The sequence below is a fragment of the Limanda limanda genome, chromosome 18 (assembly GCF_963576545.1).
Source record: "Limanda limanda chromosome 18, fLimLim1.1, whole genome shotgun sequence".
In the NCBI taxonomy this organism is placed as follows: Eukaryota; Metazoa; Chordata; class Actinopteri; order Pleuronectiformes; family Pleuronectidae; genus Limanda; species Limanda limanda.
In genome coordinates this window covers 7045869-7165781 of record NC_083653.1, presented here as the reverse complement: position 1 = coordinate 7165781, position 119913 = coordinate 7045869, and the positions used below count along the sequence as shown (strand labels likewise).

Here is a 119913-nt window from a genome sequence, read left to right as displayed (position 1 = left end):
CCTGGTTCATATTTTCACTGTAGCACATCAGTGTTTTTGCCCTGACAACCTGTAACATGGCTGTCGGTCTGATTCTGCATGTTTTCCATCTGGCTGGTGTTTCCGCTCGCTCTCGTCTCAGCCGATCAGAGGAACCTCTTGGCGAGTGCCCACAGCCTGTTTGGCCACAAAGCCGGGGCTTGTGTCTGAAGCCACGCATGTGGAATGATCACAGAGGATACGGGAGATGGAGGGTGGTGGAGGAGGGGTACTGTACCAGAGTCAATGGCAGCAGAGCTGGAGGTCACAGTTATGCAACACCACTAATGTCAGACCCTCCCTGTTGCTAGATGACATTTTCCCTTTAGTTCAAATAATCACATTAGAGGCGCTCTGAACCGGGTGTCTGCTTAATTCACGTGTAAAACTGAGACGGAGAAAGGTTCATTTCCTCTGTATTCATGCAAGTCTTCTAAAAGCTTACGGATACGGACGCAAGAGACTAAACGAGGTAGTGGCACCGGAAATCGAAATTTCAACAGTGGCGGAACTTTTTGAGAACAGACTTTGTGAGTTGCTAAGAAACTACTGACATCTATATGGTGTAATTTCAACAGGAGTACGTGGACAAACTATCTTAAGAGCTACATTAGCCCGACATCCGCCACGTCGCCATGTTGTCATAAATGCTTGACTCTGCGCTGCCCTCTAGTGGATGTTTGCTTAACAACCACAACAATGTGAAGGACACATGCATATGGGACAATAACGTTGAAATCTCTCTTCTTACACAACGGCAACATATATGAGACTTCACACCCTGTTTTATTTGATAACATTTTTTAAATCATATTTCGGTTACATAAATCCTCTTCTCATTCTTTGTCAAAAAAACGATCTGAACCTAATAAACCTGAAATTCAAGGGCAGAAAAACAAGCACACGGCGGTAAGGAGCCTTGAGGCTGCATCTCTTTTCGTTGAGAAAACACATGTTCTGTGTGATTCTGTAGCGATGGGTTATAGAAGTGTCAACTGCACAGTAGGAAGAAGGAGAAAAAAATAGTTGTAGCAGCTTTGGAAACTTTGCCGAACTAATATTCTTCCACAAAGTACAGCGAGAAACAACGGCTGTATTATTCTGGGCCATGTCTCAATTCTGATTTTGCTTTATTTATACAAATGTGAGGTGAATGAGAGCTGGTGTTGTATCAAAATATGTTCATTAAAATCGTATCAATGGCACCACCAGTCAAGTGGATGTGCAGGAAATGGAAATTTATATTTGGACCAGAAAACACCATTTACCTCCTGGGCCCCTTTAGGTTCTCATCCAGATCAAACCTTGCTTAGAGTTCAAGGCAACATGGTATTCTGTATTCTGTGGGGAGGAAGGATCATACTTGAAACTTGACAACAATGATGTGATATAATGATCATAAACTGGTTCATGCAACCTCTTGTAAATGTTGCTGTGTTTATGTGAGAAAAAATAAATAAATAAATAAAATCCAAAAAAACAACAACCCACCAGTCAAAGAGAAATTATGAAAACATAGAAAGACAAACAGAGAAAGTCCCATTTCAAAAGATGGGGATTGAGTCGTGCAGGTTTATTTGATGGCTGTCGTCTTGTTTATTTCTCTCCCCTGTGTGGGAACCATTAGTGTGTTTCTTTGCTGTCAATCCCACATGGCAGCAGAAGATAAAGTGGCTTAGTGCTCAAAAGATCAAATACCACACACTGACAGACGGCAAAGTGTGCAATTTGTAATTCTTACGACACAGTAATACACAAAAATACACAACCTCCCGCTTCCTCCTCCAGGAGAGATGGTTCTCAGCACGTAAAGAGACATTTCCCTTCTTATGTGATTAACAGCAGAGAGTCGAGCTGCCCGTTAATGGTATAACCGCCTCTTAAGATAAAGGTCCGGGCGTATTTTCAGTTTCCTGTTGCACTGGGATCGAGATGTTAGTGGAACTGAATACTGGACGTTCAGAGGTGGAGGCTCTGAAAAGATTAGAAACCCATCAGCCGCTAAACAACCGGCGTCATCCTCTCCACTTATTCCCTGTGAATATGCTCCACTGCCTCTGAAAAGAAACTCATCCCAGAGATTATACTGGGGAATAATGCTTGTGTGTGTGACAAGTCACCATGTCTCAGGGGGAAAAAGAGCAACAGGAGAAAAGTACCCGAGTGAAACGTGGAGTTGTGTGTTTGTAAATGGTGATTGTGCATCATTTTCTCTAAGAGGAAAAAAACGATTCAAACGAAAATACTGAGAAATCACACGTTTAAAAGCACAAAGGCCTGAAAGGTTTTGAAAAATGGCCTCCGTTTATGAAGGGTGTCGTGTTTGTTCTGCTGCCAGCTGCTTTTAGCTCTCTTGTTAACTCACAAACACTTACGTTGCCTCTTCCCCCCGAAATCGATGCCTTGATTTGACAGCTTATTCCTCAGTATCATATGGATTTTCCACTTTAATGAGACAAGGTGGGGATTAGTGTTTCCAGCTGGTTTCTACCTGAAAGTTTTTTGAGCATCATGTAGCCTAAATCAGTCCAAATACTGTGTTTACTCTCTAATTACACTGTTACATCACCATATTCTTTTTTTCACTCATCTCTCACCTCTAAGAATTTAATTGCATGGGCCTTATATAACCTCATTCAAGAAAACAGCAAATATATATGTATGCGATATGTCTTTTTCTATTTGATCTGGTCATTAACATTTCTGGTTGTGAAACAAGTTCCGAAAAGAGCACGAATGTGTTAATATAAACATCCCTTCAAACTGTCCTCAGTTCAGTTTGTCCTGCTCGGCCGTTCAAGCATGAAGAACTGCAACCTGTCAGATGTCGTTTGTGTCTCAAAACCCACGAGTCCTCACATCTTCAACGTCATTTACTGTAGTTTGTTCGGATTACACTCACAGTCCCAAAGAAGTGCTCGGCAGTTGTTTTTTTTTTAATGACAGGCGCTGAGATTGACATTTTAGAAGCGTGTGAATGACATTCAGCTAAATGTAAACGAACTTATCGCATCAGAGATTAAATAAACCGACAAAAACGTGTCTGATCGTGGCTGCAGCTGTCGAGGACTCAGAGGACAGGATGTTCTCAGCTACTGTTTCAGGGCATTCAGGGAAGGAAAGGATGGAAATACATACAAAATACATATAGTGAGTTTTAAGCCTGTTTCTGACATTTATGTTTGCTTTAAAATATTTAGCCCAAGAACAAGTAGTCGTAGGATAACAAAAATGTAATGCCGAGGTTTCAGGAATCAAGGCGTTCGTCAGCTGTACAGCAGTATTGATTATCATTCTTCCAATATGAGTAGGACTTATGCAGTGACAATATACATTATGATTTTAATTGTATTATACTGAAAATCAGGCACACAAAAGAAATTCATTAGTCAATTCTTTTAAATCATACTTTATTATTGTCAAAGAAAAAAACAAACATGCTTTGAATGTAGCCACACTGACTAAAGTCCCTCTGTGGATTACTGAGAGAGGCAGAACAAAGTTACACAGATACACAGTTAATCTGACCAGAGATCCTTGTTCCCTGGCCAAATGATGCCCCTGAATTTGACCTTGGTATCGAGGATTCTTTTAGCTTGCACAGTTAAACAGTTATGTTCCAAATATTTTTTTATTTAAAAAAATTCTAACTTTGATCATTTAAATATCTTCAATGTCACAATTTTTAAATGCAGCTGTACTGTCAGGGTTTAAATCGGTTTTGTCAAATTAGCTTTTATACGATTAAAATCTGGTGCACATTAAACATTTCAACTCTCTATATAAATAGCTGGGATAGCTAAAACTATTTGCCTTCAGCTATTTCAACTATTTATCCATCATTTCAACATTAGCATTATTCCCCTGCCTGTTTTGCTAATACTTGAGGTGAACGTAATAGCGAAAATAAACTGCAGACATATGGATAAATGGTGGAATGTAAAATTTAAGCTATTAATAAGATCATTTAAGTTCATAATTAAATTATTACTTTCATGATTTACTTTGTGTATCTATCACTTTTAGCTACTTTGGACTGTTTAGCTAACATTCATCTGTGTTTTATTACTTTTAGCGGATCTTTAGCGATTTATCCGTTATGCTAGCTATTTCTTCGTACATATAGTGAGTTTTAAGCCTGTTTCTGACATTTATGTTTGCTTTAAAATATTTAGCCCAAGAACAAGTAGTCGTGGGATAACAAAAATGTAATGCCGAGGTTTCAGGAATCAAGGCGTTCGTCAGCTGTACAGCAGTATTGATTGTCATTCTTCCAATATGAGTAGGACTTATGCAGTGACAATATACATTATTTGATTTTAATTGTATTATACTGAAAATCAGGCACGCAAAAGAAATTCATTAGTCAATTCTTTTAAATCATACTTTATTATTGTCAAAGAAAAAAACAAACATGCTTTGAATGTAGCCACACTGACTAAAGTCCCTCTGTGGATTACTGAGAGAGGCAGAACAATATTAACACGCATATTGCAGTTAATCAGAATGTTCAAGTAGAAAAGAAAAGACGGAAATCCGATATGAGACATCATAAAATAAAATAAACAAAAAATTAAACCATGATTATGTAAGATTCGCAGTCAGAGGACTAAAACAAAAAGAGGACAAACACTGCATAAAGACCTCCGTTGGCTGAATCAAGTGTGTTGTTTGGGTTGGAGAACACACGCCCCCCCTGTAAGTGCATGAGGTGCAAACTCTGAGGCCATTTATTCGTGAGGTGTACTGCTACTCTGAAGCACTCACAACAACACAGAGTTATAAGTCAGATATCAGAAGAATGAATTAATAAGGGCGTATCATTTCCATAACAAAACATAGAGTACTTAGGTTAAAAAAATAGAATAAAATAGTGCACTGAGTTCCAGTGTCCTAAAGCCTTTACAACAGTCTTCTAAGGTGCCGCAGTGAGTAAGATATGATCTTCTACTATCTACAGAGGGAGCTTACATGCTCCAACAGATCTGAATACAGTTCTATATGAAAATGTAAGACAAGCAACAGGTGACAGGAAGAAACTATGAAAAAGAAATTCATAGCGATTTGTACGAAATACAAAGAGTTGGGTTGTGTCCCATTCTTGAGCTTTCAAACCATTCCTGCTCATTCTCAATCAAAACTGTCATTTGGATGCATGTAATGTGATTCTTTTTCTAATGGAAGGAAAATACATGGAGCAGATGAAGAAAATTTGGCTTGAACCTTTAGCTACAGACACACAGGAGAAGACACTGAGATTACTCTTGAAAAGTTTCACTGAAAAAATAGGCTTTCTACAAGTGAGGTGTCCAAATATATACACATTTTGAAGTGAGTATAATACTAACAACCCTAATATTCCCTCTGAAAAGCATTTTTTGAAAAAAGTGGACTTAGTGTGACTAAAGAAAATATTTCTTAGCGGGGCTTCATATACAGTTAACACCCTGTCCCTCTTAAAAACATGTTTCACAGTGTATTTTGTCCCTTTTTCGAAATAGACTATGTTAGAGTTCCGAGGTGCAGAAAGAACCGCACACACCTTTTCCTTGTCCTCTAACAGAAAGAGTTCCAACGTTTGAATGCTTCTCGATCCACCGTTAGCATAATATCTCAGGAACTACGTTGTCCTAAATGGTTTGTGCTTTTCCTAATGGAAGTTAAAAACACGGCTGGAGTCAGGCTTCAGTGCCAGAAAGAAGCAAACATGAGGAGCACTGCATTTCCTCTGGACCGGAGTTGTGCGCCCCAATGTCCACAGCTAATCTAGTGCCACGGCAGGAAGGCCCCCCCCCCCTCTCCACATGGTAGACTCGAGTGAGACTTGACCTTAGAGCATGAAGTCCTCTCGGCTTAGATGGAGCTTCTACGTTTATTGAGTCTTCTGTAGGTATTGATGCTGTGCAGACCAGTGGAAACCGAGCTGATGCCCGAGTGACGCTGCAGGCTGCACACGCATCCATTGGAGTGGAGGGGGTTGGAGAAGGCCTCTCCCTGCTCCATGTAGGTGTCCGAGGTGGAGAGGTCCCGTGAGATGATCATGGGGATGGAGTATTGCAGTTTCTCCCTGCTCTTGTACCAAAGGCAGGAGCACATGGACTGGAAGTGGAGCACCTCAGCGTACACGTTACGCAGGCCTCGGCTCGCTGGTCCGTTCCCTCCCGCCCCGCTCCCTCCACCGCATCCAGACGGCGTGGAGGAGGAGGAGGCCGGGTCAACAGAGCAGTGGATGTGTCCGCCCGCCTGACCGTTGTGAGCGAGGAGCGCCCTCTGCTCCGCATCCCGCTTCTCGTCCTCGGCGTTCATCGTCATGAAGCGCAGCACGGCTAAGTTGAGGAAGGCTCCAATCACAGCCAGACCAGTGAGGATGTAGATGAAGCTGAAGGCCACGTACTCGGGCTTGGTCTGCAGAGCCTGCTCGTTCTGCAGCGCCACATAGTCCCCGAAGCCGATGGTGGTGAGCGTGATGAAGCAGTAGTAGAAGGCGTGAAAGAAGTTCCAGCCCTCGAAGTGGCGGAAGGCCAGTGCCCCGACGCACAATGTGCTCGTGCAAGAAATGAAACCGATGATCACCATGTTGGCCATGGAGACCTCCGTGTGCCTCATGCCCACGCACTTCTTCAGGCGGTGGAGCAGGTCCCTGACGAAGGTGTTGATCCGCTCACCCACGCTCTGGAACATGACCAAGGTGAGCGGGATGCCCAGGAGGGCGTAGAGCATGCAGAACCCCTTCCCTCCATCTGTGCTGGGGGCTGCATGGCCGTATCCTGAGGGACAGAAGGAGAAAGGAGCAGGTTTACTAGGGCAGAACTAATTAAATCTACAGTGCAGGGGACAGGGGTCTGAGAGGAGGAGGCTGCAGGCTGGGAAGATTGTCAAACCTGGAGCAGACAGATATAAATGATTTGTATTCTTTGAGCAGCACTTCTGATAAATTCAAAGACTCTTCATTTCACGGCGCCAGAATGCAATTGGAATTGAGAAGGCACAGCGGTGTGGCAGGAATAGCAAAGTACTGATGTCGTGTGAGGGAGAGGGAGTTTGAATTATTCATTGACAATTTGTCTCTGTGCAGTGGCTCCAGCTAATGAGTGCATTTGCACCTAATTAGCCCTCTACATTATTCCAGATCAAATAAACAGAACACCATAGGGTGTCCAGCAGTCCTTTGGATCTTCAGATTATAGGACCCCCATGGCAGAATAGCAAAAGTCAGCAGGGCAGTTTGTGTGCGCTCCACTGAGTCTTTGGAAGAGTCCAAAAAAAACAAGAATAGAAAAAGATGAAACATTTGCAGCGACATATAAGTTCATTAAGAAACTTCATGTCAAAGGTTGGTGGATTAACTTTCCTTTTAATTAATTCTCCATTAAAAGATGTTATGTGAGTGAAATGGCCACTTGGATTTGACCACCTCTCAACACCAGCTGATGTCAGATGAGGCCTGACTCACAGAGGGATTCTGAATGCACTCACGATACACAGCTCATGAATTTCAGGACAGATTTGATCTTCCTTCCGGCACATTTCAGGTTACGCGTCACCCTTTTTGTCTCATAACGTCCTTCTCTCGCTCCCATTGTCCCACAGGATACGAGGCCGTCGCACGCAGCCTCATTACTGCCTGACATAAATTTACCACAAGTGGACCTGTTGCACACGGGAGCGGGGAGATGATGTCCCCGATAACAATGGGATCAGCAAATGGAAAAAGGTTGTACAATAGTGAGAATGTAATTACTCCCGGGGCTGATTTAATTCTTTGGGGTCGGGTTTTATTGTCACACTGATCTGTGCGGTTGAATCACATGACTGTCAGCTGCCAAATCTGTTTAAGGCTTAACCAGCTGTGCTGCTATTATTGTTTGTGTTGGTGGAAGGAATAAATTGTGCTTTTGATTAGTACTTTGTTGTGATTAGGGAGCAGGTAAATACACAGTTAATCTGACCAGAGATCCTTGTTCCCTGGCCAAATGATGCCCCTGAATTTGACCTTGGTATCGAGGATTCTTTTGTCTAATGTAGCTTGCACAGTTCCACAGTTATGTTCCAAATATTTTTTTATTTAAAAAAATTCTAACTTTGATCATTTAAATATCTTCAATGTCACAATTTTTAAATGCAGCTGTACTGTCAGGGTTTAAATCGGTTTTGTCAAATGAGCTTTTATACGATTAAAATCTGGTGCACATTAAACATTTCAACTCTCTATATAAATAGCTGGGATAGCTAAAACTATTTGCCTTCAGCTATTTCAACTATTTATTCATCATTTGAACATTAGCATTATTCCCCTGCCTGTTTTGCTAATACTTGAGGTGAACGTAATAGCGAAAATAAACTGCCGACATATGGATAAATGGTGGAATGTAAAATTTAAGCTATTAATAAGATCATTTAAGTTCATAATTAAATTATTACTTTCATGATTTACTTTGTGTATCTATCACTTTTAGCTACTTTGGACTGTTTAGCTAACATTCATCTGTGTTTTCTTACTTTTAGCGGATCTTTAGCGATTTATCCGTTATGCTAGCTTTTTCCTCGTACACATTTAAATGCCTAATGTGATTTCATGCCTCCTGCAGTTTGTTGAAACTTTCTGCAGTGACAGTATGGTCAATTCTCACAACATGAACCAGTTCCTGTTGACATTTATTATGAGTGAATACCAGCTTGGTTTTCCCTCCAGTGGCTTCTGGTTATCAAAAATGCATAAGAACTGGTCAGTCTGTTGCAGAGCAGGTCTGTGAATAACAATGTGTTCTACTCAGCCACTGTGAGCATATTGAAATCAGAACTTTCTGAACAAAAGTTCCATTATTACATCCATTTCCAAAGGTTTAGAATGAGAAGGTCGGATTTATTCTGCTTGCTATTGTTTAAATAATTTATCGGCCTATGTTCCCCTCAAGCAGTGCAGCATTAGAAAATACTATGAGCATCTTGTTTTGTCACCTCTTAAGACATTCAGTCTCAACGAGAAAGTCCACAATCTGATTTACCCAAAGGTTCTTAGCTCTGCAGCTGTGGGTGCAAAGTAAATGCTCTTATTAACCATTCATTGGAGAGTGAGTGGGACAGTGTGTTCAGGTGAAGGCAGAGGCTGAGCAGAGGCCTGTCAGGAGCTGTCGGCAGCAGGGAGCAGTTTATCGGGACGAGGGGACGACCGGAGTGACAGCGGCGCTCGTCACCAGCAGACACGCTGGCCGGAGGCGACAAGGCCGGGAGTCCTGCTGCTGTGCGAGCGAAGCCAAGCGGCCTACATGACATCACCCTCCCCTCCAAACTTCTCCCGCTTCCTCCCCACCAACAGTGACAAAGTTATCATGAGACAGGACGTCTGCGCGGCTCGTCCTGGCACGCGGCGGGGGGGAGGCCACGAGGGCCACTTGCTCTGTTTACATGAATTACTGTCATTGCCACAGGCAGAGGAAAAGTGCAGCCTGAAAGGTGAAAGAACAATGGCCCGCCGAGGTTTGATGGACATCTGAGGAGCCCCAGACTCTCTGAGGCTGAAGCTTTCATATTGAACACATTTTGGTTTCCAAAGAGGGATGTTATCACGAGGGAGTGGCTGTGAATATTTTGCACATATTTCATGGGGAGACCGGGAAAAACTGAGAGGAGACATCTGGGAAATTACAGTTATCTTTTCTTCTCTCAGAGAAAACAGTAATTCCTCTAAAATTAGTGCAGATTGTCGACGTGTGTGAGGACGGTTGCAGCACATAAAAGCCGTATCAAAGAGTTCTCCGCAGCCCGAGACTGATTGTCTCATAACCTAATTTCTGTAATTATCATGTAAAAGAAAATATGAAAATTGCATAACATTGAAAGGAGATAAGAGCCTTTAAAAGACTAACAAGCAGGGGGAGGCTTATAAATGTCAGCTGAACACAGGTGCACCGTTCTCCAAGCTCTCATTCCCTCCTCGCTGCTGCCTCTCATTACCGAACCATCATTTAGAGCCAATCATTTAAGCTAATGCCTCCAGCAACAGGCTGGTCCTAATTTAAATGCTTCAAAACAAATCATTTCATAGACAGAGCAAATATTCCTGTATGATATCTTTCCCATTCCTAAACATTTAGTCACTCGGAGAATTAATTTCCCGGGTCTGTAACATTTTCTCTTTTTTTGAACCCTCTAATTAATTTCTCATGTTTTAATCCTCCCATGTTCATTAAAGCAGATGGGCTCGCTTGCAGCTTTACTCAGTGCCGTGCCATATGAACCCTCACACAGTTTCTCAAATGAAACGTCTGATATCCTTTTACGCAGCTCGTCTGTAGCAATGAAAGTCATCGGTGCTCGCTGTACCTTTTAGTCCTGATTGCTAGTTTATCTGAATGCAGTTCCTTGCCTGTGTGTGTGTGTGTGTGTGTGTGTTAGTGTGTCTACAATATAACACCACCAGGCTAACGAAGTATTCTTCATTAGCCTGATTAATTAGGTTCGGGTAAAAAAATAAATAAATCCAAGCTTTGAAAGTACATCAAAGGAAGGCATAATGTGGTTAGCAGGGCTCCAGCTCCACGTCACTCAATTACATTTTCATTGATTACCAGGCACGATATGTTCTTGCCATCAAAATGAGAACTAGAACCCATTCATCAAGCACATCGCCTCTATCTATCTATCTATCTATCTATCTATCTATCTATCTATCTATCTATCTATCTATCTATCTATCTATCTATCTATCTATCTATCTATCTATCTATCTATCTATCTATCTATCTATCTATCTATCTATCTATCTATCTATCTATCTATCTATCTATCTATCTATCTATCTATCTATCTATCTATCTATCTATCTATCTATCTATCTATCTATCTATCTATCTATCTATCTATCTATCTATCTATCTATCTATCTATCTATCTATCTATCTATCTATCTATCTATCTATCTATCTATCTATCTATCTATCTATCTATCTATCTATCTATCTATCTATCTATCTATCTATCTATCTATCTATCTATCTATCTATCTATCTATCTATCTATCTATCTATCTATCTATCTATCTATCTATCTATCTATCTATCTATCTATCTATCTATCTATCTATCTATCTATTTATCTATCAGGATTTTATTTGTTTGAAAAAAAAAAGGAAAAGCTGCTGACCCCAACACGTGACTCAAATGTCCACATTACGTAGAACAATACAAAACCACAAAGGGGGAAATATATGTTCTCAGGGGCCAGGGATGAAATTAAATACAAATGACAGATGCGTACACAAGGGGGAATAAAATGGTGTTATGAAACCTGGCATGTTATGTACACATTACACGTCTGACAGGATGGAAAGTCGCCTCACGGTCTCTGGAGGAGACTTCAGGACGTGCAGGCTCAGTAACAGAGGTGCTGGTGACAGAGCTGCTCTCTCTCTCTGTCTCTGGGCTTCACTGGAGACTGATAATGTCCTCAGACATCTGTGCTCCTGGAGACTAGTCAGTGCCACGCTATTTAATACACTCGTCGGTGTGTGTGGTGCAGGGTTCCACACACAATTTGTTATTATCTTTGCCAGCAGATGATGTATTTGTCTGCGTTTTTAAGCAACATTACCCGAGAACTACTCAACCAATTTCCACAAAACTTGGAGGAAGGATACGGTGTGGGTCGGGGAGGGACCCATTAAATTTTGGTGCAGATCCCAACTCTGCGAGATGGGACATATTCCAACATTTTTCTGAATTTCTAAAAATAATAATACTGAGATCTTGATGTAAAAAAAAAAAGCAAGGCACTTTCAGAGGACTGAAGTCTATGAGTGTGAAATTTGATGCAGCTGGATTGAGTTTGAGGGACTGTTGGGTCTTGGCGGAGGTACACGCTCCCCTGAGAGCCGTTTCAGTTGAGATATTTTTTAACTCTCCTGTGTAGATTCTTCTTCTTTGGCTTTCACTCCATAACAAACTGCTGCTCTCCAACTAAAGGGCTTGATTTTAAACCTCAGTGGATTCTAAATCATTTCAAAAAGATCAGATACATCACAACATTTTCAGTATAACGATTTACATTCACATCAATCTAGCAAATGACAAATAAAAAAATAAACCTAAACAGCATAAACTTGTTGTCTATGCTCTTAGTTAAGTCGTCTGGATTACGGCCGTTATATACTGTCTGGAGGTCAGAGAGATTTGAGTGAGTAAATCAAACTAAAAGCATGAAAGAAACGGTAGGATTTTAAAAAGAGAGTGGGAACATCTTCCAAATCCCTAGAGTGAGCAACACTGATGGTAAATAGATTAAAAATACCAACGTAGATTAAACACCGGACGACTTATGTAAAAGATAAGACACGACTGAGAGGCTTAAGTTTCAATGTAAGTGGTATAGACACCAGAGTCTGATGGACGACGTGACGGCTTCCCGGAAGTGAAGTCAAAGTGTCTTGATTTCCCCCTTGTGGCTGGTTGCAGTATAAGTCATTTGGGCTCATTCTTGGAAGTTGGGTTTTAAAGAGTTATTTAAAGCTATAAGAATGTCAAGATAGACAGCTCTGACTCGCGATGGTCGAGTGCCTGTCTCGTGGGACTCTGGCTCGAAATGACGTCTTTGGCACAAGATGGCAGCGTTCATATCTGGGATTATTTTGCATCATTTGTGAATAGTGGAAGGAATCAGGAGCACGTCATCCATTTTTTTATACACAGTCTATGTGTATACACTGTACAAAAAACAGAAACTTTTGAAAGTCCTCACATCAGCAGCAGAGAACTGGATGGGAGACTTGTGTGATGACTTACATCTCCCTTGTTGGACGTCCCTGTCAGTGTGCATCACCGTAGTGGTCAGTAAACAAATTCCTCGAGCAGAGCCCCACTGAGCCCGGAGGTGTTGCCCTCGCTCACAACATCCAGCCCTATATGGCTGACCTAGTTCTTCAACATACAGGTGGCCTGAGCAGCCAGTCCTGTGTGACGTCACGCACGTCTCCGTTTACACCGTCAATACAACGCGGCGCAGATTGGAGAATGTTCTGTTCAAATGTGCAAATAAACACTGGTCGTGTCGACCGCTCGGTACAGACTGTCTTCAAACACGTTGCTTCCCAGCATGCCTGCGCCGCAGCTCGCTCTCCTCTCCAGCTGCGTCTGGCCAAGGACGTCATCACACCACACGGCAAACTGTGGCTCTTATCTACACGTGAGCATCAAACGTTTTTACACAGAGGACGCACAAAGATTTTAGAGTCAAAGTTAATCATTAAAGCTGGTTTTCCCACGACTCGTGTCCTACCTCTGTGTAAAGTGGCCACCATCGACTCTCAATCACAGACACCTCAAACTCCAGACGACCCCGCGACTGTTTACTCAGGCTCTCAAACACAGCTCTGGCTCTCCCACCTCCCTCCATTACCCCGTCCGGCTTTTGACCCACAGGGCCTTGCTGACAGATGCTGTGTAATGTCCATGTAATGAGAGCGAAGCCAAAGAATTGGAGGACTACTTTTAATCGGGGGAGGGGGGGGAGAAATATCAATATTTAGAGTCAAGGAGTTTAAAACTGAAGCAAAGGAAGCAAAGCTGTTTCATTTATTTTCAATGAGTGGGAGTTCAATGGGTTTTCAACAAGTTATGGATTAGAGAGCGAGCTCTTTCTGCTGTTTTAACGGCTTCATTGCTGTTTTATTCAGTAAGTCAGATCTGATACAGAGGTGCACAGTGAGTAGTGAGACATTCTATATGTTAGTGCCATGGGTTAATTCAGTTCATCTGTCCCGAAATAATAAATACAACTCAACAAAGCCCTTTTGTTGAACATTATCCCGCTAGACTGACTTCCAACAGTAAGGACAGAGTATATATCTAGTTTTTCAGATTCTTCCAGAACCATTAAAAAAGAATCATATATCTGCCGCCTCTATGCTTAAGGCTTTATTAAAGATGGCAGTCATGGTTAAAAGAAACCGATGTTCCCTCCAGACAGGATGCAAGCGTTGGTCTCATGTGTCTTGTTTACTTTACAATCCACTTGCACTTACAATGCACTGCTCTGCGAATGGAGAGACACACTGCAAGGATCTCTTTTGCTCATCTCTGACCATCAGGCCACCGCTGCTCCTGTATCTGACCCACATCTGTCAGGATTCCGCAGGACTCAGTCAATAGAGCCTTGAAGCTGAGCTGTTCACCTGTGGAGGCAAAGTTCAGTGAAGCTCCACTAAGCACGCAGAACCCCCGAATCGGAGAATCGACAAACGTCACTTACATGTATTAGTCTCAGCTGCAGAGCGCTGGTCGTCCATCTGTTTATTCTTTTCAATTATTAATATCGAACGTATCGAATGTCCAAATGCACCAAATTCAACTCTGCACCTGCAACAACTTTCCTTTCACCATGAACCAGATACACTTGATGAGTAATTGTGACACTGCATATATCGTCCTTTCAACTTAGATCCTTTATTTATCACATTATTGTATTCATAGGTTGTATTCGATACCTATAATAATGTCAGGTATGTCAGCGTCCACATTATACCGAGCCTGCTGTCAGCAAACTGTAACAGAGGAAAAAATATCTCTCTAATCAAACTTTCATTATATGCAGTGACAGTGAACACGCAGCCTGCACAGCGGAGCGGGAAGGTGTCGGCGGGTACTGGATATATTCATCACAGGCAATCTCATGTAACGCTAGAGGAGACAGCACATTGGCAAAGCGTCTGTCTGGGTTCACTTTAACTTGGTTACCCCGGTGCGGGCTCCAGATCAGGGCCTGGGAGCATGTGCTCTCATCCAGCGCACAGCTGAGGCTCAAACACTGAAGCATTACAAGCCTGAAGACCCGAAGAGACAAGAGGTTAGATCACGGGCTGTGACTCGGCTGCCGTGCACCCCAGCTTCACCTGTCTTGTAATAAAACCTCTCACCAGCATGATGCAACACAGTCACAACATTCACACACACACTCTGCATCTCGTGAAGCATTGAAACAACAACGTTTGCCCGCGTGTGTCCGACCGTCCTGGTCAAATGTTTGGCTTTCACAGTGAGGAAAAACAATTCCCTATCAGAGTTTTTTCCAAACGTACTCCGTAGGTTCCTTTTTAGGGGATATGAGCGGGAACCTTGGCAGGCCGCAATTTTCCATGAGGTCAGTAAGCAAGGCATTCCATGTGGAGTGTGAGATCTGTGGGAGGGTTACCTAATTAAATAACTCACGTGATTTATGTACCTGATACACAGTTGATCAAGTTTCTTTTAAAACTCACTACACAGATGGACTGCGGCACGAAGTCATAGAAGAGGAAATGAGAGATTAAATATAAAGGGGAAGAAAAGCAAAATAAGGTTAAGAAATCAAACTGAAGGGACAAACCAAATTTTAGAACATAACAGAGAGTGAGTCAGTGCTGTGCCAAGTTTTCTTTTAAAAACATTGTACAGTTATGAAACCAAGACACACAAAGCTTTAAAACTTAATTTAGAAGGTAGGAAGTCTTTAATTTGTAGTCACCGCTAATAGGAACAAGTTGGGATTTGGTTCCAGGCCTTTAAGAGGTCAACTCAAATAACAGAGGGATCCGTTTCCACTGCTCCATTTGGGTTATCTGCTTTGAAAGTGTGCCTCCGTTGGCACGGAGACAAAGGGAGAACATTTGATCTGAGACTGGAATTTGCAATTGTTTGTGTTGGGGAGAGATGCTAATTCCCCGTGGTAAACAACTGGAAGTATTGTAAAACATACCTGGGGAAACTGAGCAGAAAATGTTGCCTTATAGTCTGGAGAGAATCAAACAAACTAAACTTCAGTTCTGTTCCTGCACTAGTGACCTCAGATCAGTGAACATGTAAAGAGAGCACAGGTCAGTGGGGGTGTGAGGAGAGAGGATAATAAATCAACATGGTACGAGGTTCTCGGGCCACTGCTGCAAAATGAGCGTAGCGGAAACCCAACAGTTTGTAAATGCAAGCAGTGGGGAAAGTATATGTTCATCTGCATTGCCACCGTAATTTAAATATCAGGAAGATCGGGTATAAACGCTATAACAAGTTATTCCACTCCAGTCCAGCAAGTGGCACAAGACTACACAACAATGTTGATACTATATAAATCGACAAACATATAATAAAACAAAAAGTTGATGATTAGCAAAAAAGCATGAAAACAGTTCCAATAGCTACTTGAAAATAATAGATTAACCGCTGAAATCGTTAGTTACAAATAATGTCAAATGTCGATAAAAGCAATGGAAAACCAGTTAATTTACATATCTACAGACAGTTAGATATATTGTTAAATTAAATATCTTAAATTGTAGTCTGTTAAATGAAAAACCTTAAATAGCTAACGTAACTTGTAGTGGAGATAGCTGCAAGTGGTGAACAAAGGGTTGGAAGTGTTAGCACTCAAGTTAACAGTGATGGTTAAACTATAACAGTGGATAATTGAACATGGCTAAAAGTTGAAAATGGCTAATGCGTTGCTAAAAGTAATGTTTATTTTTTAATGTAAGATTTGAATCGATAAATGTAGGAAGTGTTGTAACAGTCTCCACTTTGACATGTTTTGAAATCATTAAATAAGATAAAGATTAAAATCATTTCAAAAGAATAAATGAGGAACAAAGCGGTCGGGGTAAGAGGTTCGTCTAATGAGGCCGCTCTCGTACATCAGACCAAAAGTGTTGTGAAGCCCGGGCTAGACTTTAGGCTACAGTGCATAATTAGTCACAGATGCCACGGCTGATGATGGTGGTGAGGATGACGAGGATCATTTTCTGTGGAATACGTTAAGAGCCGAGACACACACTTACATCTCGGCCAGGAACTGGGCCAAGAGTGAATCAGCGGATGATTGCTAATATTCACACACTATTAAACAGCTTTTGACTCTAATGGTTTTGTCTCACGTGTTGGCGGAGAGGCCGCGGAGACTGTACACGTAACGCTTGCTAAACCCTACACACTGGAGGAGCCTCTCTGGTCCAGCATGTGAGAAACCGCACGTGAATAACAGTCCAGCTCAGCATCATTAAAAAAACAAAACATACGTGACAAGCCTGCTATAATTTAACGTGGTTATTTCACGCCTGCCTTGTGATTTCTGCCGATTTGGACTGTGGCCGGGTTATGTTTTATTCAGCTGAATGCGTTTTTTAAAAATAGCTCGTCTTGCCTTCTTGTTCCTCTTCGCTCACTCAGCTCCTGACTCTCTCTGCCCTCCTCTCTCTGTGTTTCCCTGTCGCCTCGCTCTCTAATTCAATGAGATGTGTTGCAGCCTGCGCGGCACAGTCACCTGCCTCCGTCACCTGATTCCACTGATATATTCGTACATGTTCTGGCCCCCGTTCCGCTCATTCAGCTGCACTCAGGGAGCAGATGCTGTCCTGAACTGACGTGCTGGCAGAGGGGGGGGGGGCACGCGTGTCTGGCACATAACACACATGCATCAGATTACACAGCAAAAAGGACGACAACAAGGTAAAAAGCCAGGATTAAATGAGAGGACAAGGACACACAATGGCACAATGATAAGCATTCAGGCTGCACAGACAATTTTGTGCAAAAAAATTGACGAAATGAACAAGCTATCCTTATGTTTTTGAATTCTTCGAGAGCAGCATCAGCAAAACCAGGACACGTCCGTCTATATCTGCATTTCTATCCAGCTGCTTCATGAATTTTAAAATCATGCATCTCAGTGGCAAAGCTGGATAAACAATCAAAAGCAATGGTTAAACAGCTTCTTGCTGGATAATCAACACCACCAACAGTTTTTATTTCAATTAAACCTCCTGATATTTGCATATTGGTGGGTGGATCTGCATGTTGATTCACAATAACTTTTAAAAATGTGGTCAACATTTTGTTATAAGTCTCCATTTACAGAGGATTGAGGCTTATTGTTGGCTTTATACTGTTGTACATAATATATATATATATATAAGTTCTCACATTATCAAATGATGAATATTAAAGTAGAATATGGTGAATGGTTTAGAATATTATTTTTGGGGGGGTTATTTTTCTAACTTGCCAATAGCTGATCTGACAAGGTGAAAAAAAGGAAAGATGAGATAGATAGAAACATGTGAAAAGCTTCGAACCTCCACTGGGATGTTATAGCTCTCACTTTGTCAACTTTTGTTTGAACTTGAAAGTGAAATGAATCACCTCCAATTTGTTATGTATTACTACATAAATTGTTAGCTGCTGAAACGGCCAATATCAAATTGTCAATGAAATAGTTCAAACAACATTTCATCCTGTATCCACAACATTCACAGAAAAATTAGCTTTAAATGGGATTTGACCAAGATACATTCAAACACACGGTGTGTGGTTCTGACAATGACTTCTACTTGAGACAGAAGTGCCCATCAACGTCCTGGCTGAGTTGCCTGCTTGTTTCCATCCCGATACAACTATCATGTGTCATGTTATTTGATGCACGAGACTAATGCTGGTACCTGACTTGATGACCAGAGGCAATTAAATTAAGTAATGGATCTTATTAAGCTGTTACATGAACCCCTAACCACACGGCCTGGTGCTCGTCAGCCTCTTCTGTACTGAAAAATAAGTTGTCGTTTTATTTTTGGTGCTATACTGATAAATCTGAACAGATGAAAAACAAAACAAAGACAATATAAACAAAAGCTGTTTGACTTAATGTTGTTTTGTCCTGTCGGTCAGTCACAGAAAGCACTACAGTAGAATGCCTTCATTTAAATGCGCTGGAAAAGCTACGTAGCTAAACATCACGGATCGTGGAGACAAAAAGATTTTTGACAGGAACAAATAGCTTTTCAAAAAACATTCTTATTAGTTTTCCTTTTCTGCATTTCTTTAGACTTGTATTTACTTTTAAAGCGTTATCATGATGAGATTGAAATTCACTGGCAGTTGCAATTTTTGAGGTCAAACTTTAAAAGAGACTTATTCTGCTCATATTCAGGTTTAAAATATCAGTTTAGGTTATTACTTGAAAAGGTTTAAATAATCTAATGTTCAGAAACCTCATCACTTTCCTAAAACTGTCGATTGCTGCAGCTCCTCTTTTCAGCTTTTCTCTGAAACACTTGGTTTTAGCTCCTATCTCTTTAGGACCCCCCCTGCTGATGAAGCCCATTCTGCTCTGATTGGCCAGCTTCCGACTTTTATCGGAAACTTTACCCCAAACTTTGGGCTTTTTAACTCTTACATAAGAAAGAAAATAGGACAAAACATCATACGTCTCCACCACAACAAAGTTCTTGCTGCTTTTGCTTCTTTGTGACACGCGAACAGGTCACGCTACATGTTGTGTGTGCGATGTCCGAATCAAATCACACAGTGTCGTAACTTTGTCTGCTTTTATCTGTGTGTCTGGTCTCCTTGACACCTTGGTGAGGTAACCACTGCCTCGGGCCGCCCATATGGCGCGAGCCGACAGACCGGGAGCGGAGCATCAGTTCCACCTCCACTCAGTCTGCAGGTTCACCTCAACAGACCTGAGTCACACGGTTTCTGCAAAATCCGTCCCCAGCATTTGTTCTAACCTACTTGGAGGAGTACACCTGCTTTGTGTCAGTTTAGACAAAATCGATTAGAATGAATCTTGTGGATACAGCTGGTTGCGGGTGTGTGTAATTAGCTTCTTGGGTTTTAAATCTGTTTTTTGTTATTCAATGATATTTCCTAAGTGGTGAATTCAGACAGTCTGGGACCTGGAGAGGTTGAAACCACGATAATAAGGACATTCAAATGTCACTTCACTCCAACTCATGTTACATTACATTACATTACATTACATTACATTACATTTCATTTAGCTGACGCTTTTATCCAAAGCGACTTACAATAAGTGCATTCAACCCTGAGGGTACAAACCAAGAACAACAAGAATCAAGACAGTAAAATTTCTTCGAAATAAAGCAAAAATACAGAGTGCTATAAGTAAGTGCCATTTTAGTGCTACCAAAGTGTTAGTTTTCAAAAGTGGTTAGTTTTTTTTTTTTTTTTTTTTTTTTTTTTATTCAAGGTACAGTCGGAAGAGGTGTGTTTTTAGTTTTCGGCGAAAGATGTGTAAACTTTCAGATGTCCGGATGTCGAGTGGGAGCTCATTCCACCATTTAGGAGCTAGGACAGCAAACAGTCGTGATTTTGATGAGTGTTTAGCTCGCAGTGAAGGAGGAACGAGTCGTTTAGCTGAAGCAGAGCGGAGAGAACGTGCTGGTGTGTAGTGTTTGACCATGTCCTGGATGTAAACTGGACCTGATCTGTTTACAGCATGGTATGCGAGTACTAGTGTTTTGAACCGGATGCGGGCAGTCACTGGTAGCCAGTGTAGGGAGCGGAGGAGCGGAGTAGTGCGAGTGAATTTAGGTTGGTTAAAAACCAGTCGAGCTGCTGCATTCTGGATGAGCTGCAAAGGTCGGATGGCAGTAGCAGGTAGACCTGCCAGGAGGGAGTTACAGTAGTCGAGGCGTGAGATGACCAGGGCCTGGACCAGAACCTGCACCGCCTTCTGAGTGAGAAGGGGGCGTATTCTCCGGATGTTGTAAAGCATGAATCTACAGGACCGCGTTGTTGCAGTAATGTTGGCAGAAAGGGAGAGTTGGCAGTCGAGTGTCACACCCAGGTTCCTAGCAGTCTGAGTGGGGGTCAGCACGGAGTTGTCAAAGTTAATAGTCAGGTCATGGGTGGGAGAGTTTGTCCCTGGAAGGAAAAGTATTTCAGTCTTGTCAAGATTAATCTTCAGGTGGTGAGCGGTCATCCACTGAGAGATGTCAGTCAGACAGGCAGAGATTCGAGCTGCTACCTGTGTTTCTGATCGGGGAAAAGACAGGATTAGTTGGGTGTCATCAGCATAGCTATGGTAGGAAAAGCCATGTGAGTGAATGACAGAGCCGAGAGTGTTGGTGTACAAAGAAAAGAGGAGAGGACCCAGGACCGAACCTTGAGGGACCCCAGTAGTGAGAGGACAAGGTTCAGAAACAGATCCTCTCCAAGTTACCCGATAAGTGCGTTCGTTGAGGTAGGAAGAGAGCAGGGAGAGGGCAGAGCCTGAGATACCCAGGTCCTGAAGGGATGAGATCAGGATCTGGTGGTTCACTGTGTCAAATGCAGCAGAGAGGTCTAGAAGGATAAGGACAGAGGAGAGAGAATCTGCTCTAGCAGTGTGAAGCTGCTCAGAGACAGCAAGGAGGGCAGTCTCAGTTGAGTGACCTGCCTTGAAACCAGACTGGCGAGGGTCAAGAAGATTATTGTGGTTCAGATAGGAGGAGAGTTGATTAAAGATTGCACGCTCGAGAGTTTTGGAAACAAAGGGAAGAAGAGAGACAGGTCTGTAGTTATTTACTGCAGACGGGTCGAGGGTGGGTTTCTTCAGGAGAGGATTTACTCTTGCCTCCTTCAGAGAATTAGGGAAACAGCCATTTGAGAGGGAAGTGTTGATAAGATGAGTAAGAAAAGGATCTCAGCCCGAGATTCATTATGAGCAGAAATAGCCCGACCGTCCACTTCTTTGGTAATGAAAGACAAAGTTGTGTCTCCTATTAATTAAACAACAAACTCGTCTTGTTGCAGCCTCAATGGTCATTCGGGGTTGACGTCTTGTCTGGTTTAACCTAAGTTCCGTTTCATGTAAATTAACGTTGATTTATTTCCCCTCCTGCCACGTTTCCTGTCCTGTGTTTTTTTACACGTCTGTAAAACCAAACCTTCCCCTGAATCTTACAACAAAAGTGTCTTATTGTTATTGGCTGATGTAGAGCACAGTTACCAAAGACCATAAATGTCAGTAGCTATGATGCTTTATATGTTGTAATGATAGCGAGAAGGTTTACTGGCCAGCGAGTGTAGATGTCTTTTTGGTGACGTCTTTTTGTTCCAGCACCAAAGAAGGAGTTCAAAAGCTTTCTGCTTTGTATTCGTACGATAAAAGTAGGAGGTACTGCCTCATTAATGTAGTGTAGTAAAAAAACAAAGGATTACTCACAAGCTTTACATGATCAATTTAATGTGAGAAAAATATCCTGTTGCTGTTTTTTTTGATTTCCTACTTTGTGTCCTTAAAATAAACCTTAATTCATAAGACAGAGTGATCCAACACCAGGCGGAGATGAGTCAACTGTTTATACACAAGACCACTTTCTGGAAATTACAACCAGTGTATCCATACTCACAGATAAGAATGGTCTCGTATTGCTATTACGTATGGCGTTCATCCTTTTACACAATTCTTGAGTGCACTCCAAAACAATCACCAGACAAGAACATTGCCACTGCACAATTCTGCAGAGCCACAGATTACATTCAAATGCAGCACTTATGTCAAATGCAATTTTCCTCGCAATATCTAGCAAAGGCAACAACGGAGTAACTACTAAGCTGAGGGTCACGGTTATCTCAGTTTCACTTAACTAAATCACTTGTCAGGGAAAAGTCATTGTAAACATCTTCACACAGTCTTGCACACTGGTGCCTGCAGTCCCCTGTGGGGGGGTCGCAACTAGGAAGGCAAGATTGCTTTGTGCCCCCGAGGTGAAACGGGGGCGTAAGAGTGACTATTAATATCAGAACACAGCAACAATATTTTTTTTTTTATATATGATCGGTTGTGTACAGGCTCAGAGCCAGGTTTAATAATACAGTATGAGATTTTGGTTGAAGACTAGCTTGAGCAGTTCAGTTCAAAACATCCTTTTTGCCCCGGGCCACTAAAAGTCCATTAATCCACCTAGGGCCCTGATTGACTTTAAATTCAGGCGTCCAGTAGGAGGCCTAAGCTCAAACTAACCTGTCTCAAGATAAATTACTGCAGCATATGTGACAGTAACGGACCAATAGAACACATGTCAGCAACATAACTAGTAGATTTCTTTTTCAACGTGACCGCAGTTGATGGTTCGGTTTGCAATCATAGAAGTGAGCCTTTAGATTGGACTTCAGACAAATGGAAATCAACCTTTCTGGATTGTTAGTTATGATCAAACTGGTTCCTGAAGCAAAGCTACAGCAATAACGACATTTTTAACATAGGTCTGAGGTTCCCAATCACTTGAGATGGATAACAAAGCCAAGGAGGTTATGTTTTCACCCCTGTCAAGAGATTTGTACAAAACTTGGTATTAGAATGCGGTATGGCTCAGAACCTATTCCATCTTGGTGCAGATCAGGGGCCGGGTACAGGATGTTTTTCCTACTGTCTTTAACATTACAAGAGAGGGAATTTTGCTACATTTTCACAAGGAGTAAAATATGGATCATTTAGGAGAAAAACCTCAATCAAGTGTGTGGAATATGGTGCAGCTTGATAGATTCTAGACGACTGTCGGGCCTTGGTTGAGCTCTCTACTCTTCTCTGTGCCAAAATATTTCTATATTGCTCAACATGTAAAACACAGAACAAAGAGCAAACCAGCCATCTCCCAGTGTCATCATGGAACCATCAATTCAACTAAAAAGCTTTAACTCCATCTTTGACACCCCAGATTGCTTTTGTTCCCATTTGTGTCAATTGCCATGAACAATAAACACCCTGGACCCGTTTTCCGCCCCCCACACATCAGCATGTAGATCAGGAGCAGACGTTTCCCCTCTGACAGCCGTGATATTGAGATTATTCCAGAGAAAAATAGGTTAGCAGCCTGTTTTTTAGCCCAAGGTTGTCACGGGGCACTTTTTTTTGTACAGATATTAAATGTGTACTCATAAGCTCGCGTTCAGATCGCGGCCCTCGGGGGTAAACACAACTCACCTATCACTGTTATTGTTATTATCATTACGCCCCAGTGTGTGACAGTCCACTTCATCCAGGTTGGCTTGTTGAGAGATTAAGCAGATGCTGGAAACAAATTGGAAAACAAATTCCCCGGGGAGACTCTGCATAAGCCGGGCGAGCAGCAGTCTCTTGGCGCTGTCGGACCGAATCATTCCAGCGCTCGGAGCCAGTTGGAGAAGCGTTAGGCTAATACAACACCGCGGTTACCAAAGCATTCAACACTGTCCCACTCTCTGGACGGTCGGAGCCGTCAGGAGCCAGCGACTTGTGAGAAAAATCACTTCAGGTTGTTATGATAAGGACGGCGATGAAAGCTCTCCCGTTTGTTCTGTGAGCAGTAATAGCTTCTCACCTCTCACCTCGGTGTTTATACGCTTTCCACGCGGCTGAGGAGCCTACCGTGCTTGATGTGGAAAGATTTTCTTTATTGTGACACAGACTTATACCGAGGTAGAAAAGAGCTGAGGCTCCATGAGCTCTCCAGGCACCGGGGAGACAGCTCAGTGCTTTGGGCAGATAATCAACACTCATCCAGCTGGTATAACACCCCCACCAGTCGGAGAGAAGTGTGTGTGAGAGCCACTTTTGGTGACATTGTGTGATCCTCGGGGAGAACTTCTCCACCGCGGTCATGTGACTGGCTGCGTTTTGGCTTTTTATAGCAACAGACGCTGGTTGCAATTTCGTTTTTTGGGCCTTGAGCTTCGAATGGTACTTTTTCAGACATCAGTTTTCTGACGCTAACTTTAGCACAGCGAGCTCAGCTGTCTTGGTTTTGTAGGTTACGTAGAAATCATCACACTTCTGTGGTTCTGTGCCGCTCCACTGTTTATCAATAGGATTAAATCCGAGTTCAAAATGCAAAACATGTGAGGACACAGACACACACATTTACTAATGTACACATAATGAGCTCCAATAAACCAACGCAGACAATTTGCCATTATTGAGGAAAATGTATCAATGGCTTTGCATTAGTGTCTTTACCCACAAATTTACCGTAATTTCCTTCGAGGCATTTCGTTGGGAAACGGCTCATATGGATTCTTTTTTTAGATTAGTGCTCACATAGCCAATGAACTGCGGCAGACATTATCATTTTTTGTCTCTGAGCAGATTTAGTGTTTATTGGCACATGTGTGGGTTTATTTGGAATCTCTTGAGTGTTGATGAAGAAGAGCTTGAAAATAACCCAGTTTGTGATGCATGAAGACCTCAGTAACATCACTGAATAATGCATTTATGAAAAATGGCCATTATTGTGCTGGTCCTGTGAAACCGCGTGGTGGAAGACAAGTGCAGGAAAAACAACTATGGTTCAGGACAAAATCCTGTCAAGCTATAAACTTTCATGGGAGCTGTGGATTCATCTGTTAAATAGTAAATTGCTGGACGTCAATTTATCATAAAATATGGAAAACAAAATGCAGGAACATGCTGAACAAGACTGAAGAAAGAATTCCATTAATGAGAGATTGATTTGAGTTACAGCAGCGAGAGGAATAGAAGCTTCCGTGGATGTGACGTCCTAACTGACTTTTAATTACAACCTTTTCAAAACAATTTCAACCAGACTAGTCTAATTAAAAATATTTCTACACATCCTCAACGTTCCTTGCAAAGCTTAAGTTTCCATAACATTCTCCACTGCAAAAACAAAGAGGCACAATACCCGTAACCTTTTTTTCCACGAGCATTGTTCCTGGACTCACATCTCAACTGTCTGCACCCCCGAACACATTTGCAATACCTTTCCTTTTCAGGTCACGAGGAGAGAAACAGTGTTGGAGCCTTATTTAAGAGGCAGTCTCATTTGTATACTCCACACACACACAGACACTTTACATATTTCATTTTCCCCTTTGCCTCGGTCACTTGCAACTAACGAACACGGTCTCAGATCGAGAGAAAAGGTTTTGATGACAGTTTGGATTTAGCTCACTGTTTACACAAATGTGGAAAATCAAAATATTCAATCTCATATCAGCGTGCAGCATTTGCTCCCCTCATTGGTCTGTTTCTATTCATTTTCTCATCACCTTAATTTTCTTTATCTTATCTTCTCCTTGTGTGTTTTTTGGTTTAACCAAACCGGTATCTATGTTTAGGTCAGTTAGCACCTCACTGTTTGTTTGTTAGTCAGCAGGACTGAGCAAAAACTACTGAAACAATTTCCATTCAATTCTATGAGGGAGTGGGAAGTTCGTGCTTGAGAGAGAGGGTATGTGCACAACTGCTGAACCTATGAGGTCTGACTGTCTGCGTGGATGGTAACAACTTCATGGACGATGGTGCAAGTGAACACATGGAAAATAGCACAGCACATGAAACCTAGCAAAACATCTAGTTAGAGAATTCTTATGCTGTCATGAGAAATGTAAGAAATCTTTATGAACCTGTGGCAGGAGAAATATAGAAGCTGTTCACCCAGTTTTTAACTTATTGGTTTGTATTGTTGCTGTATTTTCTTGGTGTTTTTTTTTCAACCAATCAACCTGTTTCATCTTTGCCTTACTGAGAGTCACAGACGGATTTTCCGTATTCATCTGTACATTGTCATCCAAAGGCGATTAAAACATTACTCTACTGGTGACATATCTTTCGTTAGGATGAACTCAAGTCCCACATACACCGTTATGTAGCCATAAATACTCACGAGAGAACTATATGTGTATTAATGATCTGCAGAAAGTGGTCCTCAACAAATGCATTATTTACTTCAGTTTTAGTGACGTGTTAAAAGCTACAATATGCAGTTGTTAAAGTATGTTATGTGCATCACATTGACATAAAGAATAATGTCACACTTGTCTTTTAAAAGAGCCAATAACTTCAGCAATTTACTGCACCTCCTCTTGACATTTACAGCATTGATGGGGTTGTAACACGTATTTATTGTCTGGAACACTATGACACATCTCAGTTAATCTCAAATTTCCACTGGAAGGATTATGACATTAACCGAGCGGCCGTATCCAGCCCGCACTAAAAGCTCTGGGTTGTAGAAGAGGCACATAATTCAATACAGAAGCAGGACATGAGATTATAGGAGTTTTTCCATTGAGAGAGGAAAAGATAGAGAAGTGATTTCACACTTCTGATCAAATAAACCTCCCAGGAGTTGGTTCGTCTGAGTTTATCTGGGACTTTACACCCCAGCCTATATTTGTACTCTGGAACCGAATCAGTAGGAAAGGATTCAGATCTCACTACTGTGTACTATTTTATTTGGTCTGACTCCAGCCCGCCCGCGCTGGATTAAGAAGTCTAACAAACACAAAGTCATGTTTTGTTTAGTGAGTCAGGCAGGCACTCAACTTTCCATTGAGGCTGCGGAGCATTAAGCAGACGTTCGAAAAGGTAAACATTCGCTGGTCATGTGAACGGAGCAGGAGCAGCAGTGAGAGTCGCCTCTATCAACTTTCTCACATGTTGCTCCTTTAGATCCAGAGAAGCAAAAGCCTTCTCAACCAATAACAGCCGAGGACTCCTCCGCCTGTAGACTCAGTTTGTACCAGTCACACGTTTAAAATAAATACAACCTCACATTTACACACTGACTTCGAAACTGTCCATCATTAAAGTTTCTGGAACAGGGTTGGTTTTTAGCCGGTTGCGATTTTTGCTTCCGTCAAAGTTGTTTTTAGCTTTATCTCCAACTTCAACTGTTTAGAACAAATGGAATAATTAAACTCTTTGCTTTCAGTTTTCAGATTAAAAGAAAATGCATATGAAAGCTACGGACCTGACAAGGGATCTACAGAGGATTGATTACGTGCAACTAATGCTAAAATGCTTGCATTATCGAACGGTAAGATGCTTTTAAAAAAAGCTACCGAGGTGGTTCCCCAATTCGAATCCTGGTCTGAGTTTCCGCGTTCTCCCTGTGTTGACTTCCTACCTCTTTCCTAAACTAATGTAGGTATGAATGTGAATGTGAATAGTTGCTTGTCTCTGTACGTTGGTTCTATGATACACTTGCATCCTTGGATAAGTGGTATAGATAACGGATGGATGAATGTTCCCCCTGCTGGAAGTGACTGATAAAACAAAGTGACACCCTGAAGCACCATGTGTTTGTTTGTTTTGAGTCTAATGAGTTGTTGATGGCGTTATGGAGGTGTATGTGCTTTGCTGTCCCTTGTGCCTCTATAATATTTAATCTATTCAATTCCTTTAATACAGTAACAATGATTACAAAACAAAGAATATATTAAAATTCACTTTAGTGCAGCACTGCTGTGTTCATTAAAGTTTGCTGCTCATTTGGGTCCACTTACTAAAGCCAAAGACTTTAACAAATCAACAAAGTTTCCTTCATTAGAACCGAGGAGCTCAGTCTCGCAGACTCTCTTTCTCTCCTTCTTTTATAATTATGCTCTACAAAACAACACTCGACAGCAGATAAGAGCCGCTCTCCTAATCGAGACCTCATTGCTTTTCGCCATTTGTGAGTAATTAAGTCAACCTTATCTCGGGGGAAGCCATCAAGAGCAGATTTACAAGGTGCTTCTCAAGTGCGCGTAAAATACAATGCACACAGGATTTCCAGGGAACGTTCACTCATAGGAAAATACAAAGAGATAGCATCATCAAAACAGTACAAGCTTACTCCAGGTGGGTTCAGGTGTAAATTGAGAAATGTAGAGAAAGTTTATGAGCTTAATTAATGCATGATGTGAGGGCAGGCATCCAATTTATGTTTGTGTCAGTAACAGGTCACTTGTTGCATGAGGTAACTCTTCAGCATGTACAGTCGCATATAAGCTACAGACTTAGAGCTGCCCACGTTTTGAAGTTTGCGATCTTACAACCTCAGGGTACATCCCTGTGTTTTAAAAAAATAACACAGCTCCCTTCTGGTGAGTGTTTTAGCTTTATACTACAAACGGGAAACAAAAATGGTGAAGATGAAGACGATGAGATGAAACCGTTACTGACATTTAGTGTTTGCACAGCTTTGCAGTCCCCGCTGGTATCGAGTCCCATCGGTAAGTCAGAGCAGAACGATTGAGCCAAACCGAGCACAGTCATTCTCGCAGCTCTTGACGTCTCCAGTGACAACCCTGTGGCAGGACTGACTCAAAGTCACTGAGTCCACTGCTCTTTTTAAATTAACATTGTTAACATGAGTATACAGTATACGTAATCCAGTGTTTGTCCCCTCTGGACCCTCAGGACCTCAAACCTGTTAAGTTTGTTGTGTCATTTATATCTTAAAGAGAAAACTCATATTTCTTCTGTCAGCAAACAGCCCTAAGTCACGTTGTATCTCCGTGATGAGTGAGGGGGACACTGCGTCGCTGCACCGCCCCACTCCGGCTTATATAAGGTTGTCCACGCTGTGCTGGGGCCCTTTTATGCAAAGAGCAGGGAGAGTTACAGTTACTTTATCCCCCAAATCACTTGAAACTGAGCAGCAGCTCCTCAGCAGAGGCGGGATCAGTTCACTCCCCAATTCGATTAAACTGTAAACTGAAACAAGCTCTTGTGGAATCTACACCTTCCACTGCCGGCTGATTCATTGTAGACAGGCTCAGTTTCTTTCAGTGAGTGAAAAAATAAAAATCAGGGTACAAAACTTCAAAGTGTCCAGAAAAGCTCATGTCGGAAAAGTAGGAAATAGAAATACAGTCATGCTCTTGAATGTGTTCAAACAAGATGTCTTAGAGAGGCTCCACCCATCTCTGTTGGGCCCTCGTCAAATTCTTATGAAACCATCTTACACGTGCACTTTTTACCTCCGTCCATGTCCCCTCCCTTAACATGGAGGAGGTGGGGTTTATGACTGATACCTCCACCAGCCACCAGAGGGCGATTAAGAAGTGAACCCACGTAATCCACGATAATTCATGATATCCTTTATATACAGTCATGTAATCATGTCAACATAGGTTGTAATTCCTTACATAACTTTGTCAAGCAAAGTACCAGTACATACTGTAAATACTAGACTGAGTCACATTGAGTTATTATATAGTAAGCACATCTAGAGAAGCACTTACAGCACCCACACATCTCTATGCACTTACTACCAGTGGGAATACATCACAGCCCGTTGTTGTTGTTATGTAGCAACACATTCTACGTAGTTGTGTATTTATTTGTGTTCCGTTGATTTATTGCCAACTGGGAAGTGACGCGTCCTCCTCCGTCTGATGATGATCGGCGCCCACGTGACAAAGCTGTCCAGAGTTACATTCTTTGTGCACTCAACCACTTACCGCGCTAACCTCTTAACTAAAGCTAACTGAATAATAATGATGATACTAATGTAAGTAATTGCCATTAATAATTCAGGACGCGCCCTCTAATTGTGCAACTGCTGTAAATGGATTCACGTCTGGTGCCAAATCAAAGTCTGTGTCAGCGATGGAAACACACGAAAATGACGGGATAATTTATTCATTGTCAGGCCACATATAGAAACATCAGGTTCACTCACCCAGAGAGGATTTACTGAGCATGTCTGCTCTTTTTCAGCGGCGGCCTGCTTCGCATTAGAGCACTAATGTGCTTCCACACTTGGTAGCTGCCCAGTGCATCAACAACTAATGTGCTGGTGGTGACAGAGCAACTGAACCAGGGTTGGAAGGGCTTCAGCTCTCTGATCCAAGCCACTGTAAATGGGATGGAGGAGTTCTGCGAAGCATCCAGCAGGTTTCCCTCACAAGTCCGAGGCTCTAACCCAGACTGGATGCTATCTGTTGGGATTGTAGTGACGCACACAAATGCATTTGTATTCATTTCTCCTCCTCTCCCTAAAAATCACACATTCAGAGGCTGCAGACGGTGAAACGCTGAGCTCACGTCTGCACCGGCGAGAGGCAAACAGCCAAATGATCTTTGAGCAAAGACTATTTAACAAGAGGTGATTCACAAGAATAAAAAATTCAAGCAAAGGATGTGATTTTGAAGGAATGTTTTTCTAATTACAACCACATGGTGACCTTTATGAGTCCTATTCAGATGAAAAGTTGTGTTTATGAGTTTGAGAGAAGGTTAATGACTTTGGAGATTAGATATCTGCTCAAGATTAATTTACTTGAAAGGTCGGATCACGTAGATTACGCAGATCTTTCTTTCTTTCTTTCCGTCTTGTTGGGCCTCTGCCCCAGTTCTTTAAGTGTTTGTGGGGGTCACAAAACTAAGGAGCATGCTGGGAGTACTCACTTCCGCCAAGGCTAACACCTTGTCATGTTAGAGAAGGTGAATTACAAAAATCCTGGGGTCGTCTATTTATACAGCTCAGCGCCTCCACAGAGTTTCATGAAAAGCAGATCAGTAGTTTTGGACACTGATGACAGACAAACAAACGGACAAGTGCCAATCAAAACAGAACAAGAACCGGCCGAAGTAAAAATAATAACAAGTTTTCCCGTTTGACATTAATCTGGATGACCCACATACACACAGAGCACTCGTAGGTCCAATAAAAACTTGATGGCGAGGTCTGTGGATTATCCAGACATGCTGCTGTTGTAATTTCCTTTTCATAACATAATTTGTTATTTTAAAGATGTTGGAGTGGATGTGCAGCCGTGTCAAAGACAGATTAAACTAAAACGCTTGCTGGAAATGAACGCTTGCTAAGGAACGTTATGTTTACGCAGCCTACAACCTACCAGAGGAGCTCGACTTCTGCCTGCACTGCAAATTCTCCTCCTTAAAATTTTACCTTGCACAAGTAAGTCAATGACATAATTTACTTAAGTTCACATATATTGTGTAATACCACGTAACTATTCATAGAGTCAGTCTAACATCATAATCACATGGTCACGTATAGCTGACTAATGTATGTAAACTTGCCACAGCAGGGACGGTGGTTACATAACCTCTGAAGTACATGTGTCACACGTGTCCTCTGGCACCAATAAAAAAACCTGCATCGTGTTTTGAGTGGGTGAAGCAGGTTCTTACAGAGCGACTGTGACAACAACCCTCATCAGACATTAGTGTCAATGCGGAACCTTCTGTAAAACCTGAGGTAGAGTTGCTATAGAAAAGGAAGGTGTTGCTGTATGACATGGGCATGGTTAAAACGGGGGTTATAGTTTATGACAGAATTCCAACTTTAATCTCCAGCATTAAACCAGATCTAGAAACCCACCGTCCTCGTTCTCACTCTGCCTCCTGCAGTGGCTCTGAACCTCGACTGGGAGGTGGGGAATCGTCCAATATGAACATAATTCTCTGCATGACTGGGCTTCACTAAAAGGTCATTGTTCCTATCAATCATTTATAAATAATAATTATTTGGATTATGATATTTACATAAATTGCTAAGAGAATATTCCAATTCTATTCCTGTATTATAAAGAATAGTCGGATTACGACTCAATATTAAGACCTGCTATTTATTGTTTATACCCAGAGCATGTTTCATCAGCGAGACAAGAAATGTCAGGAAATAATCAAAATCTTACCGAATCAAATTGGATCTATCTGTGTTAAATGGCAAAGAAAGTGTGTGAGCTAGTCCTTTATTTCAGCTTGTGTAACCATGCTGTTGTATCAAAGATTACTGTACATATGTCAACATGTATTAAAGAAATACACAAGCCCTCTGCTTCACATGTGCTATAGAATCACAAAATGTGTCCTTATCAGACCACACACAGCACATCAGATAACACACAGAGGATAAGGGACATGTCTTCAGACGGCGTTCTCATGTCCTGTGGAGACGCTCCACATGTCGGGGATGAACTTGATCTGCAGCACTGACGGTGGTCATGTACACTAACGTGGAGATGACACGACATCCACCCCTGGAAGTGGGTGAGGGCAGATGAGGGAGGCCATGTTTGCACCCTGTGTGAAGGGTCTCCCCCAGTATCTCCCCCAGTATCTCCCCCCCCTCTCTCTCTCTCTCTCTCCAGAGCCCTCTTCTTGCTCCAAGCTCTTTTTTCTCCTCTTCCCCTCGTGGTGTTTGTCACATCGCTTCAATCTCTCCCAGAGCAGTGGGTGAGTAAATGGACACCCTGCCCTCCTACGCCCCCCCCACCCCTTCCTTTCCTGTGGAAAGTGATGACTGATTACTGATTGCGACTTCTCCTCCCTTCTTCACTTATGTTAAATTATTAGTAGAGCATGCCAGAGACAGATCTTGTCGTGTGTTCGCCGCTCTCCCGCTGGCAGCCAAGCAGTTGTGAGACGCGAATTGAAGTGTATATTTATTCATAGCTTTCCAGGATATTGTTTGTTTTCATGGATTCCACGGCCTATCTCTTGTGTATAATCCGAATTTCAAAGTAGCCATGTTGAGATTGACTCGTTTGCTTTTTACTCATGTTTCAAAAACCGGACAAAATAGCAGTTATCACTTCAACTCGGGCACCATGGTCCCTGGGGGTGTCTGTGTTGGATGTGAATGTCCCGAGGCCTCATTTCGTGATTGAATTCAATTATAATTTTTAAGAAAAAAATGACTATTTTTATACATCCGTTAATGAAAGAAATAGTTTCAATCTGTTTTATAGCAAAATTACCTTCTGATAAAATCACAGGCCTCATCAAGGTTTTCTCCTGCTAAGCATGTAGACGATACAGTAGGTCAGGAGGTCGTGATATTGAGTGTACTGTACAGTATCTACAGAGTTAATGTTGAGTGCCAGAAGGCCAATGGAACAGCGAGGGTCTGGTGTTGTCATTAATACTTAATGGCAGGCTGGAGCGCCAATCACTGTGTTTGTAGCTGCCTCTGGGCTCACAATTACAGAATGCGGTTACAGACACCCGGGGTTGGGTTAGTGTGCAATTAGTCGGCTGCATCTGATAGGGTTACAAGTCACAGGTCACTATACTGACAACAGGCCCGGTCACTAAGTACAGGAGGGAGGCTCAGATAGAGGCTGCAGATAAGGACTGCTACTAAAGAGATGAAGAGTAGACACTAAAGTCAGACCATGTGACATCTGTAACAAGAAATGTCATAATCTCCTACTTATACATCAAAAAATTGCAATAAAAAGCACAATTCCTCAATTCAATAGCTTCACGTCAGGCTAATGTTAGCAAGGTCACATCGGTAAGCGTGTTCGACCAATCGTGAGTCAGTCTCAGCTGTCAATCTTGACGTTTCACCCTCTTTTCATGAGTAAGAAATTATAACCAACTGAAGACATGAATATGATATCTCTGAGAAGAATGTACTTTGGTCCATGTCCTATTCACTAACATGGAGGAGGCGGGTTTAGGGCCCATGCTGCAGCCAGTTTATAGTGAGCTGTCATGTCGTCCATCTCTAAATTCCAGAAGCAGCAGTTGTATGACAAAGGTAAATTATGCATCCTCCTCTTTTTCAATATTTAAAATGTCTGACTAAGTCAAACTTGAACTCGAACTTGTAGTTGTTATGCAAAGAGCTGAGTGAAGCCGAGCTGAGTGAAGCCGAGCTGCTAAACCGATGAGTCTGATTTTGAAGGTTGTGTAATAAAGCGAGTGCAGAGCTAGCAGCCATGTGGCGCTGAGGGGCCTTTCAGAGCAAGAATAATGAGTAAGAGCACAAGAAGAAGAAGAGAAGGAGGCAATCGACTGTCTCATAACTTAATTTTCCTGGAGCGTCTCCTCTAATGACAACCTTTAGTTATATGAGCAGCAGATTTTCATATTTGGACAGACGCTTGTCCTTAAGAGTCATCGGCTTGGCTGCTGAAAATATGACTTTCAGGCGACCCCTTTCAAGATGGCCATTAAATAAAAAGGCTGCAGGACAAATTTCTGACAGTGTTCAGTTTACAATGGTAATGATGCATCTCAAAGAACTGAAGGACACCTTGCCAGACACAGAACACAACAACAAAGCATTGACATAAAGCAGTGAAACAATATATAAGTAGAACACCAGACCAGAACACTCTGTCGCCCTTTCAACACTTTTTGCAAAACAATCTTTTCACTCTGCATTGGGTCTCATCCACAAACTGTGTTTTAAATCACAGAAACAAACAATATTTTACGAATAACTTCCAGATCACAGTTGACTTCACTTTTCCCCACTGTTGCTTTGTGCAATGCATCAGTGTCTCTACGTCTGTTTGGCACTGCTAAGTCTGAGTTCGATAGTTGATAGTTGATTTTATCACCATCCATACCTAGCATGCTCGTAGTCATTTTTGTGTGTCTGTTCAGACAAATAGCAGTGGAAGTAAGTAGTGTAGACAAAGCCACAACGCTGCAATTGTTTATACCACAATTATCGAGTATCAAACACCTCAAGCTGCCATGTACAACAAGTGGGACTTTAGCTTTTCGGCGTCATTATAGTGTTGCGGTAGACTATGTACGAAGTTTAAAAATGCGTTAAAAAGCTTTTTAAGTGAGTTTCTGAGTACTTCTGAGCTACTTCCTCAACGACTGAATATTCTTCACCTGAATAGTTATCTCCTGTTTGTGTATTCTGTTCCCAGGTCCCTCTCTGTCCCCATGTAAAAACTGAAGGAGGCTTTCTGCTGCTGCCACACATCTAAATCTTTAAATCTAGTTTTAAGTGCTTCATTTGAATCTTGCTCTTACCTCAGTTTGAGTCTCTGTTATGATTCTGTATTATTGTTTTTACTTTACATATGTTCTGTTAATTTATCTTCTATACATCTCACTGTGTTTTTATTTTGTACATCTGACCTTGTATCCACTGTGCTTGTGTTGTTTTAGCTTTGCCATGATTGTAAAGCACTTTGTCTCCAATCCGTGTTGTTTTGAATGTTTATACATAAATCTCAACAATTCCATGTGATATTTTGCTGCACCTGTGTTATCACTGTATAGTTTCCATATTACTGGTCTGTTACGTGACTTTGAATTCTCTGAGTCATGCTCTTGTCTGTGTTGCCTCCTGCAGCATTGTGTTATACACAGCAAACCAAACCTCTATCTCTGAAGGTTCACGGGGTTCACATGAAGCAGGAACACGATCCATCAGGTCAACTTTTTCAAAATAAAAGTTTCCAGGCTATGATCTCTCTTACCTATGGTGGTGATGACCGTGATGGCGAAGTAAAAGGAGCCGGCGAATTTCCACTGCACGCCGGCTTTGTGCGGCTTCAGCTGCAGCACCACCTTCTCCAGCTTGTCGAAGTCCACCGAGGACAAGTTGAAGGTCCGGAGCAGCGCCGCTTTCCTCAGGTCATGCTTCCGCCGCTGGCTCGTCTCCTCTTGGGACTCCAGCGCGTCGAAGATCGCGGCGCCCACGATCAGGTAGGTGAAGGTGCAGATGATGAGGGCGAGGGTCCGCACGTTCTGCCTCTTCATGGTGGTGGGTGTGTGTGTGTGTGTGTGTGTGTGTGTGTGTGTGTGTGTGTGTGTGTGTGTGTGTGTGTGTGTGTGTGTGTGTGTGTGTGTGTCAGGGGGCCGGGCGGAGTGGACGCGCGGGTCTGGAGGACGGGGAGCTCGGCTGCCTCATGGCTGTGAGCGGCTCTGACGGAGCGGAGGAGCTCTGAGTACTTTATGAGGAGCGGAGGAGCTGTTCATTCAGCACCACCCCTCCCTCCTTCTCCTCCCTCGCTCCCTCCCTCCGTCACCTCCCTCACTCCCTCCCTCCGTCACCTCACTCCCTCCCTCCATCCCTCCCTCTACTGGCTACCATCCATCCATCCATCCACCCACCCACCCATCCATCCATCCATCCATCCATCCATCCATCCATCCACCCCTCCCTCCTTCGCCTACCTCACTCCCTCCCCCCTTCACCCCACATCACTCTCTCCCTCCCTCTAAAGGCTTCCATCCATCCATTCATCCATTCATCCATTAATTATTCCATCTATCCATCCATCCCTCCTTCTCCTTCTCCTTCTCCTTCTCCTTCTCCTTCTCCTTCTCCTTCTCCTTCTCCTTCTCCTTCTCCTTCTCCTTCTCCTTCTCCGTCTCCTCCTCCTCCTCCTCCTCCTCCTCCTCCTCCTCCTCCTCCTCCTCCTCCTCCTCCTCCTCCTCCTCCTCACTCCCTCCCTCCCTCTACAGGTGCTCCATCTATCCATCCATCCATCCATCCATGCATCCATCCATCCATCCATCCACCCCTCCCTCCTTCTCCTCCCTCTCTCCCTCCCCCCTTCACCTCACTCACTCCCTCCCTCCCTCCCTCACTCCCCATCACCTCACTCACTCACTCTCTCCCTCTAAAGGCTACCGTCCATCCTCCATCCATCCATCCATCCATCCATCCATCCATCCATCCATTCCTCCTTCTCCTTCTCCTTCTCCTTCTCCTTCTCCTTCTCCTTCTCCTTCTCCTTCTCCTTCTCCTTCTCCTTCTCCTTCTCCTTCTCCTTCTCCTTCTCCTTCTCCTTCTCCTTCTCCTTCTCCTTCTCCTTCTCCTTCTCCTTCTCATTCTCCTCACTCCCTCCCTCCATTACTTCACTTACTCCTTCTCTCTACAGGCATCCATCCATCCCTCCATCTCCATTCCTCTTTAACTTTCTCCTTCTCCTTCTCCTTCTCCTTCTCCTTCTCCTTCTCCTTCTCCTTCTCCTTCTCCTTCTCCTTCTCCTTCTCCTTCTCCTTCTCCTTCTCCTTCTCCTTCTCCTTCTCCTTCTCCTTCTCCTTCTCCTTCTCATTCTCCTCACTCCCTCCCTCCATTACTTCACTTATTCCTTCTCTCTACAGGCATCCATCCATCCCTCCATCTCCATTCCTCTTTCACATTCTCCTACTCTTTCTCCTTCTCCTTCTTCTTCTCCTTCTCCTTCTCCGTTTCCATCTCATTTTCCTTCTCCTTCTCCTTCTCCTTCTTCTTCTCCTTCTCCTTCTCCATTTCCATCTCATTTTCCTTCTCCTTCTCCCTCTCCTTCTCCTTCTCCTTCTCCTTCTCCTTCTCCTTCTCCTTCTCCTTCTCCTTCTCCTTCTCCTTCTCCTTCTCCTTCTCCTTCTCCTTCTCCTTCTCCTTCTCCTTCTCCTTCTCCTTCTCCTTCTCCTTCTCCTTCTCCTTCACCTTCTCCTTCTCCTTCTCATTCTCCTCACTCCCTCCCTCCATTACTTCACTTACTCCTTCTCTCTACAGGCATCCATCCATCCCTCCATCTCCATTCCTCTTTAACTTTCTCCTTCTCCTTCTCCATTCCTCTTTAACTTTCTCCTTCTCCTTCTCCTTCTCCTTCTCCTTCTCCTTCTCCTTCTCCTTCTCCTTCTCCTTCTCCTTCTCCTTCTCCTTCTCCTTCTCCTTCTCCTTCTCCTTCTCCTTCTCCTTCTCCTTCTCCTCACTCCCTCCCTTCATCACTTCACTTACTCCCTCTCTCTACAGGCATCCATCCATCCATCCCTCCATCTATCCATTCCTCTTTCTCCTTCTTCTTCTTCTTCTCCTTCTCCTTGTCCTTGTCCTTCTTCTTCTCCTTCTCCTTCTCCTTGTCCTTCTCCGTTTCCATCTCCTTCTCCTCACTCCCCCCCCTCATTCACCTCACTCCCTCCCTGTACAGGCATCCATCCACCCTCCCCATCCATCAACACATCTCTTTGAGAACCTTTTTGCAGTTTAACTGTTTTGAGTGAGTTCTGTTTAACTCTAATTGCGAAACCTTGTGTGGATTCTACATTTTACTTTGTGTCATGTGTCATGATTTATCTGCAGAAGAAGAGAACATATCCACAGCTTTTGATGAACACAGCAGTAAGTCATGCATGCAAAGCTGAGTTTATCTGCCTGGCTAAAGCTGGTACTCCCTTTTCACTATTATGTAAAAATCCCGTCGTTTGTTTAGTTTATTTCAACCAATAATAATACATGTTTTGAATGTTTTGTTTGTGTATTTTTACAAGTTACATATATATAATGTAAACAGATTCAAAAAGTAAAAAAACAGGCAGGACAACTCAACAGTGACAACTAGTGGACAGGTGAGGTTAAAAAATAAATAATTTAAATCTATTCCTAATCTCAGAGTAGGGTTTGTTGGGGCTTGAATTAAAACTTTTTTGTATCCTTTACATTCCACATCATCACACTTTTCTTAAATAGTGTAATTCATAAATAACTAATTAAATGACTAAAACACATTGTCAAAGAATAACCATCCCTGTGAGACTTTATGTGGACGACAGCAGCCGTGGCTCTCTGACCACAGAGCAGTGGGAGGTAGAAATTCCCATCATCTATTACTCGTTTTTTTTTTTCTGAAAAGAAAACTTCTGCATTTGTGAGTCACCCACATTTTTTTTAAAAATATCCAGTTGTTGTTTAAGCTCCGAGTGAGGAAAACCCCAGCGTCCAGTCTTTGACCTTCAAAGCAAGAAAATGAACAATTTGTTTCCCACATTTGAGAGAAAATAGACGTCACTCGAAGCTTCCAACCTTGTTTACACAGATTCTAATCATTTAGCTGCGAGAACAGTGAGGAGAGTGTTTTTAAACTGAAAGACCGAATAAAAATGATGATGATGATTTGACGCAAAGAGACTAAATGTCAAGTGAAAGTCTAACTGGGGCCAAATTTGAGGTGACCCTCAGTGTCACTGGTTTCCAGTTAGTGGTTCCCCGACGTGTTGTACGTCAGCGAGAAATGTAGTTGCAGTCTGGGGAGGATACTGTGAAGAGGTCAAGGCGATCCTGATAACATTTCACATACATATGCTTTCTTTTCCACAAACACATACGAATTTTATAATTTTTTGGTGCTAGCTGTAGAATACAACACTTTTTTTTCTAGTATTTTGACAAAAAGTATATTTCCATAAGCTCAGGTATAAATTATCATACTTTGCATTACAGAGGAATTACACACAGCGTTTCTTCCACTGTTTCAATAACCGCTCTTCTAAAAAACCTGCGACAGGCGACGACATGGACACTGCACCTCGCTGCCTCTGTTACTGACTGATAGATCCCGGTCAATCCTGAGTTCCACACGGTGAGCCACGACATAAATAGCCCTGGCTTCGATAACCAGGTCAGTCAAGTCAACCGTGACTGAGCCGCCTGCATAAATCCCCCCCCCCCCCCGAACTGAAGTGCTGCCGGCCCCGGCCCGATCAATACGTCGATGAATCCATGACGCTTTGATCCAAAATGTGGCCTTTCCAGAAAAAAAGAAACGTGGCTTCTGGAAGATAAAGAATAAAGACATGGTCCCTCTCACTGCTACAAGGACTCTATTGAAGACTTCTATTTATATAGCAAAGTTTTGAAATGTACATTTTATGACAGAGAATATTACAAAATTAAAAAAACATTTACTTTCCCTTTGCCAAAAGTGTATTAATTGTATTAATAATAAATCCAATAACTGTAAATAATGATTATGAATGATGTGTCTCCACTTCCTGTGAAGTCCCACTTATATTCACTTAGCCAATCAGGAGTCAGTCTCAGCTGTCAATCACAAAACGTTTCACACTAGCACCAAATAACTCATTAAAACCAAACTTACCAGAAACATGATGCACATGGAGGAGGCAGGGTTTATGAAGGATTAGGATTTTTTCACGATATATTTTGACACTAGTTGTTGTTGTAGTAAATGTAGTATCATCGCATTTATTGTTTAAATTGATAACATTACAAATACTAACATCAGTATAAAAACAAATGTATTAATGTTGGGAGAATCAAGCTTTCTGCACCAGATGTGCTAAATATTTCCATATGGTGATCTGTGTGTGTGTGTGTGTGTGTGTGTGTGTGTGTCATCTCATTTCTCAGGTTGGCCCCTGGCTCCGAGAGTCAGCTGCAGAGACCTGGAGGGTTTCAGCTGCAGGTCCGTCGGCTCCGCTCCGAGCGTCAACCACTGTGTAATCAACGAACACATCCTCATGAGCCCGGCCACTTCCTGCAGCCCATGACCCATCAGACTGAATTTCCCGGTGGCAGGTTCTGACCCAGGGCTGTTTGAGCAGGCGATGGAGCCTGGATTCTCATTACTGCAATTTTTGGAGAGGCTGCACAGTCCACACTGAAGACAGAGCTGTGATTAAACCTCGTCGTGGCTGCTCGGGATGGAAACCTCCCCAAAAAAAGTTCACTGCTGCATAACTAAAGGTCCCAACAGCAAAGTGCCCATTGAGGAAAAGGAATAAATGGAGTAGAATGGATTTTTTCGCTGTATTATTTATGTTCTGGTATTTCAAATGAGGCGTCTGAGTTTGAATGACTAAGCTGCAGAGGGAATCTCCACAGAGTCCACAGAACAGTGAGGTGTTATAGTTCTGTTTATTTGTGTACATGCAAATCGTTCAAGGGGAACTTCCCCCTGGCTGCAGGCTACGTTGCGTACTCACATCATTGTCATGTTATCGTATCAGCGGCAAGCATTGCATTAGCAACCCAAATTCAGTCAGTGATAGCGAACAGGTGTTGACCACTTCAGACACTGATGCTGCACGTCTGACCTTCCTGTGAGCCTAAAGTTGCACCACTTGTAAAAAAGAAAATGTGGCTCAAATATCCCAAAACAATTACAAGGCTTTTTTTGGGTAACTGTGCAAATGCGATGCTCTCTGCAACTTGTGATCTGGATGTGAACCTGAAGTGCCCCTGTGGTAAATAGTGGATGTGGGCCAAATCTGGGCCAAAACAATTTTACTAAATGGGATGATTTTAGGGCCCCCTGGTGGCTGCATGGCCCTAAAAGCCACCTATTTTTGTGTGTGTAAATAAGGCACATTGATTTAGAGGTAAAAATATCTCCAACCTCTTTCAGCGACATATGTGCACATCCACACAGATGCACATGTAAACACGCTCGCTGGCAGGGCTCAGAGTGCACAAGGCTGACTAAACATTACTGGAGAGCACATTACATAATGCTGTGATTTGAGCACATCATTAGGGCGATGCCAGGGAGACAGGAGCAACCACCCCGCCCGCCCCCATCCCTACCAGCAAAGCATCCTGGGAGGGGTGCCCTTCAGCTGCCCACATCTCATTACACGTGGTTCAACGTGGCCTGCAGCTTCCCGCTGACATTCAATTAAAGTCTTTCCTTTTCCCATAATTTGCTCCGCCTCCGTGACTCCGCTCCCGCTGTCATTTGATAATTATTCCAAACATTTCTCCGTTAGAGGTGAAGCTGTTTTTTGGCCTTCTCGCGCCCGTGCGTGCGATACACCTGCCCCTCCACGGGATGACAGGGTGGCACGTGACCCAAAACAATGTGGAGTATTGGGTGGATTTAACGGATAAAAACTCCTCTGACAATCTCCCAGAGCTCCAGATCACATCTTCTGATTGCTTACTTGGACATTTGAGCAATCTAAAACCAAAACATAGTTAGTTTACGATCACAAATCCCAGACTATTGATAAATTATCCAAATAGTTGCTGATTACTTTTCTGTAAACACCCACAACTCCTCTGCAGCTCCGAGGATTCACTTCTTTCGCACGGAATCATACGAGTAAATCCACTCTTCCCTGAACACAGACCTGTCATCCCTCCGTCTGTCTCCCTCCCTGTCATCCCGCTGCCTGTGTGGCCACCATCCACTCTAATGAACCCTGTCACATGTCTGTTGTCGTCTGATTACACAACGCTTGTCTCCCTGTATATGAATATTTCAGCAGTGATTACCCACGCTGTCGCCAGCTTCTCTCCGCATAGATCCTCAATAAACATTGACAGCACGACTCTCATTAGAACTAAAGTGAGAAAAGGTCATGTGTCAAAGCGGAGTTATTGATTCGGGTCAAACCTGATCGATGGCTCGAAAAATACCAGAGATTATAAATAATGAGTGAGTAAGGACACCAGCGGCTCTGCAGGAGTGATGAGACAGAGGAAGAAAAAATTGACGTGGGTGATTAGAAAGTACTTTAATAGCTGCTTATCATGCAATCAGATACAATTGATGGCAGTACTAATTACAGTGAGTGATAGTTTTATTTTCCAGTTCCACTTCTGATGTCATGAGAAGTTAAAGCCTTTAACAGGCTTTAAATAAGATGAAAAGTAAAACCAATATTTGACATTTCTTTATATTGCCATTATTTGTTTTTTTCTGCCTTATTTAATCTTTTAATTCTTGTTGTCTGGATCTCAAATATCCCAGAACCCAAAGATATTTAGTTCACGATTTTTTAGTTTAAGGAGTTCATGCATATTGATCTGGGTAACAAACCAAATGTATTATCCATATATATTTGTAAATACTTAAGATTAGTAAAAAAAAAAAAGGACCGCTAAGGAGGCCCTGGAGTGCAAAACATGACGGCAAATCACAAAGCACAATGTAAAAAAACAAAACCCAATCAACATAAAGAAAATTGAATTGGGATTTGACCTTCAGGGCCACACTGCCCCTCGTATTTTCTATTTTCAGAATTCAACAGTCCCCTTAAAGTCAATCAAGCTGCACAGATATCAGCATCATGTCCCTTCCCTCCACCAAGTGTCCTGAAATCAGTAGTAATTGGGGAATCTTGCTGGCAATCAAACCCTCGGTGGAGGTAATAAACCTTTCCACCACCTCCTAGCGTTACAGTGTTTGATCGACTGGCTCCTCCTGTAATATTGATGACACCAATGATTACCAGTTAAACTCTGACGTTGTTGCTGCAGCTTGACGTCCAACAGGAGGACACATGGTAATGAGACACTTAACGGCTCCTTGGGTTTCCAGTTCGTCCTCTCATGAACCAGACAGTTATCACACTTAATAATTCCCTTCCTATGTTGTTTTTCCATAATTATAAATTCAGTTAAAGTGAATGTGGAGATCCGTGTTGTTTTTACAGTGAATGTTCAGTTTGTCACTGTCTCCAACATTGTGCTGATTTACAGAGTGAAGTGTTTAGTCAGCTCTGTCACCGCCAGTTATCATTTCCCCATTTTATTAAGCTGATCTTTGCGTAATGTCGACAACCTCCAGTCGGAAAATTCTGCGTCACAACCAGAGTCTCAGTGAAAAATGATTCATTCATTTTACCAGCAGCAGAAAAACCTGATTATCAGTCTTTCTAATAAAAGATGATCTGGTGATGTCTGCCAACAAAGTGAATTTACACTTAAGAGCTAAAGTGAAATCAAGCTATTTGACTCGAATTCCAACATCCGGTTTTCAGTTGCCAAAAATGACCCAAGATAAAAGTTATTTTCTAATCTGGTTCTGAAGGTTTATAAACATCATATCCATTCTTCACAACACATTTTCTTATTCAACACATTACTGACTTTCTATTAAACTTCATTTAGACATATTTTAAAGCATAAAACTCAGCATATAATAACACTATTCTTTATTTCAATGCCAAATCATCCACGATTCATAAATTATTCTTCGAGAATTTTTGCAATGTTGAAGCAATAAATAAGTAATATTGAATCTGGATCCTGCAGCTCTGGAGGTAAATGATGTACCTGCAGAATTACGACCAAGAGAGGAGGAGAAAAAGAGCCGACATCAGGACAGAGACGACCCAGTGAACAACATTTTCACAAAATCAAAAAGTAATCATGATCATTCAATGCTCTGTAATGCACCTAATCACAAACTCTGCTGTGTGAGTCACAGTAAACAAATCCTGATGTTCGGTGGCAGGGTGACCTGACCTGCGTTTTCTCAGTGTGGCTCAGTCATTGTGCTTGTTCGGCATTTCATAAAGTCTCTCACGCACACACACCCACACACACATATATATATATATATATATATATACATGTATATCTGCAGGGACTGTGAGAGTGAGTCAAACTTGTTGGTTTGATTGCCGTCTGAAATTGATTGCACCGATGTCCTGTTCTCCCTCGTGGCACAAAGTCCAACACATCACCTCTTTTTCAATGGTACCACTAAATGTTCAATCTTCATAGAAAACTGCTCCCTCTCTCTCTCTCCTTCTCTCTCTCTCTCTCTCCTTCTCTCTCTCTTTCTCCCCCTCTCTTACATAAAAACAACAGGAATACAGTGGAGGCCACACTTCACTGATAATCACTGGTGGGATGGAAGAAATGGCCGTGAGGTTCAGAGGAGCTTTACGGAGGAACAGAACATCGAGGGTGACTGGTGTAAAAACAGCAGACACGTTCCTCCTGAGCAGGGTCGACACACCGTGTGACAGAATCTCATCCTGGGCTGAAAAATGTTTGCTGCTGCAGACACTGACCACAACTCCTGCCCAGATACGTGTGGGGAGAGGTCGACACGCCACCGTCTGTCTGCACCAGTCCCACACTGACCTTTGCCCCGTGTGGACGTGGTGTCCTCCGCTTTCCTCTGCACTGAGGCACATTTTCAGAGATTTATATCCGGTGCAGTGTCAGAAAACCACACTTTTTTTCCAGTTCTGAAAAAGAGCAGCTTTTGACAGCATTTCCACACTTTGTCTGTTTTTAGCATCGCGCCACGTCAGCATATTCACATCACCATTAGTGAGAAAGACTGACACCACAGAGCTGTGAGCACCAGTCACTCCCCTATTAGAGGCTGTTGAACAGGCTGATGGAGGCGTGGGTAGAAAATGTGTTTTTGGGGACTTTTTCCTCTTAGTCATTTAATATATTTATGAAATATAAAGAGCTCAATACATGTCAAAATAATTTTTTTCATTGAGATCCATGAATTATTCCCTGTGAAAAAGGTGAAAATGTTGAAAAATGTCCAGAAATGATCTGTGCCTTCCACCAACTTCCATAGAAATCTGTTTTTGTGCAATCTTGCTTAACAGCAAACAAACCGACCAGCAAACAACCAGACAGGGGTGAAAACATAACCTCCGTGACATCTGGATCCTGCAGCTCCGGAGTCAAAGAAACACCTGCAGAGTGAAAACCGAGAGAGAAAGAGGCAAAGATCAAACTGCAGGAGAGAAACGAATCAGAGTCAAGGACAAACAGAATAGTCGGGACCTCTTCAATTCATTACCTCATCTCTCAATGTTAAAGAAAGGGATTCCTGGATCGGCACCAAAATCGAATGGTTTCTTCCCTGATCCAAACCACATCCTTCCACCGAGTTTCAAAGACATCTGTTCTGTCGCTTTTGATGTAACCTTGCATAAAAGGTTTAGTGAAAACACAACTCCTTGGGGAAAGGTAAAAGATCGACATGCATAAATACAAAGTCGGTGGGTTGCAGCAGCATTTACGTCCCGGTTGTGTAGGTGCTGTGAAAGTCGCTCATTATTTCAGGGTTGCAACAAAGCAAACAGCCGATGCTCAGACTCTGGGCTCTACACTGTGAATCTGACAGGTTGTCACTGACAGATACCGAATGTATGAGGAGACACGAGCTTTAAATATAATGTGCTAAGGATAATTCATGGCAGCTTTACTAGGGCCTACAGTAAATCTCATGGGAGGGGGGGGGACGTGCTCACAACTGTCAGTTGAATGAATTCTTCAATACACCTCACCGCTGCTCTCTCCCCCTGATGTTTTATACATAAGTCTGGGTTCAAGCCACTCCACTTCAAGTGTCGCCCGGGGGCTTTGAATTGTTCCAACGGTGGCGTCTAATTGATTTTTAAAGCCCCAGATTCAGACCGAGAAACTGGAAATAACCGCAGCACTTGTTGCCTTTCACCACTTGTTGTAGTTGAGGGAGAAAAACGTTTATTTGTTCAAGATAATGTCATCAACAATGGTTTTATTCTGGATGTCCTCAAGAAATAAATAATGTAGGTCACTATAGGAGAGCAGCTACAAACACAATCTGTGAAAACATGCTTTTACAATATTCAGCCTCAGCTTCAATGTTCTGAATTATTCCTACAAATGTTTCCTTTATCTTTTCAACCCAGAGAGATTCACCAGGAACTGTAAAAACTGCAGCTGTCAGTATTTTCACTGTACGTTTGCATTATACATTATTTAAAGTGAAGCGTTAAGCAGAAGCTGAATGTACAGTATAATATAAATGGGGGGGGGGGGGGTGAGGCAGAGGAAAAGTGCACAGGGAGTTCAAGAGGTTGTTACTTTAAAAACAGAAGCTTTCAGGTAAAACACAATGTTTTTTGTATTTGTTATGATGGTACTTTATTTTCCCATATTCAATAATATAATCAATCAGACAATTTGATTAAAAAATTTAAAAAATCACATTAAATAAATTAATACATAAAATAAATACATTATTATGTTAATTGTAATGTAGTCAGATTATTATATATTATTTCGGAGCAAAAATTCCCCAAATATAAAATATATACTATATATACTCAATACTCAATATGTCCTGGGGATTGGGGATTACATTTTTTTTATTAAGATTAAAGTGTAATATCTTTGTCATTTTACGTAACAACAAGCTGCATTTGGCAGATTTTGCTGTTGTGAGCGTTCTGAGCATCGTGTTCCTTAAAGGGACCAAAACCAAAGAGGCAGGAACATGAGGACAGTAAGTGCTACATGTACAGGTCAACATGAAAGGTCATATTGTGATGTCCAGCTGGGACGGGGACAGCTGTAGGGGGACACTCTGCCAGGAGACATGCAATTCACTGAGGAGGCCACACACACACGTGCACACACACACACACACACACACGCACGCACGCAAGCACGCACGCACGCACACACACACTTTCTCCGTTGCTCCCTCACTGCAGCCACAAACAGAAAAGACACACACAGACATGCAAGGACAACTTGTTTCCTTATTATGAAAACACAAATTCAAGGTTAGCGTCATTCTCTGGTGTGCACACATACACTTTATACAGTACACAGATCTGTTCACGGAAATACACACTTTCTTTTATTTACACAAGCAGCAAGAGGAGTAAACCCCGGGCTGTTTGTTTTCGCAGGGCAGAGGTCAAAGGTCATGCGTTCCAGCCACACGTGATCTCCATTATCACACTGTGGGACGACCCCGGATCCGGAGGAGACCTGGACCTCAGTCAGCTGAAATATGTCCGTGTTCAAACTGTCAGGGAAGACAAACAACGTCATTCTATTATATTTATGACACGAATAACTCTTCTTTTTGTGACATGAACACAGCTCGCAACGTGTAGCAACATCACCACCATGTGGACGGTTTGATAACAGCACGTTGATTAACTGGAATCTTGCAGCATTTCATACATGAGGCATCCACATATGTAATGAAATAAACTTTACACATAGATAGAGAGAGAGAGACAGAGAGAGAGAGAGAGAGAGAGAGAGAGAGAGAAGGAGAGATGGATTAGTTGTTGAAATTGATGTTGAATTGTGTTAAAAAAAAAAAAAGACAAAAACTGAATCTTTAATTGTACTCATTTTAAATTGTGATAAAATTGGTATTTCTGCACTAATGCAGTCTGACCACAGGGTGGCAGCAGTCGCCTCATTCTAAATGTATTGAAGTCCCTGAACAGCTGTTTGCTCTTATGTTACATGTGAGACTTTAAAAAAAACTCCTCTGAGACTCAAACATCAACATCCAGAGTGACTTTGTGTCTTTTAAATAAAAGTACACCTCGTCTCCAGATCTGGCCTCAAACACCAGACTCACTGGTGGACTCACTCTGCTCAACACATGGCAACCAGGGGGGAAAAGTCAAAGTTGTGTTTCTTGTCTCCTCCTCCTTGTGTCCAGGATCAGTCTCGTTCTGCAGCAGCTCAGTGAAGCTGCGGGACGAGAGGAGACGAGGCGGTGCTTCCCTTCAGCTCTGATCCACTCACACACACACACATACACAGACACACACACACACGCACACTAACATCCCTCATTTCCTCAAACTGTGACTGGACTCATTGCTCACTTCATCCTGTCCAGCAGCATGGAAGTAACCAAAGGAGAAGAGAGTGGGAATGAACATCGAGCCTCTTTATTCGGGCCGGCGGAGCTGGAGAGTCAGAGCAGGAGCACCGGACGATGCAAGGGAATGAGCAAGCGGCGAAAAGTCCTCATTGGGGTACGTTCAGTGGCTCTGGAAGTCTCATAGCTTGGTCTCTGAACCTCTGTAAAACCCACATACAGACAAACCACGTGTTGTTTACTTTAATTCTGTTGTTCTACTTTAATTCTTTATGTGTGAATGTGGCTTTTTTTGTATTCATTTGAACTGAAAGACAGTTGATTTTCTGCACTTTTAAACACACAATGTAAAATAGCTTTAATGTAAAAGTCTCCACTGTAGTTGGTGTGTTTCTCATTTGACTTTCAAATCCCTTTCACAACATTTGTGTCTACTGCTTCTTTATGAAGCTCCATAATGTTCATGCAGGACTTATTAAACATGAAACATGTCCAAACTGTGCCGTATATATAACAATCTGCAATGTGTTTCACAAGGAATAATTAGTTTCAGATAGTTTTAATGTAAAACCAGTGAAAAATTGCTACTTTCCTTTGTCACATTGGAACAGTCAGGAGATTAATCAATAAGGAAAAGAATGATACAATTTGAACGGAATGATGATTGGGTGCAGGCCCAGTGACTGTGTCTGAGCCTCAGGCCTGGATTTCTCCACTGCTCCCTCCTCAGCTCTGTGTCACTCAGCCCACACTGACGGTGTGAACGTGGAAACTTCATGTTTTCACTTCGGTGCCAAGACTCAGAGGCCAGATGAGTGTCTGCAGGTGGAGGAGGTGAAGCTCAGACTGAACCTCCACCACCACCGTGCAAATCTAATTGTTTCTGTGCCCTTTAGGATTAAAAACCCAGAAATATTCCACTTACTCAAATGTAAAAGTAAGAAAATCCGCAAATTGTCACTTTCGAGAACCTGAAACCAGAAAACCTTTGGCGTGTTTTTCTTGAAAAATACCAAAAATGATAATCGACAAGAATAAATCACATAGTTGCAGATTCATTTTCTTCTGCACAGTGTCTGTTGTTGTTATGATGCACACATGTGTCACTGTTGTGTTATTTGTGGATTTGAGGGAATCTTCACATCACGGCCGGGATGAGAATCCGATTAGACGTTTAAATGACTGTTTTCTTTGTATTCCACCTCCGAGATATTTCATTCTTGTCACAGTCGCGGAGGGAAAAGCCTCAGCAAACAACAGCAGCTTTTATTGTTGACAGTTTCCTGAAGGGAATTGAGACTAACCGCATATTTTCTGCATGCAGGCTAAATCTGGGACAAATTTTAGGGGTTTACACGACAACTGAAACCATAATTGAACATTTGATTATATGTTTTAAATGTCATGCAGCTTGTGGTCAGAGCTATTAGAGGAAAAAAAACATGAATTATGATGCGTGTCACAGTAAAACGAATTCATACATTTGCCCTAAAGACTTAAGATTGTTTGGAATCTGCCTCCTTGGTCTCGCAGTAATGTACATAGAGATGTTTTACTCAAAGGACAATTTGTTAAGAATATATATTTTCTAAGCTTATTTAAAGAACAATTTGGACAAGGAACAATTTTCTAAATATATTAATGATGTGTGAAATGTATAGAGGTAGCGATAACTTCAATGTGCACTTGACTGGCTGAGGGATTATGCATTAATATTGCCCCTGATGTAGAAATATCCCAGGTATGAGCACACTTCCGTTACTGGCATCGAACCACACCCTTCAAACTATCTACCCACAAATTCCAGCTAAAACCCCAGGAAGTCACTTTTTTCACTTGCTGGCACTGATGACACACACGTGGTGAAGTCTAGACAACAATATGCTCTCTCCTGTCGTAGCGGCCTCCATATCTGTGGCAGTCGGCCCAGCATTACACTGTAGTGTTATGGAAAGGCCTCGCAGACGGATGAGTAGGAGTACAGAGCAAAACGCAGGGACTATTTTATTTTTACACTAACACGAGGTCTACTCATTAGTTTGTCAGACTTTTTATGACGTATTTTATTTTTATTTTATGCTCGTGTCTGTCTTGCCTCTCCCAAAACTCAAATCAGACATTTACTGTGCAGACAATAGTAATCGAGTGTGTTTCAGACGAGTAGGTTTTCCACCAGACAGACTGTTTGCTTTCTCTGCCCACGAAGACCAAGGCTAAAGGGTTTTTCCAACAAGTACAGGTCTCTCTCTCTCTCTCTCTCTCTCTCTCTCTCTCTCTCTCTCTCTCTCTCTCTCTCTCTCTCTCTCTCTCTCTCTCTCTCTCTCTCTCTCTCTCTCTCTCTCTCTCTCTCTCTCTCTCTCTCTCTCTCTCTCCCTCTCTCCCTCTTTCTGTCTCCCTTCACCTATAACTGCAGAAAAATAAGTGCAAATTTCTAGACACACACAGCGGCATATTTTCATACCTGTCTAGAACTCCCCAGTCTCGTCTCTGTGAATCACACTAAATGGATTACTGGATGGTGGATGATTCCCACATTCCTCCATGTTTTTCCACACACACTATACCACCACACTCTAGTTTGCAATAATTAGAGGGCATGGGTGACTGCAGCGTGAATATGTCTGATCTAGTGTTGAGTCTGGCGATTTTATTCATCTTAAGATTGCAAACAAATATCACCCACAACGTAATGAGACACATGTGTGTATGTTAACATACTATCATGAGTTTTTGTTGGATTTAAGTCTTGAAAACAGAACTTGAAAAAGTTGAGTCCCCATCGGAGAGAGAAGGGGGTTTCTATTTCCACACAAACAAATTTAGTTCAACTGTGGTGAGAAGATAAGGAAAGAAAAGAGAATTAAGTCAATCTTGTGGATTGTGTAAGGATTGTGTTATCCAAGTGATTACAAACCTTTAGCCTCCAGTCTGCAGCAGATAGCAGATTACTGCTTCTGTCCTTGTTTAACTCTTCACGCAGCCCATGGCGTATGAGGGAAGGTAGAAAGGATTGAAGGAGAGTTTAAAAAGTATATATAAGTTCATGAATTAAGTCGGAAAAGAATATAAACGAAAGCAAAGAGAATGACAAGACTAAGTTCGCAGCTCTGAGAGGTTTTACTAGCAACGCAGAGCTTTGAGCTAGACGCTGACGGGAATAGCATTTGTTTTTTATTTGGTCATAAATTCACCAAAGCTACTGCAAAATGTGTGTACGAAAATGTCATGATAATGAATTAAAGTTTTCAAGAGATTTTATTTGACGTGCCAATAAAAAGTCAAGGATCTTCTTCTGAGGACATTAACCTTAAAAAGAGAAGAATTCGATATGGTAAATAAAAATCCTTTTAAAAGGAGCTCTTATTGTTACGGATCAACTTCACTTTGCAAATTCCTCTCATAGTTGTTGAGAGTGTTGATTTAATTTGAGGAAAACTCAATACTGTCACTGACATGGTGTCGCAAGAGGGAAACCCCAGAGGAGTCACTGGAGTCATTTGGATTCTGGACCAAAGTGGTGCGCAAACCAAACCACTCTGCCATAAAAATGGTTTGTGTTCACAGCTCACATTCTGTTGTGTTGGTGTCAGCAGGTCTGTGCACTTCTGCAGAATCTGTCTTGATTTATTGCTTCTCTCTCTGGAGCCAGGAGTCTGGTGCAGTTTACATCTTGGTTTGAAAGGCATGAAGCTGACACCACTAGAGTGTCGCTGCAGTGCCAGAAGAACACACATCAATTAGAGACTTTTTCACCACAATCATGTTTCCGATGTTCTTTTTAACGTTATGATTGTAGATTTGTGGAGGCTTGTGGAGTTTTCTCACTTCTTGCTGTGTTTACCTCTCACTCACCAGAGCCAGTTGTTTGTTGACAACTGGATGTTATTTATCTCATCTCTGGACTTCAGGTTCTGCTGCTCGGCCTCCTGGTGCTCATCCTGGCTTTGGCCCTTTCTCCGAGAGGCTCCAATAATGAGACAGGTGAGCGTCGCTTTTTCTTTACACACTTCACTATTTTGTGTTTTTTGCAGGGTTGCCATTTGGAATTTCAAAGAAACTAGAACGAGAATCTCCTCATGAAACCACTTTTAAATTCACTAGATCAAGATTTTTACTTGAATCTAAACCAAATTTCACACACGAGCATACATATTGCGATGGAAATACGTCTTGAGATTTGAAAAAATGAAATTCTCAGACTGGAGTTGCTTTTGAGTCTTTATAATAATAAGCTCTGCAGAGTTTATACAACCAGCACGGGTGCTCAAAATGGAACTGGCCGCAAGTTCACAAAAGCCAGAACTTATACAAAAGAGGCGTTACAAAACACATAATATGAAACGAAGAAGACATGAAAGACATGAGATCATCATACTTGTCTTATCTACTGTGTCCGTCCGTCCGCAGCACCAGTTGGAAGAAACACATCACCAAATAAGGGTTCCATCCTGTCGGGTAGACAGTATCACAGCAGTGAGACACCTAGTCAGGGGGATTTCCACCTTAGACACTGGTCAGTGGAATTTTCCTCCACAATATCAATCCCCGAAATCAAAACCCATCAAATTATTCTCTGACAAATCAATGAAAATGTTGAAAAAAAGCTTCACAAAAATGATTCTGCATCTGCCTCCTGATCGGAATCCGCTCCAAAATGTCACCAAATTTCTTTCTCGGCCCAAGTGCCAAACTTCCAGAAACTCATTATTCTGCTGACAAACAAACATCCTTGATGGAGGCAATTGGGCTTAAACGAATAGCACATGAATGTTCCAAATGTCCCAGTGTTCGCAGGAATCAGGACCATGAAACGTAATGAAGTCAGACTGGGCCTTTGTTCAGTGTCATCTCCTCTTTTGGTTTCCTGTCCCCTCTCTTGTATTAATGAACGACTAAAGTTTCCCTGCAGAGTATTTCAGTAAACAAACTTGGGCCGCTCTGTGAGACAGTGCGTTAGGATTGTGTATCATGTCGACAGCTCGCTCTCGTGTCCTTGTTGACGTGCTCGAAATACTCGGTGTACCGCTCCTCAGAACGCTGCTCCTCTGCACATCTAGTGGTGGAAAACTATACTTCGAGCTTGTCTGCAGTAGATCTGAGAATCCTCACACACCCTTAGTGTCTTTAAAATCTCTTCCTAAAACTTTTTTTATGGCAAAGCATCAATGACTGTTTGACATATGTGTTCTGAATATCTCCCTGTTGTTTTGATTGCTGTTCTTTTAATTTAACTGCTATTTAAATCAAGTTTATTATTATATTTTGGTGCCTTCCTCAATAGAGATGTTGACGGAAAATGAAGGAACACTGCAGCCAACCTACAAATACCCCAAAAGTAGGTTCTTTGCTGCTGTTTTTCTACACAAAAAAACTAGTTTAACTTTAAAAATAAATACAAATAAACATAAAAACAAGCACTTTAAGTTACAAAACCTGTTACAGCAAAATAAACACCAGTTTTGCCCATACACACAGATCACAATATCATATTTAATTTTGCTTTATTGTGATACAACAGTTAATACACAGATGTAAAAATAACTGCTCATCCCTTCCCTCGTGTAAATATCAGAAATACCACATTTGATTTATTGTCCAGTGAGGTTTGGTTTTGACTCCTCGACTCACTGTTGTGTGAAGATACTTCGGCTGCAGCGGCGAGACAGACAGAAATAACCTCCCTCCGATTAGGGTTAGGGTTCAGGAGAGGCTCGTGAAAAGGCATACTCTACATTTTCAGCTGGGTCAAGGTACAAACAAGCCCACGTGTTGCTGCTGTGAAGCTACAAACCTGCTGTTTGGGCAAATCTACCTCCGTGCAGCCTGTTGACGTCCCTCAGAAAACTCTGAAACGTGGGAGTAAAGAGCAGCAGTGATCTAAAGCCTGAGAGGTCAATGTGAGAGTGAATAGGATTTGTTCACAAGTTTCTCTCTCAGGATGGTGGTTGTTTTTTCTTCTGCTTTTATCCAAAATACGTCATGAGCGCAGATTTGAAGTGAGGCAGGAATGTTCACCCCGGGTTGGCGTGTTCTCTGCAGCTATACATTCCCTCTGGTTAGATGTGGGCAGTGGCATCTCAGTGTGCTCTTTGTTGCAAACCGCGGTGCCATAGCACTCCTCCAGGGCAGCCGTGGTGACTGTGGGCAGCTGTCCCCCCGCCTGGGTGGGGCGCTCTCTCTCTGCTGCGGCGGCATATCCCCCCTTTAACTTATATTTCCTTTCAGGCTGACATGAAAGCCATATGGGGAGGATGCATTTTTAAAGCTCTCCCAGGCTCGTCGTCTATCACATCTAAGGAGCCTTTGGAACTTCCCCATCGTTTATAATCGCTCTCTGTAACGTCTTTGGAGGCAGATTAAAAGAAGTACAAATAACCCAGAAGAGCTCGACTTCTCCCTGGAGGTTGAGAGCGAGTGGTGCAAAAATGCTGAGAGCGGGTTTTCCTGTGGATTACAGACCACAGCGACTTGTCTCCTGAGACAGAGCATCCCCTTGCCTGGTCCAAACCACACCGCTGGCGAGGAGGGGCTTTCTCAGCAACATGCTAAGACTCCCTCTGTCATGTGTCCAGTCGGCAGCAGACTTGACGGATGTGTTGGGAAGGCAGCTGCTGGGAGGTGAAAGAGGAGGCCCAGAGCTGCCCTGGTGGAGTCCTCTTGTCTGTGGGAAGAGTTTTTAAAAGACACAGTTGGTTCAAAATGGTCCAGGAGCTGCTTCCAATACAGGAGATGTTCTATTTATTTATTTAGGTAGTCGCAGTGTGTGACCAATCCGATTATTCAATGCCAAGAGCTTCACAAAAATAGAAGAACACCAGAAAGTAGTAATGCAAAATAAATATATGCACAATAAACAGGTTTTCAGTTGTTCTTGAAAAACTTCAACAGATAATGCAGAACGTTAAAGAATGCTCGATAATGTTGGGGCCAAAGCTTCTAAACTTCTAAAGCACAATCCCCTGTAGGTTTTAAACAGGCACCTTGAAGTAAGCTCTGGTCAGAGGACCCAGGTGATCTGGGCTGTTGGGTTGAGGAGCTAATTTAGTTTTTTATTTCCAGTAAATCTCACCACTTTCATCACCATCATTTCCTGTAGCAGGAGCAGCGGTTTTCAGTGATACTGTCTGACCTGTTTTAACCCAGATAACTAAATTAGTGTGGCAACATATTTGTTTGTCTTGGCCTGAATGGGAAACTATTTGCACAGATTCTTGCTGACAGCTGCCAAGATTGTGTGTGTACGACAAAATGTAGCATTTAGCTGTTAGATAAAATTATTTACTGTACACGTGTCCCTCAGGAGTTGGTGGAGATGATATCAGAGCTAAAAGCAAAGTCAATATTGATCTTGAATTTGTCAGGTTTTCAGAAACACAATTCAGATTATAACAAACCTGTAAATCAACTAAAAAAACACATGTTGAATACCGTTCCCTTTTATTTCACTTTTGGGAAATATGTGGTGGTCAAGCTAGACAATCACATCCCTTTTCAGAGGTAACAACTATAGTGTTTTTATCCCTGTTTTGTTTCCATGACAACAAAGTCCAGATGTTTTCTATTGTGCGCATGAACACATGTTGTCCAGCACCAAACCTGATGTACGGTTTAGTAATATCTGTTTATTCGTTGAGGTTTTTTCTTTCTGAGCCGTATTACGTGATTTATTCATGTGGTCCACAGTGTTGTTGTGCCCACGGAAACGCCGGAAACATTCATCCTCTGTCTTTAGTCATCTCATGAATATGCTGATACTTTCACATCCTGCCTCATGCCACTCAAATATTTCAACAATCCCATTTAATTCAACATCAGACACCCAGATGTGGAGCTGCTTGGTTGTGATGGCAGCGACACTCAAACAGTCCTGGTGAAGAACGCTGAAGGAGTTTTCAGCATCTTATTGGTAGATTAAATGCTATAGAGACCGAGTTGTTAAACATTTTAAACCTGAAATAATGTTGCTCATTTGTTTGGCCTGTGACCCTTGACCTTTTTGTTGATATACCTACTCAAACTAATTTGTAGGCTTTGTAAAGAATGAGCTGAAACTAACAATAAACACTAAAAGGCGGCAGAGTGCTCCGAGTTCCTGTCTCTCATGTTTCATTACAACTGACCAACTTTCAAAGGCTTCTTATCACAATCTTTTACAAGTTATCGTCTACAACAAGGCTGGGTCGTGTAGATTTCCCTTTTCTTACGTCCCTTTGTGTTTGTTGGCATCAGGACTGTGCAGAGAGAGGTATTGTTCGTACTAAAAGCCACTGACAACACTCTTCTTCTCCTGCAGACGGGGACTTGTGGCTGCAGGCGTTTTCCGACGAAACTCCACAGCAACTGTGTCCACCTGGGTAAGACAATACTCTTGTTTAAAAGTTGTAACCTGGAATCTGATCTTTCAAAAGGACAAACCCCCTTAAAGCTCAGCGGGTTTTGTTCGCATCCCACCAGCTCCTGTCCTCCTCTTTGGGCGATATCATGTTTTTCCACTCAAACTGAAACTATTCATCCCACAGTTATCCTCAATTGAGCCTTTGTTGCAGTTGTGTAAAATAAACTGGGACAACACCGGACAAAAAAATAGCGAGAAGTGCTTAAATAACCCGAACACATGACTCTTGTTTTTTGTTTTTTTTTAACAATGGTGTTGGTTCAGTGGAAAAAAGTAAGTGTCTCTATGGAAACTGAGCTAATGGCTGTGAGTAATCAGACATGTGTTGCTGAATGTGGTCTCGTGTTTGTTTCTGCTTTTGGGAAGGGAGGAACCCAAACACACACATTAGATTATGGAAAAGAAAACCTGTGCCTCCAGATGAAGCTATTCTTACAAAAGTCTCTCATTCTCATTTATGGCTTCATTATTTAGTTGTTGTTTTTTAATTAATTCCTGTTTCTATAAACTAACTAAATTATTTATATGACACTGTTCTCCGTATTCCTCTTGATGAGAGTAATATTATTAAAGCTGTCAAAATAAATATTTCTATTTAAAAAAAGAACCGATCTGGTAAACAGTCAGTATTTAACTGCTTGAGTTTGATGTTATTCTCAGAAGAGGGTTGAACCCAAATAATAAATATTTGCCAGAAAGTTGTATAAAGTTAACATTTCTCTGTGTTGGCTGACCAAACTATTTGCTAACAACTTACTCACACTGTGTGTAAGTGCTGGTGTTTATGGCTTTTTACTCTACTCTCTAAGGACTAAAACAACTTGAACAAAATAAATATTAGCAACAGGGATGATACCAATGTTTTGGAGTGGATAGCAAAATAATACTTTCTACTTTCATTGTAGTTTGGGAAAAGGTTTTGTGAACATAATACACTGCTTTAGTTCTGACATGGAGGCGGTTACATTCTGCCCTCGAACACAGAATAAAAAAGTGCAGTTGCATCTTTTCCTGGGGAAAAAAATAAAGATCCTCGCAAAAGTCGTCGAGCTGATGTCACAATCTTGTTTAACGTGAAAAGGAAGTTAAAATCAAAGATACTCCCAGTGACAAAGACCAGAGTTAAATTTCACTTCATGTATCAAAATAAATCTGCTGATGGTCGTAGAAGTCTCAGATTCATCATCAGTCACACTTCTCTTCTTCTAGTGTGTGTGCGTCAGTGTGTGTCTGTGTGAGTGTGTGTGTGTGTGAGCGTGTGTGTGTCAGTGTGTGTCTGTGTGAGTGTGTGTGTGTGTGTGGTCTCTGCTCTTCACCTCTCAGTCAAAGAGCTGCTTTGTGTTCTCTGACACACAGACCGACTGTACAAAACTACCTCCTTGCTGCCAGAGTGATTCTCATTCATAAACCCACCAGTTTCTCCTCCATTAAAAATCACTTTAAACTATCTCTCTCTCTCTCTCTCTCTCTCCTCTCTTTGATCACAATTTAAAATGAGTACAATTAGAGATTCAGTTTTTGTCTTTTGTTTTTTTTAACACAATTCAACATCAATTTCAACAACTAATCCATCTCTCTCTCTCTCTCTCTCTCTCTCTCTCTCTCTCTCTCTCTCTCTCTCTCTCATCCTCCCTCACAGCTTCTCCAAGCCCCCCCTCATCCTCGTGTCCTTGGACGGTTTCCGAGCCGAGTATCTGAAAGATCACAGCAGCCACCTCCCCATTATCAACAAGTTGCGTAAGTCGCAGACACCATTGACTCCGCAGCTCTGCTATGGTTTACCACTGCGTCCCACTTTGACTCAATCTTATTGTGTTGCAGGAGACCTTGGAACCACAACACCGTACATGAGGCCCGTTTATCCCACTAAGACTTTTCCAAACCACTACAGCATAGTGACTGTAAGTTTTTTTTGAGCCCGAGGTTTCACACAAATTGGAAACAAATAGCAAAACTGTTAAACTTGTTTTGTCAGTCTACAGTCTACAGTCTACAAAACTCATTGTAGAGGAACCACAGCAGTGTAAAATATTCCATTGAACGTATAAGTCATGCATTGAGAATCTTACTAAGGTAAAAGTACAAGAGTGTTTTCAACAATACAGAGTAAAAAGTATTACTTCTGCAGACACATGGCCCCCGTGAATGATATACTGCATTACAGAGTAGAGGTACTATTACTCTGTTGTTGTTGTGATCTGATCTTTCCTGAGTTGGAGCTGGTTTTAACGATGATTTTCAGTGACCTGGGGGTCGGATCACAAGATTAATCCGAGCGGTCATGAGATGATAAGTGGGAGGAGAAAGAGAATAATTCATTTTCTGTCTTTGATAAGTTGCTTGTGAAATATTGGGTTATTTTAGCCGTTGGACTTTTATTAGAATGAAGCAGCCTGAAAAGGTTGGAAAGAGAAAACTTTTTGTAAAGCTGCTAAATATTAAAATGCGCCTGGAATAAGTCTAACCAAGTTTTGAACCTGGGGCTGGGAGAGGTCGTGAGATGATTATTAATCGGGTAGGAAAGAAGAAAAACAAAGTTCTGTGGAACTTATTTTATTCTAATAATATCCTTTACTTTTCCGATCTAACCTTAAAAGGGATAGTTACTAAAGCTGTAAAAAAGTCAAAAGTACTGTAATTATAGGACTAGAGTTTTAAAATATTGTTTAAATACCTCAAATTGTACTTGAATAAACTCACTTCTTACTTTCCACCCTTGCTGTTTGTAGCCTACAGTTTCTCTGTGGTGGCTTTTCCATGCGATTGTAGTCTTTCTTCATGATGGCCCAGAAAGATGAGGACTAATGGCTCGCATGTGCTTGTGAAGTGAACCACAGCAAAACTAAAAGGGCTTAGAGAGTGGAGTTCACCTCTGTTGGTGGAGAACGGAGCCTGCAATTAAAATAAACTGCTACGGCTCCCAGTGATATTTAGTTGGATTTGGATCGGAGAGGAGAAGGTAATCACAATATCAAAGCAGCTCGCCCTGACTGTGTGTTTGTTTTCCCGACTCGATTCCTGCAGGGTCTTTATCCCGAGTCTCACGGGATCGTGGACAACAAGATGTACGACGTGACCCACAACGCTTTCTTCAGCTTGAGAAGTGAGGAGAAATTCGACCCTAAGTGGTACCAAGGGGAGCCGGTAAGTGAATCTGTGGAAATAAGTAAAAAAGGCTGTAATTCCTCGGCACGAGACACTTGTTTTGTTTTGGCGATCGAGTTTCACAGCTTAGAATCATCTCTCCCCGTAATGAGCTGTTGATATAATTAGGGACGGCGCGGTGTTGAATGACGGCTTCTGAGGGCTGCGAGTGGGGCTTGTTTAGATGCTGCGTGGTTCCCATTTGAATGGGAGGCCTCTTAAATCTCATTCCTTCACAGTGGGACAGGCTTCTCCTCTTGAAAATGCACCGTGCGTTCGTCTAATATCACTTTCCAGGAGGAAGGAGAAATAAATGATTCCAGCTGATTGATTTGATTCTACAGGAATCCATTCTTTCATAAAGACAGTTGATCCAATTCAACTAAGTGCATCTGCCACAAAGTGCATTTAAACCTGCAGCATGAATAAGTCACATCTGATCAGTCGACTAGTTATTGATTTATAATAGAATTATACAGTTGGATTTCCATTAGACCTGCCGAGGCTGTGAGGGATTACATTTACCTAATGGACCAAACACTTAGACTGTGATGAATGAATGACTACAGTTTATGTCTCTGACTTAATCATGAGACTTTACTTATTTTATTTTCTTCCTCTCCTCCTCTCCTTTCCTCTCCTTTCCTTTCCTTTCATTGTCTCTCCAATCCTTTCCTTTCCATCTCCTCTCCTCTTCCTGTTCCTCTCCTCTTCATCTCCCTCTTCCTCCCCTCAGATCTGGATCACTGCCATGCATCAGAAACTGAAAACAGGAACTTTTTTCTGGCCGGGCTCAGACGTTTTAATCAACGGCAGCTATCCAAACTTCTACAAGCTGTATGACAGGTAAGTCACGTTCTGTTACATACGTTTAAATGAGGAAGAAGTGGAATGGCAAGGTATTGATTTGTTTATAAATCTCATGGTTTGGTGCACAGGGACATTTCTTTTGAGGACAGAGTGGCAACGCTGCTTGAATGGCTCAGTTTACCTGAAGGAAAAAGGTATGACGTGATTATTTTCATTACAAAGGGTCAATGTTGAAAAACACTGTTCACTGCACTTAACTCTTAAACCCTTATTTATTTTTAGACCCGACTTCTACACTTTGTACCTGGAGGAACCTGACGCGTCAGGACATAGGTATGGGCCAGGAAGCAAAGAGGTCAGTCAGTCAACCTGCAACCATCAGCTGATTGTTCATTATCAGCAACCCAGACAGAATACAAATATGAGTCCTAAGGGGAAACTTAATTCATTAGTTCCTGACCTTTAGCATTGTAGTTTGAGATAGTCGTCAAATTGCTTGTCGTTTCAACCAGAAATATATTCCCTTAAGGCAAAGAAGGGAAGCAAATCCTCTCATCTGAGATTTTAATAATTAATTGATTATTAAAAAGAATTCCCAATTCTCTTGATCAGCTAATCAATAAGTGGACTATTAGTTCCAGCTCTGAATATCTAATTAACAATGTAAAGACATCTATGAAAAGCTAACATCTTACATATAACCATTTCTGCATGTAGCGTCTCAAAGTTATAAACCAAACCCAATTTATTAACGGTCTTTATTATCAGCAGTGCTGCCAGATCGTAGTTAATGATAGTTTCCAGGTGTTTATTTGCTGAAACAAGATGTTCTTACATGGAAGACGAACAGCACGTCTGCACATTGTTCTGCTGCCACAGTGAAACATTAACTCTGTTAAAGCTTTAACCGCTGTCCTGCTGTTCAGGTCACTTTGGCCTTGGAGCGTGTGGACAAGATATTGGGAATAATGATGGACGGCCTGACGGAGAAGAACCTGCACCACTGTGTCGACCTGATGATCGTATCTGACCACGGTGAGATGAACACCTCAGCCTCCACACAGATGCCAAATAAATCTTCAAAAGTAGGGAAAGACGAATCAACCAATGAGTGACTTTAGTTTTTAATAGTAGATTAAACAAGGTTTACTGTCATCCTCAAATGTTTGACTTGGTTGAGTCACTGCACCTGTTGCAGGGAAAACTTCAGGAGACAGAGAGAAATCTAGTGAAAACAGTTTGTTGTCCAGGAGAAAACTGTTCTCAGTGCTGTGTGAGGAGAGTTTTTCTGTGAGGAGGCATCTGGAGACCAGATGTTTCAGCTTGTAATTTACTTTAATAAAGATCAGTGCTGGGGGAGAGAATGGGAGGAGCTGGTTTCTCCTCATCAAAGACCTGATTTCCAGGAGAAGATGTCACTTTGGATGAGTTGTGGTTGTTATTATTCGCAATGAAAGAAGGATTCATCAGGGTTCACGTCACAAACCCAAAGAAAAATGCTGACAAATGTTAAACTAAATATAAATGTACTAGCTCTGTTGTGGGCGGCAGAAAAGACCAAATAAGTGCTTACATCTCCAAATTTCCGAGAAGAGAAACCTCAGCATAAACCCGAAAAATCATGAAAAATCATTAAAGCATAATCATGGATTTTAAAAAGGATGTTAAAAGTCAACTAATGACACATTTTCTGTGCCACTACGGCCACATTTTGAACTAGAATAGCTCTCGGTAGAGGGGATTCCCCAGAATCGCGCTGCTCCCTCATAGATATCAGTCCCAAAAATCTCATGTTGCTTTTACAGTTCCTCCTGACATCTTTGATATTTTATGTAAAGCACTTTGAATTGCCTTGTTGTTGAAATGTGCTACACAAATAAACTTGCCTCGTGAAACCACGTTTAAAGTTTCCTGTCCAGTAGTTTTTTGACAAAGAAAAGACAAACAAACTTAGATAAAAAAAAACTCACTTCCTACGCCTACATTTGTTCTGTTTTCCGAACAGGCATGGAGGAGGCAACCTGTGAAAAGGCAGCGTATGTATCAACCTACCAGGAAAACACAGACGACTTCAATGTCATCCAAGGCCCGGCTGCTCGCATCAGACCGGCTCGCCTCCCCGAAGAGTACTTTTCCTGTGAGTTCCTGATATCGTTTCCCAGCTCTGCAGCATCACTCAGTGTCAGCTTGTTTGTGTGCAGCGTGTCTAACCTCGGCCTGTGTCTCTTTCCCCCAGTCGACTACGCCGGCCTGGTGACGAACCTGTCGGTATGCAAACTATTTCCAAATGTCACCCGTGTATTGATAGGGAGAATGAAGAATTATCTGCCTGCTTAGCTTCACGTCCAAACAAAGCCCGTCCTGGTGGTGCAGCGTGTTGATTCTCCCGCTCTGTGTGTGATCTGAAGTGCAGGGCCGCTGACCAGCCCATGAGGCCATACCTCAAAGAGAACCTCCCGAAAAGGATGCACTTCGCCAACAACAAGCGCATAGAGAGAGGACATCTGTATATGAAGGAGGGCTGGCAGGCAGCTCGGTGAGTGACGGACCCCTTTACTCTCTTTAAACAGTTGTGTGTGTTGCAGCATTGTTTTTCTATAGCTTTGCCTTCATTCCTATCGGTGTGCATATATATTTTTCACCAGATAAAGACAAGATAAACACTTGTTATAGCAGCAGAACACAGAATGAGGCAGTATTACAGTTATTGGTCAGGATTTGGAAAGTCTTGAATGATTATATATGAAAGCGTCACTGAAATGAATGCAAATGACAGATTTTAAAAAAAAGATCTATAGCCACAAGTAGAAACATCCACAGTGGGAAAAATAAACAACTTTATACAGTGACCGACCCTGATATTGAGATTTATATACTTCGGAAACGTTTCCTTCAAAATAAGATGGAAACACACGTCAGTAACTATCATCATGTGTTTTATTGACCGTAATCTTTATGTCTCTGTGTTTTATTTAAAAATACGTTTGTTTTTTCCTCCTCAGTAACAGTAAGGAAATCAAGTACTGCACCGGAGGATTCCACGGCTCAGATAATCTCTTCACCAGCATGCAGGTCAGAGGGAGGAAGGATGCGCATGTTGCACTTAATTAACTGTTTTCACAATAAAATATTTATAGTCTGACAGCTCAATAGACCTTAACTTTGGATGTCAAGGTTTGTCAGTCCCATTTTTCAGCTATAGGCAAAGTCTACCTTCCCTCAGAGCCCCTGAAGTCCTTGACTTTTTATCTTGCATGTAAATTTACTTTTCTCGTGGGAACAAGAAATGTATCCTGTCTTAACAAAATAATAACTTCTGTGCACAAGATAACATAATATGCGCAAAAGAGGATAACTTGTACCCACGAGATTTTGATCTTGTACACACAGGATAATTTTTCTTTTATCTGCAAAAAAATTATTCCATTGGTCATGCTGCTAAATTTAGGGATTAATGTCTTTATCTTCGCCTCAAAATATGAGAAACACAAACACTATGTATTTCTATAACTCACTAATTACACTTGTTGCTCTCCACCTACACTCTCTCAGCTTTGGATTCAGTTACATTTCTAAACTTGTGTTTCTCTGTGCCACCTTCATACCAGTCATCACAAACACGTCTCTGTATGTTTGTGGATGTGGTTCTCGTTCCTTTTTGGTGGACTCTGTGTAATTATAGGCTGCTTGCATCTATAAAAAAAATATCTTTGAGTTTGGGAAAAGTCAGCTGAGGAAGAAAAAAGGCAAAGTGTTCTTGAAATAGAGCGTTTGCTCACCTCCAAATATCTCACCAGCCAACCAACACGTGTCCTCGAATTGAAATCCGTTACTCACAAGGTCATGTGAGGTCATTTTACTGCTGTAGCTAAATATTTACCCTGGGTCTCATCGTGGCGCTGACTGTTTGACGTCTTGTTAATCACAGGACGAGTTTTTCACTTCACAAGCTGGAGCAGCGTTGTTTAGATACTTCACTCTGTTAAATGAATGTACGTCAGTATGTTAAAATCTGCTTTTGGGTTCTTTTCAGGCGATCTTCATCGGCTATGGTCCAGGATTCAAAAGCAACACTGTCGTGCCACCTTTTGAAAACATTGAATTATACAACGTCATGTGTGGTAAGTTGCTTTGTTACAGATTCAGTTTTTATTGTTTTTTTTACAACATAAACTGTAGTTAAAAAGAGGTGAAATCCATGACTGGTACACAAACATGACTATTTATATGACCACCATGTTTGGCCACCCAAAGCTCATCGTCAAATAACGTTCACTCACATACAATCTGCTCGGATATTATGGTGAAATAGTATAAAATCACATGTAGGGTGTCCCCAGTAAGACATTTGGAAGCGAACAGATTTACACACACTGAGCCGGGCCGACCCCGAAACATCTGTGTGTGCAGTGGACTGTTTTTAATGATTCAGTGAAAGGTCAAACACAGGGAGCAAATGATTGAGTGCTGAATTCAATGGTTTCAAATGACCCCAAAGGATTTTAGAGACCTGATACAAAGACAGCCAGTGGAGCTTGTTCTTATCTTCTTGTTCTTGAGTAGTTTAAACCCCTTTTATCATCTTTTTTTAAATAAATTTGTTCTCACATTTCACATCAATGTTGATGTCTCTATTCGTTCCTCCAGATCTCCTCGGTATTCGTCCCTCTCCAAACAACGGGACTCACGGCAGTCTGAACCACCTCCTGACGCGCCCATTGCACCTTCCAGTTCACCCAGCGCAGCTCTCCCATGACACCCCCTGCGAGGCCAGTGACCCCGTCCCCACTGACCACCTGCGGTGCAACTGCACATCTCAAACCCAGACACAGGTAATGTGCTTACAAGTCACTGAGGCTGTGCATGAAACGTAGGTCTGGGGATGAAAATGCTGGTCAGTCAGTATAGTGCATATAGACTGTATGTAAAGATAAAGAAATGGCAGCTCCCAAAAGTGAAGCCAAAGTGTCCAGAGCCAGCCACCAGGGGGTGATCAAGATGCTTTGACTTCACTTTCTGCGAGCGGTCAGGATATCGTCCATCTTTATTTACTGACTATGGAAAGAAGACGTCACCAGCTGTTGAGTTGTGGGGCTGTCTGGCAGCTGATGGTGCAGAACAAATGGATTTCATTAGATATCAGGAAGTTCTGCAGTCGGTTAAGAATGTGAAACTGGTCAGAGGCTGGACCAGCAGACCTGCAAATCCACCATGAACCACTTCAAAGAAACACATTTGGAACGGACCTTGAACATTATTGAAAATCTGCAATTGGATCATTTTGTGTGTGTGTGTGTGTGTGTGCGTGTGAATTTCTAAACCAGGACTAGAAAGACTCTTAACCGCTGTGATATCATGAAGAAGAAGAGTTTCTGATGTACAACCCAGTGTTTCGCATGAGCCACAATCACAGCTCAACTTTTTTAAACTTAAAAAAAATATTTTCAGCTCATAAAGCGAGAAGAACAAGTTTGTATATGTTGGTTGCAGGAGTTGTGTTTGCGTTATGTTGCATTAACAAGAAGTGTTTCTTTTTAGGAGACGGATATGAACAGGCTTCTCATGACAACTAATTCCAGTGAGTTACATTTTATCTCACGCTATTTTACTCTGCAGTTTTTATGAAAATATCTGACGTTTCCCACATTTTGACTTTCAGGCGCTAAGTCCCTGCTGCGTCGCCTCCACCATCCCTTCGGGACGCCCCAGGTCGTCCAGCCAGACGCCGCCTTCTGCCTCCTGCACCAATCTGACTACCTCAGCGGATACAGCAGGGACCGCCACATGCCCCTCTGGGTGTCGTACACCCTCAAGCCTCTGGTAAGTTCACTGCTCTGAGCTTTTAAACACGGCCGGAGAAGTTGAGTGGTCCCAACCAGCTAGATCTCTTCTCTGGTTTGGGTTTGGCAGCAGATTCGGACGAGGTTTGTTTCGCTCTCGGCAGCGTCTGAGCTCATCTCGGCTCAGACGTCTCTTGTCTTGTGTCATTGAGCGGTTGAACTTTTAGTGTAAATCATTACCTCAGGCGGAGCAGCACGCTCCCAGGAGAGTCGACACTGTTTCCTTTGCTGTCTGAATGATGGAGCAATTGTGGATGAAGCTCTGCTCTCGTTCCAGCTTTGTTTAAATACTCGACACGCTAAACTAGGCTTCGACTGTATAAGTTCTAATCTGTGTCATGGTATAACTTACAGTATCACACTCAACCCGCTCGTACACCCGGAGAAAAGTTCAATTTCACAGTTTGTCAAATTCAACAGCTCCACATACAGTTCGCTTCAACCTACTTTGCTTTCTAAAAACTCAATCAATCAATGATCAGCGTGAGGCCGTGCAGCTCCTCTGCCTTCAGAGGGAGCTTCTACTCTGTTCATACAGGATGTTTGAGGTTTGCATAAAGCGTTAAATGCCACATTTTATTCCATGGAACATTTTAATGTCCAGGGCCGACATCTGTTCCTGGAGCTTCTGTAACTTTTTCTCATTCAGCTCTTCTGTCCTCTGTCTTTCTGAAGAAATTAACAGGTCCTACTTTTAGAAACTGAAACCTTCACGGCTTTAATCTGTAAAGAATACACATTTCCCTGTAAGAAGCTGTACTACATTATCCCAGGAGTGCCCTCACTGACCCACATACACAAATGATCTCACACCGCTCCTCACTGTCCGCCACTGACCGATCCTCTGTCTCAGACCACAGTGCGGCCGCTGAGCCCGGAGCTGGAGGCTTGTGTCCGTGCTGACGTGCGAGTCCCAACGGCCGACAGCCAGCTGTGTTTCCCCAACATAGAAGACCCGAATCTGTCCTACGGCCTGCTGCATCCCCCCAGTGAGTGTGTGTGTGTGTGTGTGTGTGAGTTATTGTGTGTGTGTGTGTGTGGGGTGGAGTCACAGTTCCGTGTCCCCCGCTGGGTGTTGAATTGAAGTTGACGTGTTTCAGAGCCACATTCTCATGTAAAAATGCCACCGTGCTCTGGGGTTGTCCCCCTCCTCTAATGAGACGCTGTAGATTTACTGGGCTGAAAATGAAATTCTGGTTTCAGGTAGCTCCACAAAGGGAAGTGACAGACTGATAAAGAGAAGTAAAAAGCTCCCCTGCAGCTGTGTGAGACTTGTGGGCTCACCAAAATTAGACATTTTATCTTGCACGCGGCCGGTGATCTGTGCAGTTTGCTGACACATAAGACAGATTAGTCGAGTAACATTTTTACTCTTTCATCACTTAAATCAGTTTTAAGCAAATAGTGCATGATTTCAGATTTTCTATTTCTTAGTTTCATATGATAGTAAATTTGAAAAATCATTGGGTTTGACATTTGACTCCATCACAATGGACTCAGGGGAAATGTGGTGGACAATTTTTTCACAGTTGTAGACAAAATAATGAATTGATTAATCCAAGAAAACTAATAAGCAGCTAAGTCAGTCATGGAAATAAACAGTCGTTTGAGTCTTATCTGACTGAAGCTCTTTGTGTTTGGATCATGTGACGTTTTAGCCTTTATCTGCCAAGACAGGAAACACCACAAAATGTGTTGGAAGGATGCGGTATGTGTCAGGTGACAGCTAAATCGTGGTGCGAATCCCAATCAGTGGGCGGATCCTGCAATCCATGAATACTTTCCTTTACCTTTGTGAGATTTTCCAGGGAGTAATTCATGGCTGATATCTATGAGTGTGTGCAAGTTGGTGCAGGTTGAATGACTTGAAGGGATTGAGTTATTGGGCCAGGTTCCATGTTAAACCTGCCATCCCCCCCATCTCTCCCTCTGTAGATCTGAGCTCCGGCGGACCTGAGTCAGACTCTCTCCTCACGACCAACATGGCTCCGATGTTCCCTGCGTTTAAAGGTGAGTCAGACATTTGTCGGCTGCTGCACCTTAAGACGGAAATGTGAGTCATGTTGATGCAGGATTTAAACATTTAATCCCTACGAGGGGGGGAGGGGTTAGTTCGCCACATGAGTGCCAGAGCTTTCGAGCTGAACAATTTAATTAAGCTACTCCAGACCACAACTACACATGCTGTGCTGTGTGACGTTGTTGAGAGAGCAGGTATTCAGGTTTCACAAGCCAATTGAACCCAGTTTGTTCTTTAATACAAAACAGGAGTTCAAACGCTGTGATTACATGGGACTACTGTGCTTTCTGTAAAGTACAATTAAAGTTTAAGTCTTGCTTTGAATCCTGACATCCTGCTGCAGTTTTCTTCACAATCAAATCCTCTTGGACTCATGAAGAAAAATTTGAACTATGTATTTAAAGTTGCAAGTTACCACACATGAACCTGACACAGGCTGAATGTTACTTTACTCCCTTCATTTTTGTCATTTTGCTCATACATCCACGTTGCTTAATTATGGCCTATCCCATGTGTCATATGTGAAAGGTTTGGGTCGACATGGCTGATCACATTGCTTTTTGTTGGGACTTGTTGCTTTTGTTGGATGATTGGTTCACAGAGAATTCTCTGCAAAGCTCTCGTCACATTTCTGCTGCAGCCACAAACACTGGAAACTCTTTCTCACTCGAAGAAAAGACCTCCTCCTCGTACTGTAGTTTGTGTCTGAAGCCAAAATGTATCTGCTAAATGCTGCTGCCCCCTGGTGGCTTGTCAAACACTGTGTATGACCCCAGCTGGAGGGAATGTGTTTTCCTCATATTTCTAAATATAAACCCTCAGGCTTCTCTCTTGCACACAGACCACATAATCCTCTTCATCGGTTGTGGTGGATTGTTGCAGTTATAAAAGTTTATGTGTGTGTGTTTTCTCTTTTACCGCAGATGTTTGGACACATTTCCACGACGTCCTGCTTCCAAAGTTTTCACAGCAGCTGAACGGAGTCAACGTCGTGAGCGGGCCCATATTTGATGAAGACTTTGACGGAAACGTTAACACGTTCGTAAAAGTCTCGAGGTGAGTCCGTGGCACGCGCTTCAGGCAATTCATTTCATTTATTAGTGAATCTGTCAGATATTTTAATAATTATTGTTCAAGAACTGAAGGAAAAAGTGAGAAATTACATTTATATCCTTCCCAGACTCACCTGACTGACATAAAAAATTAGTTTCTTCTAAAATAAAGAAAAGTTTCTCACATTTATATACTTAAGTTTTAAATTAGTTTTTACTTAGTATCACAAATTGGGTGCAATTAAAATTGACACACCTCAAACGCCTTTTTTCAGTCAGAGTCATCATTTGAAAAAGGAGTTCCCCACATGAACGCACACATTTCTTCCAAAGTTGAAATGGTTTTGGTTGCTTCACTTGAGATAAGGCTGTAATTTTCGTTTTGTCTGAACTGAAGTTTTGATTGTTGCTCAATACTTCCTGTTCAAATACCTTGGAATTGAAACCACATTTCATCAGTGTGAGTCCTGACCAAATCTCTATTAGCTGAGATTTTATAACTGCTACAAGTTTCTGCAGGAATTATACATCCACCAGAGACTGAATCTAGAAGAGGCAGCAGTGTTTTTAATCCCTGTGATCCCGTCTCTCCAGGAATGAGACTCTCACCCCGACCCATTTCTTCGTGATCCTGACGAGCTGTGTGGACTCGGCCCTCAGCCCTTCGCTCTGCGGGGGTCCGCTGCAGACTCAGTCCTTCATCCTGCCCCACAGACCTGACCACACCGAGAGCTGCGCGGTGAGTCACACCTTCACCACCACGTCACCTCTAAGGGAAACCCGCTGCTGACAAATCCCACAGTGGAAACACATCATCAATTCTTCTTTTAATACATGGGTTTTCTCTGCTCTTCCTCAGAAGGGGTCGGACATGTCGTGGGTGGAGGAGTGGCTACACTTTCACACCGCGAGGGTCCGAGACATCGAGCTCCTGACGGGACTGAGCTTCTACCACGACAGGCTTTCAGTGGAGGAGACGCTACAGCTCAAGACGTTTCTACGTAGCGCTTAAAACCAGAGACGATTTTTATTAAATAAAGTTTTAATCTTAGAGGGAAGCACAACAGGCCTCTGTCCACGGGGACTCGCAGTAAACCTGCTCCCAGGAGCCAACGTTTCCTGTTTCCAGACCATATGAATCCCAACCATGAGTTCCATCCGTCTATTTTTTATTGTTATGTCTGATTCCAAAACAAATTTTACAGTTATTCAATGTGTGAGAGTCACGTATTTCATTTTAGAGATGATTGTACAGAGAGTTTAAATGAGGCTCCGGAGCTTTGAACCAAAGACGCCATCACATCTGCCGCACTTCTTCAGATGGGACTGAAACAAAAGGGAAACGTTTATCCACGGAAGACGTGTTTATACCACAGATGATTTCAAAGTCAGGTCTTTTATTTTTTTTTGAAACACCGTGACGACCTGGAGACTTTCAGGAATCCTGCCACACATCTGGAGAAGTGGAAGAACACCCAAATCCTCTCGTGATTGTTTTTGTATTTTCTTTATAATGTCGTTTTTTGGTTTTGTAAATTGTTGGCTTGGTCGCTGACATCCATGAAGAGAGAATTGTTCAGTCGGGTGTGTGAGTGTGTGCGTGCACATGTGCAGTTTGTGTATTTATGGACGGATTACGAGGCACAGAGGTGTGAAAGGCTTCTGACGTCAAGACACCCAGACTGAAACAGACACAAGACGGCTACATATAACGTGGCTTGTTTGTGTCGGCTGTTGTGCGTCTCTTTGTGAGTCATTTAAAACCTTTTTTTATGGATGTTAAACTCCACCAAAGATGATGTGTTTTCACTCCTGTGCTTTTGTGTGTTTGTTCTCAGGTGATATCCCTGATTTACTTTTCCTTTATTCCTCTTTTTTTTCTTTTCAACATTTTCACAAATCTCCAAGGGAATGATTCATTGACTGATATGAACTCTTCTGTTATTTGATTCTCTTTCTCTTTCGCTTTTGTTTCTCTTCGTCGTCTTTTGTCTCTGTGGCTGTTTGCATCTCTTTGTGGTCCTTCGGTCATTCAGCATCTTCATCTCTGCTTTGGTTGTTATACATCTGTCAGTTGTCACTTTGTATGTCTGGGGTTGTGTCTTCATACACCAACATTATTGTGTTCTGTGCCTCTGTTCAGTTTCTCTTGTGAGCACTGCGCAGGAGAAGTAGATCCATCAGGTGCTGCAGCTGAACTTCAGCAGGTGGAGATGGGGAGAGATTCTCTGTGTTCACTCATCTGTCCATAACTATGTGTTGTGTGCAAACGTGTATTATTTTCTTTTATTTGGAGTTGGAACATAATAAAGTTCATATGATTTAGCGTTTTCCTTTATGTGTTTTTTCAATATTGTCAGAATTGCCTTTGGACAAAAACACAATTTTGTATAAAAAACCTTCTACTCTGACCTTTGTGGTCTGAATCCTTTGTTTGCAGCTGCAGAGAAACACTTTCCTCACACATTATTGCACATTAAGGGGAAATCTTCAATTCAGCAAAGCAGCCGTTGCTCTGCTGGCCTCCACCAGATTGCAGCAGTGCCTGTGTGTGAACGTGACGAGGAAGGAAGCTGTGCATGTTTCCTTCAGTCTATAAAAATCTGCCACTTCCTCACGCTGACCAAAGCAGCCGTGCACTGAGCCCGGAGGTAAGATCTTTGCAGCTTTCTCTCTCTGCGTCTCCTCACTTTGCTGTGACCTAATTCTCATGCCTGAAACCCGAGCTCACTTTGTCTCTGGTGCTGCTCTCCGGACTCGGTTCCTCGTTATTTTGAGGTCGAGCCGTTTGAGATGGAGCAACAGAGGAAGGTGTTGAGTAAAGGTTTGGTAATCAAAGATAGTTTTTTTTGTCGTGGTAAATGAAAGGAAGAGTTTTTGCTAAAGTGGAAATCTCCTTTTGTCTTTGCACTTTAGCATTGTTTACATCCTGACTGATATGTGCTTTAGCTGCAGAGGGTGAATCGACATCTGCATTAATGTCTCACATGTTGACAAGTGTATTTATCAAGAAAAAAGCAGAAATGTTGATAATTTAAATGATAGTTTATCTAGTTGATTTTCATTTGTTTTAAGATGTCTGTGGTTTTTTGGTTACCATGGAGAGAAAAACCTAAAGTGATTGATTTCAGTTTAAGGTATTTTCAATTGATGTTCTGTATGTGTACGTTTCTTTCTCTCTCTGCGGCGTCATCTACATTGTGCAGGCTGCAGAATGTTTTTTCACAGTTCGCATCATTTATCACATTTTGACAAGCATATTTAAAAAGAAGAACATTTTTATCTTTTTACATAGAAAGAAAGAAGAAGAGAAACAGGGAAGATTCATAGCGTCAATGTTCGTCCATTTATTTCATGTAAAACACTTGAGTCATTATATTCTTCTGCACCAGTATAGCGTATGTATGGGGATTGCGTGTGTGGGTTTGGTGTGTGACTTGTGGTCGAGAGTTTTTATTTTGCCTGTGGTGATCAGCCTTGGCCCTGATGTGACTGGTGGAATGCAGCCGCTCACACGGGTCTTTCCAGGAAACTCTGTCCTGAGTGAGAAACCTGTAATAGACCCTCAGACCATCGTTGGTCTTTTGCACGACACTCAGACTCCATGTTTGGGTGTTCGACGGCCCTTTACTGTCACCGCCGCTGCTGTGGGCCGATGATGGGCTCGTCTTCTCGGATGTGAACTCACACGTCACCGTTTAACCACAGACAGGGTTGAATCATTCTGGTCCTCTGCGTAGTACGGGCGAGTGTGAAATGACTGGGCCTGCATTGAGGAAAATGAGCATCAGCCACCTGACAAACTGTCAACAGGACGATCATCGCCCCTGAGACGATGGATAAAAGTCGCACCCATGCGAATAAACTCCCCTGACATCACCAGCTTCTTCCTGTTGCATTTGTCACATCTCGATGTTTCACATTTGATGTTTGCAACTTGAGAGAATCCCCGTCAGGCATGTGGCACGTCAGCAGAGGACAGATAACAGCTGTGGCCCCTGTGGGAGACGGGAGGCCTAATCTCGCCCGACGCTGATTGTTTTCTCCGGCCCTCCTGCAGCTCTGGGGAGCAACAGGGACACGTTCTTATCTCCCAACACAGGCTGGTGTTCAGCTGCTCAACAGGCCGATTCCTCTCGACTCCCTCATGCCTCATTTAGCTGCTACTGAGGAGGAAAATGCTACGTACACAATTAGGAAGAAAATGAACCCATTTGTGAGATGAATGAGAAGGAATAGTTTCACATTTCAGGGGAAATACATCAAGCCATCTTCTAAACCTGCGAGCTGGGAGGCTGGAACCAATCAGCTCCCTGGAAACAACCCTACACACTCACATTCAATCATCCACTCAGTCGGTCAGTGAGCCAGACACAACTGTATCACACAAGCAGAGAGAGAGACATCCACAACACAGGCAGATCCAAGTGTCGTAACACACTTGAGTCTGAAAATTCACCTTTGAGAGAACGTGAACTGCTGCAACTTCTATGTTTAGTACAGGAGCCTGAAATGACACCATGATGGGAAAACCCCCACCGAGGCCCTTAGCTCGCTGCTGAAAGCTTCAAAGGACATGTATGATGTCTCTGGGATGGTGGTGGGGTTTTTTAAATAATGATAGTAAAAGAATAGTCTGAAGATACGTCCCTTGAGATGCGATCAGGATTTAGCAGCTGACGTCTGAGCAGTTGGCTCATCAACACAGAATCGGTGCAAATGACACAAGATGAAAATGTTCTTCCCACTGTGTCCAAACACAACCTTTACCTCGGATGTGAAATCTGTGACCACGAAACACTCCAAAAAAAGAAGATCCGTTATTGTGCAGATTCAACAAATGAGATCTAACGTGCTGCAGCTTCATATTTGCCGGATACAGACACGTTCACAGCTAACCTTTTCCAGAAAGCAATTGAGCTCAATTACCAAAGATGATGAACTGCTCCTTTAAAATAAATAATTTATGTCTGTGTGGCATTTGCATTTTAATTAAAACAAACCTACTCCTCTTAACCCAGAGGATTCGCTTCCTCGCCTCACAACTTTCTTCTGCAGTTTCAGCTGTTGGAATAAGATTTTTTAAATAAATAAATAGATTCATTTATATAGAAGACTCAGAGAAAGAAAAAAAAAGAAAGAAACTAGAACACAGACGCACGTCAGACATCAATAATGCAACGGTTGGCATTTGTGTTTTGCAGTCCTGTCATCAGTGAAGCATCGCTGCTCCTCCTGCAGCTGAGGAGGTAAAAAAGACCCTGTGACACTGATACAGGAGATGAGAGATGAGGACACGTTTTATTTCTGTCTTTGGTTCAAATGTCATCGGCTCCTCTGCCACAGGTTCTCCTGTATTGATTTACTACCTGCGTCATCGGGTCACAGATTTGTAAGAGAAGGAGAAAAAGGGAAATGTCTGCTGGGCCAACGTGAGGCTTCATCATCCAGATGGAAACACTACAACTCTCTGCTCAGGAGGTCCACTTCCTGCTCTGACGTGGACGGAGACTCCCAGGGCATCACAACCGGGGGAGCACTTTGGATAACCTGTTTTTATCTTTGACCCTTTCTGCTCCAGCAGCCTGAAGAGGAGGAGGTCTGAGCCTGAGTTCAGTGAAGAGGAGGAAGAGGAGGAGACAGGCAGGAATAAAAAGAAGAAGCAGAGAGGGGAGGACCGACAGTAAGAGGAGAAGAGAAGCAGAGACGGACCAGAGGCTGTTGCTCAAAGATGGATCTAGATTTTCTTCACGCCCTGGAGAGAGAGAGAGTCCTGGATGTCCTGCGGAGAGACAAACAGCTGCGTATCATAGAGGAAGACAGGATCAGGTGAGGATCAGGTTCCATTATGTTGTGAGATTCATTTACTGCAGGGGAATCCTTCTTAATGATGCTGAAAGGAGCCTGAACTATACAAAGAGGAATAATGTTGGAAATACATGGCTTTTTCTTCCAATAATCAAAACCTGTGATAATTTGGATTCCCACAAACAATATCTAATGTTTAAATCGGAAATATCCAAGATCAAGATTCAAAATCTTATCGTCAAATAATACCATGTAAACAAAATATATTAATGTCAAATTATTTTTTTCTTTTTCTATAATTAAAACCTGTTGGTTTGAGTTTCAACAAACAAGATGTATTTTTTTGAGTTAGTGGGATTTAAAGGTTTCATTAAAGATCAAGATTCAAGAGTCAAAACTAGATTCAAGAGTCAAAGGTTTTGACTCTTTTGATTGAAGTATTTTGTTGTTTGCTTCACTCAGAATTTAAAGATGCTTTTAACTTCTGGACAGACACAGGCTAGCAGTTCCCCCCTGCTTCCAGTCTTTATGCTAAGCTAAGCTAAACAAGGCTGGCTTCATTTAACGCCCGTCAGGATTTTGAGATAAAGCACCGGTATGTGAAGGTTTTCTTTTTTTGACACTTAAAGATGTCTCCTCTCTCATCTCAGGAAAATGAAATACGAGCTCCAGGAGCTTCGGAGACGAGGCGCCAAGAGTTTCACGCGGCAGTACGGCGAGCGGACATGCGCCCGCTGCCAGAGGCCTCTGGGAAAGTTCTGGAACTCGGGCGACGTCTGCCACGGCTGCAGCCACCGCATCTGCAGCCGGTGTCGTGTGGGCGTGGGAGCGTCGGGCTGGACGTGCACAGTCTGTTACGCCTACAGGTACAGTCGAGAGTCAAAGCACCTGATCTACGTGACTGGAAAGATTTGACTCAGTGGTCGTCACTAAATGACTGTAGAGTTCAGGAGACAGGTCACAGGAACAACTGTAGCTTCTGAAACTCACTTTCTTTTTTGTCTGCTCTTGTTTTGTACCTTTAAACTTCAAAATGTCTTTAAAGCAGCTTTAAACTACTTACTACAACCAGATATAAAATGAGAGTTTGAAAAACAATGTGAAACAGGGAGAATTATCACTCGCTCAACTTTATGGAGATCTAGAGATTTATGAGTTCCAGCTCAGTGTTTAATGGTCCAGTCTACAACTTCACTGTTTAACCTCGAGCTGCAACAAACAAATCTTGAGTTCCAGCTCCAGAATGTGAATATTTTCTGCTTACCTAATCACATTTTATTTTGTTTATTTATGCATTTCAGTCTGTTGGTCAACCAACCTGACATTTTAGAGACTAAACAATTTATTGACAGATTAATCAATGATAAAATAATCATCATCTTTTTTCACGTATGACTACAGCTTGCTTATATATTGACTATAACTTCTAATCCCAGTGTTTGTCTCCACAGCGAGGTGAAGATCAGGTCTGGAGATTGGTTCCTGGAGGAAAAGTTAAAGAAGTTTCCCGTCTCCGAAGGTTTGTTTATAATACTTGACCTTCATTGACTCTTATTTATTATTCATCCTCCCTCAGTATCATCCACTTAGGAAACCCCGAATAATAAAATATGGATGTTCCCAGTTATGTTTGTTTAAGTTACTGAATTATTCAGTATAACCTATTTACAGAGAGACAGAGCTATAATAACCAATAAGGATATTTAAATACTTAATCATGTCTTTTAATCCTTTCATACAATGTAAATGGACATAATCACTTTCACTTTGTTTGAACATTACATGAAAGTCTTGTTGGGTTTAACCACTAACTTACCACAGAGGACATCAATTCTCTTCACACTGGACTCCACCCTGATGGAGTTGTTGTCACACACGTGGAGCCAAATGTCATCCAATTTTTTTAAAATGTTCTTTACAGACAAATATGAAACAGTCGGTGAGAAGCTGTTGCAAACCTACAATGTCCTGAGGTAAGATGCGTCCGTTTACGTGTGGATTATACGTGTGTGGCTCTGCTCTGAGTCATCAAATCCTTAAACGCATGTGTTCCCTTTTATTTCAGCCATATATCTGTGGTGCCGCCCACTCCTCCACCACATCTGGATCACTTTCTAAGCAGATCGGGGGTAAAGCAGATTTTCCGCAAAACATTTTACAGCAAAAAGTGTGAAACTGTGCGAAGGGAGTGGCAATAACTGTGTTTCTTCCACCTGCAGAGTTTGAACAACTCAAAACCTTTCACCAAATCGGTGGAGGATCTTATGGTTTCCTTCACGAGTCACATGAGGAGTAAGTTGTCACAAACCTCGTTCTCATATCAGAAACATTTCTTGTGCAACAGCATGAAATTTAATGCACAAGTGTATGAGCGCAAGCACATGATAACCACAAAGGAAACTTGCCTCAAATAAAAGATCTCACCTCCTAAAACCCCAATGTTGTGTAAGAAAACATAGATACGCATTAGGTAGAAGAAACACATCTGATAACACAACTCCAGGAAGTGGACAAACATTAAGCTCAAAGTGATTTCTGTGCTTTTCTCTAGACTTGCATCTAAGTTCCTCTATTTCCTCTGAGATTCGAATTCTCTTTTTTCTCGATGCAGATATTTCAACTTCTCAAAACGACGTGCAGGCCGACCTGCTGTTCGTCGGCAACGGGCGCAAAGGGTCGTTATTCACCTTCACCCACCAGAAGAGCCTGTCTGACACCGAAATCAACAAATCCTCTCGTGTGAGTCAGCGACAACCGTTCAAATAAGAATCATATAATTAAACAACTTTGACAGGTCTCTCTCTCTTCTCTCTTTCTCATATTTTTCCGCTCACCCCAACCAGTTTAGGCAAATGGAGACTGGTTCTAGAGGCTTTTTCCAGTTATTGAGGGAAAGGTTTTTGCCCGTTGCCGGAACTGTTGGGTTTCTCTGTAATTTTAAGATCTTTACCGTGTAAAGTGCCCGGAGATAATGTATGTTATGATTCAGTACTATTCAAAATGAAATTGAAATAAATAAACTTCCTATAGAGTCATTTCTGTCAAGCATTGATAAGTGCAATTTCAAAGCAGAAAACAAAACTAATCTAAGTCCAAAGATTTGCAACAGATAAACATACGGTAAGTTTCTAATTTGAAATTGCTAAAAAGAAAAGAATAATAGAAGAATAAAAACTTCAAATCTTCTAAGCTACTGACTAAAGCTGAATCATTTCTAAGGGGCTCTATGGAATCAGACAGTATTATCACAGCAAAGTGAATGTTCCTTTGTGACTTTTGCAGCTTTTTAAAGTCCCAAGTCTCCCAAACCTGTTCAAGAAAACCAAAGACAGCGACCAGGAGGGGTCGTCCACCGGAGCCGAGGAAGAAACCTCCTTCGGCTCTGAGTGCTCCGCAGGAAAGAGAGTGAGTAGCAACGTCCTGTGGTTGAAATATCAGATTATAGATAGTGATCCCTTCACTCTTCTTGCTCACGTATATGAAATCTGTTTCCTGTGCGTTCTGTGCTTCCTTTAATCAAATTCAAGTCCTCGCTGTTGTGTTATCTATCTGCTCCCTCAGGGCAGCAGCAGCAGCGTGGGCACAGACTCCGGCCTCTTCGAGAGCGTCAGCGTGGCCGGAGAGCTGGAGCTGTCTCTGACCTACAACTCCGACGCCTCCTGTCTGGAGATCACGGTTTGCGCCTGCAGAAATCTCTCATATGGAAACACGAGGAAGAGGAGATGTCACCCGTAAGGATTATTAATACAGCACTGTGTGTGACACACCACATGGCATCATTGTATAACCTCCTGTGCGTGTTTTCTCTGCGCGTAGATTCGTCAAAGTCTTCGTGCTGCCGGAAAAGAGCGGCAAAATGAAGACGACGGTGAAGAAGAACACAACTGATCCTGTTTATAACGAGGTTTTAAAGGTAAAAACTAAATTGAAATAAAAATACAAATGGCTTTACTTTGTTTTGTTCTGTGTTTTTACTTCTCCATGTTATATTTATATTATAGTACCAGATAGAGCGCCACCTGCTGTTTGGAAAGAGACTGCAGGCCTCCGTGTGGCATTCAGGAACCCTGAGAAGGAAGGTGTTTCTGGGTGAAGTCCTCATTCCACTGGACGGCCTGACGTGCGAAGATAAATCCTCCCAGAGCTTCAACTGGTACCCGCTGTGTCCCAAGGTAAAACAGATCTGTGTTTTATATACGAGACCAGAAAAGTATATGAATAATTGGCTTAACCATCAAATACAATCTATTTCAATCAACTTCTGTTCAGACAATTATTTTCCCTAAATAATTTGTCATTATGATCTGTGACCTTGAGTTTAATTGGTCCAATACTTAGATTTTTGACCGACGTCATCAGATATTGATTTTTCTCATATATTCTGTGCATATGAATTATTTCATACTGCAGGGTTTCTTATCTTCCTGATGTATTTGTTAAGCAGGCTGAGAGGCCAGATGGTGGCGCTATGGAGCAGGACGGATGAGAACTGCTGGTCAGAGTCATGCTCACCTCCGACAACAAGGGTGAGTGATTTATAATCTGCTGTTGCTCTCATGTAGTTGAATGTATTACAGTTGTGTTACATGGGATAACTAAATAATTTAAACATCAGTGTTTATCTCCTCAACACATTTCAAAAACATAAGCTTTAAAGAATAATAAAAGACAATAAATACATGATGTTCTTTATGGGACATAACTTGAATAAATTCCACCGTGTTACGTTGGTTCTTCAGTTACAGCACTAGAGGTCAGGAGAGCATTTCTTATAGACACTTCTGTTGTGCAGCTGTGGGAGTGCAGCCACATGGCAATGATCAACTAACTGTCCTTATCCAAGGCCTCAAACCCCGTCCCATTAATGCAAACAGCGGTCGGAGCAGCTGTGTCACAGAGTAAACACACCTCATTGTGTCTCTGTGTTTGTGTGTGTGTGTGTTTGTGTGCAGGCCTGTGAGGTGTGTCGTGTGTGTTCTGGTGTGTGTTTGAGAATGCATGAAAGAGTGTAAGTGTTTAAAAGGCACAAGGGCGTGTTAATGACAATATTTGTGTGTGTGTGTGTTTAGGTGTCTAACTCTGGGACTGAAGGCAGAGAGTTCATCCGGGTGACGCCCGTTTCTGAAGTCGAGACCATCACCTGGGTGTCTCTCTCTCTCTCTCTCTCTCTCTCTCTCTCTCTCTCTCTCTCTCTCTCTTTCTCTCTCTCTGAACCTGGACATGTGGGACCAAGGCCCCCCCAGCCTCTGAGGGACCCCTGGCAGGGGCCCGAAGAGACCATGAGACATTTCCATCTCCTCATCCTAAATAGCTAATCCTCTGATATCTCATCTATCTCACATGTATAAGCAGTGTATACAATTAATGTATGTTAATAACTCACTATAAACCATTTGTAAGCAGATATAAGGATGTTTTTAGTGATTAGCATTTGTAAAAGTTCATGAATATGAAATAAGAAAAATCCTGTATTTGTAATTTTTTAGGACCATGAAATGTGATGTATTTATTGAAATCATTTTTTAATGTTATTTGTCAACTATGCTCATATTTATTGATGAAGTATTTATTTACAGTTTCTCTCTCAATGATAATAAAGGCAATAATAAATCAATAATAATAAAGCTCTGCAAGAAATCACATAAGTCATGAATCATGATTTCTTTACCTATTTTACCACCAGCCACCAGGGGGCGATCAATACCCATTGGCTTCACTACTGTCGTCCATCTTTTTAAAAAGTCTATTGAATCTTCTCTATATCATGAGTGTAAAGTGGTTTAAAACGTTTCAACTTTAATCTCAGTTTCTTTTGTAATGTGATGTTTTTATCAGAAGAGTTGAGCAGCTAAACATCCATTAAAATAAAATGTGAGATAAGACACTTGAATATTTGAGACAGATAAAACTTGGAGCCACACCCGTCAGGCACAGGAAGTGCTCTGACTTATTCGAGTGTAGGACTCCTGCACAATGAGGCCTTTCTTGTCTCGGTCCGAGCAGCGTGTGAAAGACATGTTCAGTCTCTGGTTTCACACAGCGAGAGAATAAAAAAAAACAGTTCCTGTAGAAGGAGCGGTGATGTCACTGACCTTGAATTCGATGTTAGACCACACGTCTCCATGGCAACCGGCTGTTTCAATGCCCCAATAAGTGTCGTGACGTCAGCGTCCTGTGGCGAGTCATCGTCAGCAGAACGTGACGACACCGGACGCTCAGACTGCAACGTGCTGCTTGCACAACAGCAGTTTGTTCATTACACGACTGATTCATTCTGCTCATGACACCGGATGTAATTTTTTAAAACTGAATCATTGTTCCGCTTTCTTATGAGACATTAAAGCATAAGCTGTAATTAATATGTAACACATGAGTGGTAGATAGATAAGTGGAAAAAAGGCACAAAAAAGGATAATTTTCTCATTCTGTAACAAGCCATCAACAAATATTAGTCAATAACTTGTTAATGTTAATAAATCCTTTCTAAATGATCCAACAGCCACGAAGTGTATAGGTATAAATATGAATAAGATGAATCCTTTAAAGGAATTTCCCAAAATGAATTAAAGTGCAAAGACTAAAAAGTGTCCTCATAGGTAAAGGACTTTCCACAACCTGGCAAAACCAATGTGTTTCTTATTAATGACTTGTAACTTATATATGACAATAAGATAGTGATTGATTTATGATGTATTTACAAAATAGAAGAGCCATTATTTAAAGCCCTTTAAACAGAAAGTTGTACCGACTGTTGAATATCACACACACACACACACACAGTGTCAATGCTAACATCTTTTCAAAATTTCTATTCTCATCCTTGTTTAAGCATATTGGCCTTTGCTGATTATATATATAGCAAGACTTTATGATATTAAGTATTGGAACATTTTACGTTTTCATCCCTCGGAGGACATGAGTGCGTTTTCCAATTTTCCAGTTCAGCCATTTGATTAAAAACCATTAACTAATACTTGTTATTTTAGCAGAACTGAGGAGCCAGCAGTCTTAAAAGTTGGACAGAGGTACTTCTTGTTAAATATCCCACAAAATAAACACACACAGATGATGAATCATAGATTTCTTTTATTGCCAATATGTTGAACACCTCATTATAAAATCCTGTTCATATACAAAGACCAGCAGAGCCGTGTGTTTCCATTACAGTGTAAGTAGATGCTACTCTAGTCCATGTCCAGAGAGAAGAGAGTGAGATGCTGCTGTGGAACTGCCCGGGTCTTTGTAAATGTTCACCTCAGGCCTTGTTTGTCCTCAGAGGTCAAACTCAACAGAAATAAAAAGGTATTCAATTCAAAGTTACATCCATGTTTTCTGGTGACTCGGACCAGCTGTCTGGGAGTGGACCCTGCAGAGAGAGAAAGGCCACTTTTGGAGGGTAAAATAAAAAGCACGAAACGTGTGCTCGTCTCTCACTCGACAGCGACAGGACAGACGGAAATAAAAATGACAGTTAACCTAAGTGTCCCGGTGGACGCGGCGCTCGGATGGGACAGACGTTCCTTAGCGTGCTGTGGACGCCAACTAATCAACAAGTACCTAGATCGATCGCTAGCTCCTCGATGGATTTCATGGCATGCAGCTGGACATTTCCTACAGTCAAAAATAATAGTTTACAATTAAATCTCTTTAATTTAGTGATCTAAAAGGAAAACATACGGAACATAGGACTGCTATTATTTTGGTCAATATATAAAACCTTTGAAACATATGTTTTCTCTATCATTAGCAGATAGCAAAAATATACAAACCAAGATGAAATACCCTTTTTAATGTCCCATACACAGTATAAATATCAAACTAGGCATGATTTAAACTACTGTATAGCAATATTCAACATAAATGGAAGTGTTCAAATATAATTGAAAACGAAAAACAAACTTATACTGTTTTCCCCTTTCTGAGTGGTCGCTGTAAATGTCCTTTTCTTCCAACACATTAAAAGACAGACATCGACAAAGAAGCCAGGCTTTGATTTCATATATTCTATGTGCACATCATGAAATAATAACAACAATAATAATAATAATAATAATAATAATAATAAAATTTGTCTAATCCCACAACTAGTCTGCTTAAAAACAATAATGATTTGGTCAGAACGGATCAAATTAAAACAATCAAATAACACAAATCAGATGTTAAACACTAAGACGACAGGAGGTTTTGGCACTAAGGTTTCGTCAAAGCCTGCATACCACCCGACAAAGTTACAACAGGAGTTCATCTCTCTGTAAGCGATGCTTCTGCTGTGCTTATACTGCTCCACGGAAGTCTGAGTATGAGTGTGTTTGTGTGTGTCTGTGTGTGTGTGTGTCTGTGTGTGTGCGGTTATGTGTCAGCCGAGGAGCGGGGATCGTAGTGACCATTCAGAAAGGGGGCGTGGCCGAGGGGGCCGAAGGCTTCTTATAAGGACTCGAACTCGTCGATCCTCTGTTTGGTGTTGCCCGATCGGATCTGCCGCAGGGTTTTGTATTTGTCTCGGCCGGCCCGGACGTTCTCACTGTGGAGCAGGTCGTTCTGGGTATTCTTGGAATCGTCACGTGCCTGAGCCAGCTCTGAGGTCAGGGCCTGAGGGGAGGAGAGGGAGACGCAGAATGAAATGAGGAGCAAACCAACCACACTGCTGCTTCTACAGCTTCAGCATGAAAGCAGACAGTGACATCACGACACTGAAAGGTTCCTACACTTTGCCTGCAGTCTATAAAATGTAGAATCGTTCGTAGAAAGTAAATTTTTCACTATGTGGAATTGTAAATTGCGTGGCACTAGATTGAAAATGGGGCGCCACTCTCTGGCTGGAGTCCTCACCTTCAGCTGGCTCTGCACGCGCTCGTTCTTCTCGGCCTCGGTCACGCGATCCTCCTCGTAGCGGTGGTCGTTGATGCCCTCGGTCTGCAGGTCGGCGCTGCTCGTGCTGGCGTTCTCCTCGCTGGCGTTCTCCTCGCTGTCGCTGTTGTCGTCCATGTCGGTGTACATGGGGGGAGGGGGAGGTGGCGGGGGCGCCGTCATCACCATGTGCAGCTCCTCTTTGGTCTTGATCAGATCGTCCTGAGCCTCCTGGGCCTGGGGAGGACAAGCGGGACGAGGGACAGAGGACGTCGGTCAGTGGAAAAACTCATTTGTTTCCTTGACTAGGTTTCATTTAGGAGTCACAGTTACACTGGCTCCTCTCCGGCCAGAACTTAGCAGAGGGAGAGTGGTCACATGAGTCTGATTTCTAAAGCTCTCACCCTGAGCTGCCATGAGTCGGCCTCCTCCTCCTTGCGTTTCTTGGCCTCCTCCAGCAGGGAGATCTTGGCTGAGTGCTCTGCCAGCTCCGCAGCCTGGTACAAAACAACAGGACACACAATTATTCAAGAGTTCAGATTTTTAAAACGCACAGTTTGATAAAGACGTTGATGTGATTCACTAAAAGCACGACAGGAAGCGAACTGGGAATCTAGTTATTGCCTCTAATTTGATTTTCTTTTACTGGGATTTTCTAATACATTTCTCATGGTTAAAAATTTTCCTGGTTGATTTAAACTGTGGTAGTTTTCTCAAATGGTGTCAAGGTTACAATGAAACAAGAAATTTCCGTGATCTCAGCTTTAAAGTATTCTTTTTTCTTTTTTTTTTTAAATCTCTTTTTATTTAGAAAGGCACATTTCCATCACATACATTAAATACAGCTTTAGTCTGTCAAGGACATAAGAAAGGGATGGATGTAGTAAGTTTGGGTGATTTTGTTCATATTGCCTTTCTGGGGTTTAGTTTTATGGACCTAAATTACTCCATGTAGGAACAATAACAGAGGTAAAGAGAACACAACCGGGGAGCGTACATCACATCAAAAAAAGGAGGATCACACAAAACACAAGTTTATTCAAATAAAATCAGATCTAACTGGTTTTACATACTCAGTCCATTTGGTCCATGTCTTATAAAAAATGTCTTTCTCGACCTTGAGGGAAAAAGAGATCTTTTCCATAACATAAATCTCATACACAATTTCAATCCATTCATCAATGGTGGGAGGGTCCACTTTTAACCATTTCCTCGTGACACATTTCTTACTAGCTGCCAACAGTATAGCGAGCAGTTTTTTGTCTTTTTTGTTCCACGTTTCAAACAATATATTGCCCAAAAACAAAGTTTCACATTTTAATGGGATGTTCACATTAAATACATTGTTAATATGTTTGTGGATCTCTTCCCAGTAAGACCTCATTGCTTGGCAGTCCCAGAAAATATGGAAGTGGTTGGCTCCAATAGATCCACAGAGCCTCCAACAGGCGTCTCCGCTGCCTGGGTGTCGTTTTTGTATGGGTGTGATAAAAAATCTTGTTATATTTTTCCAGCAGCACTCCCGCCATGTATTTGACCCGATCGAGAGCCATTGTAGTTGCGATATTTTCTCCCAGCTCTCCTGTGAGATCTTTACCCCTATTTCCTTTTCCCATTTCCTCTTTAGGTATTCTGTATTCTCTTGTTTGGATAATTGTTTGGCGTTATATAGTTTGGAGATAATTTTATTGCATGTTCTAGATTTAGTCAATGCTAAAAATACCTCCATGAACCCTGGCTCATCTTTTCCTAACGCCTCTTCAATATTTTTGTTAAAGTAATGTCTCACTTGCAGGTACCTAAAAAAATCATCTTTCCCCAGACCCTGATCCTTCTGTAGGGTTTCAAAACTCTGAAATACCCCCTTGTGGACAAATGAATAATAGGAAGTTAAACCTTTTGTGATCCATGTCTTAAATCTGCCGTCGATTTTATTCGGTGTAAAGTCTGAGTCATAGGCACACCACCTCATCATTTTAGATGTGTTTTTTAATCTGCAAATTTTGGCTATTTCCTGCCAGGACTTCAGGAAGCTGCCTGTTATAGAGTCTTCTGGGATCTCCTGTTCTTCTTGTAGTTTGTTATCATTTAGTAGAGCTGTTATTGGGATACCCTTTACCATCGTCTCATAGTATTGTTGCTTTGTTAAAAGGAGCTTTTTTTTGAATTTCCTGAATATTTATTTCATCCATTTTTATAATCTTACATTTGTTGTCATCTTTGAGAGACTTTGCATGTTCTTTCTGTAGACTTTTCAAGCCCTCTTCTAATTTTTTTAGTTTTTGCTCCCTAATTTTCTTCTCATATGAGGAGATGGCTATTATTTTGCCCCTCAACACTGCTTTTAATGCATCCCCGAGAATGGGCGGGGTCACTTCCTCATTATCATTATTTTCCAAATATAATTCAATTTCACTTTTCAGTTTATCTTTAATAATTGGGTTGTTCAGAATACTTGTGTTCAGTCTCCCTCTTCCTTGCCCGTCGGTCCGCTCTCTTCCAGGTCAGCCGCTGCACCTGCTCCATGAGCGTCGCCGGAGGTGTGGTGGTTGTCACGGTGTAGCCTCTTCTCAGCAGGTCCTCTGATGCCTCCTCCATGGTCTGGTAGGTTTTGGTCCCGTCCTCGTGTCTCACGCGCAGCCTGGCAGGGAAGAGGGTCTGGAACTGGACTTTATTTTCCTTCAGCACTTTGCGTATCTCTGTGTATTCTCTTTGTTTCTTGAGTATTAGAGGTGGGTAGTCGTGGTCCAGGTTTATGTGGTTTTCTTGCCAGGCAAACCCCTTCTTCTGCCATGCTTTGCGGAGTAATGTGTCTTTTGTTTTGTAGCTTAGACACTTGATTACAATGGAGCGTGGCGGCGCGTCCGCCGGCGGCTGCGGTCCCAGAGACCGATGAGCTCTCATAATCTGCAGGTCGGGCATGTCGTTAGTCAGCTCGAGACCTTCACGGAGTAGATTTTCCACAAATTAGATCATTGTGGTTGATTCCTTCTCGGATTCCTCCGGCACCCCATAGATCCTTATGTTCTCGCGTCTGGAGCGGCTTTCCAGATCCAGCAACTTGTCCTCCAGCTTGGTGTGCAGCTGTAGCATAGCCGTGATGACTTCTTGGGTGTTTTGGATCCTCTCTTCTGCTCTCCCAGTTCGCCCTTCCGCCTCGTCCAATCTGGCATTCGCCTTAACTAGTTCTTCTTTTATTGTCCCTAATTGTTCTTTGTCTTGTTAGCTGCTAATTGTTGTTGTCTTTCTCACCCCCGTCTTCAGACGACGTTTACTGCTCAAAGTGTTGATATTACTTCTTCTCCCCTTTCTCTACACTTTTTGCGGAATTATTTATTTGGTTTGTATGGGGGTATTTCTCTAATTGCTCTGGCTCAATCGGGAGCTCTCTAGCTGTGCGACCATCTTGACGGTGTTCCGACCGGAAGTCTCCAGTAAACTTCTTTTTCCAGTGGACAGACTGAACCTTTTTAAACTGTGGGACTTTTCTCAAATGGTGTCAATGTTACAATGAAATTAGACATTTCAGTGATCTTAGCTTTAAAGCATTCTTGACCTTTACCAGCTCCGTTAAGGAGGTTATATTTTGACCCCTGTTTGTTTGTTTGTCAGCAGGATTACACAAAAACCACTAAACAGATTAATGCCACAAATCCCGGCAGAAGAATGAGACGTGGGCCAGGAAAGAATCCGATCAACGTTGAGGTGGATCTTGACAAGGGGGAAGATCCGGAACTCGTACCTGTGTGTGTGTGTGTGTGTGTATGTGTGTGTGTGTATGTGTGTGTGTGAGAGTGTGTGTGTGAGAGTGTGTGTATGATTTGGCCTTGGCGGTTGCAGTTACTAAGGTGAAGACAGCGACTGCAGGAAATAAAGGAAGCCGCTGCTTCGAGAAGTCTCCAGATGAAACCTAACCAGACTCTGTGGGTGCTGTGGTACATTCCTCCTGACCGCCACAACAATGGAACCAGCTTCTCTTTCACCAGCCTGAACAAACCACCGGCTCAGTATTATAGTCGTTGCTATAATCAGTGTATGTTAAAGTCACTGAATGTGGGACTGGTCACTCGGTGTAAACACACCCTTGTAAATGAGTTACCGTTCGATCTTCCAAACATTTTAAAACGTGTTGAAAACTTGGAACGAGTCCAAAGTCTTATTCAATCACGGTCGCTGGACGTTAATCCGCCGCACAAGCTCCTTAGTAGGATTTAAGTATAAAATGCGTAGCAGCAGGTGTCTGGCCAGTAAAAAGACAGTGCTGGTGTTTGACTGGCGGCGTCTGAATGTGTCAGAGGAACCACAGCTTCAAACACACCCTCCTGTGGCTCGGGGTGAAGGAGAGGGGGGGTGGTAGTGTGAAGTAACTGGGCGTGGTCCAGCTCAATGCTCCTAAGTGGGTTTGTCTGGAGCTCCAGTAGCCAGGCACGGCTGAATGCACCAAACTGTAACGTGCCTTGTGTACAGACCTGAACAAAGCTGAACGTAAGGTGAGAACTAGGACGGGTTTACTTTATCGTATCTGGCAAATAAGATGTCGTTGATAAATCTGCAAGTTATCCCCCCCCTATCGTTCTATTTCTAGATGTGCCGCTGCCGGAGATTCTCGTGTTCGTCACAGCAGATGAAAAACTTGGCGACACAGTCAGTGCAGAAGCTGAAACAGCCTCTCAAGTGTTGTTATAATACTGACCAGCTGCTCCTGGTCCTTCTTCTGGTCCTCAGCCTGGCGGGCGAGCTCCTCTTTAGCCAGCAGGGCCGCCTGCCGCTCGGACTCCAGGCGAGCCGCCTCGTCCTCGGCTCTCCTCCGCTCCTGCTCCAGCATCATGGCTCTCTGCATCTGGTCCTGCAGGTCTAGAGCCCAGACGGCAGGGAAAGAGGAGATGCATCAGCAACTCACAGAGACAAACTGTACAACTACAATACTTTCTACTCATTCTCACAGCTGCCCGAGTAGAACAATGATTCTCTCAACTGATCAATTCATTGTTTGGTCTATAAAATCTCAGACTACTGGGAAATTAACAGTGACAACTCGTCAAAATTTGAAGAAATAACATTGAGGCAGACTTGAGATATCGTGATCAAGAGGCCATCAACATGTTACGTCAGGCAACCGTGAACTTGAACTTTGACCACCGAAATCAAATCAGTTAACCGAGAGTCTAAAGGAACATTTGTGCCAAATTTGAAAGAATTACCTGGAGTTGTTCTTGACACAAACTCATAGCTAATGGTTATTTCCTATCTGAGCTTAAAATAAAAACTGAAAAATTGAGAAAAATACTCGACAAACTCCAAACGTACAGATCATATTGCAGTTGAAGTAACTTGATTGTTGTGGGAATATTTAATCTCACATTTTAGCTCCAGATTGTTTACAAAACAAGACGCCAGCATAAATAACCTGTTCATCTACCTGCATAATGACACAGTCTAATCATTTGCACACACACGTTCTAATCTGAGGTCAAAGTGATGGATACGCCGCTCCACGTCTCCTTTGTGCAGCGCCCACCTTCCCCCCCCTCACCTCTCTCCGCTTTCTTGGTCTTCTCCTCGAACTGGTAGAGCCTCATCACCAGATCCTTCTTCTCTCGCTCCATCTGCTCCTTCTCTCTCTCGATGGCCTCCCTCTTCTTCTTCTCGTTGTCCAGCTGGGCCCTGCAGATAAGACACAGCGGCCGTGAGCCGACAAAGAGCAGTGACACGCGGCCGGTGATGTACGATGACCGCCGACAGACAATGGTCGGTGACACACAAGCCCAGGTTTGCACACAGATGCTCTGGTAGCACTGCACCACTGACTTTGTATCCGTCACATACAGGAGACTCAACAGTCGCTGAAGTACCATGGACATCACCAGATTTAAAGTTGAGTCTTATTATTTGATGTGATTTTATTAATTACACTGAGAATTTGATCGAAACTTCTATTGTAATTATCATTTAATCTGCCAATCAAGAAACTTTGCTTATAGGACGGTTAAAAAGAAAAGCAGCAGACGTAAGTAGAGTTAGAAATATAATCATGAAAATATATAAAAGCAAACTGTAAACTCGTGCAAAAAGGGAGTAATAGAGCCAGTAACTGTTCTGTAAAACTAAAATGTGTAAACTGTCAATTAATTAATATAATATTTGAGTGAGGATAAAAAGTATGAATGAAAAGTTTGTGGTTAAACTGCTCGGAGTTCTTTAAAATTAAGGCTAAAAAGGATTTATGTCGTCACTGTGGTTTATTAAATTACATTTTGGACGATGAATTCACATTTTACACTCTACTGTATCGAACTTTAATCTTTTGTCCTAAACCCCTTTTTCAATGTGTTTTAAGTGTCGCCTCCTTATATTCATTGCGTCCTTTGACACAGTTTTATTTAATAAATATTCTTTTACATATTTTAGACTCAAAGTTTGTATTCCAACTTTCTACCTTTTCAAATCCATTACTTTTTTCTCTAGCAACAGCCTGAAATCTCCTCAAGTGCTGAATTCTATTTGAATGAGGAAGTGTTCCTGTGTTGGACGCCGGCCCAGTGACCACAGAGCTTCTGTGTGTGAACCTTCCGCTGATCTAATGGCTCTCACTCTGGTATTTACTGTGTCGTCTGCTCGCCCGTTACATCACCGTGTTTGAACAGCTGTACGGGACAGACAGTCGGCCGACAGCTGGAGCTGAGACCAGGGTCAACATCCATTCACTTTCAGTTCAGGCTATTCAGGAAGTGCGTTTCCCATACTTGAAGAGGAATGCTGTGTTATTACCCAGAGATCGGAGGTTTCACTTTACACGCTCCACTGATTCAAGTGGAGAATGAAAACTACAATAGGTTAGAGTATTTATCCGGAGCCGGAGTCTAGACAATATATGTCAAACTTCACATCGGGCTTTGTAATATCTTAAAAAGAAGTTTCCTATATTTTCTGGCATATTCCAGATCAACTAATTCATCAATATATCAAGAAATAATCTGCAAATTAATTGATTATGAACATAATCTTGAGTTGCAGCCTTAAACTGGTGTTAATGGATATAATGCACATTCTTATAACAGTTTTCGATTTATTATTCACATATAGAATGTCAAATTACTACTGGATGACAAAGTTATCATCACTATATTCATCTATTTTATTAGTTATCTTTTTTTTTGACATTTACTCAGTATTTTGAGGCCTTTCAAGTATATTTTTGAGTTTATTTTGACCGACATAAAAGATAAAAGTAAACTGACAACTGACAACAAATTTTTCACTGTGTCCCAAGTAAAAAACATATTAAAGGTAGAGACTCAAACCATATTTCCTTCAGTAATGGTTTTGTGATAGTGTAGTAAAAAACAATGTCTCCTTTCCAGGTGTGTGCGTACCTCTCCAGCTGCTTCTGCTGCTTCTCCTCTCGGGCCTGCGCCTTCATCTGCTGCACCTCGATCGTGTCGGGCTTGCGGCGCCGCATGTACAGCTCGTGGTTTCCCATGCACAGCTGCAGGATGCGCTTGTTTATGCGCAGTCGCGGGGCTAAAAACACAAAGTCCTGAAATTGGGAGTAGAGTGAAGAGGAATGAGAGAGAGAATAGACCAGAGCAGGTGAACCGTCTGTCGTTCTCTGCCAATAAAAGGACATAAGGTCGAGCGGTGACTCTGACCAGGTGCAGGGAAAACTTTAATTCAGCGAGATTATTTCAGACTAATTCAGATCACTGCGAAAAATCACTTTAACGGACAGATCCTGAGAGAAGAAGCAGCCAGGGGTACAGAGAAAAGGATTTGTATTTATCATTTAGAACGACCTGAGAACTAACCCTTGACTATTCTGTATTAAAATCCAGATGAGGACATGTTTAATGGTTCTTGTCTCCACCACAGAGAAACGTGATGCCAACAGTAAAAAGGAAGCAGAGCAGGTTCCTACAGAAACTTAACAGGCTTTAAAAAGAGGAACAAGAACTGCTTAAGTAGAAAATAGTGTTAAGGAAAAGAAAAGGGTGTTTTCAGATTTTCAGATTTAGAAATGAAAGCAGAAGTGAAATCTTTGACGACCGATGCCTCGTTACTCACCGGGGATTTTTTGTCGATGGGCTTGATGATGAATTTCTTATCGTTGAAGGAAATGTTCCTGATCTCACTCCAGGGGAAGCCGATCTTCGGGGTCAATCTGATAAAGAGATCACATGAACATGAAGGTTAGACTGTGACACTGACCTGTGTGAGTAATAGTATACCAAGGAAAAAGAGATCCTGGGAAAACAGACTCATTCTGCACTTCAGTTTATAATTATAACTTATTATTAGAGCTACAATAAGCCGATTAATCAACAGACAGAAAGGGGATCAGCAACTTATTGGAGTTATTTGTCTCAAATGTCTCGTTGTACATAACAGAAAATGGAATTATTCATTTAAATAATAGCACTCAGGACATCACTGTTGGCTCCAAGGAGTTGCAAATGGCATTTCATGTGTCTGATGTTTTAAGTTGACATTATCAACTCCAAACACTTCTAGATCAATTAATTTCAATCCCATCACGTCTTGTCCTAACCAGCAGAGACTAAACATGGCTCAGGCCGTGAACCTGGATTTCTGTAGATCCACTGTTTCAGTGCGAGGGATGAATCCGGGGTGTGGCTCCCTCCTCTATTGTGCCAGACACACTGAGTGGATGCCAATCTCCCTCAACACAATGCAAACTAGTACTGCAAACACTGACGAGCCGATAGTGTTGTAATCTGGCGAGGCAGCCGAGCACCTCGCAGCGAAACTCGACTGTGAAACTGAACCGTCAAACTGGAATTTCACCCAATTACTGATCCTGACACACGCCTGTGGAATTGAGAAAGCAATGTGGATGTTATTCTAGTGATTGAATAGTTCTGTCAGTCTTGTGGTTTATTTGGCTGCTCTTCAGCACAAAGTTACACAGGTAATTTTCCGGTTCAAGTACTCTTACAGTCTCGCTAAATACCAAAGAATAAAACATCTGATTTGATCATTATGGCTGAAATTAACTGTTATTTTCATAATAAATGCATCTGCTGATTTTATTCTAGATTGCTTAGGTCTATAAAATGTCAAAATATGGAAAATGTTGCTTGTTTCAGTCCAAACTCAATGTTGAAGCAGAAACCAGACGATGTTTAGTGTTTTAGCTGTTAAAAGCTCTAAAAATGCTTGAAATTAAAGATCATTTTGATAATCTCTTCAATTATCAGATATTTTTTCTGTCAATCCACTATAAAATATCCTTCAAATAATTGTTTCTCCAAATTTGTAACAACTAAACCACTAAAACTAACATATCTACAATCCCATTGTGGCTCAATTTATTTGTAATGGCTAAGTTTAGTGGTTTGAATCTTAAAGCGTTTTGTGTGTGTCGACAATTACTAAGAAGAAAACCTGTGGAAACTTTGTCCATTAAAAAGCAGCAGCACTGTGGTTTGTGGAGCGGCGGCGTGGAAGGAGTTAAACCAGAACCAGACTGTGCCTTGGCGAGGCCTCGGCTGCACTGTTGCATTGTGGGCCGGCTGCCCTCATTGGAGAGACAGTGCTGTAGGTTAGCCTCGCATTCTTAAGTGCTGCGCAGCTTGAAAAACCAGTTGGCGTAGTCATGGTTACAGCAGAGGGCACCGCGGAGGAGAGGCATTTCTTTGCTGATCCCAGGGAGCTCATAAAGAGACAGAGTCACACAAGGACACACACACACAAGGACACACACACAAGGACCCACACACAGGAACCTTCTCAACAAGGTGATATCCGGGAAGTTTTTCATGTTACACTCGGAATAAAGGAGAGATCAGATGAACTTTAACACAATTAAAGTTAAGAGCAATAAGATAATTTCCAACTTGGAAAGAACCTTGATCTCCTGGAGGACGATTAGAGGCTTCAGCTGATTCGCTAAACTTTGTCATTGCCCTGCCAGCAGCGAGTTGTGCTCATTTCTTCCACACAGAGTCGACCAATACACAGGCGGAGCTACGATCTGGTCGTGAACGAGGGTTTTCCAGCACAGGGTCAATGACTGAGAGGCCGATGTCCCTTTAACACAGAGTACTTCACTCCAGTAACCCCGGCAGACCGGGGCCGCGCCACCAGCAGCCGCAGGAGATTGCAAAAAAACTCATTTCACCAAATAAGAGGGCGATTACCTCCCTAACTGTCTTGTCCTATAAACAAACATGGCAATCATAGCCCAGACTGGGCTGAACGCTGGTGTAACAGCCTGCTTGGTCTGGAAAAGTAGGTTTTACTTTGACCACAAGGCCCAAACACAGAAACATCAAAAATATAAAACAGGGCTTTTTAATTTGATTCTGCCCAGTTGTCTGTGGAAGTGATGCACTAGAAATGGAACCAGTTTAGCAAAAAAAAGATGGTTTTAAAATGTATAGCACATATGTTTCGGAAATAATCTGGATTATAACTGGCATGCAAACATAAAGTATGAGCTTGAGGAAGTGTTTTTTTCCCAGTGTGGAGTGTTATTTGCAAAAATAGTCAGAGGTGTGAACAATAAACACCCCAACAAACCACAAGTCTCTCCTTAAGTAGCCACAGCAATCATAAACAATATTTTATCGTTATTATTAACATGGTTTGCAACCAAATTCGAAAAAAAACAAGATAAAAAATAATTTCAGGAAATCCGCTAAAAATACAGCTTGGATTTTAGTATTTATTTGTATTTGATAATAACGAGGTGTGAGGGACTCAAACTGCTGAGTATGACGTTTTAATTCCGTCTCTGGAGCTACTCCTCCCAAAAACAGTCTCCACTTGTCCGTCTTGTCATTACTGTGCTAGTGTCTGTCTGCTGAGAAACAGGAACAGTGATCAAGTGCCGACAAGGACCTGCCCCAGCCAGTTTAGTTCTGTGTCACAGCTGCAGCCTGCGACACGCACACAACAGGAGCCCGAGCAGACGCGAACAAAAAAGGCCCGATTACTTCAAGCCTAGATCGTGAACCATCGCTTACTTGTCGTCTTTCTCATAAATGTTGAGTCCCAGGGCGTCCACCCCCAGCCACAGCTCTGTCCCCTTCTTGTTCTTGATTTGGAAGTAGTTGACGCCGTACATTTCCAGGTCCTGGGCGATCTTGAGGTACTCCAGCATGGCGTCCTCCCTGCAGGAATACACACGGTCAATCTATACAAGTTCTACTCATACAGCAAGATTACATTTTTGTTGCCTTTGCCAGGGAAGTGTATATTTTCATGCGGGTAAATTATAAATTTCCCGATTCGGATCAGGGGACAGATCCAGGATTTTGTTTCACTTTCTTCAACATTGCAAGATTTTCCAACATTGCCGTTGATTTTCCCAAAGACTAATTCATGGATCTTGATCTGTTCAACTTGGTTCAATGAGGTGCAGATCCAAATAAATCCAAACCCAGCTGCTGGGCCTCGGTGGAGATACGTGCTCGACTGGTGTGAGTCATGTGGTTTAAAATGACAAGAGCCACACTTACTTCAACATCCCGCCGTGCTCCTCGTGCCACACCTGAATCCTCTCCTCCCACTGTTCTCTGGATAACTTGTGCTGATCCAGGACTCTAAAACAACACAGAGAGGAAATAACAACAAAGATCAGCTGAGCGTTCAGACAGAAACCTGAAACACACCAGATGGTCTGATAACTTTGGCTTTGCTATGTAAGGTAGCGTGATGGAATTTGTTCTTGTGCAAAGCGGAAAACTTTGTTTTAGCAAAATGGTGATTTCCCCGAGGTGCAGTGTTTTCCTCGTCTGCACTCGTTAAAAGACATAAAGTAAATACATATACAGTTTAAACAGGGGTGTGCCACCAGCCGTGCACCGAGGCAGAGAGACAATTACGTGTGTGCCACAGCTAACATAATAGTGTATAAAGGTCGTCAGGGTTGATGTACTCGTTACACAGCTATTGTAATGCGACAGGCAGTTCTGAGATAACACACACAATTAGTTGTCCCCTTATGTACATTTAATTAGTACCAATTTACAAAATAGCAAAGGGAGATAATCCAATTTGACGGCAGATACAAACAAATTATTTTGTTTATTTTGTTTCTGGAGGGTGGAGATGATGATTTTCTACGCAGCAGGTTCGACCAGTGTTGATAATTGAGTCTCTAAGTTTATTCTACCATCACAGAATTTCTCCTGTTCAATCACCACCTTACGAAACTAAAGCACACTAGTACGTGACACTTTGTCTCTTGATCAAGACGTGAAACAATGGTGTGTCCTCCCGAACCTGTTCGGCAGCAGACGCTCAGACACCAGGTATCCGGAGCGGTGGACTTCTTTGTTGTAGTCTCCAAACTTGGCCTGGACGGAGTAGGAGGCGAGCAGCACGGCCGTCTCCGGCGGGCAGTAGACCTCGTCGCTCAGGATGCCCTCCTTCACCTGCAGGAAGAACAGCTTCTGCGTGATGTCCTGGATCAGCTCCTCGGAAACGTCCTCGGGGAAGAATTTGGCCCGAAATTTAAACTGGAGCGGGTTCTCTTTCTTCACGTCCTGAGACGACACCTGGAGAGGAATTCAAACATAGTTCAGCTCAGTGACGTAGTGACGGTCAATGAGAATTTGGGGGTTATGCACTTATTTACTTTCTTACAATATATTTCGTTTATCAAATCCTGATCGCCCTGTGGCTGCGTTGTAGATCATAGATCTCCTCCATGTTAGTGGATGGGACGTGAACCTAGCTCAACTATATTTTAAATACTTTTTGAATCAGCAAAATAAATACTGTGCACTGTCAGTGCTTCACAAGTGGGAAAACACATGCTCTGCAGTTTCCAGGGGACCCTGCCCTCTCCAAAAAGGGGATCCACTGTTTTCATTGTGTGAAATAACTCCCTGCTACTGTATGTGTTTATACAATGAGCCTCTTCCTCTCATTTCAAAACAGGAACTGAGCGGTCTTGATGGAGAGAATGGGACCGAAAGCGACCGGGAAACTTCCAGTTTGAGTTTTGTGCTGATGAGATTTTCTCTGTGTTCCTTTTTTATTATAATAAAATGTAAAGAGTCCATTTGGAACGATAATTAACAATCTAGATAGATTGATGTGTTTTTCTTCTATCCAGTTAGAATAAAACAGTCTATACACCTTTCTAGTATATTAAATAAATAAGTAAATTTTTATTTGCTATATCATCGGTGTAAATCCACACATTCATCTTCCTTGTCCAAAACGGACGCCTACATTACCCACAATGCAACCCCAGCACTGCCAGTACAGTCAAAGATTTAGGCATGTTATGCTAGTAGCTGTTATGCTGGAGATACAATGTTCGGAGGTGTTGCCCTCAATTTGCAGCCGTGACTCCTCTTCCTCGTCACAGTTCTGACCGGCGAGTTTATGAATAACTCCGGAGCAGCGGTTAATGAAAAGCAGGAAACCCTGTTTACTCAGGGACCACAGAAGGAGATCCGGAGCAGTTACGGTTCACAGAGAGGTCACGCTCCCGTCAAATCATCCACCTCCACCTGATTATATGTCGTGTTCTTGCCCCTCGGCACGGACAGTAACCAGAGCATGGCCTCAACATGAGCTGCTGTGTGAAGTCGAACTGCAACAGAGCATGTGAATATATACATGCTGCAATATGGTGGCTACTGATTGACCTGAAAGGCAAACACCGGAGCTCTGATTGCATCGTCCACTCAAAGGAATGCATTCTTTCTCCGTTACCTCATGACGCTCCTCAGGGAGAGGTGTTGCCAAAGATGAAGAGTTGGGACATATTCGAAGGGACATAGGAAAATGAAGTGCCAAAGCAAAGGGCTTATGACATATAGTGTACACTTAATAACAGATAATGTTAATTGAGGTGGAGAAAATGATGAAATGAAATCATAAGATTGAAAATAGATTTCAAACTGCTGAGAATAACCTGCATCAAAGTGCATACAACATTGTGCGATGTCATTTGTTACAGGATCTACACTTATACTCATTCAAGATGAATTCATTACACTAGTCACATTTTTCCGCCAGACCTAATGACTCATTTGGCCTTTAAAAGATAAAGGCTACAATGTTATTATGAGACTAAATCAAAACGAAAACACAGTTTCAGCACATTTGTACCTTTTTGTCCAGTTTCAGCCAAGTGTAGTAACCTTTTGTGTCCATGTGCTGAAGTCCGAAGTACCAGACCTCACGTAAGCCGATTGTTTTTACCACCTGCACAGAAAAAAGAAAAGTTTTTTAAACACAGGCCGGAGATATAACAGAGACAGGCAGCGAGCAAATCCTCATATTTGAGATGAAGGAACCTGAGAAATCAAAGCATTTTTCTCACTCTTTGTTTGATAAATGATAAAAGTTGCCAAATATTTCAGTTTCAGCTTAAAAACATTTACAGGGTAAAGGATTCGTTTCGGTCTCCCACATCACCTGGATACAAACGCGACTTTTGAAAACTGACGTCTTTCTAAAGTAGGAGCAGGAAAAGACTTGTTAAAATAACATTGGCATCGATATAATCTGACCTTAAGAAAGACGTGGAATGTATTTTTTAATTAACCCGCCTTGTTCTAAGACGTCACACCCTCTTCTTCCAGGGAAAACATATCATGAGACAATGAGCTTCATACCTCACACCTCGAAAGGGGAATTTAATAAACTTTAAATAATCACAGGACGGTTTCCTCAAGCAGAAGTTGTAAAGACAAGGCCTTTGGAAGTTTGACAGATGTTGGTATAAGCTGTTGAATCTGACCTTTAGGTGACATACTCAGGTACCAAGCTAATCCGGTGGGAGAGTCTCATCGTATCACACATTCCCAGGCCTGAGTACGGACTTGGCAAGATAATGATACGAACAGCAGTGTCCTTCTGCCTCGATAACCAGAGTGGACTTTAAAAAACGCTGTTTGTTTGATGTTTGATGTCTACGACGATTCAGCTAAAGATCTCTCCGACTACAAAAAAGATACAGGATGGATTACCATAAAATTACCGAAAGGATGCTGTATGGGTCGGGGGAGAACCCATTCAATTTGGGTTAAGATCCGAATCAGTGAGCGGGGCCAGGATTTCTTGCTTTGGGACATTTCCATTTTCCAGGGAATAAATCTGGAGCAGTAACATTTTTGCTAAGTTACTTTAACAACAACACATCTCATTGTCTTAGAGGTATCAAGCAAAGTGCTCATTCAAGGCTGGACCTGTGAGCAGTGACACGGTACAGGGAGGGTGTGATTGATGACTCCTCTCCAGTCTGGGACTCCAGCATCAGCCTGAGGAGACTGTTGAGAGGAAGAAGGAGTCTGGTCCGGTTTACTAGTTTGTCTCTGGCTCAAATGGCTCATCATCATTATCAAGAACTAACGTATAAAAAGGGCGATGACGAACACGGATTTCATTTCAACCGCAGTGGAAACACATCAGGGCCTGACCGTAAAAGTCGGTGTTCAGATCAGCAGTTTTCGGATCTTCTGACTGTGCAGCAGAAGCCGAGAGTGAAAAACCCAGGGAAAGATCTGGAATAATCACTTTGCTCTGCAGGAGGAGGAGGAGGAGGAGGAGGAGGAGGAGGAGGAGGAGGAGGAGGAGGAGGAGGAGGAGGAGGAGGAGGAGGAGGAGGAGGAGGAGGAGCTGCCATTTTCCACTGGCTGCCGAAAGAAACCTCAGACAACCAGAGGCTCTTTATGGCTTTCAGAGAAGCAGAGAGCGATTTTCCTACAGCACTGTTTAGGAATTAATGTTTTTTTTTGCGTGCACGCTCTGTGTGCCGGACCCTCTTCGAGTGCATCTCTGCCAAATTCCCCACCCAGTCACCAGGTGAGGGAGGCGCTAAGGCTCGTTGAGCTCCTGCTAAGGTTAAAATTTAAATCAAACCCTCCCCCTCTCCTTTCTCTGGCTTGGTGGCCGGTACAACATATAGGGCAGGCTGACCTGTGGGAGGACAGACTAAATGTGTTCTATGATGGTTTGTATTTAGAGCAACAACAACAACAACAACAACAAGCATAAGAACTGTGGCCCTTGAAATGAGAGAGCACTTCAGGCCGCAGCATCTCACCAGTAACGAAACTGCCTCTGAAAACAATCGGCCCTTTCATGGTGCTCTCGCTCCAGGGTCGAGAGGCAGAGAGTCACCGCACAGATACCGACATAGTTTTTCTCAGGGGGATAAGCTTCTGTATCTGGAGAGGCTCGCTACCACGCTGCCGGGGAAGCAACCATAAAATCTGTATATGTTTATAAAGGCTTCATTAGAAGAGGATTAGATCTGAGGTTGGGAACACGGGTTCAGTAAAGTAAAGTGACAGCGCAGCAAGCTGGGTTGGCAGGCTGCCTCCACTTTAATGGGTCGCTGGTACGTCAGGAGCCATCAACGCCTCAGATATTGGCTCCGAGTGAGATAACTGAAAACAGAATGCTCCGGAGCAGGTTTGCAGGAGTCAGTCAGAGACGTTAAGACATTTTTAAAACCACATCAAACGTTATCTAATCTGTTCCAGGGTCACATCTGCGAGAGTATTAGAGTATGATGGCAAACCAGGTGGGAGGATCGGACCAAGATGCATTCATTAAGAGTCTTTATACATACTGATGATTTATATCCTTCAAAGACTTCTATTGCCAACTCCGTCAAGGAGGTTATGTCTTCTGGATTATGCAAAGCTACTGAACCGATTTCCATGAAAGTATCTGGAAGGGTGGTGCACGAGCCAAAGAAGAACCCATTGACTTTAGTACTGGAAACGGTATAAACAGGCAGAACCAGGATTTTTACGGTCTTATCGTGGTGAGATAGTGTCTCTCACAGCACAGTTCTACTTTTGCCACAATTAAAATCACTACATCTTGAGAGTGCAGCTTTTTATGAGCTGTTGTAAGCAGAGGCACACGACTACTTGATCCTGACAATGATTTTAAAAATCTGGGTGAAACTTTTGCAGTAAGGTTAAAGAGACTTAAACCTTTACAGATCCTGTGTCTCCGACCGAAGGGGCAGAAGTCGGCGAGCGTCAACCGGCGGCTCAGGAGGGGTTCAGCAACTCGGGCCCCAAAGAGGAACCAACAAGGAGTGAGGTGGGGCGGGGGGGGGCCCCAGAGGAAACTGGTCTATTACTGTCAGACCCCAGGTTCATTGTGACCGGAGAGCGAAGGGAGTGTAGCAGAGCCGGTTCTCTATGGTTCAATATCTAAGGATAGTTCTGCTCAAATATTACAACAAAAGGAGAAGAACCATCGTTCAGCACGTTTCGCTCTCTTGACCAGGAGCAGGTCTGCAGCGAACTGATTATTCAGACTGGGATTCAGACCAAGACACAGTTGAACTCTTTAAAACGTCATGTTCTCAGCTGTTCTTGACTGGGAGCAGCTTTGTGGCTCTGACATGTGGGTTGGGTGTCTACGAGAACTAGTTTCGTGTTTTGCTCCCGGCACCTGTCAACCAGATTCTTTGGACTTGGATTAAGTTCCAAAAGACAAAGCGTTGAGATTTTTTAAATGTTGCCACGTTTTCAGCTGTTTAACGTCGATCCTCCTGCAGCTTATTAACCGATCAAACCTTTTCCCGAGAGCAGACGCTGAAACCGCAAAAGTCCCATTACAGAAGACGTGCTAACGGGGTAAGAAAAAGACAAATGGTGCCGACGGCGGATATATAAGTCGCTACATCTACTGTCAGCCGGCTGTGATTACTCTAATTGCAGCTGGAGGCGAAAATGTAATGAGCAGCAGCGGAGCAACAGTCACATGGAGGTGAAACAGTTTGAGGGTGTGTAGGGGAGTGGCAGGCGTTTCTCTTTCACAGCGGCATGACGGGGACGAAGGCTATGATCAGCGCTGACCACACGGGCCACACCACAGCTCCCGCTCGCTCTGACCTCACTGCTGTTAGTCAGCATTTCCACAAAACCTGTCTGGCACACTGCGACTCTGTGTCGAGGAACCCGTTTAAAACAGAGTCAGGCTGCCGGCAGACTTCACGGACGCTCGTCTGCTCGGACCCAAGACGAGCTGCGACCTCTCTTGGACGGATTCCTGCCCTTAAAATTAGTGAATTGCTCCTTTGCACTAAAATAGAGCAGCACATTGTCTGCCACTATCGGAGGAAGTGAGTGATCATCTGGGGCACACCTCCCCGAGAGCCGTTCTAACAAGTAGGCAGGAGAATTCAGCAGCTCCTATAAATAGAGAGATGTCAAAAGGTGAACAGCTCCCTTCCTTTAACAAAACCACAGGTTAAAAGCTCCAGATACAGGAGCCAGGGTTGTTGTGTTCATTGTATTCAAATCTTTTTTGGGCTAAATTGTTCCCGTCATGCTCATGTCAAGATGACTCCACTGACATGTCGCCGCAACACACAGTCGGCTACACTTACTAAAGAAACGAGTTATACAGGAAGTGGCTAAAACAATGCCTTTCCTCCCTCAGTGCCGTCATATAGCCTCAAGAGAGCTGTCAACTACATTTGGAGAGAAGAGCAAAAGTGAAGAGCAATCAATCTAAGCTCTGTCTCCACTCGATAGAGAGCCAAGGCCCAACAGTTCCCTTAACTTCAAGGAAGCTGCACCCAATTACACACTCATAGATTTCAGTTCCCTTAATAGGAGCTATGAATAATTTCCTGGGAAACTGGTGAAAAGGTCACAAAGAAATGCCCCATTTGATAATGCTGAAGGAAATAAACGATTCCTTGATCCGGCCCTTGATTTAACAGGTTCTTTCTTTGCTCATATTTGATCTTTCCACAAAGTTTCATGGAAATTCGTTCAGTTTTTGCGTAATCAGTGACGAAGACATTGCCATAAAGACGAGAGAATCACCAGTGAATAAACATGTCTGTAACTCATCATATCTACTGAAGATAAATGGTGAATCTTTTTCAATACTAGAGAAACAATTGCAAAAGGTCAAATTACTTCATTGTGGCCACTCCTGTTCACTCTGCAACTTCCTCACAGACTTCATTCAGGAATTCATCACTCGTGTCATTAATCAAACATTAAATAACCACAAGACACGATGAACATATCTCACAGAGACACTGTGTCGTATTTATATAATATAATATAATAATATGTGTTAGTTATGGCAACGTGTGGTGCACTATGAGCACATGGTGCACGCAACACAGTTGAAAAGTGTGAAGCGCGGGACACTTCTCACCCTCAACAGTCGCCATCTACACTGTATCTGAAGGGGAGGGACCGGCAGTGTATTCTGAAACTTTGGGAAAATGGCGGCCAAGGGAGAAGGAATCAATCATCATTTCCTTTAAGGGCACGATCGTTTGAGACAACACTGGCCTGTGGAAATGTACGCAGCACGGCAGTGAGTACAGATGAATTAAGTGTAGAAGTGTTCTTCATGAAGCTGCTATAGTCTTGGTAATTAATGTAACTGCAACAACTGTAGTATCCAATATGAGACGCAGTGAGAGGCTGATCAGGATCCTTCCTGAGGCCGAACGCTCCTGTATCTGCAGGAGAGAACTCCTCAGTCCTGGGTGTGATGGATGCAAGGAGCTTTGAGAGGAACGATAATGAGGGCAGCCACTTTCTTCAGACACGGCAATCCAGTTAACATGACGACCGAGGCAGAGGCAGCTTAGTGGGGAGCAGATGGTGGACAGCGAAATCAGAGTCTGGCTGAGGTTGATGTTTCAACACAGATGTTTTTCGCCTGCGTTTGTTTGTCGCTTAGTTTGCAGGATTCCACAAAAGCTACTGACTTTACTGACGCTACTGACTTAAGGATGAAGAAGGAGTCAGGAAAGAACCCACTGAAATGCTAAGTTGATTTCTCAGAATAATTCATGGATCGTGATGAGCAGGAACAGCTCATCGGCTGTGATGCTTAGCATAAAGACTGAAAGCAGGAAGACGTCTAACCCGGTTCTATCAGAAAGTAACAATCTAGGAGCAGATTTTAAACCAACTGCTTAACACAAAACATCTAATTTGCTTAAATGGGATGAAAGTCAAATCCTTTTTTAAGGTATAGTGAAAACATATTTATAACTCAGCACAGGTATTTAATCATATATGAGAGTCAGGTCCATACAGAATTACAGATTTCCCCTGTACCTGGTCAAACAGCTGCTTGCCGGTGGTGCTGGGCTGGATGGCGAACTCCAGCTCAGCGTCCATGGTGGTGACGCGAACATTGACCTGTGGAAAGAAAACAGGAGTTCAAACACTGATCCACAGAAACAAGCAGGACCCATACGTGGTACTGCACTGTGTGTGTGCGGGTTCACGTGTGTGTGCATTGTGTGTTTGCAGAGTAAATACACAGAGCTCTGTGTTTATCTCTGGACAGGCTGAATGAAGGGAAGTCAAACTCTTTGGTGCCTGGATACAATATGAAGCAGAGATTTTCAAAGTCTGAATGTTATAGAGTTAATTAGACCTGGAGGCACTTTGCTTGTCACTGTGGGTGGAGGAGGTATGAATAAAGCAGGCACTTCACTCATTCACAGAACACAAAACACACAACTTATAGTGTTTAATGATTGATCAAAGTGACCTGTGCGTACAATAAGAGGCCGGGACTTTAATGTTCACATACAGGGATCCACCCAAGGTGATTAATCTACAATTTCAAAACCAGTACAAACAGCATGACCAGTGCACGTAACGGAATAACGACGACTGACGTCAACCGTGTCCCACAAAGTGGAGAAACAATATTCAGTATTGTAGGTTTGGTCTGTAATCAGCAAACAGTATCTGAAGTTCACACAAAGGCCTCCCAACAATGCACAAATATTTACAATAACCGCTTTGAGGCAAGGCTCACACTGACTCTTCTCTGTGCGCGTAATGTCAAATGTCTCTGGTATTTGCGGGGGGGGGGGGGGGGTTATGAAAAGACAAAGATGCCCCTATTGACTGAGTCTATTACCGCTCGGTGAAAGTGACACAAAGAGGTTAGTGGACACAGTGAGGAGAGAGGAAGGCCGCCAACACAACCCTCCAGTGACATCTTTCAACTCCAGCCCATTGTGAGCGCTGGGGAAAACTCTTTTTCAATGACGCCCACTGCGAAAACAGGGGGGGGGGGGGGGGGACGTCTGGGTCAGAGACAGTGACTCGTCCGGTGAGTCAGAGCTCCATCGTCTCCCGTGAACCTAAACTGGCTGAATGACAGACCTAAATCCTGCAGGGAAGGCAAATCCTATCACAGCTTTGGATGGAAAGCGCCTGCACGCTGCTCTGTGGAGGATCCTGTAGGAACACAGTGGAGTCTAGACAGTGGATCTTCGAGGATGCTGCCATAGAGCCGGGTCAGCAGGGTTCACTCACTGGGGATTAAAGCCAGCAAACGTTTGCTTTCCCCAACAAAATTGCTCGGCAAACTTTGCACGCAATTTAAAAACCGTCCAACAGAGCGACTTACACCAGCTTCAGGTCGCAGCTAGAGAACCGGGGAAAGGGGGGTGTGTGGGGGGGGGGGGCGGGGGACACTGCATTTACTTTACACGGCAAAACAAAGCTCCCCTTTCAGCTGCAGCGCCCCAGCAGACCCCCGCTATCATCATCTACATCCTGGAGGAGCCAGACTCCCACAAACAGCCCAAAGAGAAATCGCAGCAGCAGCAGCAGCGATCACATACGTGTCCAAGTCCCTCCCCCTGGTTTAAACTTGATTTAGTGATTCAACAGCAGCAGCTCGGACGGTTTGAGTTTCCTTTGGCTCCACGTCACGGTCTATATTTGTGGCAGTTACAGACGAATTACCTAGAAAGAACGAAAATAAACACGCACACCCCTCTAACGGTCAGAGAATGGAACATGTGGCTCATGAGGAGCCAACAGGAAACCGGTGAGCGAGCGATATCTGATCTCAAAGTGAAGTCCTCCAACGGTAACTCACAATAAACTGAGGCCATTCACAGAGGTAAAGAAAACATGACACATGTGCTAAAAATACACCGGGCGAAGACCCAGAGTTCCACAATGAGCAGCTTCAGTGGGAGGAAAGAGCAGACGCTCATATGAGGCACATGAATCCCTGCTTCACAAGTCAGTACTGTGGAAACCGACCCACTAACTTCAACGACAGGAGCTTTGGAACACAACTGCTGAAATTCACATTAAGACGTTTTCACACACACTCGGTGGAGAGTACGACACTTTGGTGACTAAGGAACGACAACAACACAGGTGGTTACACTGCATGAAAAGAAGCGTTTGTGTCAATCTGTGTCGCAGAGAAGTGTTGGCACATCCTTCGGTTAACGACTTTCACACGTATCTGCAGGCAGCAAAGGAAACGCTCAGGGTTCCTGCAGTTGTCAAGCCTGTGAGCTGTTGAGATTTGACTCCCCCTGCTCCAACTCCTAGAGGACGCTTTCACATGCAAATGACAATGCTCTGAGCTTCACAAATGCAAATCAGTTTCCCTGAGAGCAGATAACACCAATGTGTAAGAGGCACCAACAAACTATCTGGCTGAGTAAACCAGGCTTAAAATAAATATTAAACCCGAAATTTTAAATTGTTCTTAAGTAAGTAAGTGTGCTATAATGAATTATATTGTATACCACGAACAAAGGTCAATGCAGTCAAAAGAAATGAAACAATGCACTTTATTTCAAATTTTTATTGTCATCCAATCCTAAATCTCAACAACTGTACAGAGTGGCATGATTACAGTCACTTTTTCAATTGTGCTGGTTAAATGCACAGAGGAAGTGTAAACCACACCTCTACCAGCAAATAAATGATGCTGGGTATGATCATCTGTGTCCTGTAAGCTCCAAACTTCTACTGGCTTTCCATAAAAATATCTGTCCTCCCAAAATACTGGCATCAAATTCACATGTCAATGGCAAACTAAGCTGTTCCATGAATTATAAATGGTACCTTTTCACCACTACTTTCAAAATTGCTATGAAACATTCATTGATTTAATGATTTAATAATAAAAATAGTAATATTTAATCCCCCATGGACTGCACAGTGACAAAACACAGCAGCCGGCTGTTTGGATACAACATACATCTCCACTCAGTTTGATTATTATTTTAAATATAAAGGAGACACAATATAGAGCTTAAATTCCTTCATAATTTGAACTTCAATTGTCTCATTGTTGTTATTAAACTTTCTCAGTATTCCATTAAAACAGTCAACACTTTTATCCAAAGCGACTTACGATAAGTGCATTCAACTATAAGGTTACGAACACAGAACAGCGTGAATCATGTGTGTAAATGTACTAAACACCACAAAAAATAAACCTGGCCTCAGTCAAATACTTATCCCATATGAATTAACCGCTGCTCACGTCACCCGCTCGCGTCATCAGCTGATGGACTCGTCCAATCAGAGCCTCGTAAACGCCGTGCAGCAGCGTCGAGTGTCCCGCAGACAGGAAGCGGGTCGTGTTTAGCTTGTCCCGTACGAGTGACTCTGTCTTCGGGGTAAATAACTTGCTGAAGTCGACACGACGCTGTTCCCTGGAGGAGAAGATGAGTGCGTGTGGAGGCAGAGCCGCGGGCCCGGTGTGGACGAGTCGAGGCGGAGAAGACGGGCGCACAGTCCCTGAGTTACGGTGAGCTAGAGCCGCCATGCTAACCACTAAGCTAACTGGTACATCTGAAAGCATGTCCGCCACTCTTTGGGATAGCGAGAAAGTTGCTTAAATACGAATACAGCATCGAGTGCTGGAGCAGATCTAGTGCATGTGTAAATATGTATGAATTACTTAGATGTAACAGTTTGTTCTCGTTAAGTTTTTTCATCAACGTGACTTTTTTCTGTATGTTTTCACAGCCTCAGCCCCCCCCCCCCCCCACACACACACACACACACACAAACAAAGAGGCGTTAGGCTGAGACGCTGAAAGTCCGGATTTAAAGTGCAGAAAAGGAAGCCATTGAATGTAAGTAACTGTTTATAAATTGTTTTGGTGTTTTTTTGCTGTGGTTCTTCCAACGGTGATGCAGCGCGGCTATTTCCGTTTATTAATAATAAAGTCATGTTACATGTGTGGTTTTCCAGCTGCCTGTCCATGACGTACAAAGACACACTATGAGCCAGTATGATCCGACCAGACCTTACATCAGCATTGAGGAGTTGTCGGAGAAGAAAGAGGGTAAGGTTATATTCATTAAATAATTTTCCAGTTACATGTAAAGGTGTATGTTGTAATTGAACTGTGCTAATTTTACTGAATGTGTTTACAGCTGATTGAAGCGGGACAGATGACATGGATCCATCCTTCCACAGCCAGGAGTGCACCGACATGTGTCCCACACTTCATATAAGACTGGAAGCTACACTGATCTCACAGCTACACACCACAGACGTCTACACACTGGAGAAGAGTCCCACAAAGAAGTCATGACCCAGAGGCTGCAGAGAAACATTTCAAGCCTCATCTGAGTTTTTGTACAATATTTTTGCTGTATGTAAATAAAGCTTTCACTCCACATATACCTTGTTCACATTTGTTCCCTGTACAATATGTTCACCTATAACATCAAGCATCACATGAATGTTTAGTTTTAATTAACTGCAGTGCTTTTGGTAAAGGCTTACTTATAAATAATAATAAATATTAATATATACATTTTTATTATAAATATTGTGTGGGAGGGGCTTACCCCACGTGCGGAATGCTGTGACCCCACGTGTGCACTGCAATGACCCATAAGGTGACCAATAGCAACACTTCTACCAACCAATCACGAGTGACATTAGTTTCAAGGGTCTGTGGTTTCCTCCAATGGTGAGTAGAGAGAGGTTCTAGCCAGCGGCTGGACTCCGATTCATATGCTAATTAGATCACACGTCGCGATCGGTCCGCGAGGCTCAGCGAGCCCCCCCGCGGCTCTCCTTTGTTCTCCAAATCCCCCTTAAGGTCCGCAAACGCCGATAGACCCACCTTGTCTTCACTGGCGAACGCCGAGGTAACATCATGGAAACAGTTGGTTACAGCAGGGGATTAGGCCTGTCCGTAGAGGTTCACTGTGACAATAATACTGCTTTTCGTCTAGTGTTACCCGGGCAATGCAGGAGAAAAAACAGAATACTGTTATGAAATGTCAGTTCTCTCTTGGTGAAACGCTCTGAAACACACGTCTGCACCATAGACGCTTAATAAAGATGGACGACACGTCTTCACTTCCTCCCATTGTACAAAAATGAAGCCAAAACATCCCTGATACCTGGGCACCCATCTTGGATGTGGGGATATATCGTGATGGTGGATCAAACTGGTGGACAGTGGTAGTGGTGGCAGCTGATCATGGACCATGATTACAGTTTCTTCTAATTTTCCCTTTTTCCTCTTCGTCCTCACTCAAGTAACACTTCATCAAAAATAAAAAACTTCACATCCATCCCATTCCATTCCAATCTTAACAAAACAACTTCTAACTGGTATTGCAAGGGCAAGTATATTCATTCATGATTCAATATGACTTATTCCAATACTAAAATACTGAGAGGTACCGATTCATTTTGTCATATCTCTAACAAGATAATCCACAGACAGAGATTTGAATTTATAGCTACAGGGTGGAGACGATTCACTGACTCATTAACAGAATAGGGGTAGTGCTACATGAATCAGTCAAGGAATTCACCAAGAATGCCAAACATCTATAATATGATCATAAACCAAATATCTCCCATTCATTCTTTTCAAAGGTGAGGTCAAAGAGCTGCTCCAAAGAGGCTGGTCATCGCCTCAGTAGTTAAACTGTGAATGGGCTGCGCCGCATTCTTCAGCGAGGACCACTCAATATTTAACCCTCCACATAGTTTGCATGGCTTTTAAAGTGTTAAGCCAAGGCTGTTGCTGTTGGGACGCCACTGAAAATGGGCCAGAGAGCAATATAGTAATAAATGACTGCCGACGCTCGAGTGTGTGGAGCAGAGTAACAACAAGGCCGGAGAGAAAAGGCCCAGTGTGTTGTTCATTGACGCTTCAGGAAGTGACATGGTGTGTGTTGACTGGAGCCCTTGTGCCAATAAAAAGCGATACGAGTCTTTCAGGGACGCGTCAGGGCCGTGTTTATGTTTGCAAATATGAAAACATTTATTTTACAGAGCAAACAAAGTAGAAATGAATTTCTACGTAAAAGAAGTTATTTTTCTTAATTCATATTCTATATATTTGATGGTGTTTGGGTTTTCTTTTTATTAAATGATATTCGTATTAAAGTTTGTGGTATAACTGTAAAATACCAAGCTTCAATCGAATTAATTTGTTATACGGGTTTGATAACATCCATTTGTTTATTTTTAAATCGGAGGATTTATCATTATTAGAATCGTTTGTCACGAATATCAGAAAAGATCAAAACCCATATCTGTCAGGCTCTATGGTTGTATGTGATTTTCCACAGGTTCTTTCAATATTAAACAAGGACAGACTTTGTGGAATCATCAATCAGGACTTGAGGGAGTTCCAAACATGACTGATTCATCAATTATTAAAAGGAACAAATACCAACAATAGAGCTGGACATGTAAAGGAAAACACCCATCCATGTTGGTGGTGACCGCACCTTGTATGGTTTGTGTCACGGGGCAGCGGCCGCAGGGGAACAGGATTCTGGGAGAGCCGAGGATCACAATCTTTTCCTCCTGACAATGTGTCATTCAGATAATTGAAACATGAGTCACCAGCTGCAGGAGGCTCCACTGCTCCTCCGATCTGACCCCACCTCCTGCCACCGGGCACCTTGCTCCTCCGTGAACAGAATCATAAAAAAAAGGAGTTTCTCTTTTCCAAACCCACGGCGCTGGAATGTTTGGTATCGGGCCAAGTATCTGGACTGTAAGAATTCAAGCTGCATGTAGGTTTCTGTGCCAGTCACATGAAAAACCTCAGGCAGGATCACACTTTGATCTTTGATTCTGAGACTTGACTTTACAAATACTCAAATTCACAAGTGAGCTGCAGCAGTCTGATGTAATTCAACCCTTAAAAGGGGGGGTGAAGAGGAGGAGAAGAAGTCGGGGGTGAAGAGGAAACGATCGGAATTAAAACCCTGAACATCATGTACACGACATGTATCTCACACCCAAAAATGTTTGACTCACACCAACTTCCTCCATAGATTGCACAGTCATCATTTACGTGTCGTCAAAATATTCACCTGTGTGTTCAAACTCTCCAACAGGTTTATGATCACATTTCTTGATTCATGATCAAATTCTGCACATTTGCAGGGTTTCTCTGATTCTGTGGGAACTCTGTTCTCCGCTTGGTTTCCACTATCATGATTACACAGTTTTTGTTGTATTTGTGCACAACAATGACACGAATATCATCAACTAACTGGAAACTATTTTGATGATAAAAACATTCTTTTGGCCATTTCACAAGAACAAATACCAGTTAGTTTATTTGTTTTAAGCTTCTCAAATGTGAGAACTTGTGTTTTTTCCTTCGCTTGTATCTGAATAAGTTGAAAATCAGACTGAAGGCCCCTATGTGGGTTTAGAGAACGGCAAAATGTCAAACGAAAAATGAATATGAATCCGGACAATCCACCACCCGCTGCCTTCCACTTCCATTTATGAAACCTTTCTGGCTACTTGCCTGAACCACTGGGACTCTTCAAAAAACACAAATCTAATTTCACCCTCTCGTCTGAAGTCAAAACATGATCCCTTATTTACACATCTCTCCACTGCTGAAAGTGAAACTTCAATTTCAGAGTCGTCAGAGGAACCAATTTATTTAGGCGGGGTCAGACACAGAACAGTCTGTGAACTGAATAAATACAAACTCGAGTTCTTGATGTCATGGAAAAGAAAACGGTTTGATATTATCGTCTTTTACAAAAAAAGGCTGTTTTGTGGCAGCTGCTATCAGACGGTGATGATGTCACTTCCACAGCGACGCTCATGACAACCCCGAGGCTACTCCAAACAAACCCACAACACGCTTTATGACGCTGGCCGGAGGCTTTAGTCATTGTCATCACAACACGTCTGCTCTGCTCAGCAGCAACACGTCTGCATCATGATCTGATAAAAGGCTCCCTGGGAAATTTCTGCCTTTGTCAGTTTTTATTTAAAAATTGTATAACTAGCGATTGTAGATTCGGCCACGTCTGGACTTTATATCTCACTTTTTTTAATTTAAAAACATAGGATAGAGGGGGTGTGGGGGGGGGTTATTCAGTGCTGGAAAAAGTAAATGGAAATATGTTTTACTCATTCCACCAAATTTTCCTACATACTGTAAAATACCCACAGGCTGCATGTCATACATACACTTACTAGAAGTTTCCAAACAGTGAGCAGAGTGAGAGACGAGGGCCATGTGCCACTGAGCTGAGTGTGATCGGTGGGGGGGGGGGCTGCTCAAACATAAAGAAGTACTTCATCCAATATCTTTCTTTTAGGTATTTTCTTCGATGAAAAGTCACTGATGTTATGAGTACTGTGGGTCACTGTTTCATAATATAACAACGTCTCTAAGATGATGACAGGAAGCTGAGATTAGGTGGAGAGGAATCCCAGGTTGAAAAACACAGAGACACACAACCCTGTATTCACCATCTACACTGTGAAAAACAGGAATAAAACCCAATCTGTGTTTTCCATTCAGTCTCACAGTTCTTGTTCATGGCTCCATGATGTCCTTATACATATGACACACCCCCAGGACATGATACGAGCATGTGATATGTGGCATTCCCCCTTAACAGAGACCCCACTGATACTGAAAGTTTCTATGACATAATAAAAGAAGTTTTCTAGCCCCAGCATTTGTTTTCCGTGATCATTCATGGAAAGTTTGACAGAGGCAACCGGTTATAGAAAAAAACCACGTAATTCAGTGGATATTCAAATTGTTTCACAACGATGACTCAACTTCAAAGTTAAGGAACTCAATGCGGGCAATCTGCCAATGCCAAGAAATTATTTTAAATATTTAAATAATGTACTTCCAAGGCAACAGAGAAAATCACAAACATTATCAACAACTATCGCAATTGAACTATGACAAAAGTTCAATATTTTGTACATTGCTTATGAATTGTGTAAGTACAGAGACGAGGTATAACACCTAACATAATAAAACCCTTACCCTAACCCATTAAGTCTTAACTTAAAAGAAATAATGTGGCATTTATCTTGATGATTATCAATTTCTATGAACAAAAATTGTCTTTATATGGTTTTCCACCCTATTGTCGAGCCCCAATTTCATAGCCAATAAAAATATCACCTCTTGTATTCTCACGTATCCATTAAGATTCATGTTTTTACACAAAATAAAATATTCTAACATCACTAAAAATGAGTAACTGAACATATAGAACACTTTATAAAAAGCTATGACATCTAAACTCCATCTACGTCTGATCATTACTATATCAATATGATTATTATTTACTTTAATGTGTCCTTTGATCTTCGGAGCCTACAAGGTGTGACACAACAAGCAGTCACTGAAAATGAATTAAAAGGCTTCTTACCGCTTTAGGCATGTTTCTGTCCTTTTCCTGCCTCTGTGCTAGGAGCTGGTGGTTGTTAGAGAAGAAGAGTTGGAGGCCTGAGCTCCGAGTCTTCAATGCGTCTGTCCTGAAAAGAGAGAAGAGGAGAAACGAGTTTGAGAGACTTGAGCTCTACTTAAACACTCCTGCCGGCGACAGTCATCACGATGAATCACCGCGAGTCAAGCTCACAGCAGAAAGCTGACTCAGCGCCGGAACTTCGATCTGAGCTGCCCTTCAAAACAAGAGCACGCGAGGCTGGTCGATTCTGGGAACTCTTCTTACTTCATCGCAATGTCACCGAGCCTGTTTCTGAGTGGTAGGAACATTGTTTGTGCTGAAGAATTCAAAAGATAGATATATATATATTCAAAAGATATATATATATATATATATATATATATATATATATATATATATATATATATATTGTATGTGGGAAAAACTTCCTGAAAAAGTTGTATAAAGTTGTTTAGCTTTTCTTTATCTATACTTTTACAACTTCCATCACTTTAAATGTTTTTTTTTTTTTTTTTTAAATACAATGTGTTACATACACTTTGATCACATAACAGAATCAGTTCCTTATGTCATGGTTTCCATAAGATGTTGGGAAGGTTACTTTGAGGACAGATCTCGACTGCAAATTCAGCCGAGTCAAACTAGGACTTAGACCAACTTTTCTTATGTGGCAATATTTTTGACAAACGTAAGTATTTTTCTTTGAATAGGCGTTGATCTCTTCAAATTGCCTATCTGACTTCTTTTAGCCAAAAGATATTAGCAATTATTAATTAAAACAGGGAAAATTCTGTCTGAACATATAACTATTGATCGTATTAATATGGTGTAAAACCATAAAAACTATAACAATAAAAGCTTTTACTGTGATTTGTTTAACTTTCCAATATTATTCTGTACAAAATCCAAATGCTGTTTGTTTAATGTCAATGATGCATATTGTGGGGTCTTGTCCGGGCATTGACAAACGTTTTATTGTGAAATCAGACACAGGAAACATTAGACTTCTAATCCACCTTGATGAATTTGACTCACGCTTTAATATGGTCCTCAGCCTCACCCAGTAGCTTTGATAAACTCACAGTCTCCACCCTGCTCTTGTTTAACTCTTATTCTGAACATTAACGAACAAACCCACATTGATGTCCACCCAGGTTTATCGGTGGGGACAGATCAAGTGGATCCTACCATCACAGAAACAACGAGGTTGCATTAAACCACAGAATCAAAAGGTCTAGATACATTGTAACATTAAGCTGTGAACAAAAATGTAGCAAAGATGATTATCAGTGATTTCTTGTCTCTGAAAGGTTTCGTGTGCGTGTGTGACACAGGTTCACACCCACAGCTACAGGGAAACCAACGAGCCGAGCAAACGAGAAAATCCACCTTTAGTTTCCCTGAACGACACAAACACACGGCACAGATTTTGTAAGTGGAACAAGCGGGGGAACAGTTGAAAGAGTCGAAAGAAAGAGGTGTGAGTGTTGAACCGAGGCTGTGATCGTGTTGAGCTGCGGACACACAAACACACACACAGACACACACATCCTCAGTATAATCCCACTGACACCTGTTGAGAGATTTGTCTCCTTTGTGCACAGCAGAGGCGGAAAGTGCGCGGAAAACATTGTGCGTAAAGTGGGAAGCTTTTACGCAGCAGGAGCGCAGCGGCTACACGTGTATGTGGATGAAGTAGAAGTCTTACCGGAGTGGCTGAGGTTTGGAGACGAGGTGCTGCTGAGAGAAACCCGGTCCCGACGCTTCTCAGCCGCAGATTTCCCCTCCCTCTGTTCAGCCAGGCGCAATATGGCGCTCCTCCATCCAACCAGCCAACCGCGGAGGAGCACCGGCCCTGACAGTACCTGCTGCTGCCGCTAGGGCGCTGCAGGTTACTGCTGCTGGAGGAGGAGGAAGGGGTCACAACCATATCTATGGTCACAACCAGGGACCTACCGAGGGGGGTGCACCTTAAAACTAGTTTCATTATTGTGTGTCAGGGACATTTTAACTCAAGATGGACTTTCCCAACCCATTCGAGGATTTAGGGGGAATAAACCTTAAAGAAACATGAAGAGACAAAGATTTCCACCTCCAACTATAATTTTACTTTTTTTTAAAACCATACTGTGGCTGTTATTTAAAGCCAGCTATGGACCAATAGGAAATATTTAAAAGCAATTTCAAGATCACACAGGCACAGCAATAGAGCAGAGATACAAAAGACAAAATAAAACATTATATAATGATCAAGAAAGCACAAATTCTTTATTCTTTGTATCAGGGACATTTTACAATTGAGAAAAAATTTAAACTTCAACCTTAACTCTGAACTTTACTGTATAGTTGCTGTATAAAATGCAGTGAAGAATATTGGCTGATCCTTGGTACATGAAGTAGCCATGCAAACAACACAGTGTGATTTGGTATATTATCATTTTAAAGCATAACCAAGTGTCTGCCTCCAAAAACAAACAAACACATACATTAATAAAGGAAAAAATAAATATGATGTTAGTGTAATGGCGAATGTTTTTTTAGTTTTATTGTGTAATTCATCTGAGGATTTTATTATAGAGTTTGATACAAATTCAGAAATGTTCCCAGACAATAAATGACATACCTTTGTAACCTTAATATAACATAAAATTCAACAGTGTCAAAAAGTAATACCACTGAAATGTGTTTATAAGTACTTTTCAAAAGGGGATTGAAGATTGTTTATCATGTTTGTGATTGATTGTGTTTAAGACACTTTCCCTGACAAAACATCAGGTGGATTGTTTGAGCAACACCAGTTAAAACCATTTACATTTCTAAATAAATACATTAAACCCTCATTTGTCTGCTGTGTAAAGCTTCACTCCTGAGCACAGTTTCATCACAGCGCAAACTTCTCTTTTGTTTTTTGCTGTTACACAATATTTCACCAGTGGAGGAAGTGACACTGAACCAAGGAAGTGCTGCCAGGAGCGGGGGGGAGGTGTCATAGGTGAGCCGACCAATGAGGTGGCAGGATTAAAATAGAGCCGTATATATCGGAGGTTAGACCTACTTCTCACCATTATACAAAAGTAAAGAGTGACGTGACAACTGTGCACAGCACTTAGCTTGACCATAACCTGGCTGTGCCCTTCATCATCATCGTCACAGTCACTTCCTTGAATACAATCGTTCCGTTTTTGAGTTAATTTAGCATTTGATTGGATAAAGTATATTACAAAATAAAACATAAAGATGATAAAATACTTCTTTTGTTTGAGTAAAGTCGTATTTATTTACAGATATAGTGAATGCTTTCAGAGCAAATGCAAAACATTGTTGCATTTGCCTGTTAGTTTCCCTGAATGAACTGTTGGCAAAGTGATGTCAGATGCAAATACATAAAGTTACAGGAAGGTGCTTTGAATTTTCAATGGTGCTTTTAAATGCTTGGAGTTCCTGAGGCATTTTTGGTCACCTGCTCTAAGACAGATAACGTTTTGATAAAAGATAAAATATGGATTTTGGTCAGATTTCTTTTTGTGTGGGAGGGTTTGAAAAACAGAAACAGGCATGAGGACAAAACAAAGATATGATAACAAATAATAAATCAAATGCATGATAGCTGCGCCAGCAGTAATGTAGTTTAATTAAATGTTCATGCCATTGAATCTTCACAGAGTCTCTCCATGTGATACGTCAGATTTGTCTGGTTATTATTTATTATTTGTCTCCGGCTCCTTGAACTGCTCGAGTCTCTTCTGAGCGACATCATGGAGGATATCTGAAAAAAGTGATAAACACAAATTCTGACTGTGATCTCTGCAATGTTTGCAAATAACCACTAGATGGCGGTACAGCAGTGTCTATGACCTGATGACCCCTGGTGGAGCATTTGTGAAATAACTTTTGACTGTCAAATATAAACTCTAGAGAGAAAAGGTGCATCGACAAAGATCCTGTTTGGGTTTAAGTCTAAACTTTCTAGAGGGTACAAACTTATTGGTTGATATGCATTACTATTTCTACTTTTGTGTGTTTGCGTATTTATGCACTACTCAGTGAGAAAATAAGACATGTGCCTATAGGTTGAGCAGAGGAATGTCTAAATTTAATATTATGATACTGAATTCTCTTACTGTCCAGAAGCTCTCTAGCTGCAAATCTCCTTTCCATTGTTCTGTTCACCTCATCCATCAGCCATGGTAGGAAATCTGTCTCAATATCTGGAAATCAGAGACACAAATACGACAACAGGTTAAAAGTAGGAGAGGTATAAATACACAGATCATATGGGTGGAAATATCAATGAATTTGCAGTGGAGTGCCGTGATGCCCCGGTGTGACAGTAAAGGGGGGGGGGTAGGTGAGTTTGAAGCATGCATGGAAGCTTTGTGGCAAACGGACGCTGACCTGTCTCCACGGGGTCGTCGAAGTAGCCGTTGCTTCTGAGCGAGCTGAAGGCTGCAGGTACGAGGTCAGCCAGGTGCTGCTTGGTATACGCCCGGGCAGCAATCTTCTCTGCAGTCTCTCTTTCTTTCTCCAGCACCTCCTCCTGCTGTGCAATCCTCCGCTCCTGAAGATCAGTGGGAACGTTTTAGATTACAGGTATATTTTTCTGTATCTGTTTTCGATAAACTCTTCTGATATGGCAGAACAGGACATAAACCTACATGCTTTTTATTGAGGCCGTTGTATTTGCTATGTAAATGTTTGACGGTTCCTTCTAAGCAATACAGTAGTATGCAAAAAAAAAGTCCTTTATGACTGTGACAACAGAGAGTTTACATGGAATCGTCATGAAAACTGAGCAGATAGTGGGAGTGCAAGTGAGGACAACCACCAAAGAATCAGGAACATCGTTAAACAAAAAATAATTGTAATGATTTACAAGTGATCTCTGGGTGATTCGGCGTAAAAAGGACTTGTGAAACTTATAATGATTCCTTGAATCGCCAACGATATCCTACAGCTGGAGCTCCACTGAGTTAAAGCACCAAAAAACTTAGTTTAAGCATTTTCTGTAACATGAATTTGAAGTGAGAAAAAAATCCTAGTTAGAAACTGATAAAAGTTATATATTGAAGAGCCTCGTTAATCTGCCTCATCAGGGCTGTGAGGTTACAGTTTGATCACATTTGATTGACAGAGGCATTACCCTGGCAACATAAGCAAACAAACCTATCAGCTGATAGATTTACTGATGAAGTCTAGGGGGAAGACATGCAGCATGACGTTCAGACCAGAGTTCTCAACAGAATTTAACTTACCTTTTCCTCCCTGTGGCGTCTCTCCTTCTCCTGAAGGCGCTGCACTTCTGCCAGATGGATATTCCGCAGCTCATGGAAGGCCCTCTGCTGGGCCTGGAGACAGGCCAGCTCCTCCTCCTCCATCACCTCCAGCAGAGACTGCTCGATAGTCTTACCCACCAGCACCTCCACCACGGGCTGCACCTCCCTGTGGAAGTCAAACAACTGCACAACACACTGGTCATGAGTGGGGCTCTGCTGCACAATTTATAATATTGGGTTTGATTTAAACAAACCTGCAAATATTCTAGAAGTTATTTAACGTTTACTTAATCAAAGTTGGGAGACTTACAAGCAACACAAGTCATCTTTTGCTTGTCAGGATCATTCACTGTTTTAAACACCACAACCCAAGTTTATAAAACTGGATTTTCATTTCCTTTTAATTTAAAGTTTCCTTAAACTACAATAACACAGATGATGTGATAATCTACTTTGGGTTTGTAGTGGTAGTAGCGACACAGCAGGGGATGGTAGAATAAAAAATAAATCTTTATGGAACTTCCACTCTAAGTAATTACTAACAAAAGGTCTAACATTGTTTTATATTCGATAAAATGTGACCACATCTCCTTGGTTTGACCCACCTCTCCCTCCTCTATCTGTGTTGCAACATCTTCTCCGGATTTGGCCGGTATGAAGAGTGGGGACGCTGGTCTGTCCAGGAAAGCATCAGTCTGACACTCAATATCTGTGGTCACTATAACATTACTCAGTTCTTCAAGATAAAGATCTGAAAAGAAGAATTTCAAATGAGTATTTTTAAAAAACAGTTCTGTCTTCTTAGTGGTACAACTTCTGGAGTTGTTAAGAATAGCATGTTTTACCTGTTTGTACATCAATGTGTTGTCGGCCCTGCAAAGC

The 119913-nt window shown here is 42.3% G+C and overlaps 5 protein-coding genes and 1 long non-coding RNA gene across 9 annotated transcripts in view; 3 read left to right on the top strand and 3 right to left on the bottom strand.

Moving 5' to 3' along the window:
- Positions 1-5870: 5870 nt before the first annotated feature.
- On the bottom strand, positions 5871-36018 carry kcnk3a (potassium channel, subfamily K, member 3a). 2 transcript variants are annotated; one of them, XM_061091625.1, is made up of 3 exons: positions 35736-36018; positions 6198-6785; positions 5871-6155 (listed from the first exon to the last, which is right to left on the bottom strand). In XM_061091625.1, the coding sequence occupies exons 1-3, from the start codon at positions 36016-36018 to the stop codon at positions 5872-5874; spliced, it is 1155 nt and encodes a 384-aa protein (XP_060947608.1). In that variant the 3' UTR covers position 5871. The 2 variants fall into 2 exon arrangements, with proteins under 2 accessions (XP_060947608.1, XP_060947607.1); XM_061091624.1 differs by having other exon boundaries at positions 5871-6785.
- A 12204-nt stretch (positions 36019-48222) lies between these two features.
- Positions 48223-71967, top strand: enpp1 (ectonucleotide pyrophosphatase/phosphodiesterase 1). 2 transcript variants are annotated; one of them, XM_061091017.1, is made up of 23 exons: positions 48223-48537; positions 52289-52361; positions 56674-56734; positions 58415-58512; positions 58597-58676; positions 59800-59919; positions 60656-60765; positions 60858-60923; positions 61012-61084; positions 61656-61764; positions 62735-62866; positions 62966-62997; positions 63138-63265; positions 63732-63801; positions 64763-64850; positions 65377-65561; positions 66268-66307; positions 66389-66549; positions 67423-67558; positions 68505-68579; positions 69513-69645; positions 70236-70380; positions 70504-71967. In XM_061091017.1, the coding sequence occupies exons 1-23, from the start codon at positions 48403-48405 to the stop codon at positions 70651-70653; spliced, it is 2400 nt and encodes a 799-aa protein (XP_060947000.1). In that variant the 5' UTR covers positions 48223-48402; the 3' UTR covers positions 70654-71967. The 2 variants fall into 2 exon arrangements, with proteins under 2 accessions (XP_060947000.1, XP_060946999.1); XM_061091016.1 differs by having other exon boundaries at positions 70501-71967.
- A 3173-nt stretch (positions 71968-75140) lies between these two features.
- sytl3 (synaptotagmin-like 3) lies at positions 75141-80933 on the top strand. 2 transcript variants are annotated; one of them, XM_061091774.1, is made up of 13 exons: positions 75141-75470; positions 76100-76315; positions 76901-76968; positions 77371-77422; positions 77515-77578; positions 77669-77741; positions 78061-78188; positions 78732-78854; positions 79011-79180; positions 79266-79362; positions 79451-79621; positions 79894-79975; positions 80519-80933. In XM_061091774.1, the coding sequence occupies exons 1-12, from the start codon at positions 75373-75375 to the stop codon at positions 79933-79935; spliced, it is 1302 nt and encodes a 433-aa protein (XP_060947757.1). In that variant the 5' UTR covers positions 75141-75372; the 3' UTR covers positions 79936-79975; positions 80519-80933. The 2 variants fall into 2 exon arrangements, with proteins under 2 accessions (XP_060947757.1, XP_060947756.1); XM_061091773.1 differs by having other exon boundaries at positions 79891-79975.
- Positions 80934-82515: 1582 nt separating this feature from the next.
- On the bottom strand, positions 82516-115550 carry ezrb (ezrin b). Its single transcript, XM_061091112.1, has 14 exons — positions 115467-115550; positions 113720-113825; positions 104348-104431; positions 98388-98483; positions 96543-96817; positions 95777-95860; positions 95282-95428; positions 92358-92454; positions 91670-91833; positions 89830-89960; positions 88990-89150; positions 84701-84793; positions 84279-84533; positions 82516-84038 (listed from the first exon to the last, which is right to left on the bottom strand). The coding sequence occupies exons 2-14, from the start codon at positions 113729-113731 to the stop codon at positions 83874-83876; spliced, it is 1764 nt and encodes a 587-aa protein (XP_060947095.1). The 5' UTR covers positions 113732-113825; positions 115467-115550; the 3' UTR covers positions 82516-83873.
- Positions 107376-108703, top strand: LOC133024587 (uncharacterized). The gene is made up of 3 exons (XR_009683119.1): positions 107376-108153; positions 108273-108366; positions 108458-108703. It is a non-coding gene; the product is annotated as an uncharacterized LOC133024587 (long non-coding RNA).
- Positions 115551-117456: 1906 nt separating the features above from the next.
- LOC133024865 (radial spoke head protein 3 homolog) overlaps positions 117457-119913 on the bottom strand; it is a 2842-nt gene continuing 385 nt past the window's right edge. The window contains exons 2-7 of the mRNA XM_061092028.1: positions 119877-119913; positions 119637-119782; positions 119011-119214; positions 118154-118316; positions 117880-117966; positions 117457-117524 (exon numbers count right to left, since the gene is read on the bottom strand). The exon at positions 119877-119913 is cut by the window's right edge and continues 96 nt beyond it. Of these exons, the coding sequence (XP_060948011.1) occupies positions 117457-117524; positions 117880-117966; positions 118154-118316; positions 119011-119214; positions 119637-119782; positions 119877-119913 (705 nt within the window). The remainder of the gene's footprint in view (positions 117525-117879; positions 117967-118153; positions 118317-119010; positions 119215-119636; positions 119783-119876) is intronic.

What these genes read in the sequence shown, in the direction of transcription:
- kcnk3a (XM_061091624.1), bottom strand. Translation starts at nt 36,018, where the DNA reads ATGAAGAGGCAGAACGTGCGGACCCTCGCCCTCATCATCTGCACCTTC. An exon ending in CACGGTCATCACCACCATAG is followed by an intron (nt 6,786 to 35,735) that starts GTAAGAGAGATC and finishes TCTGTCCCTCAG; the next exon opens with GATACGGCCATGCAGCCCCC.
- enpp1 (XM_061091016.1), top strand. Translation starts at nt 48,403, where the DNA reads ATGGAAGTAACCAAAGGAGAAGAGAGTGGGAATGAACATCGAGCCTCT. An exon ending in GGCGAAAAGTCCTCATTGGG is followed by an intron (nt 48,538 to 52,288) that starts GTACGTTCAGTG and finishes TCTGGACTTCAG; the next exon opens with GTTCTGCTGCTCGGCCTCCT. An exon ending in TCTCATGACAACTAATTCCA is followed by an intron (nt 66,308 to 66,388) that starts GTGAGTTACATT and finishes TTTGACTTTCAG; the next exon opens with GCGCTAAGTCCCTGCTGCGT.
- sytl3 (XM_061091773.1), top strand. Translation starts at nt 75,373, where the DNA reads ATGGATCTAGATTTTCTTCACGCCCTGGAGAGAGAGAGAGTCCTGGAT. An exon ending in CAAACCTACAATGTCCTGAG is followed by an intron (nt 77,423 to 77,514) that starts GTAAGATGCGTC and finishes CTTTTATTTCAG; the next exon opens with CCATATATCTGTGGTGCCGC. An exon ending in TTTATAACGAGGTTTTAAAG is followed by an intron (nt 79,363 to 79,450) that starts GTAAAAACTAAA and finishes TTTATATTATAG; the next exon opens with TACCAGATAGAGCGCCACCT.
- ezrb (XM_061091112.1), bottom strand. An exon ending in CCGACTCATGGCAGCTCAGG is followed by an intron (nt 84,534 to 84,700) that starts GTGAGAGCTTTA and finishes TGTCCTCCCCAG; the next exon opens with GCCCAGGAGGCTCAGGACGA. An exon ending in GCGTGCAGAGCCAGCTGAAG is followed by an intron (nt 84,039 to 84,278) that starts GTGAGGACTCCA and finishes TCCTCCCCTCAG; the next exon opens with GCCCTGACCTCAGAGCTGGC.